This window comes from Daucus carota, chromosome 2, assembly GCF_001625215.2.
Source record: "Daucus carota subsp. sativus chromosome 2, DH1 v3.0, whole genome shotgun sequence".
NCBI classification, from domain to species: Eukaryota; Viridiplantae; Streptophyta; class Magnoliopsida; order Apiales; family Apiaceae; genus Daucus; species Daucus carota.
In genome coordinates this window covers 37,581,468-37,725,646 of record NC_030382.2, presented here as the reverse complement: position 1 = coordinate 37,725,646, position 144,179 = coordinate 37,581,468, and the positions used below count along the sequence as shown (strand labels likewise).

Sequence of the window (144,179 nt, the reverse complement as noted above, 5' to 3'; positions counted from 1 at the left end):
CTTGTCCTTGCAATCGCCTTCGATTTTATATTAATGAGATGTTTGAGTAATTTTAAATCAGAAATAAGAATTTATTTTTGAAAAAAGTATATGAAATTCTATTTTTTATTCTATTTTTTTCCGAAATAAGCTCTTATATTATTGTTGGATAATGAGTATAAAATAACTCAATTTTCAATATTTAAATTCAAAAGAATTAAAAGTTGATATTTTTTTTAAAGTAAATCTTATTTTGTAAAATAAATGTTTACCAAACACAGTATTTTAAGTAGGCCTGGCAATTTGACACGTGACACGCTAACACGACACGAAACGACACGAAATAAACGGTTATGGTTTTTGATTTTAGGTACACGAAACACGAAAGTACACGAACACAAAATTACACGATAAATTTCGGGTCGGATACGGGTTTTCACTTTGGGTACACGAAAGTACACGAAATATTTTATATATAATTTTTATTTTTTATATATCATATTATATATTATATATACTTATTATATATATATATATCAATATTAAAATATAGAGAGTCACGTGATATGCACATGATACTATGACTAGGGTTTTTGACTTAATCCCTTAAGCACAGCCGCCTCACTTTACAAACCAGATCTGCCTCTTTCATTACAAATCTCCTCCACCTCTCTAAACCTAAATTCCTTCTTATCGACTTCTTCAAAATGGCTGATAACATTACACAGATAAGGTAATTTCAGCCCGTTATTAACTTATTATTCACGTTTGCTTTGTTATTAACTTATTACAGATGGATGGATGGATGGATTGGAAGAAGATGAATTCTACTCTTTAATGTTATTTTAATCTGCATAACAGCCTTGAACTCCTTGAACTATTTTGTTGTTGCAAACTTAAGAATTAAGCCTTGTTCTGAATTTGAAGTTGTATTTTGGAACTTGTTTAACTTATTCTACGTGTAATCTTGAAAGATTTCGTGTATATTTCTTGTGTTTGGGTAATTTATTTCGGGTTGTTTCGTATAAACAGGAAGTACACGATTTGATTTCGTGTACTTTTCGTTTCGTTTCGTGTAAACACGAATTATTTCGTTTCGTGTTCGGTTCAGGTAAACAGGTACACGATTTGATTTCGGGTCGTTTTCGGTTTTAGCCATGAGTACACGAAAACACGAAAGTACACGAAACGAAAATACACGGAACGACACGATTGCCAGGCCTAATTTTAAGATTCGGTCACCAACTTTCCTCTACTAGTATTATTTTGCACAGACCCACCAACTCCAAATCTGTACCCAACATATTTGTAGTCTGCAGGATGTTCTCCGACAACTGTGTGTCAGGTAAGGCATCTAACTCGTTATATGGGGCTGTTTTATCTATATTTTATTTTAAAAGTTCAGATTTAATCTTATATTTTAGTAGATCCGCTATTAATATTCGCCGAACTAGAGTTCGCCTTTCCACGGATAATATTCGCGGAATGAAACTTTTACGGTCCACGGATATATATTAACAACGGATTCATTAAACACTTAGATTGAATCTGAATCCTTAAAATATAGATCCAACGGCTCCACTGTGTTAGATAAGCCCTCCCTAACATACGGAGACCCTGTTTAACTTTTCAATGATCAAATTCACTAAATTTTGACTAAAATTTATACATATAATATAATATTGAAAAATAAAAAAAATGATGTCATTATAAAGTACATACAATATACTATAAAATATAATTTTTAGTTTTTTAAAATAATAAAAATTTTGTTCTTTATACTTAGTCAAAATTTTGTCAGTTTGACTGTTGAAAGTCAAAACAAGACACTTGAAATGGGATGGAGGGAGTAGTTTATTTGAGGAATAATATTTTAAATTTTTATAAAATATAATTTTATAAATTATTTAAATATTAATTTTTTGAATAAAATTTAATATTTAAATATTTTTATTACAAGAAATTTTTTTAAATAAATTATGCAGCTATATTTGATATATATCCTAAAATTTATGTTAGTGAAAAAATTATAAGAAAATAAGAGGTAGAGGATCGTATTTATGATGAACCAACAATTGACCAGCTGGCCTTTATGGAATATAAAGACAACGTTGAATAACTCTCGCAGCCCCCCTTATATTCACGTGCCGGTTTGCCAGTTTATTTGTTTTAAGCTCTCTTCTGGAAATTGGTGATTAATCACTATTAATCACCGATTAATCACTTGACATTAAAAAATTAAAAAAATTACCGATTAATTTATGTTATCGAACTGATTAAATATTTGATTATATAATTAATTATCCGATTAGTCTCCGATCAATCTAATTAATCTGTGTTCCATGACTTTACGGATTAAGTCCGATTCCCTTTTTTTCCAACCGTGGTTCCGAGCAATTATGGGTTCATTTTTATTTTCTTTTGCTAATTATACATGGGTTCATCTTATACAGGAACTCTACTATTTACAGGCTTGAGGCTTGTATGTAAACTGATAAGTCTTGTATTATACTGTCGCTGTAGCTGTATTATCAGAGAGTTTGAATTTTTAACACATGCATCTACATCTTGCAGTTTTTCTACCGTAAAGAGCATTATTAGTCATGTACTCCTTCCGGCCCATTAAATAATATACAAATGGGTAGGACATATATTAAGAAAAAATATAATTTAGTGAAAGAATGTAAGAAAAGTGGGTGAAGTGAATCAAGTAATAAGACAATTTGAGAATATATACCATTAGATCTCACGTCCAGAAAAAGAAAATGTACAAAAATGAATGGAGCAAAGGAAGTATTAACATTAAGTAAAATATATACATGGATAGATAGATAGCTCGAGTCTCTTAAGCCGCATAAGCAACTTTCTCATTCTTAGAACAAAATGTACTCTGAAACAGTTGAGCTCAGTATCAGAATGTTTGATCAGATCATCTCATTTGCCCGAAAAGGCAAAACACCCATTTCATTTAGGGCCCTTTGATCTTGCCATGCTCTCAGTTTACTACATCCAAAAGGGTCTTTTGTTTAAGAAACCCACGGTAACAAATGATCGAGAAAATTCAGTTGAGGTCCTTGTGCAGAAGCTCAAAAAATCTCTCTCTGTTACTCTTGCGCATTTTTATCCACTTGCAGGTCGCCTTGTGACAAAAAAGGAAGAATCACCGCAGTCTTATGTGGTGTTTATAGATTGTGTTAATAGCCCCGGTGCTAGATTTGTCCAGGCCAAAGCGGACTTGACGATTTCTAATATTCTGTCACCAACTTATGTGCCTTCAGTCGTTGAATCTTTTTTTGATCATAACAGGGCAATTAATCATGATGGTCACAAGGTATCTTTGTTATCTGTTCAAGTGACCGAGCTAAAAGATGGCGTTTTCATTGGATGCTCGCTTAACCACTCTGTTGTTGATGGCACCTCTTACTGGCATTTTTTCAACACTTTATCAGAAGTTTTTATGAAAGATATTGGTGACGAGGGTTCAGCAATCACGCGGCCACCTATTCATGAACGCTGGTTTCCTGATGGATATGGTCCTGTTATTAGCCTCCCTTTTACTCATACCGATCAATTCATAAGCAGGCACCATGCTCCGGAGCTTAAACAGAGGATTTTTCATTTTCAAGCCGCAGCCTTGGCAAGACTCAAAGCAAAGGCAAACGCTATATGCATAAATAAAAGCACTAAAATATCAAGTTTACAGGCCTTGGCTGCCTTAATGTGGAGATGTATGACTCGTGTTCGAGGCTTGCCACATGACCAGATCACAGGTTGCAAACTGGCTATGAATAACAGAGCAAGGTTACATCCTCCATTGTCACAGAATTACTTTGGAAACTGTATTCAGGTGCTGAGAGCTACGACTTCAGCAGGAAACCTGCTAACAAACGATTTCGAGTGGGCTGCTTTGCTAGTGCACAAAACTGTGGCTGAACAAGATGACAAGACATTAAAAAAGTTCATAGCAGATGGGCTGCAGAGTCCTTCAGTATACCAACCCGGGCAATTTTTTGATCCGTGTAGCATTATGATTGGAGGCTCACCACGGTTTGACATGTTTGGAAATGAATTCGGACTTGGAAAAGCTGTGGCAATTCGGAGCGGATGTGCTGATAAGTTTGATGGAAAAGTTTCATTGTATCCAGGGCCTGAAGGAGGAGGAAGCATGGATCTTGATATTTGCTTGCCTCCGCATTTCATGACGGCTTTGGAATGTGATGAAGAGTTCTTGGAAGGTCTTAATCTTTATGGCTAATTATACTGGTTTCAATTTGTACTTTTTCTAATAATAGTTCTCGGTTGAGCCAGGATCGAACCTATATCTTGGTAGGAGAACCTGTAGCGTATTTCTTTACGGTATTGTGTCAGTTTTTTTACTGAATTTTATTATTACTGCCTTGATAAAGTAGACAACTCAGAGTCTCATCTTGTAATTTGATTTTCTCAATTTATTCCTTCATTTATATTCCTATCTTTTATTTTGACATTGATATACATGCATGGACATAAGATAAATGTTTATAGCATTCTCAAAATACAAATTGAACACATTCAGAAGGAATAAAGTCAAAATTAGACAATAAGATGGGTGCTTAATTCAGATATTAAAAAATTAATAACAATTTATGAATTTTAGTAGATTGCAAGTGATTTTGTGTTTTTATACACTCTAGCTAAATTAAGTTTAAGAATCATAGAGTTGATGTAGGGTGGTTAGGACTTCAGTAAAATACTTTTAAATCTTGGATTTTAGAAGAATTTCAGAAAACATATATTATATCCAACAATCTCATAATCATTTTACTTGGCAATGACATATATACAGTTCTAGTACAACATTCTTATATTCTAGGTAACTTACATATACTTTGATTGTGTAGATTAACAGGCGCAGAGAATATGTAATTCTCCACCACGTAGTTCTATACATTTTAAAGCTGGGAAGTCCCAAACTGCATGTTGCGGGTAATCTACAGCTAGACAAACAGAGGGTTGTTAACGCTGGCAAGTGGAAAGAAAACGATGATTCTGATAGATTATAACCATCAAGATGCAGTTTTCTTAGGGCAGGCAAGCATTTGATTGTGAACCAATTATCTGAAAATGTACTATGATGATCCATACCCTTCAGGCGCAGAGTTGTTAAACAAGGTAAATCCCAGCAATCCGATATCAGTTCACATTCTTCGAGATTCACTTTTAATGTAAGCTTGTTTCAATCCGATATCAGTTCACATTCTTCGAGATTCACTTTTAATGTAAGCTTGTTTAACGACTCGGAAGTGAAGGCAGATAAGTTAATGGGTTTACTATCATATGGTAAATCAAGATTTAAGCAATTCAAATTATGCGAGAGGACATGGTGAATCAGTTCATCCGGCAATCTACTGATTCTGTCTTCATCTCCGAGTTGTTGTTGTGATCTTCTCGCTTTCTTCTTTCAACGGCTGCTCATTTCTTCCCCTGCAAACCCTACCCCTTTCTATTCGAACTTCAACTTCACCAGGTTATTAGCAGCCCCCTTTTCAGAGAGAATGTCAGAAATATCGGTTTTGAACACGTGCATTTCTTAAGCAGATGAGTGTTACCGGCTTCAATCTTAGCTACAGATTTTACCGTCAAAATACTGCTGATATTTATTGAACGTGCTTTAGAAAGAACAAATGAAATGCCATATGTGAAATATATGGTGGAAATATATTAAATTACATACAAAATCTGATCATAGAAACTATCACCTAGTCAAGTATGGTGTCTACCCGGGGGCCTGATGAGTGCTATTGGACCATTAATTTCATTTGTGGGGATTGTTGGAAATACTTAATATTTTAGACTAAGCTGTGGATTGAGGTCCAATTTTAATGAAATACGAATGTTTTGTTTTGGCGAGATTGTATACTTTTACAAATGAAAAGCATATCAATTTAAATTCCTATGAAAAAATTTTAACAAAAGAATTTACTAATTAAATTAAAAATGAATAACTAGTAAAATATATTAGCTACAATAAAAAATATTACCTGCTTAGCACCTGATGAAGGAGGCTTTTTAAGCATGTTGGAGCAATTTCTTCATTGTTTAGAATAATTCTTTCACATATACTGAAATAAGATCAATGTCAAATTATTTTTGCAAAATAAAATTTCAAGGACTAATTTAAAAATACAATGATATATGCAATATATAATTTTAAGGAAAGATCGAACCATAACAAAAAAAAAGATGATTAAAGTGTGTCATGATAAGGCTTTCATGTAATTATATCATGATCACTTTATGCTTTATTGAAAACTTTAAATCATATATTCGGACTCAAAAGTCACAACTTAACATTCCATTAATTCCAAATATGTACAAAGAAAAAAAATCCAAAAGAAGATATAAATATATGATAATGGCTTATTGATTATGCATGAATCAAGCACAAATCGTCAAATATATGATATATCAATAAACATCATAACAATAATTGTTGTGGATAGTGGTAATGTTACCTTATGTTACTTTTTGGCACGCATTTTGACACTCCTATAGTTTCATAATAATTTTAAATTTTTTTTCATGAATAAATGCTTGACATTTAAATTTTTACTAAGAAAAAGTTATGGAACTATATATACTTTATTGGAGACTCAAAATGCGTGCAAAAACAATGAACGTAAACAATCACATGAGACATTAGAATTGGTTTTTATACTAAAAAGATGATAATTAAGACTTTAATGGAAACTTCATATCTTAGATCGTAACTCAAAAATCATAACCCGACATTCAATTAAACCAATATATGTACAAATAAAACTAAATCCAAAAGAAGAAGTAAATATATGACAATGACTTGCAGACTAGGCATGAATTAATCGGGCACAAATCGTCAGATTTATGATATATCGAGAACATCATAAAAATGATTATCGTGGACGGTGGTGAAATAGTGTTGACATTAAAAAAAGATAAATTTAGGCTTAGTTGGAAATTTTATATCTTAGATTGAAATTCAAAAATAAAACCTATCATTGGATTAAATCTGAATATGTAAAATTGAAAATAAATCCAAAATAAAAATTAAATATATGGCAATGGCTTACCCATTAGGCGTGGACCGGGCACAAGTCGTCAGATATAGCTAGGATATATTGAAAAGATCATTACAATGATTGTTCTGGATGATGGTGATGTAGTGATTACACTAAAAATGATAAATTAAGAAGAGAGACTCATACGGAAGCAGGGGCAGAATCATGATTTGGAATCCACCAGGATTTGGAGACAGAGCGGCAGCGGCGGAGTAGCGGCGGTTTTAACTGTGCAGGGTGTGAAGAATAGAGACAACCGAGGTGTTTATATGGAGAAGCATTGATGCACTAGGGTTTGGATTTTTGGGCTACTTGGGCTGAAACTATATTGGTAAGCAAAAATATATTGAATTTTATAAAAAAAAAATTTTGGGCCGGGCTGTAGCCCGCCTTAGCCACGCGCTAGTTCCGCCCTGTACGGAAGGTAAATTATGAACGAGAGGTTGATGCCGCTGGTGAAATTTTAAATAGAGAGAATAAGGAGATGAAGGGATGATTGTATGAATTGACGAATGTTGAATGATTTTTTATTATAATAAGAGATTGAAGGATGTGCGATATGCGTGGGAAATAACATTGGGGTGTCTAGAATGAACTATATACTTATATCTATACAACCTCTTATATGATTTTATTCCTATGATAGAAGTATTTTGTTGATAACAAGTTATTAAAAATCAATTTTAGCTAGTGTTTAATGGTAGAAAAATATATTTTCTAATTTTTGAACAAATTGAGCTTATTTGACTCTCTCATTTTATGTGAAAGAGCTAGTATAGGTTAGAGTGAAATTTTGATTTTGTGGACACTCTGCCCATAAACTTTGTTTAGACTATAATTGAAGTTCTTGAGATTAGAATTGGACATTTTAACATCTCCCTGAAGAAATATCAAGTAAGAGGTGGTCAAATAGTTAAATGGGGTTTTCTCATAAATACCCAAGTCCAAAATATCTTTTTTACTAAAACACTACATCATTTTCAAGTATTTTGAAAATATATCAAATTTTTAAAAATATTTGCAAAAATACTATATGCAACCACATGCAATTATACTTGCAACCAGATGCAACCATACTTGCAATCCCTGCGAGGCCAATTGACTAAACTAAAATTTGGTTGCATTTAGTTGCATATCGTATTTTTGCAAATATTTTCTAAAAAGTTAATATTTTTGGAAATATTTTTAAAAGATAGTAAAATCGCAAAAAAACCTAGAAAAAGTGGTAGTTTTGCTAAATTCCCTAATTATTAAATTTATTTGTTATTTATAATATTAATATGGATTTGACTGATAATAATAAATGAACTCCTTATTTTTTGAATTCGGAAACATAATAGCAATTTTATATATGTGTTTCGTAAATTAAATTGTTTGAGTTTCAAAAAAGAAAATGAATAATTTTGTTAACAGTGTAATTTTGTTGGTGGGAAAATCGTTACATTATAAGAATTTAGCCAATTTGGAAGTCAAATAGAGTTTTTAGGATAAATAACTTCAATTCAAAACTAATTTATTATCAATTTTTTTACGGTATGATACAAGAGTGAAGATTACAACTAATTTCGGATTAACCTCTTTGATCCTTTACTTTATAATCTCCCATTCAAAGTCTTTCACTCTATTTTTTGTCTACAAGTGTGACTATGAGTATTCAATACAAAATCTAATCATATAAAGTGTTTTTATGGTTAGAGGTCTTAAAGCCTCATGCTAATCTAGGAGCTATCTCACCATGATCAAAGAAGGGTCATTTCTCATGTCTTCTTGAGCTTCAGAAGGGAAACTCGCAACAAGTTCACATGCTTTCTATATGAGGCTTTAAAGGCCTAAGGCTTTTTCATGGACAAGAGTGACATATGTGTCGGAGATGAGGTGATTTCGACAAGACGACAATCAAAGAGGGAATCAAAACCTCTATGAGCGCCCTAATTGTATTTTCCCAGAATTATGTGTCTTGATGAACTTGTTCTCATCCTTGAACGTAAGAACTCCAATTATTTTATTATACCACTTTTTTTTTAGGTTGAAATTCGCGATATCAAACACTAGCGAGGAAATTATGGACTCACACTAGAAAAGCATAAAATGAGGCACAATGACAAGGTGGAGAAGTGGAGAGAAGCCCTTGTAGAAGTTGGCAATATTCTTGGAGAACATGTAAATGGGTAATCTTATTTTCCTATTTTTCTCAATTATTCAATGTTTCATGCTACATAATGTCCCAGTTTGGAAGTTAGAGGTTTGATCACTAGAATCCGCTAATATTAGTGTTTGATAGTTAGAGGATTGAAATAGAGGTTTGGATCCAAAAAACTAATTCTAAAAACCTACTTTGAGGATCTTTTTGGGTTAGAGATTTTGATTTGTGTCAGAAAAAGCTAATCAATCAGCTATTTACCAAACAGATTTACAAGAAACTATATATTATTTCAATCCGTCAAAACATCTATTTCATCAACTAGTCGAAACATCTAATTCAATCTGCCAACAGCTAACCGCTAATTTCTAAACAGGACCAATACCATGGTTTTCTGATATTAGCTTTATTAATTGTATAATACCATGGTTTCTTATTATATTTATGGATTGTTGGATGATAATGTGTTTGGTTTTTCGTTAGGCAACAGAGCACTTTCGTCCAGAATACTGTGAAATTGTTCAAGGAAACACTGGCTGCCAAATGTCCAGAATGCCGGCTCCCAGTGCCTGAAAGATCAGTTTTACGAGGCAGTACTTCATCATCCTTGTCCAGAAATGAGCCATCTACCGACAAGGTAATTCTTTACACAACGAGTGCTAACAATATGGCCTAGGCGCAAATGGGTTGGCAAAGAAGGTTCTGTTGATTGGAAATGTTGTATTTGAGGAGAGAAACTGTTCAAAAGAGGCTATATATTTGAAAGAGCTAGAAGAGCTGGTGGGTAAAGAAAAGGTGAGGTTTCCCATGGTGATTGTGAATGGGAAGATTTGTGTGGAGAAGAAGGAGGTAGAGGGTTTAGATGATTTTGAGGACAAGCAAAAGCTTATGTTGGTATTGAATATGCTTTATGTCACCGAAAGAGCAGTGAAAAGCTTCCATTTGGCGGAAGGAGTTCAACTCATGGGGAAGGTTTTTAAGACTTCCCTCGCATTGAAGGTTTTGTAATATTTTTTGCAGTTGTTGACTGCTTTTGTGGAGCTATTCACTTGGAGAAACTATTGCATTAGTTTAATGGTTGTTGAATGGATTTTTCTTTATATTTCAGCACACTCATTGTAGAATGTGGAAGTCTAATAATTTCTTATTGAACTCTTGTATGTTCATAGCTTTATTAAACATGTACATTATGAGCACCAAATGCTCACCCCTAATCGAGCCAAAACCTTGATTTTTGCTGTAACAAGTGGCTCAATTTTAGTTGTCGAAGACTCGAAGCTGAAGCTACTCATGGCCCACACCTCTACAGTGATAGTTGTGAGCAGATCCTGCCAGTAATAGTTAATGCTAGTAGTTTTGACACATAAACACAACTACGAAACACCTCCTTTGTCCATTCCAAGTCCAACCCATCAAACTTCGTGCTATGGTCCAAATAAACTAACCAGAGCAGCAACCGATCCTCGAGAAGCTGCCCATCACAGTTCCTACCTCCATCCATTCCACAACAGAACTCCGTTGAAGTTGGTCCCTTAACTTACTCATTCAAGCTTCAAGAATGAAGACAAAGTGATAGAATCCTTGAAACACAACTTAACGAAAATTCTCAATGTAGCATCTTGTTACCAGCTAGGATTCTGTAGCTTGTTTCTTCAGATGATAATTCGCCATAATTATCAAAAGTGCGGGTTATTTTAAGTTGCATTTTAAGTTCAGGTACTGTTACAACACATACTTTGCTTCATCCCTGAACTACCTCTTTATTAAGCTGGCACACTGAAATGTTACCATAGCCAAAATCATCGAAACAAAATAGTTAACAAGATCTTGGTAGAGGTTTCTAAAATTCACAAATAATTATTTATTTCAAAAGATATCAATGTCAAATGTCTGCCCAATTAAATGGCAACCATTAACACCAAAAATTATTCAAAAAAAATGATATGTCTCACCCAACACACATTGCAACTATTAACACCAAAAATGATCTAAACTTACTGGCATACATGAGGTTGGAGCACAATGACATATATACAGTTCTAAGACAACATTCTTATATTCTAGGTAACTTACATATACGCTCACGCTCGTTACACTTACGGATCACTTTTGTTAAAGCCTTCCGTGTCTCTTTTCATTTGGCCCCTTCCACAAATCATGCAGCGCCAGGATGAATTGATTGGCGATGATGATGAGTACGATGAACTTTATGGTGATCTTAATATTGGAATGGGTTTTCTTCAGCCTCAGCTCTGAGGCGCCTGGTCCAGATGGTGCGGTGAATGTGGGATATGGTCAGACACCAGAAACTGTTGTTCCTGAATCTACGCCAGTAAATCTGGTGCCAAAAGACTTAAACGTTCCTGGAGGACTAACTGAAGAAATTAATGTTAGGATCGCATCCACTATAGATTGACGTTAATCAAACACAATAACAAGCACGAAAGTAAAGAACACAAACAATTAACGTGGAAACCCCTCAAGGGAGGGTAAAACCACCAATCCACTAAATATGAATGTATTACAAGATTGGAGTCGCTCCCTCACTCAACACTCTTGTATACAAACCCCTCAACTTGATCACAAAAGTTCTCTCTTGTGTATCTCTCACACAACTCTCTAACTTTTGCAATACAATAAAACTCCTACAAATAACTATATTTATAGGCATCCACAAATATTCTAATCCTAATTTACTTCAAATTCCTATTTATGATAATTACCATCTTTTCCTATCTTGGATAGAAATCCTTCCACAATTAATATTCTACCAAGAATCGGATTACCTCAATTACCTCAATTATCATAAATAAGATACCTTCTCAAATTAGGATTCTTAACTTATTTAGGAATTCGGGACGGAACCCAACAAATCCTCCCTCGGATCGAATTCTCTAAAACTTCAACTGAATCCGAGAATCTCACCTTTTTCTCGGTCTTCATCTTCGTTGCTCCACCATCTAAACAATAGATGTTCTTCTTGTTCATCATCCCTCGTAGAATCAAGCTCTTTCCTTTATACACCTTGCAACTTCGCCCTCGTCCAACGAATCTGTACCCTCGTGATGCCAACACGCTCAAAGACAACACGTTCTTTGATGCATCTGGTACAAATCTCACATTGAGAGCCTTCTTGATTGTACCATCATGGAGTTTAAGACAAACAGTTCCAACACCTTGAACCTTCATCTTCTCATCATTCCCCACAATGATATTACCAAGATCTTCATCTGTGCATAAAGTCTCAAACATCGCTCGATCCCTACATATGTGCATGGAAGCAGCAGAATCCATCACCCATTCTGATTTATTCATCACCGAATCAGAAACGATATCATCACTCGCCATCAAAAACTCTCCATCCTCGACCACATGTGTAGAGTGCGCATCTTCAACTTTGTTCTTTTCCATCATCTCTTTACAAGATCTCATGTCTTTTTTAAAGTTCGGACAGAACATCTGCATATGACCTGTTTCACCACAATAATAGCACTCAACAGTGCTCATATCCTTCTTACTCGGCCGAGATTTACTTCTTCCTTGCAGGTCATTGCGCGCGCGACTCCTCCCTCTTTCAGCACTTTGGACAGCTAAAACTGTCTCACCACTTTGAGAAACAACATCCTTTGTCATCCTCTCATTATCTCTTAGCGCTTTTAACACATCATCAAGCGTAAGAGACGTCCTCCCCACTAACAACGTCTGCTTAAAATATTTGAAGGACTTCGGTAATGATGACAACAGCAACAGAGCTTGTTCCTCGTCTTTCATCGGCTCATCAACATTAGCCAGATGACATACCAGCTGATTAAAACAACTAATGTGATCATGGAGATTACCTTCTTCATCCAGTTTTAATGAGTACAACTCCATCTTCAAATTAAGTCGGTTGGTCAACGACTTTGAAGCGTATATGTTTGCTAACTTGTCCCATATCTCCTTTGGTGTCGACTCCTTCAACACGTTATATCTCACTTCGGGTGCAAGTGCCAGCCTGATTGTACTCGCCGCTCTCTTCTGGATTTTCGCCCAATCTGCATCACTCATCTCTTTTGGCTTTGTCTTCTCCAAGGCATCATCAAGTCCTTGTTGAATTAACACATCCTTGACGGTTAATTGCCACATCGTGAAATCCGTCTTCCCATCATACTTGGGTGCATCAATCCTCAACGATTTCAGATCCTCCATCAAGCCAAAAAATCAAATCAAGACCAACTCCGCACAAATAGCCTACTTCGTGATTGTCTCCTCTTTAACGTCGAATCTACTTCTCGAACCTGAGCTCTTGATACCAGTTTGTTAGGATCGCATCCACTATAGATTGACGTTAATCAAACACAATAACAAGCACGAAAGTAAAGAACACAAACAATTAACGTGGAAACCCCTCAAGGGAGGGTAAAACCACCAATCCACTAAATATGAATGTATTACAAGATTGGAGTCGCTCCCTCACTCAACACTCTTGTATACAAACCCCTCAACTTGATCACAAAAGTTCTCTCTTGTGTATCTCTCACACAACTCTCTAACTTTTGCAATACAATAAAACTCCTACAAATAACTATATTTATAGGCATCCACAAATATTCTAATCCTAATTTACTTCAAATTCCTATTTATGATAATTACCATCTTTTCCTATCTTGGATAGAAATCCTTCCACAATTAATATTCTACCAAGAATCGGATTACCTCAATTATCATAAATAAGATACCTTCTCAAATTAGGATTCTTAACTTATTTAGGAATTCGGGACGGAACCCAACAATTAAGACCTCACAGAAACCAATCGCTCCAGATGCGAGCATGATTCAACACCTGTGGCTCAGAATTGTGCAAGCAGGGGCTCTTCGTGGAGAGCATTTGCTTCTCCACATACTGCAAGGCAGCTGGCTGATTCTTATACGAATACATCCCAAGTCCGACCTGAATTTCAAAACCAGTCACCATAAGGAACACTCTATATAGGAAAGATTTTAAATAAACATTCTTACAACAAATACATGCGTTACGCTCAGTAAATATACACTACTATGTACATATGTACATATGTATGTAATATGTGCACACATTTTAAGAATAGCAAGGGGAAACAAACACATGGTTACCAGTATTTAATTTATTGAGTTCTTCATCATAAAACAGATCAGTATTAATAACTAAAATAAAATGCGATATTACATGCTTAGCACATGATGAAGGAGGCATTTTAAGTCATGATGGAGCAATTTATTCATTGTTTAGAATAATTCGTTTACATATACTGAAATAAGATGAATATTAAATTATTTTTGTAATATCAAATTTCAAGGACAAATTTTAAAAATACAATGATATATGCAATATATAATTTTAAGAAAAGATCGAACCATAACAAAAAATTAAAAAATGATTAAAGTGTGTCATGATAAGGCTTTTATGTAATTATATCATGATCACTTTATACTTTATTGAAAACTTTATATCATAGATTGGGACTCAAAAATCACAACCCAACATTCCATTAACCCCAAATATGTACAAAGAAAAAGAAATCCAAAATAAGATATAAATATATGATAATGGCTTATTGATTATGCATGAATCAAGCACAAATTGTCAAATATATGATATATCAAGAACATCATAGCAATGATTGTTGTAGATTGTGGTGTTATACTCTCTCAAGCCTAGCAGGTTCTTTATGTTACTTTTTGGCACGCATTTTTGACACTATTATAAGGTATAGTTTCATAATAATTTTCAAACTTTTTTTTCTGAATAAAATTAGTTTGACGTTTCAACATTTATTCAAAAAAAAAGTTATGGAACTATACTTTATAGGAGTCTCAATATGCGTGCAAACAGTGAACATAAACAATCACATGGGATGGAGGGAGTAATATTGGTACTAAAAAGATGATAATTAAGACAATCTTTACAACAATAGTGTACAGATTAAAAGCTTGATGTGTTTTCCCCAAATATGAAGAGAATTAACCTACACCAACTAAATGCACACATGAAAAGATGAAAGCTAGTTGCCCAGGTGCTTTGTTGAAAGATATGTTCAGGATTTGCAAGAAATGATAAAGTGAACTTCTCTTCATATTTGGAAATTGCATATCGCAATTGAGGCATGAAAGAACCGTCAAGTTTTGATGGAAAGGGTGCAGAATGAAGCGCATAAAATAATGAGTGGGTTGCCATATGCAATTTCTAGAAGTTTGCATATATACTAAAGTGTTTTTGGACCCAAGCGTAAGGATGCGAAATACAATTAACTCTTTTTCCACTCACGTTTTTTTTCCATGGAATTTGATTGATGCGTGGTCGAATTCTAGTATTGAACACAATTATACTTGATATGTATAAAGAAATTATAGTTTTTTTTGTTTATATTAATTAAGGGAAGAAATTATCGTTAGGTATATAACAAGTGATCAATTCAATTTATACAGGCCTATATGTGTAAAAGAGCTTACCACTTTCTTAAGCCTGCCTCGGCTTCCTCCTGACGCCGTATATCACTGCTTTCTTCTTCAAAGTCCAAGTCCTCAACCACATTGACAACCTGAAATGTGGTGGTAAAAATGGATCAAGACAACATACCAGTATTTATGTCATTGAGTTCTTTATCATTAAATAGAGCAGTGTTAATAACTACAATAAAAAGTAATATTACCTGCTTAGCACATGATGAAGAAGGCATTTTAAGTCATGTTGGAGCAATTTCTTCATTGTTTAGAACAATTTTTTTTACATAAACTGAAATAAGATGAACATCAAATTATTTTTGTAATATGAATTTCAAGGACTAATTTAAAAATACAATAATATATGCAATATATATTTTTAAGAAAAGATCGAACCATAACCAAAAAATAAAAGATGATTAAAGTGTGTTATGATAAGGCTTTCATGTAATTTTATCATGATCACTTTATGCTTTATTAAAAACTTTGTATTATAGATTGAGACTCAAAAATCACAACCCAACATTCCATTAACTCCAAATATGTACAGAGAAAAAGAAATTCAAAATAAGATATAAATATATGATAATGTCTTATTGATTATGTATGAATCAAGTACAAATATTCGTTATACTCTCTCTCTGTCCTAGCACGTTCTTTATGTTACTTTTTAGCACGCATTTTGACAATCCTATAAAGTATTGTTTCATAATAATTTTCTTTTAAAAATTCCCTGAATAAAATTTTGTCATTTAAACTTTTATTCAAAAAAAAAGTTACGGAACGGGACTTTATAGAAACCTCAAAATACGTGCAAACAACGAACACAAACAATCACATGGGACGGAAGGAGTAGTGTTTATACTAAAATGATGATAATTAAGACTTTATTGGAAACTTCATATCCTAGATCAAAACTCAAAAATCATAACCCAACATTCAATTAAACCAGTATATGTACATATAAGAATAAATCCAAAACAGAAGTAAATATATGACAATGACTTACAGATTAGACATGCTAATCGGGCGCAAATCGTCATTATGATATATCGAGAACATCAAAAAAATGATGGTTGTGGATGGTGGTGATATAGTGTTTACACTAAAAAAAGAAGAAGATAAATTAAAGCTTAATTGGAAAATTTATATCTTAGATTGAAATTCAAGAATAAAATATATCATTGGATTAATTAATCCAAATATGTAAAATTAAAAATAAATCCAAAATAAAGGTAAATATATGGTAATGGCTTACCCATTAGGCATGGATCGGGCACATATCGTGAGATATATGATATATTGAAAAGATCATCACAACGATTGTTGTGGATGCTGATGATGCAGTGATTACACTAAAAAAGATAAATTAAGAAGAGAGGCTGATATGAAAGTAGGGGCAGAACCAGGATTTGGAATCCGCCTCGGCTGGGAGACAAAGCGGCAGCGGCGGAGTAGAGGCGATTTTAATTATGCGGGCTATGAAGATTAGAATTAGGTTTAGTTTGCTATAGAAGCATAGCTGCACTATAGAATTAGGTTTTGATTTTTTGGGCTACCTAGGATGAAACTATATTGCGCCCGCCGATATATATAAAATTTTTATAAAAACATGTTTTGGGCCGGGCTGCAGCCCACCCTAGTCATGGGCTAGTTTCGCTCACGTAAGGTAAATTATGAACGAAAGGCTGATGCTGAAGGTGGAATTTGTAATCTATACTATACTATAAAAAGCCAACATAGGTATAATTTGTAGTCGTACAAAATTTGGTTTAGTAGTCTCCTCTAAAACTAAAAGTCTACAACATGTAGATAGCTATTAAACAGTTTCATATACTAAAAACACTCCTTATGTATATTAATATCTTTTTAAAATATAATTTATAATTAGTTGAAAAAGATGAAACTATTGTTAATAACATATATTAATATTAAAAAAAATTTATAGATAAATGTATAACTAATTATAAATATACAATTTTGAATATCTTTTGTCTAAAATACATATAAATAATTAGAGACGCTACTTTTTAATTATAACGTATTCTACTCGAAATTTAACTCTAACGTGTTCTATTTCATTACAAACACGAACCATTACGTAAAATATGAAGATATATGAAATATGAAAATTTTGATTTAAAATTAATTGAATAATAAACTATCACATATTAATATCAGAAAAATAATTATAGATAGATAATAAATTGTGAAAGCTAAATTTCCATTAGAAGATATAATCAGTTGGTTAATATAATTTAACTAAAATCCAAATTATTAATACTAAAATACTAATAAAATGGTCTTAAGATTTAAATTATAATTAATAAATTACGAGTTATATAAGCGCCCGTGCTTTGCACGGGTTAAAGGCTAGTACAGAGAATAAGAAGATATAGAGACGATTGTATGAAATCACTAATTTTTACATAACATATCAGCATATCTTGCGAATATACACACACACCTATACAGCGTGAAGTTGCGAGCCTGGAGTCATCATTGAACTTTAGGGTGCATAACAATGAAGAAAATTAGAAATGTAATGTTTGTTGCCGACTCATATAATACAAACCAAAAGGGAGATATAGCTAATTAACTGCGTGGCAGATATCCTTTTACCTTGATGGAAGGAGGACAATGTATGGAATGTAATGAAGGCTGCAGATAAGTCTAACTCCTTCACAACTCGTTTAACAGGGATTTGATATATAGGATACCTAAAGAGAAGCAAGAAGATCTGTTACTAATTAATCTTGTAGCGAATAAGTGTTATACCTATTCTGTTCCTAATGCAAGATATAAAATTTCATGTGCCAGCTACACGTCACAATTTCTGCCCTGGTTTAAATCTTCCAATCCGATAATTAGAATATTCAACAATTCTGGCCAAGTGACAATGATTATAAATGATAGTTACCACAGACGACAATTCTCCTTACTCAGATTAAACGCTTGCTTCACAAATAAAGAGCGCAAAATATTAAAAATTATCATTTTTTCTGCAGGCATTCTAGCAATGACGAGTTGGAAGGAAAAATTTGAATTATCTCTGAATCCGACAAAATAGAAAACATATATAGTAATTTTAGGGTTCTCAAACCAGCTATTAGACTCATGTCAACACTCAACAAGATTACATACCAGGCAACAACCATCCAACTGGATGGCAACAAATCAGTGCTTCTCAAAGTCATCAGGCCTGGATTTTCTTGAGCAAGACTTTTGATCTGCATTGGAAAGTTGATTCATAAGCACAGAAAGGTAGTTACTGTATGAGAAACAATTTTCTGATTCATGAAAAAAAATATTTCAAAATACTCATGAAAAAAAAATTAAAATTGTGGGGTGCAAAGTGTAAACCCCACATTTGTTAATTTTAACCGCCGGTCAATTAAACAGAGAGTGTTCAAAGGGGTGCAAAGCGAAGCGCTTTCAAATTTTAGGGTGCATACTGCCAAAAAAAAGTTTGGGACCAATTCGAAAAAGCGCCTAAACATAAGGGGTGCAAAGTGTCAATCTCTCTTTCTTTTAATATAAATGTAACTAGCTCTTGACCATACATAAGTCTAATTAGATGGTAGCCTCATTTATGTTTATTTCACTGTTTAACTCTTCTTCATGTCACCTAACACGACAATAGTATGATATTATCTGTTTTGGGCCGAGCCTGCACGGCTTTGGTTTTGGGCACCTCCACTATCGATGTGGGACAATTCCTAACAATAGGAACATCCCCTCCTGCAGATGGGCTAAACTAAGAATATATTATAATATATTTTAATTAAAAGACGCGGTTTCAAGATGAAACGGTGAAATAAAAAAAATTCAAAAAACATTAATTCTTAAATAAAACTATATATTTCTTTACCAATTAAAAACATAATTATTGCCGAAATAAATTCATTGATTTAAATTTTTATGATAAAATTCGTAACAAGATAATGTCATAAATTCGACATGAATAACCAGTACAAAACATCAGCTACCATAAAAGATATTACCTACGTAGTACATGTCTCAAGGACAAGGACATGGCTTAAAGATGAAACGGTGAAATCAAAAAATTCAAAAAACATTAATTCTTAAATAAAAATATATATTTCTTTACCAATTAAAAACATAATTATTGCCGAAATAAATTCTTTGATTTAAATTTTTATGATAAAATTCGTAACAAGATAATGTAATAAATTCGACATGAATAACCGGTACAAAACATGAGCTACCATAAAAGATATTACCTATGTAGTACATGTCTCAAGGACAAGGACGCGGCTTTCAAGTCATACCGGAGCATTTTCTTCATTATTTCGGATAATTCTTCCCACAAATCCTGAAATAAGATGAACATCAGATTATTTTTGCAATATAAAATTTTATGAACTAGCTAAAAAATACAAAGATATATACAATATATGATTCGAAGAAAAGAATTATATTGAAAGATTAAAGATGTTTAAAGTGTGAAGAGTGTCACACTGATACTTTCATCTAATTACAATCATCTTGATCAATTTATACTTTATCGAAAACTTTATATCTTGGATCAGAACTCAAAGATCGGAACTCGATCAAAAATCAATTAAATCCAACATTCAATTAATTAATCCAAATATGTACAAACAAAAACAAATCCAAAATAAGAAGTAAATATATGACAATGGCTTACCGATTATGCATAAAATTGGACACAAATCATCAGACACGTCATATATCGAAAAATATCATAACAATGATTGTTGTGGATGGCATTGATTTAATTTTTACACTAAAAAGATGATAAGTTAATAACAGAAGCGGGTGGAAATGATAAATTAGGAAGGCGAGGCTGATGCGGACCGTAGAGTTTTACTTTCAAGCGGAGATAACAAGAAGATGAAGGGATGGTGTATCAAACTAAGAATGTAGGATAGGTTTTTGTTCTAATAAGATGTTACTCCCGATATTCTCATGGGCCTTGGCAGACCCACAATTGAAGGACCATCAAGATGCGCTCATTTAGTGGATATCACAAGTCACTTTGGTTCACAGTTATGTTGGATCGCTAATATGAAAAATTATCCAGGCGCTAGCCATTGGGCTTGCTAACCTAGGCTGTGTTGAAAACACAAGGCTGGCAATTTCGGGTTTCAGGTTGGGTTCGGGTCGGGTTGACAGTCGCGGGTCAAAAATTTTACCCAACCCGAACCCGATCCGAAATTTTAATGGGTCAAAATACCCAACCCGAACCCAACCCACAGTACCCGCGGGTAATCCGAACCCGACCCGAAAATTAATATTTATTAAATAATATAATTTTTAAATAATAAATAAATAATATTTTAATCCAAATAAATTAATTTTTATTTAATTAAATAATTTTTTATCAAAATTTAACTAATAAATATTATCAAAATAATATAAATAATATATATATATATATATTATTTATATTATATTAGTTTCCATATTTATAAATAATATAAATATATATAATATTTATATTATATATTAATTTTAGGTCAATTTCGGGTAACCCGAATTCAACGCGAAATGACCCTTTTTTTCTGGGTTGATTTTGGGTCAACCTGAATTCGACCCGAACCCGAAAAACTCTAACCCGAATTCGTATTTTACGGGTCGAATTCGTTTTGGGTTGTCGGGTCAGGTCCAATATTGCCACCCCCAGAAGACACTCCATACTTGGACTCGTTGGGACTACCTCACTTTCTCACTTAAAGATGATCTAGGCTGGGGAAGTATGCTTTCGAGCATGATTGTCCGGTTTAAAGCCGGGACTTAAAATTGTTTTCAACTTTAGAACTCCAATTATTTTATCATACTAATTTTGTATGAGGTTGAAATCAGAGATATTAAATACCAGCTTGGGAATTACGGCCTTGCGCTTGAAAAGCATAGGGAAAGACACAGCGACAAGGTGGAGAAGTGTAGAGAAGCTCTGGTAGAAGTTGGTAAAATTCTTGGAGACCATGTGGAGGGGTAATATTCTTCCATATTTTTAAATATTTTCTTCCTAAAATTTTAATTTCTAAACAATTTCTCTAGTATATAATGTTGTTTACTTGTGAATATACAGAGTTTCTATATTAATAATGTGTTTAACACTTCCAGTCTACAGAGCACTTTCATCCAGAACACTGTCAAGATGCTTCGGGAAAAATTAGCTGTTAAGTACCCAGAATGTTGCCTCCCTACGCCAAAGCTTATGGCTCCTTTCGGTAGTGTGGTTGATAACTCCTGCCAAGAAATGTGTTGTCCAGAAAAGTGCTCCCCTGAAAGGTGCCCTCCGAAAAAGTGTAGTCCGGAAAAGTGCTGTCCCGATCAGTGTTGCCCAGAAAAGTGCCCTCCGGACCAGTGTTGCCCGGAAAAATGCCCTCCTTGGCCAGATAAATGCTCTCCTGAACCGAAAAAAGCTTTCATGAAAACAATTGTCAGTAAAAGTGTTAAAAAGAAAAAACATTTGCTAAAATCAATAAATAAGCTGTTGAAATAGAAACAGGTCAGAAGTGTTTTCTACACAATTTGTGAGAGTTAATTTATTAGTTAGAGCATCCCTATTCCCTGTTACTCTAATAATCTATGGGGAAGGGAGGTGCTGGGGAGAAATGTAGAAATTATTTAACTGTAAGTTCCACATTTCGTGGCTTTAAACGGGCCTCCTTACAAGTACTAACTAAGATATTTAGCTTGTTCACGTCCTGCACCTATAACTTGTTAGGAGAAATTGCTATCTTGTTAGTTCAATTTTTTTATAACCCACCTACCTAAGCTATTCTAACATGGTGGGCAGCCTGGATAACTCCATTAATTTAACTCAAATGACCCCTCTGCACCATTCATTCTCATTAATTTCAGCAATTACCCCTGAACTATCTCTCCTGCAAAACCAAGATCCATTCAGTTCCCTTTGGCCATGATTTACTCAAGTTTGTTGACGATACCTAAGCAGCATTGACGACAGGTGCTCTCTTCCGATATCTCATATTGGTTCATTATATTCCTTCTCCAGTTCTCCTTACCTCTTTACCCACCTTTAAATTTACTAATGTTCTGCATGTTCCTTTTATTTCTCATAACAAGTTATCTATTTTACAATTCTTTGAAGAGAATCGTGAGTTGGTTAAATTCTTACCATAGTTCATTGTGCAGAGGATCTCTCAACAGGCACGATTCTCCTCCAAGGATCTTTTAAAGCAGTATCTATGAATAGCATGCCAGTCCGTAGTCATTTAAGGTATACATGTGATGAATTATAGAAATGAGAATATTATTGTTGATAAATATTCTGAAAAATGATCAAGAAGCAAGAAGGTGACCTTAACTGGACTATGTGATTAATTTGAAGGATTAGTATGACAAAATTAGGGCAAAATGAGGAATCATTGTATTATTGATAAGAGTTAGACTATTTATACAACAACAGAAGGCTGTCGGTAACACTTGAATCTATATTATCCATATATATTAAATTATAACGTAATCACGCCCTGCAAGATGGACTTTCTTTTGGCAAGGCCAGTCTTTGTAAGAAGAGCATAAAATCGTGTCTCTTAGCGAGCAGCTCAATTCAAGTGTCTGTCAGCTGATCATCTCAAGATATGTGTGTTGAGCATGAACGGTTCTCTCATGAAATGCGCGTTGAGCGCAAATGGTAAATGGTAGGACTTGCTTGTTAAGTCCATGCTTCCTAACAATGTTTTCCTTGAGGCGGGCGGGTTAGCTAGGTCCATGGTTATTCGTGTCCTCAGCTCCGAGGCTACTAAGTTCTCCTCTCCTCATAGGGCATTTTTCTCTTGTGACGCCTAGAGTTTTATGATCCCTCGGAGTCCTCTCTGCTGGTATACTCACTGTACACGGAAGTTTTTCAAGAGGGCTCATGGTCCTCCGTTTGATATTCCTTACACAAGTTTTCATCCAAGCCGCCTTTCAGCTCGGTCCTAAGACACATTATGGCTTTCATTTGGCAGACCGTAGCTTCAAGTAGGCGGCCCTCAATATCTAGGGCTTTATTCTCGTCCTCCATCTCTAGGATATCAAGTCCTTTAGTTGTGCTTTCCAGAGCTTAGTCTTGGCTTTGATTTTTTCATGGTAAAGACGAGCGTCACTAGTCAGAACTCTTTTCAAGTTTGTACTCTCATTCAAAAGACCTTGTCTTTTGCTTCTACCTATTGGATTTGACCTGACCGGGCGGGCTCCCCTTCGAAGCTAGCCCAAGGCTCTTTCCCGAAGAGTCTGCTTGGACCGAGCTCTCGCCTTAAATTTATTTCCTGCGACTACACAGCCAGGATCTCGTTTGTTTCGGGATCTAGCGCCTTCGTCTCCGTCCATCCTTGAGGTGATTCTGTTGTTGTATTGGCCAGAGACCCCCTCCTTCTGGCGCCAAATATTGGAGGTGATTCTGTTGTTGTGGGAGTTTGTTTTCCCAGCTCTAAATGCCAAACAAAAAGTGAATGTTACTAATGTTATTTTGATAAGAATAATAGAAGATAGTACCAATCCACATACAGTTCCAGTCCATATACTTCATCGACATAAAACGTTTTCCCTTCATCTTACACTGGTTTTCATTCAATTAGCACCGGTGTCATTCAATCTCTGTTCTCTCAATGGCACTGCTTCACTTCCGTTGTTCTGTCTCGTTGTTGTTAACACTTTTAATTGCTGTTTTTGGCCGTAAATTGGTGTTAATTCTTGGATTTAGCATTTCCAAGCCTAATTCTTGGATTTGGTATTTCATATCTCAACAAATCTTGCCAGGCGATTCACTGCAAATTCTGTACATCTAAGATCTGGATATTCAACTTTAGATGTTTATATTTAGGTTTGAAAAAAACCTGTCAACTTCAATATTGCTTCAATTTTGTACAACATCGTATTCAGCTTTCGATAGCATTAGGTTTTCAATTAATTTCAATTTTAAACCAATTTGGGGTTTCAATCCTGTAGCTGGTTTCATAATTGAATATGAGCTCTTATAGTGATTCTATAATATTGGTGATATTCTGGTGAATTACTTAGCTTTATTGTTCATTGTTCTAATTGTATTTTCCTAGTATTGCATCAATGTGATGACATGTGTTAGTTTTTTCTAACGAAAGTCTAAACATGTGACTCCGTTGTGCACCTGCATCTTATTCTCATCTTGTGAAGTTAACATCATCTTAGCCAACCTTTGAATTCATTGTTATTAGAAGTTTGGGTTTTCACATCAGTATTTATTCTTGTCAAAAGTTTATTATCAGAACAATATTCTTCACGCGACATTAAAATTGTTTATCTTTAAATGAACCAAAATCATACACTGCATTCTCTAAGTGGAAATGAATTACATTTGCGTATCAAAAAAAAATGGCAAGTAAATGTCAGAGCTGGAGTTGAATTTTTATGCTAGTTATGGCACTACAACAAAAACAGTATCAGACAACACTAGTCAGATAACGGACGCTCAAAAAACTGTTGGCCGAAACAAAGACACAACACTTTATTTTCGTCCTCGATCGAAAAACTATTGTCTAACACCTACGACGTACAACGGTTAAAAAACTATTGTCTACTAAATTTAATCAGACAACGGTATCTTAACAGTGGTATTGTGTAATGATGCACGTTAGACAATTATTTTTAGCGTCAATGTGTGAAGAAACTTCAGACAATATTCCAAGAAACCGTTGTAAATTAGACAAGTGTTTTATTTGTTGTGTTGTTTACGAGTAGTTCAAACAAGGGTTCCATATAGTCTTGTGTGACGGGGAAGTTAACATACAAGTGTTTTTGTTAGCATCGTATCATGGCCTTATAGACAAGCCTTTAACTAATAAAATGTTGTCTCACTGAATGACTTTTAAGAAAATAAACGTACATAAGAGAGTGCAAACATTCAAATGTCCTAACCAATTAAAATTATAACAAAATAGTCAAGTTCTTCATAGTCATATGTTTTTCTTGCATTAGATCAAGAATTGATCCAATCAATGCGAATTTTTAACTCTCGGCTTCCTTCCCATAAACCGTTGTCTACACTACTTTTATACAACCGATTTTCCCTAAAGCGTTGTTGGAGCCTAATTTATACAATGGATTCACTTACGGTATAACTTTTCTAACAGTTGTGTCATTTTCAATGATACAACATAGGTGCATATAACAACCGTTGTCAGTTAGACACTACAGGACAAAAAATACCTTTTATAATAAGACAAAATTTACGTTTGATTAGTATTGTTAAAAAAACATACAAAATAAACATACATTTTTTTGATTTTTTTTATACATGGCTAATATTGTTAGTTCTCGACATCCCTACAGTTAGATCATCAAAAAAAATATTTGTAAATTAATATAGAGCTAATCTTATACATCACAAAGATTCTATGCAGTACTCTCTAAATTGTAAACATAAAACACATACCAATACTTACGTCTGAACTACAAAATTATTTTGGTATTACAAATGAACAATACATATTTGCAGACTATAAATATATTTGTGACGATAAAGAGTACAAAACAAGAATTCATCAAGGAAATACAAATTTTTAACTCATAAAAATGAAAACTTATTATACAACTGTTTCCTTCCCATAAGCAATTATTCTAATGAAAATATAATTTGAAAATATAAGCAATTAATCTTTTTCTGCACTGGAGAGCAAAAGCCTAGCAAAGCCAAGTACTATGTCGACGAAACTTCTGAAGTTCCGAAGCTGCTCCATATTTGTCATGTTCTGATTTTCACTTCCAGCAATCAAAACATTATTTGTATTTTCATAATTGTCACCAGGACCCGTATCATTGAGCCAACTGGAAAAATCTTCCAATTCAAAGTCAGTGTAATCAATTGGAGGTTGATGCTTAGAAGGAAACTCAGAAAAGGGTATTTCCCAGATCTGATCTTCTGATGTATGGTTAGGGGACAAAGAAGATTGATAATGATTGTTTGGAGAATCAACTCCATCAGAAAGGACTTCACCTCCATCACCTTGTTTTTCAATTGGTAAGATATGAATCAAAGTGATAATAGAGAAAACTTGTTAATGTGTGTATATATATGGGGGTTTGTGTGTATATGAAATCAAGAATTTGAACAAAAGAAGATTATGTAGACCTTTTTGTTAATCTAATCACAGTATTGTAAGAGGGTGAAGATAGTGTCGTATGAGATGGGTAGCTAGCTCCTCCTATGCAACGCTACTTGTAAAGTGGAGACTAAATTACGAGCCATTGATTTTTTTTATCTAACGATCCATATCTTAAGATGTTATCTTTTCTCGTGTAATGCTCCTTATCCTATATTACCTTAGGTCAGTGTAATACGTGGCTAATTAAGTATTCACTCATAAGAAGTATTACACTGAAGTAAGGTAATATAAGATAAGGAGCATTACACGAGAAAAGATAACATCTCGAGGTATGGATCGTTAGATGAAAAAAAATCAGTGGCTAGTAATTTAGGCTCCACTTTACAAGTAGCGTTGCATCGGAGGAGCTAGCTACCCATCTCATACACCATCTTCACCCTCTTACAATAGTGTGATTAGATTAACAAAAAGATCTACATAATCTCCTTTTGTTCAAATTCTTGATTTCATATGCACAAAAACCCCCATATATACACACACACACATTAACAAGTTTTCTTTGTTATCACTTTGATTCATATCTTACCAATTGAAAAACAAGCTGATGGAGGTGAAGTCCTTCCCGACAGAGTTGATTCTCCAAAAAATCATTATCAATCTTCTTTGTCCCCTAACCATACATCAGAAGATCAGATCTGGGAAATACCCTTTTCTGAGTTTCCTTCTGAGCATCAACGTCCAATTGATTACACTGACTTTGAATTGGAAGATTTTTCCAGTTGGCTCAATGATACGGGTCCTGGTGACAATTATGAAAATACAAATAATGTTTTGATTGCTGGAAGTGAAAATCAGAACATGACAAATATGGAGCAGCTTCGGAACTTCAGAAGTTTCGTCGACATAGTACTTGGCTTTGCTAGGGTTTTGCTCTACAGTGTAGAAAAAGATTTCCAGAACAGCAAGGACCACTGCAGATGAACCAATCTTCCAAATACACTCTCCATGTCTTCATCTAACCAATCATCTCCAATGTAGAGGATGAATCAGGGGCCTTGCTGTTACCAACCATTGTCGAGATTACCTTTTCTGTGACCAAGCCTTTGCTTGCATCCTACATATTAGAGCAAGTCCAATAGGTTACTTATCCTATTACTTATAAATAATATAAAATAATGAGTGCTAGTATGTCTTAGTGATTTAGGTAACCTATTTTTAGTGTCAACTCCAATAGCAATCCCTATATTTGTTCTTCTAAGATTATTTTAATAATAAATTTGAGAGAGAGAAGAGGAAAATGAGAGAATAGACAAAAGAAGAAGAAGAGAGATGATTATTTTATTCATAAATATTAAATAGGTAATGGCTAGGGGTTACTTATAAATAGGTAATGGCTAGAATAATTAAAGTTGTGCTAGTGATTTAGGATAACACTAGGATAGTGTTGGAGTGCATTTTTTTGACACATTACTTAAATGTGAGTTTAGGATATCATATAAGTAACCTATTGGACTTGCTCTTACAGGTTTTGCTAGTTAAGTAAGTTATTATACAATGTAGAGGAAAGTGGGAGATGAGAGACGTACCTGTGGCTTAACCTCAACAATATCCTTTCCCCTTTTAACAATTACAGGTCTGTTGGCGATTGGCAATGACATGTGTTAAATGAAGATCAGATCACTCCTTTGCCGTTAAGGATCCAAAATCGTGATCAATATTTTAAACTTAATAACCTGTAAACTAAAAGATTCACAAAAACAAAGAACTTAATAACCTGTAAACTAAAAGATTCACAAAAAGAAAGAATACATACAGTTGGTAGGCCTCTTTTTCCAATTCTCATCTGCACTTTCATGGAACAAGCTAAATCAGCCAATTTTTATTTAACAGATCTCATATGTGTTTGTGGAGTAATTAAAAATTTCTTGTACCTACTCCAACAAGATGTGTGTGATAACATATGTGGTGTGTAGTGGTGATCACTTATATTTCGAAATAATAAAACTTATATTAGTGTTAATAATATAAATAAAATTATGAAAAGATTACTAAATTGATTATCTATACTTATATAATAAAAATCAAACACATGTTAATTAAAGTCTAGGGTTCTCATCACTCCAGATATAATAACACTCCAAAGACTATAGTATACAAAAATATTTGTTTCTTAGTTATTTTTAACAGCATTATAATTTGTCTAAACAAATTTATTAATTTAAATCATTATGACAAAATATGAAAAAAAGTCAGTTCAACAAATTTGGTATTAATAATTAGTAAAACATATATAAAAGAGTAGTTAAGCCAATATTATATAAAATTACCTGGATTCCACAAATCTAAAGAAGGTGATGAGAATGAAATGTTCTTGAAGCACTTTCTTCATTGTTTACAATAACAATTCCATATATGCAAGAACCGGAAAAAATAGAGAACATAACAAATTAATTTTGCGATCTAAAATTTAAGAGATCCGTTTTACAAACATCAGATCTACATCAAAACTCAAAAGCATCAACCCCCAATATAAAACTCTGCATCTATCTAACAAAACCGATAAAAAAAACATAAATGAATTCTAATTTAATGAGCTTACCGATTGAATCAGAAAAAAGTCATACTACTCAAATGCTTTGTAATTAGTATAACAACTAGATTGGAAATAGATCGGATAAAACTAGACAAAAGTGAGAGATCGGAGGTTTCGTAAGCGTAATAAGAAAAATTAGGCTACATCAGGCGCCGATTCACAAATTAGCTATAAATCGGTCGACAAAACATGTAGAGAGGTTTAAGTGAAAATAAAAAGGCAAGGAAGAGATTATGTTATGAAAGGCTATTGTTACAAGAGTTTCTTTGGGAAGATAATTGAAAGGTTGCGAAAAGGAAAAGAGAAGATGTTAATGAAATAATCATAGCACTGGCAATGAATTTATGCGCAGGGGCGGATACATATGGGGGCTTAGGGGCTTGAGGCCACCCCTGAGTCCATAGAAATTTCAATTATCTTTCTAAAATTGGTGTATTTTATAAATGAGCCCACTCCAATTATTTTGAACCGGTTCTTTTTTATTGCAAGCCCAGTCCATTGGCTAAATATTTTACTATATTATACCTAATGTTCTCTCACTATCGCCGGTGAAGTGAATGAATTAAAAAAAAAATAATGCTTTGCTGCTCTTGCTCGACTTCTAGTTCAATGCTTCACTGCTTCCCCCTTCCGCAAGATTCAACTTCACTAATTTTTTTAATATTAATGAAACCCCCTCCTTGTTAAAATTCTAGATCCGACATTGCACTTGCGTGTTTATTTATATATACGATTTAAAATCATGTATACATATGTGTGTGTGTGTTTATATATATACATATATAATTATTACAAATTATATTTTCATTAGAATAATTGCTTATCTCATAAAGTTAATATTATTTGTAGATTTAATTTTTCAATTTTTGTGAATGAGAAATCTATTTTAAGGCAAGTCGTGTCGGTTTTAGTAAATTGTCATACATATTTGAAGTTGTAGTTTAAAATAGTTTCTTGTTGCCCTTTCTAGATATGACCTTTTATTTTTAAAAAATATTACTCATGAAATTTTATATTAATTAATAAAATTGTTAGAAAATTCAAACATTTTGTTGATTCACTAGCTCCATCAAATCCGAGGTCTTTATGCCATAAGAAAGAAGGACATTACCTCTTTCTCAGTGTTATTTTCCTAGCAAGACATTATTATAGCAAGAGTTTTGCTAAGTATCTTCAATACCTTGACATGTGATGTTACAACCGTTTCTTTTTCTTATTAATTTCCAACTTTATTAAAACTAATATGACTTGATTTTCTATATGTTATGTAATCTAAAGGAACAATCACAAGGTATTTTTCAGATTAGAAATATATGTAAGTTCGAGTAAATTGCTAGAATTTTTCAATAGTGATATACTTTATATAAAAACAATATAGGCATCATTATGTATGAGAGAGAGGGGCTCGTTTGTTGATAAAATACTTAGTATCTTCTTTTTGTCTACTTATTAATTTGGTTATTATTTGTTTTAAATATTTTATAGCTTGTGTTAGAATTTATTCAAAGTTATGCATAATTAGTCTTCTCTTTAGGGTGTGAGTTTAACACATTTAGAATTTAGTATTTGATTAATAAAAAAAGATTTATTTTTAAAATTTTGTAATACAAAATATTCAAAATCTAGAATTCTTGTGAAAATGTTCTTGATTGGCCGAATCGATCATTTTTTGGAACTGGAATTAATAAAATAATTCAAATTCTTATAAGTTTTGGGTGCAAATTTCTTTAGTTTGATTAAATGTAACGATTTTTAGTCATTTGTACTGTTGGTATTGCTCTAACTTAGGATTAAATAATTTTTCTCTTTTTGCTTTCACTCAAAATAGTTTATTATTTATATTTTGATTGATCATGAGAGTTACGATGAAGATATAGTTTAAAGTAATGTATTATATCCCAGAAGAGAACAATATAATAACTAAAAAAATTGTTTTTAGCAAATTGAGAGAAAAATGTATCACATAAGTATTTAGACGTTTATGATCAAAACCAGTTATACACTTATTTTGGATTGATTCTCATCATAGTTGTATTTAGCGGCAGGCCGCCCATAAATTATTTTGACGGGAGCACTTTATATAAAATATATTTTAAAAGAAATGATTCATTTTGGAAATCAAGATGAATTGTGACAACTAATTCTTCAACTATGTAGTCACATTTTCATATAGTGCGATAATTGATGTTTTAACAATTTTAATGAAGTCTTATGAATAATTTTGATGGCAATATAAAAATCATTATATAACTTACTACTTACACTACAAAATCATCAACAAAACCGATCGACATATATGATCGATTACTGTTCGAAACAGTCGGTTTTACAGGCTAAACCAACCAACTAAGGAGTTGGTTGGTTTAGCCAACTTGGTCGTGTTTAACTGACAAAATCAACCAACGTTATGGTCGGTTTAATTTGAAACGAAAACTCCCAACTTGTGGGTCCAACACTACGACCTGGAAATAGAGTGCCACATGGGTTAATATAATTGACCGTGTTGTGGTATATATGTTATAAGTTGCGCATGATTGACCGGTCAAAATCTAAAAAAAGAATAAAAGGGACCGATATCAGGTTTATATCAGTTGATTTTGGCAAGCACTAAACCTGACTAGAAAGTGGTCGGTTATGACATTGTGGTCGGGTTTATTCAGAATATATAGAACTTATAAATAAAACCGACCGATAGGGGTCGGTTATAAACCATTTGTCGGATTAATTCTAGTTCATTGTGGTAAGCAATAAAACAGACTGATAAGTGGTCGAGATCATTCTAGCTTTGATCTTTGATTTGTAAAACCAACCACTATTTTTTGAATATGGTCAATTTTCTGGGTTAATTAATGGTTAGAGTGGTCGCTTATGAGTTTTGACAGTCGGTCTTCTGGGTTAAGAAATAGTAAGAGTGGTTGGTTATTAGTTTTTCCCGTCTGTTTTTTTGGGTGTTTTTTTATCAAAAGAAATGTATTCAGTAGCTTTTTTTCACTGCCAATACCAACAAACAATCATTTTCGCTTACCAATAAACAACCAACTACTAACAAGCCATCCCTAACTAATTTAAATTTTTACAGAGTTTACAAAGGCATTTCATTATATCTCCCTTCATTTTAAATCTTTCAATATTCAAAAAAAAAAAAAAAATCCTCTACACATTCTCTATTTCTTGATTAATGGTAATTTACCTCTTTGTAGCCGATTACATATCCAACTTCAATCAATATTTGCCATCTACATAAATCTATATATACATATGCATGAACATCACATATATAACATGTTATCTAAAAAAATTGAAATAAATAACATGCATACAAATTTGAATGTGCTCATGAATTAAGAAAAATAGCTTCTTTGTTTTAATATTTGATTCTCCCTCCTTCCTTCCTTTCCCTTTTCTTCTTCTTTCCTTTTGGTTTCTGTGTTTTGTTCACTATGTCAACAAAATGAAAATCAAAGCTGGATATTTATAGTCATGACAAAACAGACCATCCGTCTAAATCAGGTGGTCATTTATGTCACTTAACATGAAAAGTCTTCTTGCCTCATATGCAATGTATATATTTTCCATTTTAAAAGATTAATTATATTTAACAATAATAAATAAATGAATAAAACAGACCACTAAGCTGGTCGATTTTACCGTCAACATCATTTTGTCTGACAGATTCATAGAAATTTAATTAACAATATTCAAACACATAACTGATTGACAAATCGGTCACGTTTTACCTGAACACGTCAACATTAAAACCGACCAAGTGGCTTCGATTGTTTTAATTTTGTCAAAATCTTGTCAACTTAGCAAAAGGATGTCGTTATTTGTAGTATTTTATCCTGTCAGGTGTTTTGTGTAGGTCGGTTTTGATTATTTTTTGTTAATTTTAAACTACAAGTTGGGCGGGGCACCTCCTCAAGACTCAAACACACCGAACTCGAGCCTATCGAACTGTTAATGAGCCGAGTTTCGAACTTAAAATTAAAGACTCGGTCGAACTCGAGCTCAAACTCGAGTCCCGAACTTTTTAATCGAGCTTGAGCTTAGCCGAGTTTTGAGTCTCGATTGAATTTTTATTTGAAATAAAAAAATTGAAAATAATTTATAAGACTATAGTTTAACTTAGCGTTAAAATATGTGCGGGATCTCCATCCTCAATATATACAACCTGGTGGGACAAAATGAATATATGTTATAAATAATTATGTGTTATACTAGTCCTTGCAATCGCGTTTGATTTAATATTAATGAGATTTTTGAGTAATTTTAATTTTTCAAAAATAGGAGCTTATTTCTTGAAAAAAGTATATAAAATCCCATTTTTTCTAAAATAAGCTCTTATTTTATTGTTAAATAATGAGTATAAAATAACTCACTTTTTAATGTTTAAATTCAGAAAAATCAAAAAAAAAATATTCTTTAAAAGTGTGGGAACTTATTTACTCATGACTTAAAATTTAGGGGTAGAAGTGCAATAATCTCTTTGAAAAAAAAAAAAATTGCCCAACATTATTTTAAGACTTTTGTTACCAACTTTCCTCTACTAGTATTATTTTGCGCAGACCCACCAACTCCGATATCTGTACGCAACATATTTTTATTTTTTACAGAAGTACACAACATATTTGAAACTAAAAAAAAAATCAAATATCTGTATTTTAAATTGCATATTGAATTGTATGATCTCATCCCATACGTGTTATACTCCATCTGGGTGTCTTTCTAGTTTGTTTATTTGAGAAATAAACATTTTGAATTATTGTGATAGCTTTACATAATATATAAATATTTATTTTTTGAATAATTTATGTTAATGAAAAACTTGTAAGAAAATAAGAGGCAGGAGATCGTATTTATGATGAACTAACAATTGACCAGCTCCCCTTTATGGAATATAAAAAGACAAGGTTGAATAACTCTTGCAGCCCACGTGCCATTTTATTTCTTCCAAAGCAAATAAGATTTTGTTTTATGCGGGTTCACTTTTTTTCTTTTTGCTAATTATATATGGGTTCATCTTATACAGGAACTCTACTATTTACAGGCTTGTATGTAAACTGATAAGAGCTTGTATTATACTGCTGGTGTAATACGTAGTCGCTGTAGCTGTATCTACATCTTGCAGTTTTTCTACTGTAAAGAGCATTAAATAGTCATGTACTCTCTCCATCCCATTAAGTAATATACATATGGGTAGGACACAAAAATTAAAAAAAATATAACTTAGTGAAAGAATTTAGGAAAAATGGATGAAGTGAAGAGACCATTTGAATATATCATTAGATCTCATATCCAGAAAAAGAAAATGTATAAAAATGAATAGAGCAGAGGAAGTATTAACATTAAGTAAAATATATACATGGATAGATAGATAGCTCGAGTCTCTTAAGCTGCATAAGCCACTTTCTCATTCTTAGAACAAAATGTACTCTGAAACAGTTGAGCTCGTATCAGAATGTTTGATCAGACCATCTGATTTGCCCGAAAAGGCAAAACACCCATTTCATTTAGGGCCCTTTGATCTTGCCATGCTCTCAGTTTACTACATCCAAAAGGGTCTTTTGTTTAAGAAACCCACGGTAACAAATGATCGAGAAAATTCAGTCGAGGTCCTTGTGCAGAAGCTCAAAAAATCTCTCTCTGTTACTCTTGCGCATTTTTATCCACTTGCAGGTCGCCTTGTGACAAAAAAGGAAGAATCACCGCAGTCTTATGTGGTGTTTATAGATTGTGTTAATAGCCCTGGTGCTAGATTTGTCCATGCGAAAGTGAATTTGACGATTTCTGATATTCTGTCACCAACTTATGTGCCTTCAGTCGTTGAATCTTTTTTTGATCATAACAGGGCAATTAATCATGATGGTCAAAAGGTGTCGTTGTTAACTGTTCAAGTCACCGAGCTAAAAGATGGTGTTTTCATTGGATGCTCGCTTAACCACTCTGTTGTTGATGGCACCTCTTACTGGCATTTTTTCAACACTTTATCAGAAGTTTTTATGAAAGATATTGGTGACGACGGTTCAGAAATCAAGCGGCCACCTATTCATGAACGCTGGTTTCCTGACGGATATGGTCCTGTTTTTAGCCTCCCTTTCACTCATACCGATCAATTCATCATAAGCAGGCACGATGCTCCGGAGCTTAAACAAAGGATTTTTCAATTTCAAGCCGCAGCCTTGGCAAGGCTCAAAGCAAAGGCAAACGCTAAATGCATAAACAAAAGCACTACAATATCAAGTTTACAGGCCTTGGCTGCCTTAATGTGGAGATGTATGACTCGTGTTCGTGGCTTACCACAAGATCAGATCACAGGTTGCAAACTGGCTATGAATAACAGAGCAAGATTACATCCTCCATTGTCACAGAATTACTTTGGAAACTGTATTCAGGTGGTGAGAGCTACGACTACAGCAGGAAACCTGCTGATAAATGATTTCGAGTGGGCTGCTTTGCTAGTGCACAAAACTGTGGCTGAACAAGATGATAAGGCATTAAAAAAGTTCATAGCTGATTGGATGCAGAGTCCTTCAGTATACCAACCCGGGCAATTTTTTGATCCGTGTAGCATTATGATTGGAGGCTCACCGCGGTTTGACATGTTTGGAAATGAATTCGGACTTGGAAAAGCTGTGGCAATTCGGAGCGGATGTGCTGATAAGTTTGATGGAAAAGTTTCATTGTATCCAGGGCCTGAAGGAGGAGGAAGCATGGATCTTGATATTTGCTTGCCTCCGCATTTCATGACGGCTTTGGAATGTGATGAAGAGTTCTTGGAAGGTCTTAATCTTTATGGCTAATTATACTGGTTTCAATTTGTACTTTTTCTAATAATAGTTCTCGGTTGAGCCAGGATCGAACCTATATCTTGGTAGGAGAACCTGTAGCGTATTTCTTTACGGTATTGTGTCAGTTTTTTTACTGAATTTTATTATTACTGCCTTGATAAAGTAGACAACTCAGAGTCTCATCTTGTAATTTGATTTTCTCAATTTATTCCTTCATTTATATTCCTTCCTTTTATTTTGACATTGATAAACATGCAGGGACATAATATAAATGTTTATAGCATTCTGAAAATACAAATTGAACACATTCAGAAGGAATAAAGTCAAAATTAGACAAAAAGAGGGGTTCTTAATTCAGATATTAAAAAATTAATAACAGTTTATGAATTTTAGTAGATTGCAAGTGATTTTGTGTTTTTATACACTCTAGCTAAATTAAGTTTAAGAATCATAGAGTTGATGTAGGGTGGTTAGGACTTCAGTAAAATACTTTAAAATCTTGGATTTTAGAAGAATTTTTGAAAACATATATTATATCCAACAATCTCATAATCATTTTACTTGGCAGTTACATATATACAGTTCCAGTACAACATTCTTATATTCTAGGTAACTTACATATACTTTGATTGTGTAGATTAACAGGCGCAGAGAATATGTAATTCTCCACCACGTAGTTCTATACATTTTAAAGCTGGGAAGTCCCAAACTGTTGCGGGTAATCTACAGCTAGACAAACAGAGGGTTGTTAACGCTGGCAAGTGGAAAGAAAACGATGATTCTGATAGATTATAACCATCAAGATGCAGTTTTCTTAGGGCAGGCAAGCATTTGATTGTGAACCAATTATCCGAAAATGTACTATGATGATCCATACCCTTCAGGCGCAGAGTTGTTAAACAAGGTAAATCCCAGCAATCCGATATCAGTTCACATTCTTGGAGATTCACTTTTAATGTAAGCTTGTTTAACGACTCGGAAGTGAAGGCAGATAAGTTAATGGGTTTACTATCATATGGTAAATCAAGATTTAAGCAATGCAAATTATGCGAGAGGACATGGTGAATCAGTTCATCCGGCAGTCTACTGATTCTGTCTTCATCTCCGAGTTGTTGTTGTTGTGATCTTCTCGCTTTCTTCTTTCCACGGCTGCTCATTTCTTCCCCTGCAAACCCTACCCCTTTTTATTCGAACTTAAACTTCACCAGGTTATTAGCAGCACCCTTTTCAGAGAGAATGTCAGAAATATCGGGTTTGAACACGTGCATTTCTTAAGCAGATGAGTGTTTCCGGCTTCAAGCTTAGCTACAGATTTTCCGGTCAAAATACTGCTGATATTTATTGAACCCGCTTTAGAAAGAACAAATGAAATGCCATATGTAAAATATATGGTGGAAATATATTAAATTACATACAAAATCTGATCATAGAAACTATCACCTAGTCAAGTATGGTGTCTACCCGGGGGGCCTGATGAGTGCTATTGGACCATTAATCTCATTTAATTTGTGGGGATTGTTGGAAATTAATACTTAGTATTTTAGACTAAGCTGTGGATTGAGGTCCAACTTTAATGAAATACCAATGTTTTGTTTTGGCCAGATTGTATACTTTTACAAATGAAAAGCATTGATTAAAATTCCTATGAAAAAAATTTTAACAAGAGAATTTACTAATTAAATTATAAATGAATAACTAGTAAAACATATTAGCTACAATAAAAAATATTACCTGCTTAGCACCTGATGAAGGAGGCTTTTTAAGCATGCTGGAGCAATTTCTTCATTGTTTAGAATAATTCTTTCACATATACTGAAATAAGATGAATGTCAAATTATTTTTGCAATATAAAATTTCAAGGACTAATTTAAAAATACAATGATATATGCAATATATAATTTTAAGGAAAGATCGAACCATAACAAAATAAAGATGATTAAAGTGTGTCATGATAAGGCTTTCATGTAATTATATCATGATCACTTTATGTTTTATTAAAAACTTTATATCATAGATTGGGACTCAAAAGTCACAATCCAACATTCCATTAACTCCAAATATGTACAAAGAAAAAGAAATCCAAAATAAGATATAGATATATGATAATGGCTTATTGATTATGCATGAATCAAGCACAAATCGTCAAATATATGATATATCAAGAACATCATAACAATGATTGTTGTGGATAGTGGTAATGTTATACTGCCTCTGTCCTAACAATGACGTTTAAATTTTTACTAAAAAAAAGTTGTGTAACTATATATACTTTATTGGAGACTCAAAATGCGTGCAAACAATAAACGTAAACAATCACATAAGACAGTGGAATTGGTGTTTATACTAAAAACATGATAATTAAGACTTTAATGGAAACTTCATATCTTAGATCGAAACTCAAAAATCATAACCCAACATTCAATTAAACTAATATATGTACAAATAAAACTAAATCCAAAATAAGAAGTAAATATATGACAATGACTTGCATACTAGGCATGAACTAATCAGGCACAAATCGTCATATTTATGATATATCGAGAACATCATAGAAATGATTATTGTGGACGGTGGTGATATAGTGTTTACATTATAAAAAGAGATAAATTTAGGCTTAATTGGAAATTTTATATCTTAGATTGAAATTCAAAAATAAAACCCATCATTGGATTAAATTCTAATATGTAAAATTGAAAATAAATCCAAAATAAAAATTGAATATATGACCATGGCTTACCCATTAGGCGTGGATCGAGCACAAATCGTCAGATATAGCTAGGATATATTGAAAAGATCATTATATACAATGATTGCTGTGGATGATGGTGATGTAGTGATTACACTAAAAATGATAAATTAAGAAGACAGATTCATACGGAAGCAGGATTTGGAATCCACCTAGTCACGGGCTAGTTCCGGCCTGTACTGAAGGTAAATTATGAACGAGAGGCTGATGCCCAAGGTGAAATTTTAAATAGAGAGAATAAGGAGATGAAGGGATGATTGTATGAAGTGATGAATGTTGAATGATTTTTTATTATAATAAGAGATTGAAAAGGATGTGCCATATGCCTGGGAAATAACATTGGGGTGTCTGGAATGAAATATATATAGAAGTATTTTGTTGATAACAAGTTATTAAAAATCAATTTTAGTGTTTAATGGTAGAAAAATATATATATTTTAATTTTTGAACAAATTGAGCTAATTTGACTCTCTCATTTTATGTGAAAGAGCTAATATAGGTTAGAGTGAAATTTTGATTTTGTGGACACTATACCCCCTAAACTTTGTTTAGACTATAAATGAAGTTCTAGAGATTAGAATTGGACATTTTAACATCTCCCCCAATAAATATCAAGTAAGAGGTAGTCAAATAGTTAAATGGGGTTTTCTCATAAATACCCAAATCCAAAATATTTTTTTTACTAAAACACTACATCATTTTCAAATATTTTACAAATATATCAAATATTTGAAAAAATACTGTATGCAACCACATGCAATTATACTTGAAACCAGATGCAATCATACTTGCAATCCCTGCGAAGCCAATTAACTAAACTAAAATTTGGTTGCATTTACTTGCATATTAATTCCGTAATTATTAAATTTATTAGTTATTTATAATATTAATATGGATTTTACTAATAATAATAAATGAACTCCTTATTTTTTGAATTCTGAAACATAATAGCAATTTTATATATGTGTTTCGTAAATTAAATTGTTTGAGTTTCAAAAAAGAAAATGAATAATTCTGGTAATAGTGTAATTTTTTTGGCAGGAAAATCGTTACATTATAAGAATTTAGCCAATTTGGAAGTCAAATAGAGTTTTTAGGATAAATAACTTCAATTCAAAACTAATGTATTATCAATTTTTTTACCGTATGATACAAGAGTGAAGATTACAACTAATTTAAACGCCGATTAACCTCTTTGATCCTTTACCTAATCTCCCACTCAAAGTCTTTCGTACTCTATTTTCTGTTTACAAGTGTGACTATGAGTATTCAATACAAAATCTAATAATATAAAGTGTTTTTAATAGTTTTCATGAAAAAATAATCATATCCTATATATTGAAAACAAGCTAGACTGTAAATAGAAATTTGAAACCAGTTGTGTAGGACATTTTACAGCTGCTTTATCTGGAATTTTTAACGGCAATTATCAAGACCACCACTTTTCTAGGTTTTTTTCCCGTAATTTTACTGTCTTTTGAAAATATTGGTAAAAATAGTAATTTTTTAGAAAATATTTGCAAAAATACGATCTGCAACTAGATGCAACATGATGTAACTTTAGTTAATTTGCCCTGCAGGGATTGCAAGTATAGTTGCATATAGTAGTTTTGTAAATATTTTCAAAAATTTGGTATTTTTGTAAAATATTTGGGAAAAATGTAGTATTTTTGTAAAAAAAAAATTATTTTGGACTTGGGTATTTACGAGAAAACCCCTGATAATATCTTATTCACCGAATGTAAAGTGTCCCGGAAAAAAAAAAATGGGGGAGGTGAAACTCATTGACCGTCTGACCGACATGCATGCATGTAGGAGATGAAGTGAAATTTTACCTAGTTGAGTTCCTACATTTAGTTTGCCTTTTAAAAGCAATCCAACTAATCATAATATGAGTACAATTTCCGCCAAATAACTCGTTCCATCGTTAATTTGATGTATTTTTATTAGCATAGATTTCAACTAATTTTTCAATTTATATCAGAAGATTTTTTTTTTCTTGATAATGTGTAGGAATGTAGTTGACTTTTCATGTTATGGTTAGAGATCTTAAAGCCTCCTCCTAATCTAGGAGCTATCTCACCATGATCAAAGAAGCGTCATTTCTCATGTCTTCTTGAGCTTCAGAGGGGAAACTCGCTACAAGTTCACATGCTTTCTATATGAGGCTTTAAAGGCCCAAGGCTTTGTAGCTTTCATGGACAAGAGTGATATACGTGTCGGAGATGAGGTGTTTTCGACAAGACGACAATCAAATAGGTGATCAAAAACTCTAAGAGCGCCCTAATTGTATTTTCCCAGAATTATGTGTCTTGATGAACTTGTTCTCATCCTTGAACGTAAGAACTCCTCTTATTTTATTATACCACTCTTTTTTTAGGTTGAAATTCGCGATTTCAAACACTAGCTAGGAAATTATGGACTCGCACTAAAAAAGCATAAAATGAGGCACAATGACAAGGTGGAGAAGTGGAGAGAAGCCCTTGTAGAAGTTGGAAATATTCTTGGAGAACATGTAAATGGGTAATTTTATTTTCCTATTTTTCTCAATTATTCAATGTTTCATGCTACATAATGGCCCAGTTTGGAAGTTAGAAGTTTGATTACTAGAATCCGCTAATATTAGTGTTTGATAGTTAGAGGGTTGAAATAGAGGTTTGGTTCCAAGAAACTAATTCTAAAAAACCTACTTTGAGGAAATTTTTGGGTTAGAGATTTTGGTTTGTGTCAGAAAAAGCTAATCAATCAACTATTTACCAAACAGATTTACAAGAAACTATATATTATTTCAATCCGCTAGTCAAAACATCTATTTCATCAGCTAGTCAAAACATCTAATTCAATCCGCTAGCAGCTAACGGCTAATTTCTAAATAGGACCAATACCATGGTTTTCTGATATTAGCTTTCTTAATTGTATAATACCATGGTTTCTTATTATACCTCCATCCATTCTACAACAGAACTCCGTTGAAGTTGGTCCCTTAACTTACTCATTCAAGCTTCAAGAATGAAGACAAAGCAATAGAAACCTTGCAAGACAACTTAACGAAAATTCTCAATGTAGCATCTTGTTACCAGCTAGGATTCTGTAGCTTGTTTCTTCAGATGATAATTCGTTATAATTATCAGAAGTGCGGGTTATTTTAAGTTGCATATTAAGTTCAGGTGTTACAACACATACTTTGCTTCATCCCTGAACTACCTCTTTATTAAGATGGCACACTGAAATGTTACCATAGCCAAAATCATTGAAACAAAATAGTTAAAAAGATCTTGGTAGAGGTTTCAAAAATTCACAAAGAATTATTAATTATTTCAAAAGACATCAAATTCAAATGTCTGCCCAATTAAATGCATGGCAGCCATTAACACCAAAAATTATTCAAAAAAATGATATGTCTCACCCAACACACATTGCAACCATTAACACCAAAAATGATCCAAACTTACTGGCATACATGAGGTTGGAGCACGATGACATATATACAGTTCTAATACAACATTCTTATATTCTAGGTAACTTACATATATGCTCACGCTCCTTACACTTACAGATCACTTTTGTTAAAGCCTTCCGTGTCTCTTTTCATTTGGTTCCTTTCACAAATCATGCAGCGCCAGGATGAATTGATTGGCGATGATGATGAGTACGATGAACTTTATGGTGATCTTAATATTGGAATGGGTTTTCTTCAGCCTCAGCCGTCTGAGGCGCCTGGTCCAGATGGTGCGGTGAATGTGGGATATGGTCAGACACCAAAAACTGTTGTTCGTGATTCTACGCAAGTAAATCTGGTGCCAAAAGAGTTAAACGTTCCTGGAGGACTAACTGAAGAAATTAAGACCTCACAGAAAGCAATCGCTCCAGATGCAAGTCATGATTCAACACCTGTGGCTCAGAATGGTGCAAGCAGGCTCTTCGTGGAGAGCATTTGCTTCTCCACATACTGCAAGGCACCTGGCTGATTCTTATACGAATACATCCCAAGTCCGACCTGAATTTCAAAACCAGTCACCATAAGGAACACTCTATATAGGAAAGATTTTAAATAAACATTCTTACAACAAATACATGCGTTACGCTCAGTAAATATACACTACTATGTACATATGTACATATGTATGTAATATGTGCACACATTTTAAGAATAGCAAGGGGAAACAAACACATGGTTACCAGTATTTAATTTATTGAGTTCTTCATCATAAAACAGATCAGTATTAATAACTAAAATAAAATGCGATATTACATGCTTAGCACATGATGAAGGAGGCATTTTAAGTCATGATGGAGCAATTTATTCATTGTTTAGAATAATTCTTTTACATATACTTGATATGTATAAAAAAAATTATACTTTTTTCTGTTTATATTAATTAAGGGAAGAAATTATCGTTAGGTATATAACAAGTGATCAATTCAATTTATATAGGCCTATATGTGTAAAAGAGCTTACCACTTTCTTAAGCCTGCCTCTGCCTCCTCCTGACGCGTATATCACTGCTTTCTTCTTCAAAGTCCAAGTCCTCAACCATATTGACAACCTGAAATGTGGTGGTAAAAATGGATCAAGACAACATAATTACCGGTATTTAACTCATTGAGTTCTTTATCATTAAATAGAGCAGTACTGTTAATAACTACAATAAAAGGTAATATTACCTGCTTAGCACATGATGAAGAAGGCATTTTAAGTCATGTTGGAGCAATTTCTTCATTGTTTAGAATAATTCTTTTACATAAACTGAAATAAGATGAACATCAAATTATTTTTGTAATATGAATTTCAAGGACTAATTTAATAATACAATGATATATGCAATATATAATTTTAAGAAAAGATCGAACCATAACCAAAAATTAAAAGATGATTAAAGTGTGTTATGATAAGGATTTCATGTAATTTTATCATGATCACTTTATGCTTTATTGAAAACTTTATATCATAGATTGGGACTCAAAAATCACAACCCAACATTCCATTAACTCCAAATATGTACAGAGAAATAGAAATTCAAAGTAAGATATAAATATATGATAATGGCTTATTGATTATGTATGAATCAAGTACAAATATTCGTTATACTCTCTCTCTGTCCTAACACGTTCTTTATGTTACTTTTTGGCACGCATTTTGACCCTCCTATAAAGTATTGTTTCATAATAATTTTTAAAAAAATTCCGTGAATAAAATTTTGTCATTTAAACTTTTATTCAAAAAAAAAAGTTATGGAACGAGACGTTATAGGAACCTCAAAATGCGTGCAAACAGTGAACACAAACAATCACATGGGACGGAACCAGGATTTGGAATCCGCCTCGGCTGGGAGACAAAGCGACAGCGACGGAGTAGAGGCGATTTTAATTAGGTGGGCTATGAAGACTAGAATTAGGTTTAGTTTGCTAGAGAAGCAAAGTTGCACTACAGAATTAGGTTTTGATATTTTGGGCTACCTAGGCTGAAACTATATTGGGCCGCATATATATATATATATAAATTTTATAAAAATATTTTTTGGGCCGGGAGTCATGGGCTAGTTCCGCTCACGGAAGGTAAATTATGAACGAAAGGCTGATGCGGAAGGTGGAATTATTTTCATAAGAGATTGAAAGTATGTGCGATAACAAGAAAAGATGCGTGAGAAATAACAATGGGGTGTCTGGAATAAAGTATATAAGTCCTACTCCAATATAAGCCAAATTAGCCCAAAAATTAAAAACAAGTTTCTTGTCAGTTTCCTATGACTATTATTAACTACAGAAATCACTAATTTTTACATAACATATCACTGATATATATAGAGCATATCTCGCGAACACACACACACATATACAGCGTGAAGTTGCGAGCCTAGAGTCATCATTGAACTTTAGGGTGCATAACAATGAAGAAAATTAGAAATGTAATGTTTGTTGCCGACTCATATAATACAAACCAAAAGGGAGATCTAGCTAATAAACTGCGTGGAAGATATCCTTTTACCTTGATGGAAGGAGGACAATGTATGTAATGTAATGAAGGCTGCAGATAAGTCTAACTCCTTCACAACTCGTTTAACAGGGATTTGATATATAGGATACCTAAAGAGAAGCAAGAAGATTTGTTACTAATTAATCTTGTAGCGAATAAGTGTTATACCTCTTCAGTTCCTAATGCAAGAAATAAAATTTCATTTGCCAGCTACACGTCACAATTTCTGCCTTTAAATTTTCCAATCTGACAATTAGAATATTCAACAATTCTGGCCAAGTGACAACGATTATAAATGATAGTTACCACAGACGACAATTCTCCTTACTCAGATTAAACGCTTGCTTCACAAATAAAGAGCGCAAAATATTAAAAATTATCATTTTTTCTGGCATTCTAGCAATGACGACTTGGAAGGGAAAATTTGAATTATCTCTGAATCCAACAAAATAGAAAACATATATAGTAATTTTAGGGTTCTCAAATAAACTAGCTATCAGACTCATGTCAACACTGCATCTATGACGTTTTTCTTTCTGCAACAAGATTACATACCAGGCAACAACCATCCAACTGGATGGCAACAAAATCAGTGCTTCTCAAAGTCATCAGGCCTGGATTTTCTTGAGCAAGACTTTTGATCTGCATCGAAAAGTTGATTCATAAGCACAGAAAGGCAATTACTGTATGATAAACAATTTTCTAATTCATGAAAAAAAAAATCAAAATACTAATGAAAAAAAATTAAAATTGTGGGGTGCAAAGTGTAAACCCAACATCTGTTAATTTTAAAGGTCAATTAAACAGAGAGTGTTCAAAGGGGTGCAAAGCGAAGCGCTTTTCCAACTTTAGGGTGCATACTGCCAATAACAATTGTTTGAGACTGTGACGGACACACAATACTAACCGACTAAAGCATGCATAATACGATAAATAATTAAACTACAGACTTATAAAATATTAAACTACAAGTCTAAAATCCACAACCCCGGAATCACCAGGAATATGTATGAACAACATCTAAAGTTATTACAAACCAAAATAATATCTAAGTCATTACTACAAGTTTTAATCCCCAAAAGTATCAAAAGATAAAACTAGGGAACTACGAGTTCCCAACCTGCTCCATCATATGGCGGTAGGCAATGCCCGATCCTGAGGTGGTCTTACGGGCGGTCTGCTTGAAACGAGCCATTCTCGGGTTTCACTGAAGGGTTATAATAAACAATACAATATATGAGCAAAAGCTCAGCAAGTGAAAGCAGCACATAACAGTTCACAGTATGCAATATAAACAAGTGCAAAAGCAACAATGGATCCTCGGCACACATTGGCCATAAACAGACATCAGGCTCCCCGCTACTGATGCTGCAATTAATTGACTGGCTCCTCAGTCTTAAATAAAATATTATCCAATTCCTTTTTAAGGTCATATCAATTCAATTCATTTTCAAAAAGGGGTCTTGATCAAGGACAAGTCATTAAGCAAGGGTGTTTTCAAAACATAAGTGATCTTTCTAAAATAGGAAATGTTATTAAGATCAGGGTTCCAAAAGAGATAATTCAGTTTAATGTGGAGTATCAAATTCTCATTATTCATCAAGGGACTATTAGAGTGTATTCATGTGGGTGTAAGGTGATATTATATGAAAAGGGTAATTCAAGTATTAAGGGTATGATTGGAATCCAAAGTTTGATCATAAGGGGATGATAAGGTGATTCACTTCTAGATAAGCAGTATCAATGTATTCACAGGGTATACAATTATCAAGCAAGTATAAAGGAAGAGTTTCACTTGCCTGGATTAAGCTTACGGAACTCTTGTATAGATGCTTCCCTTCCAGGGGTTCCTTGCCTGGCCTCCTACTTGCACCTATAATTAATAGTATCCTCGTCACTACAATGCTAACTACCCTTTCGTGTATAAATATATATATATATACACACACACACATATATATATAAATATATACACTTAAACTTAATTAATAACAAGTCACATATTTGTCAAGTAATTCACATAACAAGTAAAGCATGGCATTTTATTACTTAACTATTATCACTTAATAATCTCTAATTATGCCTAAGTCACTTAAGCAATTAGTCAAGTAACACATAGGTTCTAAGACCAATACTTCCTAATTATACTCTACTGACCTCAACTTAACCAAATAAGGGTAAGGCATACTTGTGCCCCTCCTCACAAGCTTCACAAATGAAGTGCATCCAAATTGGCTTACTAGTATGCTCACCTTGGCAACACTTGTGTGCCTTGACAAGAATGATGCATCTAAACTAAGTGCATTGACTTAAATCAACTTATGAACTCAATATGAGGTCAAGGCTCCACTGATGACACACTCAAATGCAATGTATTTTAAGTTGGTTCTAAAATGTGACTCCATGTGTGACACTTGTGTATTTTAGTGGAAATGAGGCATCTCCACTTAAGGCATTCACTCCAAATTAATTGCTACAGGTTGATATGATCCTAAAATAACCTTGTGAAGTGGTGTGACTCAAAGGCCTTGCTTACAAGGACCTTTAAAAACTAATGCACTCTAGTGACTACTCTGTTTAGGCAGTTTGGCACCCCTTGGAGTGCCTTGGCAAAAACAAATGTTTCCACCTTGTGCCTTAATGAAATTTTGACTCCTCTGGATTCCTAAGACCTTAACCTAAGTTGTGCAATTGGTTTGACACTAAGGCCTTGCTCAGGCCTCTCTAGGCCTCCATGCCAAGTTGGCACAGAGCAGCCTACCCTGATGTGCACACTGCCCTGATTTTATCAACTTGTAACTCACTTAACTAACTCAATTGAGCACTCCAATGACTTTTTATGCTTCCTAAGACTTCATTAAACTCATCTAAAGCAAGGCCCATGAAGGCCTCACTAATGACATGGTTTTTAACACTCAAAAGTCCAATATGCTACAAGGTGCCCTTTTCAGAGGTATTCTCTGAAATGTGTGTGTGCACCTATCAATATGGATGTTTTTATGACTTTGAAAGCTACTGGAGACTTGTACAAACCAAGTCCCATCTTACCAGAGCTTGGGCCTATCAAGGCCTCACCAATGACAAGCTCAAAACCTCTAATTTCTAGTGTCAAAATTTCTGTTATGTGTAGTGTGTGACTCCTTTCACCTTAACTCCCTTCATAACACCATAAACCAGCAACCAAGCCTCAAATCCTAGTCTACAATATACATATACCTACTGACCATTAATACAATAAAGTTTACACCAATAATCAACAATATATATGCATAAACCGAAGCAAAACACAAGGTAAAAACAGAGCAGAATTTCACTTATCCCCTTTTTAGCAAAATTTCGAATGTACAAGCATGGCATTCATACAATGGCTACTGATCATTACTTGATATCATAATACAAGCTTTAAAATAACATTTTATCACTTGGATCATGGCATGCATCACTCAAAAATCTCATACAAAACTCAAATTCATGGCATTTCATTCGGTTTTCACATAAAACAACATGCATCACTAGAACCCTTTTACACAAGCTCTAATTCATACTATATCATCAAAATATTAGACATGCAAGGGCTTATAACACACCAAAATTTCACCAAATCATCATATCTTTCGAATATTCAAGAATCTAAACTTAAAATCATAAAATTTTAAGATCATAACATACATATATACATTCGGCTCCTCTTGAGAGCTATTGCCAAATGTGATGAATCAAGATGATGCCTTGGTCAAATAAAGGTATTAACCTTACCAAGATCATCTCATGATCATCTTTAGGAACCCCCAAAATGGAGACCCTAAGCACATAAGAACTAAGGCCCCATTTCGGCGCCATAGCAACATGCAAGCAAAAACTAACTTTGAAATGGAAGATACAAGTGTGGGTGATGAAGTTCTTGGCAAAACAAGCTTGATTGTTGAAGAAGATGAAGAAAACGAAAATGGAGGAGGGTTTGGAGAGAGAGAGCCGAGAGGAGAGGTGAGGGAGATGAGAGAAATGAGAGAGAATGGGTGAGTGTGGGTTTGTGTGGTCAAGTGGGTGTATTCAAGTGCTTTGACCCCATTTGACTTGACTAGAAAAGTGTTAGTGGAGTGTAGAAGTTACATACTTACCCTTCTTGCTAGTGTTAGTGTAAAATGCATGCAAGGGTAGACTAGACTTTTGGAAATTATTAAAAGTGTGATTTAAAAAGTATTTAAAGAGAGAGTTTTAATAAATAAAGTATTAATCCATAAATCATAAAATTAATATCACAAATAATATGAGATTTTAGAAGTTTAATAAAATAGTTTTCAAAAATTTTTGACAAAGAATGGATTTAAAAAGAATCACTATAAGTAGAGCTTTAATATTCACATCACACAAAATATAATAGCACAAATATAATACACGTAAAATCACAAGAGAAATATATATCCAATTGCTATTTTACAAGTTAAAATCTATCGGCTACTCGCAATTTATCAAATATCACTAAATCATTTAAATCTCTATTATTATTAAATCGGGTAGCGACAACGATCACATTTATTAATATTAAGCCAAAACCGTCGCAACTAGTAATATCATTTAATCGCGTAGGGAAATTTATTTGCCAAAAACCATACAAGCACATTCCAACTATAATCGGAAGTCACATAACGAAAAATAAATCGATTCCACATAATTTAGCAATTAAGACACGAAAATTCATATACCACCAAAATGAAATACTGTGATATATATATATATATATATATATATATATATATATATAAGTCAAATATTACAGGCGTTACAGAGACCAATTCGAAAAAGCGCCTAAACATAAGGGGTGTAAAGTGTCAATCACCCTTTCTTTTAATATAAATGTAACTAGCTCTCTTGACCATACGTAAGTCTCATTAGATGGTAGTCTCATTTATGTTTATTTCACTGTTTAACTCTTCGTCATGTCACCTAACACGACAATAGTATGATATTGTTCGCTTTGGGCCGAGCCTGCACGGCTTTGTTTTTGGGCACCTCCCAAAAGGTATCATTCTATTTGGAGTTGTTCTCGCTGCTTATATTCTAGATTTCTCCCCTTTCCACTACCGATGTGGGACAATTCCTAACAATAGGAACATCCCCTCCTGTAGATGGGCTAAACTAAGAATATATTATAATACATTTTAATTAAAAGACGTGGTTTAAAGATGAAACGGTGAAATAAAAAAATTCAAAAAACATTAATTCTTAAATAAAAATATATATTTCTTTACCAATTAAAAACATAATTATTGTCGAAATAAATTCATTGATTTAAATTTTTATGATAAAATTCGTAACAAGATAATGTAATATATAAATTCGACATGAATAACGAGTACAAAACATTAGCTACCATAAAAGATATTACCTACGTAGTACATGTCTCAAGGACAAGGACGCGGCTTTCAAGTAATACCGGAGCATTTTCTTCATTATTTCGGATAATTCTTGCCACAAATACTGAAATAAGATGAACATCACATTAATTTTGCAATATAAAATTTTATGAACTAATTTAAAAATACAAAGATATATACAATATATGATTCTAAAGAAAAGAATTATATTGAAAGATTAAAGATGATTAAAGTGTGAAGTGTGTCACACTGATGCTTTCATGTAATTATAATCATCATGCTCAATTTATACTTTATCGAAAACTTTATATCTTAGATCAGAACTCAAAGATCGGAACTCGATCAAAAATCAATTAAATCCAACATTCAATTAACTAATCCAAATATGTACAAACAAAAACAAATCCAAAATAAGAAGTAAATATATGAAAATGGCTTACCGATTATGCATGAATTGGACACAAATCATCAGACACATGATATATCGAAAAATATCATAACAATGATTGTTGTGGATGGCGTTGATTTAATTTTTACACTAAAAAGATGAAATGTTAATAACAGAAGCGGGTGGGAATGATAAATTAGGAAGGCGAGGCTGATGCGGACCGTAGAGTTTTACTTTCAAGCGGAGATAACAAGAAGAGGAAGGGATGGTGTATCAAACTAAGAATGTAGGATAGGTTTTTGTTCTAATAAGATGTTATTCCCGATATTCTCATGGGCCTTGGCAGACGCACAATTGAAGGCCCGTTAAGATGCGCTCATTTAGTGGATATCACAACTCACTTCGGTTCACAGTTATGTTGGATCGCTAATATGAAAAATTATCTAGGCGCTAGCTATTGGGCTTGCTAACCTAGGTTGTGTTGAAGACACAAGGCTGGCAATTTCGGGGATCAGGTCGGGTTGACAGTCGTGGGTCAAAAATTTTACCCAACCCGAACCCGACCCGAAATTTTAATGGGTCAGAATACCCAACCCGAACCCGACCCGCAGTACCCGCGGGTAATTCGAAACCGACCCGAAAATTAATATTTATTAATAAATATATTTTTTAAATAATAAATAAATATTATTTTAATCCAAATAAATTAATTTTTATTTAATTAAATAATGTTTTATTAAAATTTAACTAATAAATATTATAAAAATAATATAGATAATATAAATATATATAATATTTATATTATTTTAATTTTCATATTTATATATAATATAAATATATATATATATAATGTTTATATTATATATTAATTTTCGGGTCAATTTCGGGTAACCCGAATTCAACCCGAAAATGACCTGTTTTTTCTCGGTTGATTTTGGGTCAACCTGAATTTGACCCGAACCCGAAAAACTCCAACCCGAATTCGTATTTTACGGGTCGAATTCGTGTCGGGTCCAATATTGCCACCCCTAGAAGACACTCCATACTTGGACTCGTTGGGACTACCTCGCTTTCTCACTTCAAGATGACCCAGGCTGGGGAAGTATATTTCGAGCATGTTTGTCCGGTTTAAAGCCGGGACTTAAAATTGTTTTCAACTTTAGGCTGGAAAATGTCCATTTGTGTAATATATTGGTAGCCGACTTCAAGTCAGAAACTAACTTAAAGCCACAAGTTAGTTTGAGGTACTTTTTCGGTGAGTTGAATTTTCAAAACTTTTTTTTAAAAAAAAATTACTCATAAGACATAAATTACCTATAAATCACTTTTATTTCTATTATAATATTTTTAATAACTCATAAGTCCTTAATAAGTCAAAATTACTCAAACATATATTTTAAACTCCCAGCTTATCACATAAGTCACGTTAAGTGATAAGTCATGAAGTCCGGCAAACGAGCTCTTATAAATAAAGCTAGCTAGGAAATTATTGACTCACACTAGAAAAGCATAAAGGAGGCACAAGGACAAGGTGGAGAAGTGGAGAGAAGCCCTCGTAGAAGTTGGCAATATTCTTGGAGAACATGTAGAGGGGTAAATTTTCCGATTTTTCTCAATTATTCAACAGTTCATACCTTTATAAAATAGTTTCTTTCTATAATTAGTTCAGGAATGCTATACTTGTCAACCTGTGTCAAGACATATTATTGGATTTATGGATTGTTGTATGACAATGTGTTTGGTTTTTCGGTAGGCAACAGAGCACTATCATCCATAATACCGTGAAATTGTTTAGGGAAACACTGGCTGCCAAGTTCCCAGAATGCCGGCTATTAGAGCCTGGAAGATCAGTTTTATGAGGAAGTTCTTCATTCAACGTCAAGGTAATTCTTTACACAACGAGTGCTAACAATGGCCTCGACGCAAATGGGTGGGCAAAGAAGGTTCTGTTGAGTGGAAAAGTTGTATTTGAGGAGAGAAACTGTTCAAAACAGCCAATATATTTGAAGGTGCTACAAGAGCTGGTGGGTAAAGAAAAAGCTTATGTCGGTATTCAATATGCTTTATGTCACCGAAAGAGGAGTGAAAAGCCTTCCATTTGGCAGGAGTCCAACTAATGGGGGAGGTTTCTAAGACTTCCCTGGCATAGAAGGTTTTGTAAAGCTATTGTCTTAGGTTTATTCATTCATTTTCGTCATATTTTCTGCATTGTAGAGCTATTCACTTGGAGAAACTATTGCATCAGTTTAATGGTTGATGAATGGGTACATTAGATTTTTCTTTATATTTCAGCATACTCATTGTAGAATGTGGAAGTCTAATAATTTCTTGTTGAACTTGTATGTTCATAGCTCATTGTTTGACAGATGCTATGTTAATTATGAAATGTTGTATCTCGAAATCCAAAATATTTGCAAAAGTCAGATAAAAATGAAAAAGGAAATTCGGGATTTAAACTATGTTATTCTATGTGTAGTCGAGTGAGAGATATCATATACCTCACAACACTACTGTACTCTGTAGAATCACAGAACTTATAATATATCCTTTGGATAATTTGATGTTAGCTTCGTCATCGTCAAAGTGTTCTGCTAAAAAACTTTGCTTGTTTAATTTTGGAAGGATGCAAACAAATTGGATCTATATGGACCGTGTCGATTCTCAGGATCTAATAGTTTCCCAAACCTTTACTGTAAATTAGGTGAAGTTGTTGTAAGCGAGTGGAGAACACCAGGATCTAATAGTATTATCGGCTCATTTCAGGATGGGGCTAAAGAGCCCCCATACCCCTTGTTGGCTCTTGCATTAGTCAATGCTCAGCTGTCACCATTATTCCGTTAAACATTATCTTCAAATTTTTTTAAACGCGTTAGAACTAGAGACCTGACTTGGCCGACATGGATGCATAATGCATGCATCTGATCTCAGTCCCTCCATAAAAATGAACTCTGTTATTTTATACATAAAGAAAAACATCTGCTCCTTCTACTTGCCTCTTCCTTTGTTTCTTTGAATAATAAGCACTTATAGTTAGTATATCATTGAGCTCAAAATTCAACCTTATTTCAAAGATTTGTATTAATTTGTATTGTGACTTTGTGCGAGGCCTTTATAGTTGACTTCCCTCGTCAACTTCTTTAGAAGGTAACTAACGTTTTCTTTTGCGTAGCAACTACTTGGAAGTTACCTAACTTTCGCTTCCAATTTCCTATAATTTCTGTATTAATCTGGAAATCTTGTTAGAATTACCTCTTCTCATACTATCTAAAGTATAGATTAATTAACCATGTTTTAATTAGTTGCAGATTTCTAATCCCTCATACCAATTTGATTCAGGACAAGTTAATTCACCATGGCTCAGGATGCCTCGTTCTGTCATGTCTTCTTGAGTTTCCGAGGGGAGACCCGCAACAAGTTCACATGCTTCTTATACGAGGGACTGAAAGCAGAAGGATTTACAGCTTTCATGGACAGAACTGCCATACGTGTTGGAGATGAAGTAGATTCAACAATCAAAGAAGGGATCAGAAACTCTATGAGCGCCATAATTATATTCTCTCAAAATTATGCCTATTCTACGTGGTGTCTTGATGAACTTGTTCTTATCCTTGAACGCAAAAAGAACTCTAGGTATTTTATCATACCAATTTTTTATGAGGTTGAAATTTGAGATATTAAACACCAGCTCGGGAATTATGGCCTTACGCTTGAAAAGCATCGGGGCGAGGCACAATGACAAGGTGGACAAGTGGAGAGAAGCTCTTGCAGAAGTTGGTAATATTCATGGACAACATGTAGAAAGGTAATTTTTCTTCCTTTTCATCACTGTGATTTTATGTTAGACTCTAAAATGATACTTTTCTCTATGGAATTGTTACACAATATTCATTTGTCTAATTTGTTTTCTGCAATAATTTGAGATCTAGAGTTGGATCACAGGGCCATGGTAGTAGAGTCTATGGACCTAGGCGCAAATATGCACCTGAGTTTGGATGATAATATGTTTCATTTATCACTTTCAGGCTGCAGAGCACCTTTATCCAAAACACTGTGAAATTGCTTCGAGAGAAATTGGCTGCCAAGTTCCCAGAATGCCGCCTTCCTACACTAGAAGGTCCAAGTTCACAAGGCAGTTCTTCGTCATCAATGTTGAGACCTAGGCCATCTAACGACAAGGTGATTCTTTACACAATTAGTGTTAATAATGGCCTAGGTGCAAATGGGCTGGTAAAGAAAATTCTGATGAGTGGGAATGTTGTATTTGTGGAGCGGAATTGTTCAAAAGAGTCAGAGTATATGAGAGAGCTAGAAGAGCTGGTCAGTAATGACAAGGTAAGGTTCCCTATGGTGATTGTGAATGGGAAGGACTTGTGCGGAGCAGAAGAAGTGGAGGGCATAGATGATTTTGAGAAGAAGAAAAAGCTTATATCAGTACTGAATCATCTCTATCTTTCTAAAAAACAATAGAAAACCTTCATGACATGTTTTGGAGGACTTTAACACATCAAAGTAGTATTCAGGACCAGTGGATCAATCGGAGATACTGTTAGTGGTTGTGCTACTTCTTTTTCTATTTCTTTACCATGTTTTTTTAGAGTTAAGTTTCATGTAGTCCACATATTTGCTGTAGTACCGTAGACCACGTCTGTTCTGCAACTATACAATGGCATAAAAACATTGCAAAATGTATGAAACTTGTTATTTTGTGAAATTACATTCTATAAATACTTACATCAATATTGTAATTGGAAAGTATGAAACATCTATACTATAATATAAAAAGCCAACATAGGTATAATTTGTAGTCGTACAAAATTTTGGTTTGGTACTCTCCTCTAAAACTAAAAGTCTACAACGATAGCTATTAAACAGTTTCATATACTAAAAACACTCCTTATGTATATTAACATCTTTTTAAATATAATTTATAATTATTTGAAAAAGATGAAACTACTGTTAATAACATATATTAATATTAAAAAAAATTTATAGATAAATGTATAACCAATTATAAATATACAATTTTGAATATCTTTTGTCTAAAATACATATAAATAATTAGAGACACTACTTTTTAATTATAACATATTCTACTCGAAATTTAACTCTAACGTGTTCTATTTCATTACAAACACGAAACCATTACGTAACATATGAAGATATATGAAATATGAAAATTTTGATTTAAAATTAATTGAATAATAAACTATCACATATTAATGTCAGAAAAATAATTATAGATAGATAATAAATTGTGAAAGCTAAATTTCCGTTAGAAGATATAATCAGGTGGTTAATATAATTTAACTAAAATCCAAATTATTAATACTAAAATACTAATAAAATGATGTTAAGATTTAATTTATAATTAATAAATTACGAGTTATATAAGCGCCCGTGCTTTGCACGGGTTAAAGGCTAGTATTATAAAAAAGAGTGATTGACACTTTGCACCCCTTATGTTTAGTTTAGGCGCTTTTTCGATTTAGTCTCAAACAATTTTTTTGGCAGTATGAACCCTAAAGTTTGAAAAGCGCTTCGCTTTGCACCCCTTTGACCACTCTCCGTTTAATTTACCATTAAAGTTAACAGATGTGGGGTTTACACTTTGCACCCGACAATTTTAATTTTTTTTTTCATGAGTATTTGAAATATATTTATTCATAAATGTAAGTCCTCACCCTTTGAAGCTGATGGCGCAGCTGTAACAGAATGCCTCTGTTGTGAAGCAGGCAAGCTCATCTACACAGTTACCTCAGCCTGAACCTGTTTTTCATGATGCTATAGGAGAAAACATAATTGGTCTAAAGCCACTTCCATCAGCAACAGAAGCAATTCAGCCAGTACCTGGTCTACACAATATCCGTGGAAATAATGGAGAGGACTTAACATCAATTTCTGCAGCTACAAATTCAATACAGCCGACGCCTGATGTGGACAATGTACCGAAAAATAAAGAATGTGGAGCGAGGTCAGTTTCCAAAGTTACACCGTTGGTCCAGCAAGCTTCAGGTATCCAAAATGTATCAGGAAACAATGGAAGATGCTTAATCCAGCTGGCCCCTGGTGTGAACAAACTATTGGGAAAGAAAGAAACTGACGCGATAATAGTTTCCTCCGCTAGGCAATCAACTCAGCCAGTGCCTGGTATGTACAGTGTATCGGGAAATATAGGATTTGGCCCAAGGTTAATTTTCTCAGCTGCAAAACCATTTCAGCCGGATCCTGGTATGTCCATTGTTTCAGGATTTAGTACAAGTGGCTCAAGTATAGTTTCCTCAGCAAGACCCCATCAATTCAGCCAGCTCCCAGTAAGTATGATGATATAACGAAGACTATGGAGGTTCCAGAATCACATTTTCATGACTTTGACAATGATAGAACCAAAGAATCATTTGCAGAGAACCAATTAAGTCTCAGCAGTTTACGATGAACATGATGGAATGCCACGACTATATGCTCTAATCCGGAAAGCATCAAAGAGGTCATCTAAGCTGCAAGTCAGTTGGCCCTACTCTGAAAGCAACATGGAGCCGGAATCATTAAAATGGATGGACTCTGGATTTCACAAAACCTGCGGAGACTTCAAAGGGAAAGTGAGGGCTTACATTTCTGAAAAATAATATTTCAAAATACTCATGAAAAAAAATTAAAAAATTGTGGGGTGCAAAGTGTAAACCCCACATCTGTTAACTTTAACGGTAAATTAAACTGAGGGTGGTCAAGGGGGTGCAAAGTGAAGCGCTTTTCAAACTTTAGGGTGCATACTGCCAAAAACAATTGTTTGAGACGAACTCGAAAAAGCGCCTAAACATAAGGGGTGCAAAGTGTCAATCACTCTATAAAAAATTATAATATGTTTATTGATGTATTTATCTCAAAAACAGTTGGCATGTAAATTGAAATTAAGATTCTCACCAATTGAGTTTTTCTATCATATCAAATTTTCTTTACCAATTAAAAACATAATCATTTGTCGAAATAAATCCATTAATTCAAAATTTTTATAATAAAATTTGTAACAAGATAATTTACTAAACTTAAAATGAATAACTAGTGCAAAATATTAGCTACCATAAAAGATATTATCTGCGTAGTACATGTCCTAAGGACGCGGATTTCAAGTCATACTAGAGCATTTTCTTCATTATTTTCGAATAATTCTTTCACAAAACTGAAATAAGATGAACATCAAATTATTGTTGCAATATAAAATTTTATGGACTAATTCAAAAATGAAAGATTTTACTCTCACGGATTCAAAACTTTACATATCATAATAAACTACCATACTAATTTTATTCTACCAAGGAATTGGTGAAATAGAAAACGGAAATTTTGTATAGAGCAAGAATGAATAAGCTGTATAACTCCATCAGGTATAGGAACATCCCCTCCGCAGATGGGCTAAACGAAGAATATTATCAATCTCCGCAGGTCATGTTTTTGTCTGAACAGAAAGAAAGAACTTTTTGCGGCCAGTGAATTGTATTATTAATTCACTGTTATTAATCCCCAAATAATATTTCGTGCCTCTCTTGAAATATATAATATTTACTTTTTTAGGCATCCCTGTCAATTTTTTGATCTTGTCTCTTGCCATCTTTTTACTGCTCTGCCAGACTTCTGTTCTGTCTCATCACTTGGCTCGAATCCATTTATTATAAATTTTCACCAAACATATGGCACCACAATTTATTCTTTATATCATATTTGTGTTGGAAAATGTGGGTACAAAGCCCCCAATTGTCAAGTCATTTTGAGCATTAAATTGAATGAGTCTCGCTTGTGTGTTTGTAACGAGTCAAGTTTGGATTGTGGATTCAGTTGTCAGAGCTTTCTAATGAATTTTTGTTCACTGCAAATGACTACCTAAGGAATTGATTAGATAAGATCATCCAAAGTTGCTTCGAAGTGGTAGATTTTAAAGTGAATTTGAGCTGACGTATACCAAGGTGTTTGAAAAAATAAATTCATTGGTCACTGAATTGTCATAATACAGAGGAAAAAGTGTCTACATATATAGCACCTTTATGTACACCAAGAGCAAAGATATAAACAGCAAACCCACAACTCCAAAACAGTCGTTTGTCCATGCCGACCCATCAAACTTGGTGCTATGGTCCTAAACTAACCAGAGCCGCAACTGATCCTCGAGAAGCTGCCCATGACAGTTCCTACAGTCCATCCATTCCAAAACAGAACTCTGTTGAAGTTGGTCCATTAAGTTAATCATTTCAGCTTCAAGAACGAAGACAAAGCAAGACGAACTGTATAATGAAATGATGAGAAGTATACAGATTCTGGAGTTCCATTGCCAGACCCAGCGGATGAGATAGCAGATGATCAAATTTGGAAGGAATTAAGACTTCACAGAAAGCAATAGCTCCAGATGTGAGTCATGATTCTCAAGCATTAAAATTGGGGTCAACACCTGTGGCTCAGAATGGTGCAAGCAGGCTCTTCGTGGGAGAGCTACACTGGTGGACTACTGATGCGGAAGTTGAGAGTGTTCTATCTAAATATGGGAGGGTCAAGGAGTTTAAGTTTTATGATGAAAAACGTGGTGGAAAATCTAAAGGATATTGTCTGGTTGAGTTTTATGACTCAGCTTCTGCTGCTGCTTGCAAAGAAGGAATGAATGGTTACAATTTTAATGCTTGACCACACATAATTATGCTACCTTCAGGGTGTGCACATTAACATTTCATCCCCTTTTTGAGAAACGCAACAAATATTTATATAAAAATAAAAAAAATTAGTCAATTTTGAAAACAAAATTATTTGCCAAAATAAAATCCATCAACTTATTCCTAGCTATGACAAAATTTTAACAAGACAATTCTTTAAACTATACCAAGTACAGAATATATTGAAAAATTAGTTAAATTTATATAGAAAAGTACCTGGAAGGCTGGCATCTCGAACTCCTGGATGAATAGTACTGGAGCATTTTCTTCATTATTTACGAGAGCTCTTTCATATATGCATGAACTGAAATAAAAAGAACATCATAAGTGAAAACTGTAACATAAAACATTAGTATTATTTCAAAAATATAAGATATATGCCATATTATGTATATGTTGGAAAATATCCTCAAATGACACTGAATACTAAATTTCTACTATTAGAACTCAAACATTGGAATCCAAAATTTTATATCTATCCAAACAGAAATAAATCTAAAATGTGAAGGAAAAAAATCGTCGATCGCTTATCATGTAAAATTAGGCAAAGTCTGAACGTCAAATAATTTGCAAGTATAACAAAAAAAATTAAGTAAACAAAACATGAATAAGATAGGATTAAGAAAAAGTTATGAGGCTTACATGTTTTCTAAGGATAATACGAGAAACTAGGCATAGATAAGGGTACACATCGTCAAACTCTAGTTCTAATTCAAACAAAAATATATTGGAACATGCATGTGAAAAAAAATATTTTGTTCATGGCTTACCTTAAAATTTTATGCAAAATATGAAGATTTAGATGTTCTGTACGCATAAGAAGAAAATTGGTTGAATTATGAGTAGATTAAATAAGGCTCGACTCAGATGTTTTGTAGTATAATACGAAAAATAATCAACGCATACATTGGATACAAATTAAACGCAAAAATAAAGATATAGTTAAAACATGGTAGCACTCAATTTGATATTATACATTTATCTTCGGCAATAACGATGTGGCGTGATAATCAAACACTAATGTGATGTTATAATCAAACACAACAGATAAGTGGGATTTGATCAAGATCAAAATGCTTTAAGAACGATTATATTTGTTGGGTTTTGGAAAGATAGGCTAATGGGATAAGTGTTAGCTTTGAAGGGGAGACATTGTGAGGATATAAAATGAAGAATGTTGTATAATTTTTTTATGTAAATATGTTGTATATGTATAATATTATAACTATATATTTATGTCTGTGAAAGAGATATTGTAACCAACTACAACTCTTATTAGACTTAAAAGCTTGAAAGCTTGAAGAAGATGAAGAAGAACTTGAGAGACTAGAGAGTGTTTGAATGTTTGAGGATAAATGAGAAATGAGAGAAGTGAAGTGAGGTTGCTCACTAGGCTCTCCTATTTATAAACTAGCTAACTCGTCACATGTAAGTGGACTAGTTGTGACGTGCCAGTCCAAGCCCGTGAAAAAAACCCAAAATTAGAAGTTAATAGAAGCATGTGGAAGAATGGCGAAGGGTCTAGATTCTAGTAGACAAAAATAATAAATTCATATATATATGTTAAGGCATATATATATATATATATAAATATATATATATATATATGTTTTTGTATTTCGAAGCTTATGAAAAGCCGAGAAACTAGAGCCCATAAGTACAAAATGAAGTATGATTTATATATACTTCAACATACCTTTCATATTTAAGAATTGGGTTTGAAACTGGCCCAATGAATTTGTTATCAGCCCAGTAGTCCCCTTAAGTAAAATAAATATAAAAAATATTTATTTAATAAAATTAAATAATTTTCGACTTTAAATCAAGTCGAAAATTGAAGTCAGCTCGAGGTCAAGCTAAATACGACCTGATTGGTCCAATAAGGTTTAATTTGATTTCAAATGAAATCGAAAAATATTTGCTACAAATAAAAAAAATATTAAAAATAAATGAATAAATATTATGTGTGTGTAATCCCCGAAGAGATTGATCAATTTCAATGAAGTCGAACTAAACTATCAGCTCGAAGTCGAGTGGGATTCGACTTGGATTGACCATTGAGATATAATTCGATCTCGAACTAGTTCGAAAGAAAATTACTACTCAAATAATTTTTTCAAAAAAAATTGAATTGAATAATTTTGAAGCATATTGAGGTCAAAAAATCTACCCATGTCGAAGCCCTAGGCAATTTCGACCTGATTGAGCCAACGAAGTCTAATTCGATTTCAATGAAGACGTTGCAAATAATAAAGAATTGATGTTGAATTGATTTTCCTAAAATATACAAATATGTATATTTGTGTGTGTGCAATATTTTCGACCTCAATGGGGTCGAAAATTCCTCCAGATCAAGCCCTCAAGCATTTAAACTCGTCATCTCATTGAGCTCTAATCAAACCTTAATGAGATTGAATTTTTTATAAAAGAAAAATGATGAAAAACAAAGAAAATTCAGTTGAAAATTCTAAAAAAAAATCAGAAAATTCTTGTTTTTTCAAAAAAATAATTTAGGAACAACTTATGAAATTCAGAATAATATTTAAAAATTTTCAAAATAAGTTTCTCAAACTCATAAAATTCCTGAAAAATAGGAATAAATAGGGAAATTTTCCAAAAAAATAAGAATTGACTCAGAAAATTCCATTAAAAATAAGGATAGATCCTTGAAAATTCTTATGAAATAGGAATAAATTCAGAGAAATCCAAGGGTAAGGAAATGAGCTTGGAAAAATTACAAAAGGTGGAATTAAAATCAAGAAAATGCATCTAAATTTGAACAAATATTTTATGGGCATAAAAGACGAACATGATTATCAGAGCTCTAACTTTCTAGAAAATATCAATGGAAACTCTCCTAATGTTTGGGGGACAAATGATATGGGCTAAAATAAAAAGCCCAATATTTAATAAAGGCCTAAGAAATACATGCCCAGATAAATCGGTCTCGTATTTGATTAATGATGCCTGTATATGTTTCACTAATGAGCCAGGTGGAATATTGAATCCACGATCTAATATCATGAATTGTGAATGTCCAAGGCCGAAGATTATGAACAACCCATTAGAGCATATCCAAAGATGATATTCAAATTTATTAGCTATAATAATTATGTAAATAGATTGTACAAGTTTTTTGCTAACACTAAAGATATACATTCGAATGATGTTATGTATAATTATGCTAAGCTAAAATTATACATAAAAGTTTTTCTAGTTCAACAAATCTATTGAAACAAACATGATTATCTAAAGAGTGATGGTTGGAGAGTTATTTTTTTTACATATCATGTAAAAATGCCACCCATGAGATATGAGATGACATATAGAGCTAATAGGTTTCAATCCTCGAAGATGCTTTATGGTACAAAACCACTTTAACTCTTGAAATTCTATATCTAAGAATCCTAGATGACTATCGACTGCTATCTAAATAGTCACATGGAGTTCTATATAAACAAAAACAGCTAGATAATGATTGAAATATATTTTAATTACAATATGAGCTTTGAAACCTAATTATACTCTATCTCTAACACCTGAAATATCTATATACAGGTGATTTTGATTCTTTACTCTGTGAAGATACGTATGCATCTCGTACGGACCGGTCAGAGTTTTGATACGTTTTTTGAGATATTACTTTTTGGAACTTTTATAAATGAAAATCATTTTAATGATTTTTTATTTTTGGATATATATTGTTAGATAGCTTTGATTTTCCGATATCGAGGTTATGGTCGACAAAAGGGTTCAAATTTATTGCGTCCTTGTAAAAAATGTCGGGGAAAATGTACCTTTTGTATATATTATTTTTGTTCGTAGTTTTGATATCAGTATGTTTTGAATTATAATATATAATTTAATATAAAAAATTTATTAAATTACAACGAAAATTAAAAAATATAAAACACATGCTTTGCAACAACTCTCGAGTTAAAACCTGCTTATAAATTTATCGAATAAATTTTTACTCAAAAAAACTGTTCAGGGGTGTACATCACAAGCACAACACACCACCAAAGTCTTTTAATATAAGTGGGTGTGGCAATAATATATCAGAAGGAAAACAAAAAAGATTGTTGTAACTTCTTAAACAGAACCGTCAAAGATTAGGCACGAAACATGGCCATTGTGTCGTGTGGATACAGATCATGAGTCTTTGTAACTTGTCTTAGAGGGCCAGAAATCATAAAGAAATCATATTCTTAGACAAATATTCAAAGTAAAGCTACCAAAAGAAAAAGAAAAATATAATCATAACAACATAACAAACCTCCGGCTAAAATTCCCCACATTCCCTCACTTTTCTCTCCCACATACTCAAACTAACCGACTCCTCTTGCACCTATCACACAATCTCTGTCATCAGAACACAAACAAACTCTACATATACATCGAACAGGCCTCCACAATCTTTTCATTCGCATGTTCAGACATGAAACTAACTCTGTCTTCTCTTTCTGTTCTTGCTTTCTTGGTTTTCTTACATGCTTCACCTTTTGCATCTGCAATAACTCATGATGACAGTAATATTTTCGAGTCTTCAACTCTGCAGACACAAGCGGAGAAGTTGATCAGGGGATTCAATCTGTCTCCGGAACATAAAATCAACATTGAGCCTAGAGGGTCTTCTTTTAGTACTTCTCCACGGCTCGTGGAGAAGAAGTTTAAGTTTGCTGCAGGGGGTGATTCTGGGGCCTCTGTCGAAGACTTGGGTCACCATGCTGGCTATTATCGACTTCCACATTCGAATGATGGAAGGTATGATTATGGATGATCATGAGATATTCAGTTTTTGTGATGTAAACTGGTTGTAAATAGGTGAACGTAACTATCACCTAATGCGCGACATAGTTAGTGGATTTTCAAGCTGTCCTACTTTATTAATAAGTTGGCGAAAAATAATTCATCATACAATTTGAGTTTCAATAATTTATTTCATAATCTATGTGCATCAGTTCATTAACATCACTTGGGACTACAATACTAATTATTCATGTAGGGCTACTTCAGATATTTTAGGGACACTTTTGCCTTGTAATTTCAAATGTTAGCTTCTTCTTTTTTTAATTTTATTTTCTTTCCTTGTATTTGATGGACTGGAATGACATAGTACTTTTGTGTAGGATGTTCTACTTTTTCTTTGAATCGCGGCAAAGCAAGGCGGACCCTGTTGTTATATGGCTAACTGGAGGACCAGGTTGTAGTAGTGAACTGGCGATGTTCTACGAAAATGGTCCTTTCCATGTAGCAAACAACTTGTCCCTTACCTGGAATGACTTTGGTTGGGACAAGGTATCACCCTTTTTAATCTTGATGTACATTACTTGAAATTGGGGAGGTGGTGATGATCAAATTCTAGATTCTCAATGATCACCGCTTTCAATGATAATGATATTCGCCTAAAATTAAAAAAATTACTGTGCTGTGCCAAATTTTTTTGCTGTCCAACTTTTTTGAGCTAAATTTTAACTTCTGATGGCATATATATGGCAGGTTTCAAATTTGATATATGTCGACCAACCAATTGGAACTGGTTTTAGTTATAGCTCCGATGATGATGATATTCGTCACAGTGAGGAGGGTGTGAGCAATGATCTATACGACTTCTTACAGGTTTCTTTCAATCTTCTATATAGAGAGAGCAGTACCTGCTATTTTAATTTTTATATTCTGACAAGAAGTTTACATGATATCAGGAATTTTTCAAGGCGCATCCACAATACGTAAAGAATGATTTTTACATAACTGGAGAATCATATGCTGGACACTATATTCCTGCTTTTGCTGCAAGAGTTCATCAAGGAAACAAAAGGAAGGAAGGGATTCCTATTAACTTCAAGGTATGCTGTAATTTTGTAAAACTATCTTTATTGTTTACATTTTCACGATTCAGGATAACATTGGATTAAGCGACATTTTACAGGGATTTGCTATTGGCAATGGACTTACTGATCCGGAGATCCAGTACAAAGCATATACTGACTATGCTTTAGACAACAAATTGATTAAGAAATCGGATTACAATGAAATTAACAAGTTGATTCCGTCATGTGAACGTGCAATCAAACTTTGTGGTAATTATGTCTGGCCTCAATTTGGAGTTTCTTAATTAGCACGCTTGCATAGAAGATTCAAGTTGTTTTCCAATTATCTCTTTGATTCGAATCTAATTTTATTCATCCTCACACAATGACGTAATTTTTTAAAATTCCAGATATATCTTTACTAAATCCTTTTTTATTGTGGCTTGCCTGTGTGATTCAGGTCCTGCTGATGAAAGATCTTGTTTGACGGCATATAGAATCTGCAACAACATATTCAATGATATCATGTCACTTGTCGGAAATAAAAATGTAAGAAAGCTAATCACAAATATCATTAGGTGGCCTAGCAATCATAAACAGAGGAAAATTGTTTTACATATTCAACTATAATATGAATCTGTGATATGTTTGATTTTGCAGTACTATGATATACGAAAGGAATGTGAGGGTGACCTGTGCTACGACTTCTCAAACATGGAAAAGTTCTTAAAACAAAAATCAGTCAGGGACGCGCTTGGTGTTGGAGACATTGAATTTGTCTCATGTAGTTCTGCAGTGTATGATGCTATGATTACTGACTGGATGAGAAATCTTGAAGTTGGTATTCCAGCACTTCTGGAAGACGGAATCAAGATGCTAGTATATGCTGGAGAATACGACCTCATTTGCAACTGGCTTGGTACATTAATGATTCAAACATAGCAAATATAAATTTCAATTGGCCTTGTGCAAAGAGACTGAAACAGTATTGTATTTGAATGCAGGAAACTCAAAATGGGTTCATGCAATGAAATGGTCCGGTCAGAAAGACTTCGTCTCAGCTTCAACTATTCCCTTCTTGGTCGACGGTGCAGAGGCAGGACAGATGAAAAGCCATGGCCCTTTAACTTTTATGAAGGTATATTTCTATCTCTAAGAGTCTGCATTGTTGATTTTCTGAATGCATTATCTTTTCGTCGCTCTTTCTGACAGCCGTGTTCTTAAAACCATTAAACAGGTACATAATGCTGGTCATATGGTTCCGATGGATCAGCCAAAAGCTTCTATAGAGATGTTAACAAAGTGGACACAAGGCAAGCTTGTGAAGACAGAGCAACAAAGTAGGCCTGTTCTTATGTAAAATCCTCAAAATACAAGGAAACTTTGTTCCAAATACATTTCATTGTTGTGTTATAGTTATGGTGAACATGGTTATCTGTCAGTACCTGTAAACAGGATTGTAGCATTCTTTTGTAACAAGTGCTGGGAAATCAGTTCTAAAGAAAATATGTACTCTATTTGATAGTGTGATTGTAAGCCATTGCTAGAAATGAAGTTGAAATAATGTTTTTTTCTTTTTAGTAATTTGTTGGAGAATTAAAATTTGGACCTACAGCTGAATATGAATTATGTAACTAAGCTATGTACTTGATATCAAAAAATTCTGAATAAATATAATTTAATTGATACTTTTTGTTAAAATAAGTTAATCGATAGTGGGTGCCAAATACCTAAACATCAAGACTAAATTTAGAGGTGGTCGGAGTTTTTGAAATGTTAAAAAAAATGGCCGAAACTTAAAAATAGCAAATCTGTGACATGATTTTACCACAGCTTTAAAATAATAACAACAGTGGTCAAATGCTGAATGCAATTATAACATAGTTTCACTCCTAAACTGCGATGTTTTCACTTACATTCACTTAGTTTTTTATCAACATCTTAAGTCTGAAAAATAAAATAAAAAATATATCAAGAAAAATTAACTTAACGTGTATATTACATCCACTAAAATACAAGTTCCCTTGCTTCCCACTTGGCTCAAAACCCCTAATCCCATTACAAACCTAATTATTAGAAAAACACTAATCATCTATAAATCGAAAACTTAATTTGAAGGTTCTCATTTTAATTAGCGGGTTGAAACAATTGTCGTGTATAAAATTATTTATTAAATACCTCTTTTATTTAGCTTTTTAATATTAAATAGAAACATATCAGATTTTTAATTAGAAAAACTCTTCAAAACAAATTTTTAAGTCAAGATCATTGTTTTAATTAATTAACCGCGAAACATCAAAATTAGATTATTATTTTAATCAAAGCTCTAATTTCCTACAATTATTTGGTCACACGGGTGGGTTGAAACTGCACGGGTTCTAAAAGGCTAGGGTTTATACACTCTCACACAGAGCTTCTGACCCTTGAAATCATCAAATTCTGGGATTTTAACGAAAAGGGTATTCCCATAACATGTCTGATTATTAAATTCTGCAAGAAAACTTGCATTTTATACATATCTGTGTGTTAATTTTTATTTCTGCATTGTGCAGTTAGAGTTCATCAATGGAAGCTGACAGGTATGCTTCTACATAAATCTGAGGCTTTTATTTTTGTTCTTGAATTGTACTTTTGTTGTTTGGTGTTATGAGCTTTTCAAATTTTGATAAAAGAAAGATTTTTATTAATATCATGCTGTTATATTGAGTTGGGTCTTTACCTTGTTTACAACTCCTACATTAAAGTTATACAATGTGCAACGAAAAGAATGGAATCGATTAAGAAATTTATAGTGATAAAAGTGATATTTTTAGAGCTCTAGTAACATCTTAAGTTATTGATTAATCTTCTTTAGAACTCTTAAAGATGTGAGAATAAGATGATAAAGGTGATATGTTGCTATAAAGTTCTTTAATTTATGTAACCTGTTAATTTTTTTATGGAAATTCTATGTATTAGTGTTGATTTAATATTTACAATGAAACACTTTCCTTGAAAAGCCAATAATTTAGGAGGTCATTTTGATGTACTTGGACTTGGGATGTGCTAAGAAACAAAGTACCTTACCAGAACGTTTAGTTTATGTCTTAGAGGATACAAAAATATAACTTCAGTCGGGGTCATGTTGCTCTGATTAGTGCCTCTGGTCAGAAACCGTTCTAGCATGCCGGAAACAAACTAACGAGTGAAATGATCATTTGTATAATTTGGAAACAATTAATCCAACAGGAATAGAAGGGCTTAATTATATTTGTTATAGTAAGTAGTGAACTGGATCGTCTATTAGACATTGGTTGATTACTTGTGAATCTATTTTGTTCATTTCAGGTTAAATTCTCCTCATACTTCAGCTATTATATTGGATGTGTTGGGGCATCAGCTGCATTTTTCACAGGTATGTAGGTCTTTGGTCATTCTTTGAACATTTATTCACCAAGGCATTCATGGCATACTAGTTTCAGCTCTGATTCTTGCCAATATTTTGCCAGAAAGTATTAGCTCTATGATGTCTACTTGCCTAATTTTGTAAAAAAATACAAAATAAATATTGTATTGAAAGGAAATAATAATATATCTATTGAGAGCAACTTCCACTGTCCACACAATAAAATGCTAGTTGAACTAACAAGTACAGGTTACTATGCGTATTTTAAAATTTGCACACATTGATTTAACATCTTTATATTCTAGAGTCATCTAGATGGCAAAGATAAAAGCATATAACTTCTTACTGTCATACAACTATATATATTATTTAAGTTTGTACAGTGAACTGTCGTTTTTTTCAGAATCTTTGCTTTTGCTTGATTTCACATGTATGAAGTACAGTGTTGTGTTCCACTTGTTTTTAATGGCTGGTTAAACTCTTTTAGGATCCAAATTCCAAACATCTTGGAACTACTGTTTGGGATGCATCAATGGTATTGGTCAAATATCTGGTAAGATACTAAACCTTCAGTATAATCTGCACTGATAATAATTTTTCTTAAAAAATCATCAAATTTAAGCTGTTGCTATTCAATTTTCTTGTATTTTTATAGTCGTAAAGAATTAGTGGTGAATCTGTTATCTTCTTGTTATAATGGTCTCTGCCCAAAACAGATGTTGTTCTTTATATGTGTGGAATCTTAAACAAATAAAAGACAGTCACCAAATATCCATCTTAATTGTATTTTTATGGTTATTAACCACAAATCTGATCTTATGTATCCTCCTCAAATTCACCCTTGTAATGTAGTAGCAGTGGCAGGCCTACATTGGGCCGAGCATATATCTCAGCCTACCCTGAAATTTGAGGTTTAGTATATTTTGTACTGACTGATATCTTATACACTCAGTTGGTCCATTGGTGTTCTGTTGTGAGTGAAAACACCAGCAATATACCCTTCTTTTCACATCAACCTAGTTCAGTTCAATTTTCTTCTTCTCATCTTCTATTCAGTTTTTTTGTTAGTTTAGCCCACTCTGGATTTTCATGTGTAGTAGGGACCTAGGAGGTGATTATCTTGCAATTGCTACTCTTCATTTTGATTGTGACCTGAAAATTATACTGCTGAAGTTATACTTCAAAAAAGGCTTAGCTGGAATTTTGATTTTTCTAATATGGTTGCACAGGAGAAGAATTGCAGGAAGGGGAAGTTTTGCCCTTCTAAGCTCAAAGGGAAACGAGTTGTTGAACTTGGAGCAGGTTGTGGAGTAGCTGGATTTGGTGAGTTCTGTTCAAGATATTTCATCTCAGTGTGGAATTTATAGTGATGTGATTATAGTAGTATACTGTACTTCATAGTTGTGTTTTCTTGAGTGGATTGGATAGTACATAGTCTGACTTATATCTACCTTCACAGGCATGTCACTGTTGGGATGTGATGTAATTTCTACAGATCAAACTGAGGTCTTGCCCTTGCTGATGAGAAATGTTGAGCGAAACACTTCCCGGATTATGCAAAAAAATCCAGATACAGGTAGCAATTAGCATGCATGTTTCTGGCATCTAGTTTTAGTTTTCGGTATTCATCTGATGCTTGACTTTGTAAATTAGTCTGCTTCTGATTTTGTAGTATTTCACTTTTTAGGTCTTCCTTTTATGTCTACTGTAGCTGTGTAATTCATACTTCAAATATAATGCTGGGATTTGTTTCAAAAAGTTAATCAATATATGTGGTGTCATCACTGGTCAGTGGTCACAATTACTAAAAATGTATTCTGTAGTTCCTGTAGGTTCTATCAACGTTGCAGAGCTGGACTGGGGAAATGAAGATCATATAAAGGCCATTGATCCACCATTTGACTTCATTATTGGCACTGATGTTGTGAGTTCCTTGAGTCCGGACATAGTTTGTTAAAGCGCATCTAACCCTGTAAGGATTTAGGATTATTCATATCATAATGATGCATATATATCAATTATGCCGACTAAGAGATATTTATTGGGTCTTAATGTCTTATGGCACCATAGTTGATATACAAGTAACTTGTTGTCTATTTCTAAATTATTACTACTTTATACCTTAGCTGGACAAATAACTTGTGATTAGTTGTTCTACTCAACTGTTTAGGATGTGTATAAGCATTGAAGAAGTTACCCAAATAGAGCATCAGCATTTTGTCCATGTGGATTTGAAAAAATAAATGAATATTTTTAGAAAACTAAGGTGTACCGGATTCATTTCTAGTGTTGTATATAACCTTCTTTTGATGTAATCTGAAATATTATTCTTGAATATAAATTACTCTGTAAGAATGTGTTTTTTGGAAATAATATGTTTGTGTTAAGTAAGCTCATTCAAATTTTTTTTTTTAGTCCGCAATATAGACTCTTATCCTTTCTTTTAGACTCGTATCCTTTTTCTTATTAATGACCATATAAAACTGTGACGTCTAGTTGAAATGAATTCACCTTATTTTCTGCTTGACTATTATTTTTTTGTCTGTATTGTGGGCTTAGATTTTCTCATGAACTACAGTAACATGACTGCTTTCTTTATATAGACTTGCATAATTGCATTGAAACCTAATAAGTTGGTGTTAAAAATAGCACAGTTCTGCTATATTTTTTTAGATCACTTTTTTTGGAGTGTGTTTTACGTTTTTATCTATCCAAGTTGATAAATAATTTTATTTGTTGACAAGGTTTACGCTGAGCATCTCTTGGAGCCGCTTCTGCAAACAATTCTTGCTCTCTCAGGACCGAAAACTTCTATCTTGGTACTAATAATATGTGAATGCAGCTCTCTTTATCCACTACCTTAAATAATAATTCTAAATGTTTAGACTACTTTTGTAGATTGGATATGAGGTTCGTTCTACAAGTGTCCACGAACAAATGCTTCTAATGTGGAAAAAGAACTTTGTAGTGAAAACTGTTCCAAGAGCCAAGGTATATACTCTTTTAATATAACAGGAACTTATTCATGTTATATGTAAGTGCAGAGTATGCCACTCAAAGCTGTATCTATGTGGTGCTGTAACAGAATTATACAGAACTTAATGTGATTATATGTTATAGAAATTGAGAAAGCCTGCTGGGGCTTACAAAACTCTCTCCAGTGCACTTTAATCATGTCACTATAAATTTGCAACGTTCCTGTTTTTTACTTGAGTGGTATCCATGCGCCAAATTTAGCATTCTTAGTGCTATCAATCTTGCACAATCCTAGTTGCGTACTTATATATAATTCATTTACCACATTATCCCTTACAGATGGATAGCAATTACCAGCATCCCAGTATCCAACTCTTCATTATGAGCTTAAAGCCGACAGAGAGATGCAAGACGATACAAGAAATGGATCAGCAAGTTGAGGAGATAGAAAATGGAGAAAGCAGTCAAGAAAAGGATCAAGATGATGTTGGTAGCAGTGGGGTACATGAAGTGGATAATGACAAGGATGGAGTGAAAAGTGATCTACTTGTAGGTCTCCAGAGTGGGCAGCTTAGTGAATGGGAAGCAAGAAGATATGGGTCCATGGCAGCTCGGCTTCTTCGAGATGTAAAGATTCCATAAATTAACCAGTTCAGGTATATCCCTTGAATGTTGGACCTACTTGTGATCGATGCTAAGCAAATCTGCAACCAGATGTGTTCTACAAAACATGTAACCAGCCTAAAGTATCTTCTCCTTGGCTGCTTCAAGTGCTTGTTCAGTTTGTATCACTAGTCTCCCATGGTTGCTCCTATAAATTGAATGGTCTTGTTGCCATAACTTTGGTTGTATGGCGCAGAAGCTGTTTTTATAAGAGACTTGAATATAATCCTTCATTAAACACTATCCAACTTCCAATATATCATGAGAATCATGTTTGTCATATTTGTACAAGACTATCAGAGAATTGTTTTATATGGTTAATTATTTCAGGATTTTGGTTTGATGTTGATATTGAGATGAAAACAAGTCTGAATTAAGATATGGATGGAGCTAAACTGGTGCAAACTAAAATACTTTTATTAAAGGCTTCATGTTATCAAAATAAACTGATTTCTGCTTTACAGTTCAAATTTGAGTTGTTACTGGATGATTTTCCTTCAAGTTTGCAAGCTTCAGAGCTCAAATATGTGCTGAGCTTCTCCACTGTAATAATGACATAGAAAATTTATTTCTGCTTCTGCAAAAATGTTATCGGCTGATTTTCTTGGAGGGAAAGTGAAAGAAGTCTTGGTTTAAACTGTAACTGTATAATTTCATTGAGCAAAAACAAAAAACTAGAAAGTTGGCAGCAGCTCTGTTTTTATTCTCCAAAATATTTGTCCAGCATTTGGAAAAGTTTGAAGTAAATAGATTCCACTTTTTATTGATTCCTTTACTTGGATACATTTGGGAAAGAGGATGCAAAATGTTCTCAAGCATTTTTTTTTCTCTCCGAATCTTTAGCTGCACTTGCAGAAGAAACATAGTATCTCTTTTGGTTTAATAACATATTGAGATCCCGATAAATATACATAAAAATGAACTATAAGTCTATAATTGGTTTTTACGAACGGTGAACAGAATTCGTACAAAACCATTTTTGTGTATGTTTGCTAATCAATCGATGTGGTGGTAAATCTGCAAGGAATGCTTACAGATTTAAACAACTCTTATTTTATAAAAAAAATATTTATATAATAATTTAAATATTTTATACTTAAATTTATTTTCATATTTTCTCCCATCTTGCTAAAAGTTTTATTTCAACTCTATTAATATGTCATTATCTGTTGTGCCTTATTATTTATTAGAAGTTGTTCAAATTCAGTTGTAGAGGGGTAGATTGCTTATAACATAAACAATCAAATACTTTTACTAGTATATGACAAGAAAAAAAAATACTTTTATTAGTATGAGATCTTTTGGAACGTGTTCAAAATCAAAATTATGTGTACAAAATGATAATTTTAAAATGGACAATATCTTACTATTGTGAAGTGAGACTTGTTTAATTAGCACAAGTGGAACTAGAGCAGACAAGGGTCTTCAATAGTAAGATTCAGCTGTAGAGGGGCAGATTGCTTATAACATAAACAATCAAATATTTTTACTAGTATGAGATCTTTGGGAACGTGTTCAATAACAAAATTATGTGTATAAAATAATAATTTTAAAATGAACAATATCTTACTATTGTGAAGTGAGACTTGTTTAGCTAGCACAAGTGGAACTAGAGCAGACAAAGGTCTTCAATAGTAAGATTCAACTGTAGAGGGGCAGATTGCTTATAACATAAACAATCAAATATTTTTACTAGTATGAGATCTTTTGGAACGTGTTCAATAACAAAATTATGTGTATAAAATAATAATTTTAAAATGAACAATATCTTACTATTGTGAAGTGAGACTTGTTTAGCTAGCACAAGTGGAACTAGAGCAGACAAGTGTCTTCAATAGTAAGATTCAGCTGTAGAGGGGCAGATTGCTTATAACATAAACAATCATATATTTTTACTAGTATGAGATCTTTTGGAACGTGTTCAAAAACAAAATTATGTGTACAAAATGATAATTTTAAAATGGACAATATCCTACTATTGTGAAGTGAGACTTATTTAGCTACCACAAGTGGAACTAGAGCACACAAGTGTCTTTAGTAGTAAAAGTAGCCAAGAACAAATTCATGGGGGCTTGACTTAAATCGGACAATAACATACTATTGTGCAGTTATGTCTCACTTAACAGGTCTAACAATTCATATCAGCGCCAGATTGTGATAGTTCATAACAATTTCACATGGGCTTCAAAAGGTTTAGGAAGAGGTAAATGGGTCATCCCAGGATGGGCTTAAAGATGTGCCTTCTGTATTGACTAGAGGGAGCCAGATAATCAGACAAACTTTTAGTATGGACTTAAAGGGAGACAGATCACACACCAGGAGGTAGTAATCGACAAGTATCAAGCCCGATGTGTGAAGGGGGAGATTGTTAGGAGTTATCCCAAGTCAATTTTGGAATGGGCAAATAGCAAGAATATTAGACAGCTTGATATTTTCACTAGTATAAAATGTTTTGGGAGGTATCCAAAAACATACTTGGGTAACCGATTCTGGACCTGTTTATATTCTAACTATATGCCTCTTTCAAAAATTTGACTCCTAACATTACTCATCACACAAACTATTTATTAAACAAGATAATTGCTTAGACTGAACGGATCCGCATTTTCAAAGATGCATAAAAACCGAGGGTGGTTCTGATGTCAAAGTTTCGGACCATTATCGTCATGTTTGGCTAACAAATAAAAGCTTTTTTTAATGAGAAGTCAGATTCTACTGTTTTTAACCTGTTTATGTAAAGAAGTTGGAAACATTTATAAAAAGATAAAAATGCTAGCTTTTTTTATAAGATTTCTGCTTATTTTTTCAAACACTTTTATAACTTATAAATCCTAACTTATTTCTCACTTCCACTCCACTCTTTTTTTAAATAAGAAGTTCCTTTTTTTAAGCAGATCCAAAGAGGCCCACAAGCTGAAAGTGAAAATGTCAAACTATTAGAAATCTAACTGTACTCTCTATTACAACATTACCCATTGGCTTAATAATAAATGTCAAAATTTAGGACTTTTACAGAGATACAAATGAGAAAGACTGATGTTCCAAGTTTGTTACGTGATGACCTATCTACACTTAGCAACTGAGTTCCGGATTATTATAAACTAAATGTCGACAGGTGTTGAGCATTTGAAAAGATGAATTTGGGTGGAAAAAGAGGAGGCAGTGGGAGTGGGTAAAAAAGAGATTAATAAAACTGAATACAATTGAATTGTTCATGTCAAACGCACACATGCGGGTAGGGGCGTACGGACCTGCTTCTTTCTTTCTTTCGCACGCAAAAGCTTCTCTTTTTATTTCCTCCCATTAAATATTACTCATGCTGTATGACAAACATAAAGCTGTGTTGACAAGCAGTCTTGAGAAGAATTTTAGGGATTATTTCGTTTGATTGGACACTTGCTTTGAACAACTTTTATTGTTACTTCCATCCAACCAGCCCTCGTATAAGAGAATTGCTGGCATGTATCGGAGTTGGTTAATGGGGAGTACTCCCTCCGTCCCAATCATTTGTATACATTTGAGATAGTGGAGGAAAGTAGTGGGTGTAATAATGTTTTTATTATTATAAAATGAAGATAGAGGAAGAAAGTAGTGGGTGTAATAGTATTTTATATTATAAAAATTTACTATTTAACATATGTATACAATTGATGGGACTTCCAAAAAGGAAACTGTATACAATTCACTGGGACGGAGGGAGTATATATTATACTCCCTCCGTCCCAAAAAGCTTTTCTCGTTTGATATGTCGGGACTGTTCATAACAGGAGACAAATGACTAATTTACGTCTAATCTATAAGACTAAATATAGTCATGAGTGATCTTGTTGGTTTCGTATTTACGAGTATTTTAATACAGTGAAAATTTTATATTTAATACTAATATAAAATTAAAGATATTAATGATCAAAAGTGTGTGTTGGCAAACGTGAAAAAGAGAAACAGGAAAAGTATTTAGGGACAGAGGGGGTAGTTATTACATTTTTAATATTATATATATTTATACATTTAAAATTAATAATTTATAGAGAACCTCTCATGCTATTTTCCGGCTGACCGTTTACTTCACTCAAATTTTCCGATCATCTTTAATTAACAAAACTGCTTCAAGCACATAAATCCTATGCTAGTTAGATTTGTGTATAGGTTTACGAATAGCGTGGCGCATGAATTAGCAAACACTGCTTATTCTATGTTAGACGGAGGAGAATGGTCTGAGATCCCTCCTGCTTTTATTAAGCTTGTACTCCCTCCGTCCCATCAGGATGCTTACGTGCACTGTTTGCACGCATTTTGAGGCTCTCGTAAAGTATAATTCTATTACATATTTTTAATTTTTTCTTTTTTTGAATTAAAGTTTAAACGTCAAACTTTTTTTGGGGATTTTTTTTAAAAATAAATATATAATGTAAGTATACTTTATAGGAGCATTAAAATGCGTGCCAAAAAGTAACGTAAAGAACCTGGTGGGACGGAGGGAGTATTAGATACTGATACAGTATGATTTAAGGAACGCAAACTCTGGTTTATTGGAAAAAAAAACAAGACTGCTTCAACTGCTGCCGCTAAGTAAAGGAAACGATGTTGATACTTATCTATCTCATTTCTGTATATATTACTCCCTCCGTCCCGAAAAGATTGAACTGCTTTGACTTTCACGGAGATTAAGAAAAAGATAGTAAAAAGGTTGAAAAGTTGATAAAGTGATGGGACCCATCAAAATTTTAATAATAGATTTGAGATAGTGGAGGAAAGTAGTGGGTGTAATAGTGTTTATATTATTATAGAATAGAGATAGTGGAAGAAAGTAGTGGGTGTAATAGTAAAAAGTAGTGTTCAAAAATATTAAGTTTAATAGATTCATTCTTTTTGGGACGTCCCAAAAAGGAATAAGTGTCAATTAAAATGGGACGGAGGGAGTAGTAATATGTTTGTTGTTTTGCTAAATGAAGGATATATTAATTAATTAATAATTTCATGATCATTAAAATCTTTTAGTAGATTAACCATGACTCTTTTAAATTTATGATAGAGAAAGTTTTCTTGTCGTGTTTTTCAAACAAAGATTCCCTGGTGAAGCAGAAAGGGACAAAATAGATGAGACTTTGCAAATGCATTGCACTATGCAAATATCTATGTACATATAACACAGGACTGTTTGGTATAATTTCGGTGTGCTTTTACAATATGAAAAACAAAGATTTTGGAAAAAATAATCAAAATAAATAGTAGTTAATGAGTCATAAAAAAATTTAGTCATTTGTGACAGTTTATATATGAGACTATGAGTACATGTGGTGGAATTTTAAAGGTAATTTATTTTTATGGAGTAAAACTGGGTGATAAATGTTGCCTGCAGTTTGCCACTCATATTATGACAATTTGGGTACTTATTTCATAAAAAGATATATATATACATATCTATACTTTTTTAATGAATATCTTGTGAAGATATTTGACATTTCTTATCTTACAACAATAATATTTGTAATGTAGAGTAAATCCTCATTAAAAAAATCCTTATTTTGGAAAACATTTTTTTCAAATAATTTAAACTTATTATTTTTGTAAAATAAGTATCTGCGATGAAACCAACACCGTTAACGACAATGCCCAGAGTTGTGGTGCCTCGAGTATCCAAACGGACATGTGATTTGAAAGGAGTAACTTTAATCCATGTGTTATTAACCCTAGTTTCTTCCTTAAATTCCTCTGGAAATAGTTTGTGGTTCCTGGTAATGGACTCAAATAAACCTTCTACAAGAGCTTATGCACTTCGGTCGTGTGTCTGAAATTTCTTCTTGTTGTAGTTCCAAGCTACCACTTTAAAAATATTAAAAGAATACTCTCCGTCTTTTTTATATATATTTTCTGAAAAAATTAGTCATCTTAAAAATATAATACTGTTGAGTATATTGTTTTGCTATGTATCCTTAATAAAAATAATGAATTAAATTGACATATATAAAATTATATTTCAAGAATATTACTATATGGGAAAACGTTCGGAACAAGCATTTGTTGAGCACTCATAGGGGCCGTTTGGGTGAGCTTAAAATAAGTACTTCTTGCTTAAAATAAATAAGTGGAGTAGAAGTTAGAAGCAAGTTACGACTTATAAGTGATTAACGTGTTTGGTAAATAAGTAGAAGCCCTGAAACAAAAGCTAGCATTCCTAACTTCTTATAAGTGCTTCTTGACTTTTTACACAAACGGTACGAAATAAGTGCTTCTAACTTATAAACCCAGAAGCTGGCTTTTAAGCCGTTGCCAAACACCCACATAGTATTATGCATGGTGCATTGGTGCATACACCGAAAACATCATGACAATTCAGAAAAAAGTACTCCCTCCGTCCCACTAGGTTCTTTACGTTACTTTTCGGCACGCATTTTGAGACTCTTATAAAATATAGTTCTATAATGTGTGTTTTTTTTAAAAAAATCCTGAAAAAAAGTTTGACGTTTAAACTTTTATTCAAAAAAAAAATAATTAAAAAAAACGTTATTGAACTATACTTTATAAGAGCCTCAAAATGCGTGCAAACAGTGAACGTAAGCTTCCTGCTGGGACGGAGGGAGTACTAGCTTTGATTAGTCAATCTAAACACCTGATCACTCAATTTTAGGAAATTTTAAAATCATATGTATTGCTTTGGAAATTGAATTGGCATAATCATCATTCCCACGCTCACACTCGAATGAGAGTCCATTGTACATTTGTAGTTTTGTACAGTAAAGAACCAATTAGTTCAAGCATTTTACACAGGTCTTGGACTTGTATTAGTACAAAATTTTAACACTCTGCTTTTACTCGGGGCTGGCACTTAGCATAACTAGATGGTGGTTGTTAATTAAAACCGGCCAATTATATATCTTAATTTTCTTAGTATAATATTATGATCGCTTTATGTTTAAATTACTATACAAATATTCGGAAATTATATACAGATTCTATTAGATATTATATTGACTTTTGAGTTAAAATTTATATTTATTAGTTGAGTGGAACATTATTAATGGGGTTAAACTGTGTCATTAGTTGATTATTTGCGAACAATTTCGAAGTCGTCTCACTCGTCAGTGTTTGACAAATCTCCAATGTTGCTCATTAGTGTAATAAAGATTTTATCGTAAATATATATGCACTATCTAAATTTTGTAATGATAATTCTTCGTTTAGTTTTATTTTGTGTTTGAAGATCTCATTATTATTACAAGACTTTGGATTCTTGGATCGGAAGAATAAGACGAGGGAAGGTGAAATATAGGGTTTATGTGTGTGATAGGGAGACTTCTATATATAAACACACTACGCGGTACACATATATCACCTAGCTAGTTTTAGCTAAGAAACTGATCAAACAGGCCTTTCCTTTTGACTTTAAAATACATTTTGTATTAAAATAATCCACACCACTTTAAGCATATAATAACAAGAGTAAGTTTTGTGTGTATGTGCCCGAGTGTTGTTTAGTCTCTCAACCACAAAGTCCATTGATAAAGCAAAGGACAAAGTCCATATACAAAGTAAACCAAGCCTATACATTAAACACCTTGAGAGAGAGATCGAGAAAGAGAGAGAGAGAGAGAGAGAGAGAGAGATGGGGAGGACTCCTTGTTGTGACAAAGCCAACGTGAAGAAAGGGCCTTGGTCACCTGAAGAAGATGCAAAGCTTAAAGATTTCATAGAGAAATATGGAACTGGTGGCAATTGGATTGCTCTTCCCCAAAAAGCTGGTTAGTAAGCATATCAATTATACTTGTTATATTGGTTTGCATTTTCTTTCTTTCTGTCACATGGAATTCATAGCCTCTCTGTTATGGATCAGGTCTGAGGAGATGTGGAAAGAGCTGCAGACTAAGATGGCTCAATTATTTAAGGCCAAACATCAAGCATGGGGACTTCTCTGAAGAAGAAGATAGAATTATTTGCAGATTGTATGATCAAATCAGAACTAAGTTAGTCTCTCTTCTTCATACAGATCATATCTATCTCTATTATTTTGTGAACTAACTAATAAGAAGAGTTGGAAACAATGAAGGCAAGTCAAAGAAAAAGGAAGTTTTGTGAGATGTTAAGTCCACTACATGATTATTTTGTTTGTTTTTGTGGTTTTTCTAAGGTTCTTAATTATTACAATTATAGGACTACTGCATGCATGCTAGCTAACTAAGATTTAATCTTATGTAATTTAATATACCAACAACTACAACTAATAGCTGTCCTATATCATTATACAAAGTAAATCACAATCTTTCTTCTTTTTTTACTTTTTTTTTTCTTCTGTAGATGGTCAGTTATAGCAGCTCATCTTCCAGGCAGGACTGACAATGATATCAAGAACTACTGGAACACTAAGCTCAAGAAAAAATACATGGCTGCTGTCACAAATCTTAACCACATCAACATGAATTATTTAAACCCTCCTTCACAGTTTTTCGAAGCTCCTCAATTTCGAAACCAGTATAATTCTCAACCAAACTTCTCATTGTTCATGAATAATATGGACACATTATCTCTCCCTGGAATTCCTCAAACACTCCCCATCAACACTTCTCATCATCAGTCCCTTGGTCACTATAACCCACTCATGACCGAAAGCCGCAGTTTCGGACTCACTTCTCATCATCAAGCACTGAGTTCTGGATCATCAGGAGGAAGTTTCATGAGTCAGATCACTCAGGACCATAATATGGTCACCAGGCAGCCACAGACCTACTCATCCTCATCAAACAACACTTTCAGCTCTGTGATGCAGCTGGATTATGGCCTCATGGGTGGTGTCTGCAACACTAATTCTCCAGTAATGCAGTGTTATGATAATCTTGAGGAGATTAAGCCAGTGATTAGCAACAATATAATGAACACAAGCTACTTAGGGTTGGATGATGGAGGCAAGAGAAATTATGGGAGAGAAGAAATGTACTACCCTAGCTACTAGAAGCTAGGGCAGGAAGGGAAGAGGTACTACTGACTGATAGTAAGATGAGAAAGATTTGAAGGGACATAAGAGGTATGGTGTGGTGCCCTGAAACAGCAGTAAAGGACTCACTGAAATTTATTAAGTACTTATATTACTAAATTTATAAGACTGTGTTAGAATTTAGTAGTGGTTTCTTTATGGGGTTTTGTGTATTTTCTGACTTAATTGCAGACTGAATCAAAGGGGAGAAACTTGCTTCTTATTTGACAGTACATGGAAAAGTGCTTTTCTTTTTGTGCCATTTCATGTTGTTTTTGTTTTGTGTACGGTTATTATCCATTTATAAAAGATTCAAGGACTCTAAAGAAATTCACATGATGAATGCTAAAGAAGTAGACTGTAAGCATGGACATATACAATATATACCTAGCTAGTTTTATAACTAGACACTGTTTAGTAAGGTTGCTCCTGTTCCAGATATATAGGAGTATGGATGAACAGACTAGATGAGGCACGCTCACACTCACATGTGTGTGTTTCTGTTCTTCTGCTTGTGCTTGCAACATGTATCATGTTATTTTGCTTGTATAGGTTCAAGTAAAAGTGACATTTAGGTACAATAGTTTGGTCTATTATAATACCTTGGCAAGTACAATGCTATTAGATAGGTGGCACTCTAATTTATATAAGGAGTATTCTTCCTTAACTCATTTAATTGATTATAATTCTTATTACTAATTTATATTAGTAATAGTTTTTTCTGTTGATAATTTTGTTGGCACTTCGTTTTAGCAACAGAATTTCGTGTTTACCAACGAAAAATTCCGTTGGGATTAAAGGATTTTCTTGTAGTGTTGTATATCAACTCAATTCTTCTCATTTGAAGAAACTTGAATAACTGAAATGTATTCGATATAATTACTTGTTCATTAATCCTATTATTATGTAAATGTGTCACAGAACATAAACATACTTATTCTACGTGAATCTCATCTGAGTCTTATCTATACTACGTAAAAAGTTGATATAATGGTGGAGGAAAAGGTTTATGTATTAGAAAATAGTGAAACTCATCCGAGTACATGGAGGTGGACTAAACAAACAGCACAGGTTAAATAATTGAATTTGGTAATGTCAATTAACTTTTAGTAATGTCAATTGTGCATGTAAATGCAAGCTCCTATATGTTGACTAATGTTGTTACAAGGAACAAAGAAAGACACAGTTCTTTGTTTATCACTGCAGTTGCTAATAATATGTTGACGAATTCTGTCTAAATTGAAACCGGAGAGATTAAGAAAAAGTTCTGGCATACAACAAGTAATGTCTAATATAATATTTTTATTTTGAAAGAAAATCTTGTTTTGTATTGCGTTTAAGTCTAAAAAATTGTAAATAACACAATATAATAAATAGCGTTTAGGTCTTTAACACGTCATACGGTCTAAAATTAAGAAGTGAAAGATGAAAAAAAATCTCCCATTATCTAGCACGTTTTAAATTATAAAATGATATTTGAGAACATCAACTCACACGATGATATTTGAATTTGATCCCCGTAGAAGATGATAGACTGATAGAAAATTACATTATGTGTGTTATCAACTTATCGGGTGCAAATATTTAAGTTTTGCCTCGCGAATCTTTCACCATCAAAAATGTCTAAGATGGAAGTCGTGTATTATTATAACGGTCTTTCTAATGTGTGCCCAAGGGCACACAATAAACACTAAATTCTATAAAAATGAGTTAATTTGATTGGTGGAGTTGATGTGAATGCAGGGGGGCCATTCACATTTATTATTCACCCATCAATCAAAAGGAGTTATTCTTATTGGAGTTAGGGACTAGTGTGTGCCCTTGGGCACACCATAGAAAATCCCTTATTATAATCACAAGATAGTGACAGCAGTTTTGGATTGGATGTGGATGTGGGTGGCACTGGCATTATTAAAGACATGCATGATTAATCATAATCTCAGTTTTCTTCACAAACAATTATTGTAAAATCATATCTCCTTTTATAATTAATTAGTTTATACTAGCTCAAGTCTCAACTTGTTTACATCCATGCAGATCATCCATATTTTAATTCTTAGGTGAAAAGTGCTTCACAAGATTTTGAATCGAACGTCTATCACGGACAGCTAGCTAATTGTGCATTATAATACAGATCTGTATGGTCCAGGGATTGACCATTGTTGTTAACTTGCACAATCATTGTGTATGTGTGAAATACACTGTGCCGGCGGAAAGTCAAGGGCGATTTTAATATATTTCGGTTAAACTGTAGAAATCGATATTTATACATTTTCATATTTTAAATTTAGAATAAAATAATAGTCCCTCCATCCCAATTTAAAATTGGCCGTGTTTTAAATTAACCAAATTTTGACTGAAATTTACATATTTAAAATAATTAAAAAAAATTATGAAAATATATTACTAGATTCTACATCTATTCTACTTTCAAATGTATTTTTTCAATTTTCAAAATCATGTAAGAATAATTACTAATTACTTGTCAAAGTTTGGTCAATTTGACCATAAAGAGACAGATATATTGGGACCGAGGGAGTATTACAAAGCTTGATTAACTTTAAAATTTACTGTATATTGTGAACTGGGAATCTCTTGGAAGCTTCGTTTAGCCACCATGGATGTCTGCGTAAGTGTTTTACTTTAAAATTTGTTGGTGCCAAAAAGAGTTGACCGATGTTATGCATTAATGGCTTAGGTAAGCAAGAATTGTCCTGGCTTGGCCAATATTGATTCCAATAGTGCATGGAAGAAAATTTGCATTGTTCTTCCTGTTTGACACTATATATAGACATAAAAACAATAAAATATACAGAAAATTAGATTATCAAACAAAATGTCTTTACTACACACTAGGGGTGATCACGGGTCTGGTTTAAACCGTAAAATCCGCATAAATCAATCCGATATTAATCCGATCCAAACCGAAACCGAAATGAGGTTTACGGTTTAGGTTCGACTATTTTAAAAAACCGTGGTTTGTGGGTTGGTTTCGGTTTTATATTAAACCAACCCGTTAAAAAACCGAACCGCATATTTATATATATATATATATATATATATATATATATATATATATATTTATATAATATAAATATTTAATATTATATATATACAAAATATTAATTTTATATAAATATATTATTTTTTTTAGTTTATACTTGCTGGGTTGTTGTTTAGTTGCTTACCTTATCAATACCTAACTACAAGTCATATCAATTCAGTAATCCACGACTTCAATTCAACTTTATGCATTTTATTAGACTAAAATTTGTATTTTAATTTAACTATGTGAAATTATGTAAATGGAAACAAAAATGATCCTCTATTTTCTAGTATTATTCATGAATCCTCATCTTTGATTATAAGCCTTAGTCATAAACCGATCAATCCGCTTAACCGAACCATTAAAAACCGCACCGCTTGGTCCGGGTTAATTGGTTTACGGGTCACGGGTTGGTTTGAAATTTTGAAAAACCGCTAATATATGGTTTGGTTCCGGTTCCACCTCCAACCAGAACCAAACCGAACCGCGATCACTCCTACTACACACTGTATACAAAATGGCTTCCGACTTGTTTTATTATAAAAGGTTTATTTATAAAAATAAAATCTATCACTTTTAATCATTTAATCAAATGAAAGTAGGACTTATATATAAATTAAAAATTATCTTTTACATATAAATAATTTTTTATTTATAAGCAATAATCTAAACTAAATTACGTTCAATATTTTCGCTTAAATTTTTTGAATTTTTAATTTTATATTCTGAATGCTGAGCAATTAGCAGGAACACGATCCCAGATGTTGACGGCAATAATTATGAAATTTCTCGCGGTTACTGCTATAACTTGACAGTTTCAACTGAATTGACGTTGGAGTGCATGACAATCGAAATATATGTGAAAGTCATGCAAAACGTTGGCGGTAGGATAAATTAAAATAGCCGTCGCAATAATTTAACTTAACCACAACTTCAATATTATTCTCTTTATTTAAATTATCAATATCATTATTATTGCCGAAGGCTGGTGTCATTCTTGCGTAGAACAAGGTTCATCTAAGAAGTGGCAGAATGTTTTTCATTTACACAGGGTCATGTTGCTGCTATTCAGCCTTAGAAATAAATCCATACATGAAATTAGGTACAAAATTTTTCACAAAATGACATGCGGTAGATATTTGATTGGAATGAACTTTTCGAACAAAAATTCTGTACCATATTTGTGGATGTAACACTACTCGGCCGGGAATTAAGACATCCAAATTCGACAAATATAAGAATATAAAAGTTTTGCGAATTAAGAATATACCATAGATAAACCAAAGTTTTGCGAGTGAAGAGCATATGATTTTCGAATCTCAACTTGAGAGGAAATTGTGTAATTTTAACAAAACTTAAAGTGTGCAGGTGACCCCCTATCTGGTACGAAGATACGCATGTTCGAATATATGTAGAGTAACCCGAATATTCCTACTACTTAGGTCTTAAAATACCATGCCCCTGGGGGGAATAGTCTGTTGAGAAGAGAGAGTCCAGTTGGCAAACAGTTAATTGTCTTAGATTTCGCCAAAGAAGGCCTGAGTTCAAGTCCGACAATGTGCAGTCCTAATTCCAGGACTTCTTAAAGTCGATATCCAATTAATTTACAGACGTTTGATATCTGACAAAGGCACCTAAATGCAACATAAATCAACCTAGTAAACAGTATTCATTACCTAACTTTCGATGGGAATGTCATTGCTTCTTTCTGTAACATTTCGGTTTATGTATATTTTGTGATGAAAAAATAAAGACAGAATACATTTGACCCAAAACCAACTTGCAAACCTTAGGTTATGTGTGATCATTGTTTCAGAGGATTCATTCAGTACTCGAAGCAACTGCTATATATTACATTTTGGCTCTGACTTGCTCAACAAGCTCTCTTCTGAGGATTTTTCCTGAAGCTGACTTTGGCACTGATTTTATAAAGGTGACCCTCCGCAATCTTTTGAAAGGGGCGACCTGAAAAATAATTACACATTTAAGATTACACTGTAGTGATTGCTATTAAAGTTTGTTGACAACATTATCATGTCATAATATGCCAAGGGCAGGAAGAATTATACATTATCATGTAATATATACCACCATATCAAGTACTATCAACTAGAGATAACTACTCCCTAGCGTTGTAGTCTAGTGGACACCACTCTTCTATTGGCAACACACAGTCGAGGTTTGAGCCTCAGGTAAGGGATGTCTATAAATTCTTCGTAATTGACCTTATGAACAAAACTCAAGTATTAACCAGAGCCAGATAAAGACCCTACATATTAGAAATTGGCATCCAAAGATTTTGCCAACAGTTGGATTTATTTTCTACCTCATTAATTAGTTCATCTACTCTAATAGGTAGCAAGGGAAAAGAAGATTATTTATTTTATTCTTTCTTTTATCATTAAAAAAGTGTATAGTGAATTCTAAAAGATGGTTGAATTATTAACCTGCTCTGAGATAAATTTCTTGACATCTTCTTCGGTTAGTGAACTGTTAGGAGCTCTGACAACATGCGCGCTTGGTACTTCACCAGCTTCAGCATCAGGAAACCTACAGGTGTAATTTCCGAATAACACGTCATTGTTTTATAATTAGGATTTCCTCGAAAGAATGTTGGGTGACTTACGGGATGACTACCGCATCTAATATGTCTGGGTGAGACACCAGTAGGCCTTCAAGCTCTGCTGGTGCAACCTAGCAAGAAGAATCATTATATCATACCAGAATATTGATTAAGGCAAAGAAAATTGCTAGGAAATTTCTCACAATATCAAGAACATCAATATAGAACCGTCCAAACCAAACATACAAATTGTTGAACATAAAAGTACACAAACAACTATGCATATAAATAACTTGAACTGCTGCTGGAGGAGATTAAGGTAGCTAGCCAACATGTTTCTAATTCAACTGCACTGATATGTCAGTGTAGAACTAATGTTTTCTCCCTGCTAATAACCAGACTATAACATTACGAAACTAATGCAACTGCTGAACAATCAAACCAGCCAAAGATATGGATCAAACTTTCTAAAAAGGTGTAATGACTAGTAAGCATCAGTAAAAGAAAGTGAAAAGAGGCTTTTAATGTCCCAAAAAGTATCTAGATTTATATAGTACAATTACCCTGATCAGCTAGAGAGGTTTGGAATCTGAGGAAGTGCAGTGCATAGAGGGAACTCTGGGAATAAGTGAATAATACAAAAGCAAGGCCAATGGTTTCTCGAGGAACATACTCGAGTTTTCTAAAGTTCATCAGATTCTGAGGGCGCAAGGAAATATAGATGAATAATGTATTCCTTGATGCTTGCTTTTTAACGCTGATAATGCTAACAAGGTTAAGAAAGATCTGAAAACAGGCGATAGACATATCTCCTCAAGGTATAAGTGGAAACAAATATAAATCCTCAGTTTTTACTAATAAAACTCGATCCAAAACATTCAAAATTTAAGTAACATAATGATTCCTGATAGAGGATACAGATACACTTATATTTATTTATAATAAAAAATATTCTATGACCTTTAAAAATACCTCACCCCCCTGACTTTTCCTGTTCTCAAACCCAAACAACAATTATGCTTTTAAAAAGTTTGTAGTTGGTTTTACCTGAAATCCTTTGTACTTGATGAGCTCTTTAATTCGATCAACAACATATAGTTGTCCTTCCTCATCAAAATAACCTAGGTCGCCAGTATGCAGCCAACCTTGTTTATCTATAGTAAGCTTTGTAGCTTGTGGATTGTTAAAATAACCTGATAAAAGAATGTTACATATTAGTAACATGCAATAGTTGTCAAAGATACAAAGAACAATAAGATATGAGGATTTTACCACTTAAACCTTTGCAGAAAACAAATGGCACTCACAAAAATTCCAAGAACAAATCCCAAGAAAATTCGAAAAAAATTATTACTCTCGACAGGATATAAAGGAAGGTGATGGAGGTAAAACCGAGTGATATATAAAAGAAGGGATGTGTGTAAGGCTAACTGATATCTCATTCCTGCTGAATATGTGAGTCAGTTTTGAGCTATCTTTCACAAATTAGTAACCAAAAATTCCATTATGGACTAGTATCCTGATTTTGTTGTTCATTCGGCAGTGCTATCAAAATAAAATATTTTCTCCAGATACCTGGTGAGCAGATCATAGAGTTGAAATGCAGCAAAAACTTATCTCATGCCATCAGACACAAGCTAACATCTAATTTAAGTACACATACTTTAAGGAGATGAAGAAGAGAAATTTAATAGTTCTATTATAAGGATTCTCCAGAAGCTTAATTGTGAGACCATATTTAATTAAAAGCTTACCTTGCATGATGTTAGGACCCCTAACACATATTTCACCCAACTGCTTAGGAGGAAGACGTTCAAGTGTATCGACACTCAAAATTTGGCATTCCACTCCAGGAACAAGCATTCCTACAGAACCAGTATTTCGAGGACCTCCAAGCTGATTCTCCACAGAGATAACTGAAGTTGTTTCTGTCATACCATAACCCTGAATGTATAGAGTTTCAGATTACTACAAAACTTGTCAAAACCAAGCTACCTTGCTACAAACTACAGAAAATGCAAGGAAGAAAGTTTTGTCACCGGAACTGAAATATTTCAAAACTTTTGCCAAATCCTGGGAGGGAACAAGCAATTTTAAGTGTCTCTATGTGTCCTATTGGCAAACGGTACATGTCCATTCACAATAGTATTAATATTTTCTACAAAAGAAACATATGTACAACTAGAAGCAAATGTCTGGACAGAAATTTCACAAGTCTAAAACCCCCTAAGAAGACATGGCTACACCGTGTGCATCTGAGTTTTGATTAATGTGAAAAACGAGTAAGCTTATATGTTCCTAGCTTTAGGACCAGTTATTCTAGCTTTCTTGGTGCTTCCAACAGTTCCCTTGTAGAGATACTCAAATATTATTTTGAAATAGTCATAGGATATACAGGTCCAACCATAGGTTTAAAGAGAATTAACTATTATGTCTATTTTATAAAAAACAAGTTAATAATTATTTACATTATTCATGAAGTTACTCATTAAATGGTTATACACTTTTTTTTTGTCAGGTTTAAATGGTTATGCACTTTAAATTAAGAGAAGCGAGTCTATTGCCACATATTCTTAGGTAATTCTCCATATTCGGATAAATTATAAAGAAGCCAGTAAGTTAATGGCCTTTGAAGAAACTACTAACAGGGTCGGGAAAACAAAAGCGTCATCACTCAACATCCAGAGATGTGATTCTCGGCACTCCATCTCTACGAGAAGAAGTTTGATAGAATCAGCCAATTTCTATAGATTGTAACCAATAGAAACATAGCTGACCTGGAAAAATGCCAATTGCCACAAATTCCAGCACAAGTAAATTGCAATTTATCTAGAAATGAATTATATTTGATTCAAGCACAAAGTTTGTATGTGATCACATCTGATGTTAAAGTTAAAACTGAAAAGATTAAGCATGTACAGTACATAATTCATATATCACATTAAGTAGTTGCATATTAATCTAAGAAACGATGAGAAATTGTAAACAGAGCCCATAGAATATCTTGAGTACAACAAACGTACCTGCATGACCAAAGCCTGCGGAAATTTCTTCGCACATTCCTGCATCAACTCTTTCCCCAAAGGAGCAGCACCAGAACCAATTTGCTTTAAAGACGACAAGTCATACTTACCATCCCCGCTATATTTTGCCAATGCAAGTACAATCGGGGGCACAACCCACATATGTGTAACCTTATACTTCTCCACAGTCCCCAAAAGCACTTCCAAATCAAATTTTGCCATCGTCACAATCGTACTTCCCCTTTGCAATTGAGCATAAGTAATAACACAAAGTCCAAACACATGAAACATAGGCAAAATACACAAAAACACACTGCTCATCTCCCCCATCAAATCCATATCACCACAAGCCATCAAAGCAGCCGCAATAAAATTCCTATGACTCAAAACCACACCTTTACTAACACCAGTAGTACCCGAAGAATACAACAGAGCAGCAGTATCATCCCCCGAAACCTCAACCGGAAACAACAAAGACCCATCATTCCTAATCAAATCATCAAACAACACAATTCTTGATTCCAACCCACCCCCTTGTAATTTTTCAACATTTTCATCAAACCCCATGATCACAATAGGCAAATCAAACCCTTTAACCTTATCAAACAGCTCAAAAACAGTAAAAATGACTTTCGGCTTACAATCTTGTACCTGTTTAGCTACCTCATGAGAAGTGTAGCTGGGGTTGACAGTAGTGGCAATAGCTCCAGCATTGATGATCCCAAAGAAGCAGACAGGGAAGTGAAGTGAGTTGGGAGAGAAGATGAGAACGACGTCGTTTTTGTTGACACCCAGTTGCTGTAAGCCACGGGAGAGCTTGGAAACAGAGGAGCTGAGTTGAGAGAAAGTGAGGGTGTGGTTAGAGTTGGAGTCTATGAGTGCAGGGTGATGGGGGTGGGAAGAGATGTTGCGAAAGAGAAAAGATGTCATGGAGAGTTTTGGGGTTTTGGGGAGGTTTAGTGGTGGCCGAAGTGACCTGTATATTCCATCTCGCCCGTACCCTGATTTCTCCATTGAGAGAGAGAGAGAGAGAGAGAGATGAGACGGAGGGAGAAGAGAGAGGAGATGGCAGTTAGGACCAAGACCAACCAACTCTTAAGATTTGTTATTGTAAGAATTTGGACAGTAGTATCGAAGTGTTTGTTTTCATCGAACTATTATTGTGTCCTCCGCACTTCTTTCGATTTGTTTTTCCTTGTTATATGAAATCTTATATTAAATGTTTTAGATTATTTTAATTATATAGATTAGTGTTCTAAAAAGCGCTGTAAGCCGCCGTCTAAGCGAATTTGACTTAAAATATTTTGATTTTGTATTAAACATGTGATTAGACGTTTTTGAAAATTAAGCAGAGTATTAAGGGAATTAACGGTCATTAAGCGGATTAAGCGGTCACTTGCTAATTTTTTAAATTGTAATCAGGAGCAGAGAATATAAAATTAATATTATATTAAAATTTAAATTTGTCAGAATCAAAATTATGTTGGTGACAAAAAAGGGTGAGGCCTCCGCCAATTCCTGGGCCTGGCCCTTATAACATTAACAAGCCTGGATCAAACAATCTAAACACAAAACCTTTTCTTACTTTGAGCTACCAAGTGAACTACTAGCTACCCTTACCAAAGCAACCCAATCAAGCAGAGCAATCTTCAAATTTGGGCTCTAGCAAAACCTGCACGCTATATTTCTTCGCAAAAAATACCAGGAAAGTTTTTGAGGGATGTCAAATTTCTTTTACAGGTTATTTCATTAACTAATAATTTTAATTTTTAAGAAAGGGTCCCAAAATTATTTTTCGCACTGGACCCACTAATTTGACGAAAGCCGGATCAAAACTTTTATCATATCTGTAACCCATCAAATTTTTTGAATAATTCCCGATTTACACCGTCACCGATCATTTTTGCCCCCGTGCACTTATTATGCAAAAATAATAATATATGAAAGTTTAAGTTATTTTGGACAATAAAATATAGCTGCAATGTATTAAAACATAAGTCAGGAGCCACAATGTTTTACATGCGTATAGAATTGAAACTATGATCTGAAGCAATCGATCGACTTGTATATATAAATCAATATAACAAAATCCATTGGAAGTTTGGAACTTTATCACATGGCTCGTTTATATGTGTCTACTGACTTGTAACATCGATCCTAGTCATGCTATAATTTTTTTTTATTACGACACTTTATTTGTGTTGTCTGTATCATCATGCGAAAATATATAGTTTTTTAATAAATGTGATGTTAGCATTTATATACGCACATTTGAATAAGTCAGAATGCAATTTGCTTCGAGGAAGATATTTTAGCTGGTTTATTTTGACAAAATTGTTTATATCGAAATGACAGCGTACGTTTTTTGTATGTTAAATGCACTGTGGCCTCCTCTCGTTGAGTAGTCTCACTTCATGTCTCCGAAGTTAACGTGGAGGCCTGGCAATCCTAAGTTTCTGCATCAACAAATTGTGTCAAATTATTTACGTTCAAGTCCGTGATAATTGATAAAGTTGCAAAAATGAAGGGTTCTGGAAAGCAGCGAGGTTAGGGCCGTAAATGAGTTGATACGCTCAATAATCGCTCGGTGTTCGGTTCCAAAAAAACTCGATTCGAGCTCGGTTCGATTCATAAACGAGTCGATCTTGAACACAATTTTAAGGTTTGTTTTATAAACGAGTTGAACTTGAGCACAATAGAGTTCGACTCGATAGTTCGCGAACAAATTCGAATTATGAGTTCGTGAACTTGGCTCGGGGGCGTAGTTCGTGAACATGGTTCGTGAACTCGACCTGTGAGCGTGCCTCGTGAACATGACTCGTGAGCATGCCTCGGGAACATGACTCGTGAGCATAGTTATTATAAATTTGTTATGAGTTTATGATTTCTTAGAGCATAAATTAAAATATTGTTAGAATTTTAATTTATCTTTTCTAATTAAATTAAATAAAAAAAGCTCGTAAATAAATTTATGAGCATAAGCTAGATCCTTAGCAAAGTTTATTAAACAAGCTCGTGAACAAAATTAATGAGCGGTTCGTGAGCAAAATCTCGTGAGACAGCTCGCAAGACATGTTCATGAACGGTTCGCGAGCCATTCGTGAACAGAGTTATTCATTAATGAGTCGATACTCAAACAATATTTTTGGCTCGATCTAAGCTCGAGCTCGAGTTCGAGTTCGCTAATTTTTTAACAAACGATACACGAGCACTGTAGAGTTCGGCTCGGCTCGACTCATTTACACCCCTAAGCGAGATTGACATGACGGATATATCTAAAATAAAGTTTGAGAAAAAAATATAAGTCCAATAATATATAATACGAAGAAGAAGACAAAAAATGACATTATTCATAATCAGGGTAGCCTTAGAGATTTGGGTTACAAGATCAATTTTGAAAATAGTATCTTTTTCATGATCATAAAAGAAAAATCTACACATTCAAATTATACAATGATATAATCAAAAATATTTTTTTAAAATTGATAACACCATCAATTTAAATACATATAAATATATAAATAAATATAGTATATATGCATAGATTATTTGGTACACTGAAATAGTGGTGTTCTAACCGTTAGTCTTGGTCGCCTTATCTAAGGGACGGACGGGTCGATAATATTGTTTTTATCAAATCAACCAATTAAAAATTATTGAAACACATAAATATTTTATTAAAACCGGTGCTATTGTAAAATAAAAATTAAGAATATAATTTTTAAAAATTTTACTTACTCTTTTATATATATTAAGAAAATTATGCAATTTAAATTTTTAGTACTCATGTGTAAGCATAAGCTGCTCCACATGAATGCCGATCCCTGTGATTCAATATCCTGCCAACAAAAAAAACAAGGTTAAAATCTATATATCGAAAACAAATTATATATTGTTCTGGTCTTCTCTCTCACAACTATTATCTCCGGTTCTGCCGGAAGTCGAGAGTTAGAAATTTTTATGCTCAAAGAAAATATCTGGTTGCATGCCACCTTTAATTCTTAATTAATAGTAGCACACTGTCAACATTTGATATGTGTGTTAAAATTTAGCATACGCAACATGCTACTACAACGTAACATCCACCATATATATATATAGCTATAAACATAACAGCGATCGAATTGACCTCTCTTCCTGGATTCGTTTTCCATTGACACTGTTCCTCGTACTTTTAACAGAATCAGTTTCAAGACATTTGCTTTCACACTTGTCTTCCAGCCGACGACACCATTATTAACTGCAAGAAAAGTGGTTAATTATTAGGCTTCGGTTCGACGTTAGATATTAATTCCGGGATATTGATAAGTGACTTAGCATAGCTAAAGATTGTGGCTTGGATGCATGGTACGATGCTCAAATAATCTTACTGTTGTGAGGACGCTACCTGACTCGGCAGGGCAGGCCAGCTTCGTCGGCAAAGTAGACTACCTGTCTCTCTAGAGTGAGAAACAAGTACTTCCAATTAAGCGGTACGGCTGACATGCCCGGGGGTGGTTTTAATACTTGTAAAATGATCATAATGTACAGATTGACTTGCATGACCGGTTTTAATTACATACTACATGGATAGAATACATGTGTACAGTACGTAAATTGTACATGTTGGTGACCCACGTAACATGTGGTCTCTTCCAAACTCTAAAGAGCAGACAACCCAAACATCCTACCATATGCTAATTAGTTAAAATAAAATGAAAAACTACCTACCATATCATCAATATGATTTGCATATTCTTGTTATCGCAAATTTACCATCTTTTATATATCATACCTAGCACCTTTTCGCTTGATGAAACGATATGAGATGTGTATTAAAAATTCATATATGTTAATTAAAAGATTTCTTATGTGATTGTGTATAAAGTTGGGTTAAATTGGACAAGATATTATCGAACATGAGATGTGTACTAAAAATTCACATATCATGTTGAAAAATCTCTGATGTGATTATACATAAAGTTTGGTTAAATTGGACGAGATATTATAAAATTTGTTGAATCTGTAATATACTTTATTTTGTTTATTTTGATGGTACTAGTTATATTGATTGATTATATTTTAAATATAACATGTTATTATTTTTCAAGTTGATATAAATAGAATGTATTGTTTAGATATGATAACTGATGACATGACAGTTGTTACGAATATGTAGTGTTTCGATAAATATAAATATTGCTCGACTAAAATTATAGATAAGAAAAAGTATGGTTGCGGTATATATTTTCATGATATCTGTATTTTTTTTTGTTATGTTAACGACTTTTTTAGCAAAGGGTTTTTGATAATTGGAATTGTTATTATAATTAAAAATAATAAAATTGGGTTAAAATTGATACACTTTAACATCACATTCACAAAAGGTTCTTACCTTATTAAAATAATATTTTTATTTATAATAATTTAAACAATAATATAATTTTTGAAAATATAATAAACTATTATAACCTATTTTTGAAAACACGTACTTACATTTTTACAATCAGTAATTTATATCATTTTAATTAATCATTCAAACCATTTTTGTTGGAGATGTTTTAATTAACTTATATTTTTTATTTTTTGCCAATATTCTTTATTCCAAAAAACACTCTTTTGTTAGAGTACGTCTTTATGTATTTAGAGTATCTCTGATCGTCCAAAAGCCGTAAGTTAAGAATTTAGTTGCATATTTAAAATATATTTATAAATATCTAAAAAATTCAACATTAGTAAAAATCTTATCAATATGTGGGATCTTTAAAAATTTTATAACATAATTTTTCATCATTTAGTATCATAACAAGATAATATTTTATTTAAAATAATATTTAAAGATTCAAATATTTTGAAAAAGACATGAGATTCAATTGCACCGATAGAATCCAAAAAAAATTGACTAATACAAGAGTGAGGCCATGCATATGTAGAAAATTAGGGAGAGAGAACAAAGATCAAATGGAATCAGTTTGATCTTTGACAAAAAGAAGGGGAAGGAGTGTTAATTAAATATAAGCTGAGAAAACAAACTCAAGATATTAATATCTTAATTAATATCTTAATTAAGAACTCCAAAACATTGTTACACATAAGATATATCTTACTCGTGCAAGAGTTCGTTCGCATGATACAAACCTAATTATTAACTTTACCGGATTCATAGTTTACATCAGCCCTAGCCTCCGGCTCTCTTGAGCCAATATCTTCTGCAGCTGAGCCGGCCGGCACGGAACCGTCAATGCACCACCATGATCAAATCCATACTCATCCGCAGCTTGCTCCAACAACGACAAGAACGTCGGATGAGAAAGATACCTCAACGGCACCACGAATCTCTTGTATTCATTTTCCTCTTCGGCGATCACCGCAAAGTGCCCTTCCTTGACATCCTCCGGGACACCCTCGTGATCCCACGATTTTTTACCCAAAAGAAAACTCCTTTGTAGTTTCTCCACTACCACTTTGAGCTTCACAATCCCATTCTTTTTCTTGCTAATAATGGACTTATTAGCCATCACACTTGCTCTCTACGTCGTAAATAGGCCTGTTTGTTGTACTGATAGTACTTATTGTTAGTACTTATCGGTCTAGCTCTCGGTGCTCTTTGCTTAATGTGGTCACTCATATATATAGAGAAATGTAGATAGGCGGTGTGTGAAGAAGTGAGGGGGAGGACATGGAAAGGACTGAGTGAGCCATAAATTGCGAGAGACCGGAGCATGTGTTATCAGTTTTTTCCCTTCTATGAAACGTCGCTGTAGCTGGTCACCTTCGGCCCTTTCGAAAATTATTCACAACTTACTTTTCTACATGACTTGCTTCTTTAGGTACTTTTTTAACTGAATGCTAAGCAATCCAAGTGCGGTTTCTTAATCCGTGTTTAGCTTGCGTACGGAGAATTAATGATCTGGAAATGTGATCCGTGGCTTCACCCAACTCCTGTTTGGAAGTTTTTGTCACAAACATTTACTTACATAAAATATATTTGACGAATATCATATACTGTTGGACCACATTAGCATAGTCACTACATACCAACCGTCAATTATATAATGATCGAATTAATGGGTTGTTTGTTTAGTATTCAAGGGTTCGAGGATGAAGATTCCAAGCAGGGTGTAAGAAATGATTTACCCTCCAACTGGGATTAGGGTTTTCATTCCATGTCTCAAACTTGCCAATCTAAACACCAAGAAATTCCCATTCCAATTAACCAACCTCATTAACTATGAACGAAACGCCTCCTAAAAATTACATTATAATTAAAGTATCGTATTTCATAGCTGAGAGGTTAATCTTTACTGCTTTCTAGACAAATCTGGGGCTTGGGGGACATTGAAATTGAAATTACATTCAAGAGTAACATTAAAAATTGTGGTTTACACTTATAGTTGCACCTCAGCCTCTAAAACAGTTATGTTTACCCCACTTGAAATGAAATAGGCTTGTTTATTGAGTGAGTAATACAAAAATGTACGGGAAAAGAGAGGCAAAACTGACGGTAGAGAAGCAAGAATTGTTATGCTCCTCTCCTCGAGATTTCTAGATCCTTCTCTAGCCTTTCGTCTATTATATGACTTGCGAACGTTCTTTCCTCTGAGTTTTAAGGTGGTGCTTTCTGATGATCTATGTCGGCTGCACGGTGACCTTCCGTTATTTCCTTGCAAGTGGTGATTAAATTTATAAGAAATAAAAGAATATTGTCTTTATCTCTGCGATGTCGGACTTGCTTAGATTGTTCGGCCGATAGGAGTTCTGGGTTTCGACGGGGGTATGCCTGTTTCGGTCTTTATTCATAAACTTGTTTGATATAAGTTGGAGACTAGTTGTTTGATATAAACTTGTTTGATATAATTGGAGTGAGCCGGACGAGTTTCGAGCCGAACCTAATTCGAGCCAAGCTTAATCGAGTTGAGCCGAGCCGGCTCAGTTAAATAATCATGCCTAGAGCTTTGCCCGAACTCGACTCGATAAATTTCACGAGTCGAGTCGAGCCGGTTCGTTTAGCTAAACGAGCCGGTTTTAACTAGTCGAGCGAGCCAGCTCGTATAATTTTACATTTAATCGAGCCCAAATCTCTACCCGAATTCAGCTCATTTAATTTCACTAGTCGAGTCGAGCCGGCTCGTTTAATTAAACGAGCCGAAACCTTTGACCGAACAAACGAGCCGAGCCGAGCCCATTTAAACGAGTTTGAGCCGGGCGAGCTCGCGAGCCGCCCGATTCGAACTACAGCTCCAGTTGTACATGCGAATGATAATTGAGGTTGTAACTTAAGTGTAGGTTACGTACTGTACGTAAGACCATGAAACTATCACGTACAAATCAGTTATGCACTGACCCGGCCTGTTGTATCCGAAGCGCTGTTATGTTCTGCAGTACAGGTTTTTGATTATGCATGGTCTTATGGATATTACTCCCTCAACTCCCTTTGTTACTCATGAAAGAGAAAAATGTAGCCTTGAGTTTGAGCAATGCAAAACTCTATTATTTTTTTTCTTTTTGAAAGAAAATTGATTAAATAATGAAAAATCACGCCCTAACTAAAAACAATCAAGTAAGTTTATTAAAAAAAAACAATCAAGTAATAAATATAGGATAGATCATATTGCTGATGAATCCATGTGTAGGCAGAAACAATTAAGTGATTTGTTGAAATTGATATAAATATGTGTATAACATAATTGTAATCTCACAAAATATTGATTTGTTGAATCAAAATTTTGAAAATTCTGTAAATTTAACCTATTTGACATTAAATTACATCCCAATACAATAAAATTTCACAAAAAGAAGAAAAAACAAAACTGAATAAAGGAAGGACAAAAACTCATTAAAAGAAAATTAACAAATTAAACCGGACAAACTAATCAAAAGAGAGAAATCTTTACACAAATATGAGGAATATTAAATGAGCAAGAACAAACTTAAATAATTAAGTAATTTGATGCTTTCACCGATGAAAATGGATCAAAGTGCCGAGTAAATGCGATGAAAGGAAAAAAGGCCCGGAGAGTTCTAGAGTTGCATGTAGATTGCACACAAAACTCTATTATTAATGGCTTTGCTCTTTGTATGGTAAAGGTGTATGTAAAAAAGTATTACGTATTAACTATTTGATTTATTATTATAAAATCATCTATCAACTTGATTTTTAATTAAATCATCATATATTTTTATAAAAATTAATAATATTTTTTACTTGGTATATTTCACATTATAGAAAAACAATAAAAAATAACACATAAAAGCGAGTGGCAATCAATTCGATAGATAATGATTGAATCGGCGGCTTTATAGTCTCTCTAATCTAGCCGGATTTAAAATCGGTCTCTTGGAGCAACTCCAAGTCTCTTAGCTAAGCTATAAGTGCGTGTTCGTTATATTTGCTGACGTGGCGGAGATTATAAATGATGAGATTGGAAACTACACATTCCAACGAGAAGAGGTATTAGCTAAATTTTTAGATAACTGTAAAATGATTCTCTATATTTACATATTGAAAAGTGGTTATCTATAATTAAAATATAGATAAAGTACGGCTCGTCAGCTCCCGTCAAACTAAAATGTTAAACTACTACAATTATAATATACTAATATATAAAAGTACTGTTTTTGAAATATAGCTAAGCATAATAACTAATACCATTGGAACACTACATAAGCATTATTTTATATTATTTTAACTAATCATTTTAATTATCCCGTTGGAGATGTGGAGAACCTCGGCAAATAAGAAAAGAATTATGTAGAATACTGCTTGTAATTGATGAATCTGATCGATGATTAGTTATTATTCAATCTAGTAAACATTTTGCTTATTAGCTTTAAATTCGCTCATTCCTTATAAATTTGTCTTGTTTTTCACCATCATCCAAGTATTCTTTCCCAATAACTTAACACTAATTTGTTAAAAGTGATAATTTATTAATGTCTCATAAATTAATGGTAGATATTTTGTGAATAGTGATTATAGATATTTTGTATCCTGTGTAACCTTACGTTAACAGGTACAAGTTGATACAACAATGCCAAAAAACAAACAAAAGCAAGCAGATTAAGATTGTTTTTTGTTTTAAATTAACGTTTGATTTCTCCAGTTCTAGTTACCTGATTAGGCCAGCACCTAAATTTTATTGTCGGCTATTAAATCATTAGAAATCGTAACCTGCATGTGTTGGCCCCTGTGTTTGTAACTTTATTATTGTAAATAATCCTGAAAACAAGATTATCCTGATACAGCATTTTGCACATGAAATTGTCCTCAGATCTGGCATTGCCAACGCATATGTTTTACACATAACCATCTGGAATTAAAGATACTTATGAAAAAGTGCATAAAGCTCGTATAGACAAAAGGGTGATGTTCAGGTACTTTTCCGTGGGGATTATATTATATTGCCTGTCCCTAGATATTTTCACTTTTATTTCCCACTAACACTGTCATTGTCATTTCATCACTCTTCACTTGAGTGTCCCAGTCGACTATAAAAATTAAATTATTTCTCATTTTCAGAATATTTTTATTTCTTAACATATATTTATAATATAAGTCCGGACTTATTTCAGATAATAACTAATTAAAAATAATTTAAATTTAAATAATAATGATAATAACAATAATTATAATATTAAGTGTTGATTTTAGAACATTGATGGTTTTCATTATTGTATCGATAATTTAGGTCCTTTCTTTCCGAAGATAACTTCTTTTTTTTTATGTGTTATTTGTCAGATAACCCAAAATTGCACAGACAAAGAGATAAGAGATAAAGAGAGGAAATGCAATGTGTAATTCAGCATATGTACTAGTGCAGTACTAGTGGTATATTTTGTACCATTGCACATTTCCCGTACTTTCAGGTAATGCTTTGGCCAAATTTCTGAAAGTTGTTCGGAAAAGCTAGAGTCCATAACAATGACACTCTGTGCTTGTTAAAAGTACACTATATTGCCTGTGACTCGTTGAACACTTTACAATGGATAGGAAAGTATGAGATGAGTATTGTAGAGTGAATTGGATCTCATCATTTGAATGTCACTAGGACCAGCCTTGATGATAATAAATTTGAGCTGTGAGTTTGTTGAATGTGTGGGTTGATGTAAATAATTGTCCTTGCGATCCTTATCTCCTCAACTGTGGACAGGGGTATATAAAAACCGGATAAAATTGGACACCTTTTACTCGAGTATGGAATTATTTTAATTCTTGGAAATTTGACTAAACGTTATTTTATATGGATAAAAATTATATTATATCCGATTTTCTAAACATATATTATATTCTATGAGTTAAATATATATCTGTTGAGACAAAACAGAAAACTAATAATTAATGGCTGAGCTATGTGCAATATGATAACTTATTTAATTTAATTTCACATTTTCATTATAAACCGCCTTGCCAAAACTGTATACACCAAATAAAAAAGACTGCCCTAATGAACTGCACTCGTACATAACAGCTCTTTAGGACCAAGAACACAGAAGAAAATTATAGCCATAGGCAGAGAAGGCTAAGTGAAAGTGTATATATACTGCATAGACTCTTATCCGAAAATTCCAGTGGCAAGGCAAAGTAAGTTTGTGTGTGTTAATTAGCAAAATAATGATGATATATTACAAAATTGTGTCAGTAGTTACTGTAGTCAGCCGCTTACATTTTACACTAATCTTTCTCATCTATACCCTCCACTCAGATCTGTTACAACATTACTGACACAAACAATACAAAAAATTCTGCATTCTCTAAACCACCTAATGGAACCAGTGCACTACTCTATGTTAGCATATAGTACAAACTACTGCGAAACAAACCACCCAATTTGAATCAGTAATATTCGGAAACCTCCTGTTTATGTATTCTGATTGACTCCTGTGTATTTATATTTTGTGCAGCTATAAGACCTTGAGATTATATGCAAAGCAGGCTGTAGAAGACTAGAGGTATAAAAGCATTATCAAGCTGTGCTGTGTAAGCCTCTAACAACCCACTCAACGTCACAGCTAGTAGAAGAGAAAACCAATGCTGCATAAATAGCACAATATATAATAAGAAATAATGCTATTATCAACTTCAGGAAAATGAAACAATCTACAGAAAATTGGCATGATTATTTGAAAATTAAGAGAGTGACACCTGTGTAAAAATATATCCAGTTGTGGCCAAAATTGGAAGTAGAATAGAGCAAGCAGCCAGGACAGATGTTATGCCGGCTGCAGTGCCTTCAATAGTTTTCTCTGGAATCCAAGAAAATGATATTCACTCTTGAGGAGTACAAAGTAAGGAAAAATAAAAAGAACAAGATTATACTTACTGCCCGTCTTACTCCACCTTAGAACCCCATACTTGTGACCAACCATTGAGGCCTGAAAATGGGCCACGAAATCCAGTTTGATCAGCAGATGACATATTACAAGGCACATTACTTCAACTATTTATTAGCTACAATCTGTCATTCATGATTTGCATATTCACATTCATTTTCATTTGCACAAATATATAAAAGTTGCTCTACTTGTAGGATTCTCTTTACACACACACATCGATATAAGCTCATTCATCGTCTCTATATATAGAACTATCTACAGGGTTAATTTTAAAGTGAAGTAATTTTTTAATTGAATGCCAGGCAGTTCTTAATCAGCTTCTTCACTACATTTCTCAAGAGGACCACAAGAGGGCATTAGAACTTAGAAGCAAGCTAAACTGCACTAAAGTTGATGTTCTATACATCATTCAGGCTCTAAATGATTTTTCTAGGAGTCTCCCTTGCGTTGGCAGAATTATTTCATCAATCTGATGAATCATTTATAATCAACAATTCTTAAAATGGTATCCCCCTCATTTCTCTTGAGCGAGGTTGAGGTTTCGGATCTTGTCAAAAACAGGATTGTCCACGAGTATGCTATTTATTAAAGAAAAAACAATTCTTAAAATGAATTTAGCATACCTTGTAATTGTTTAGAAGTCAAACAGGTAATACATATTCTAGAATCTAGACTATATGACTATATAACATTACCAGATAAAAACATGAATACATAAAATCTGCCTGGGCTAGTAGGTGCAGCTTATGCACTAAGCTACTGAGCCTGATCAAGCCCAAATCAGAGTCTAGGTCGGTCTGAATATCACCTATGCTGTGGTGTAACCAACCGCTTTAGTCATTTACTCTGCTATGACCATTCTAATCAGAAAATTTATGTTTACAAGAAAGCAATAGAAATCTTGTGTTAGAATTTTTTCATAATCTTGTTAGCAAAATCAAAGGCATGCAAAAATATCAGTATTAGAGGACAACTACCTCTATTCAAATTACCATAAGAAAACATTTAGGAACCAGTATTGGAGGTCACATATTTGACCTATCGTAAACTAAAATTGTTTGGCAGATCTTGTTATCAATATCGAATACGGCAACTAATATGTTTATCAACAATACAAAGCTTGTGATAATTTATCAGGAAACAAAAAGTGATAAGAGTGAAAATGAACACAGTAAGTGTTACTTTGTTTCTTAATAAATATGGTCCATGTGAAACTGCCTTCTTACGCCTACTGGGTTTATGAAGCCAAAGTTACTAATGCAAGAATTACGAACCACATCAGAGCAGATTAAATTTGATGTAAAGATTAAAGAGCATCCTCACCATAGTATCTCCAATTCCGAGGCTCAAAATTCCAGCAAAGGGAGCTAGTGGTCGGTCATTGAACCCAGAGGACATCCAGATCGGAAGTGCACAGCCCAATAAAAGTGAAAAGTGGCTGAAAAGCCATTATAGGGCAGATATTAGATACTAATGTGAATAATATAGTTCTTAATCAAAATAATATTTGTTGAAAATGTGTCACTTAAGTATAGGCCATACCTAACAATAAGAAGATCAGAGTCACGATGATCAGTAAAAGCATTCAAAAACTGATGCACAAGGTGTCCCAGAGGCCAAATTCTCCATACCTGTCTACAGAATCATGATTACGCATGCTTATACAGAACACATACATAACAAAAGCAAATAGATACAGATCAATTTTACAAATTGTCACCAGGAATATTGAAAAGAACGACATGTAATATGCTTCGATCTAACTGCTAGGATTAGAATAAGTTTCTCACATACATCCTCTGCTTCCTATCTTCAGTATAGCACTATGTTTGGCACTCAAGAAAATTTAAAGTTGTAAGCACTGTACTCATAAGGAATTACGTGAAAATGGTAAACTAAAGTTGTACAAGCTGCAGCATAAGTTTTGGTCATAATAACTACACTACTGCTTCATTTCCAGTATTTTATGGGACGGAATAGAACAAATTATTAAAAAGTTATGTGTGCAATGTCAGATTTGGAATATAGCCTTCTGTAAGAAACTTCCTACGAAGTCTAAGGCTGAGATTAAACAATACCGAAAACACACTAAATTCCTTTACTTTAAAAACTTTTGAAGAATGAATGAAAATGTATGTGAAACATGTTACATCATAAGGAGTAACATAAAAGATTCCATGCAAATTATATGTTTCTGTGGGGGACATGGAGAACTATTAAAGAATATGATAGAAATTACTATTACTAGGAAACTTACTCGAATAATTTCTAGCACAAGGAAAGCCGCCAAAGCTGCACCAAATGCCAAATTGAGAAACTTTGGCTGGAGTAGACAAAATATCAAATAAAAAAACTACAGAGAGAAAGCCCTAAAAAATGCCAAAATATCAATATGAACTCTTACTACCTGTAAAATAAGAGCAGGTACAAACATCAGAACAGCCATTAAATGGTAGTACTTTCGAAGAAGAATCCTTTCAATCTTACTGCTCTTTGATATATTATAAAATCGGAGCACTGATGCATATATAACAGACACCCAGTATATACATAATGATAGTCTCTTGAGAGGTTCTGAGAACACAAAATCAAAGATCCTAGAAGCACAAACATAGAAAACAGAGTAACCATTAATTAGTTATGTCGTTTTAGATAACTAAACAAAAAGGCAAGGACTCGTTAGCAATACAAACAACATGATAGAAGATGTCTACTCTGACAAATAAAATATGTTGTCTGACAATAACTTTTTTTTTAACATGTACACTTTGTCTGAAGCTTGAGTTCCTAACTCTTAGTAAAACTCTTACGTAGCTTGTTGATTCAATGTCTTATAAAACAAGAATCCTATAGTATAGGTTAAGAGACTTCTATTTTACTTTTATATTTGTTAATAAGGTTGTGGGTGATATATATTATACATTACAAATTTTAATATATTAATCATGGATAAATTTGTGATCAGAAATTGGCTTCACTAACAGATCAAGTCAATATTATATTAGATAGGACCATGGAAACAAGGAAAGTGGGACTCATCCACATACGGTGATCCGGATCGCTTGTATCCGATCCCCCGGAACAAACGCGACCGGAAATGTTTGGGGTCGCGACCCAGATAGCCCGAAGTGATGACCTACACTTGAATCTGCAATTTTTTTTAAGCAACAGCAGCCTATGCTTTTTTTTTTTGGAAAAAATATATAGTATGTGGCCAAAAGGCTAGCTAGCACCTCAGCAACTAATATTGATGCACCAGCTAAACAGAATAGCAACAACTATCCAAAAAAACCAAATAGAATAGCAGTCTACAATGTTCGGCTATTATTAGAACTGAAGAAAAGTAAATTGACCTGTTAGAATATTTTGCTGACTCCAACCAAAATGCTATAATAAATAAGAAGAATGTCGATCATGTTCTTCCTGACCAAATATGTTAACCTAATGGTGCTTAATTAACCAATATTCCAGTTTCCACCTCAGGAAGCATTTAGGGATTGATATAAAGAAGCTGAATGGATCTCTACTGATTCACTCATCATTTTAGCCATTTCAGCAGTAGTTGGGGCCCTCCCCAAATAGATGCAAGGCAATTATACATCTAGGTAAATGCTAAAAAAGTGGGGTCTTCCACTATTGGAGATAAAAGCTAAAAGTCCATTCAATCTACTTTTTTGGTCAATTCATAAATATTGTTTTTCAAGATACAACAAGGCGGTTATACTACTAAAATTGCAAGTGCTACAAGACTAGCTACAGGTGTAAGAATTATAATGTTATGTCAAGTTTATATACAGGCACAAAAGATTTTGATATGGTCAGCAAATAAATGAACAAGCTATATAAATCAAGGATACCTGTTGGTATTGGCTTATCTAAAGTCTAAGCTGAACAAGTCTTACTTATGAGAGTGCCGGGAAAGGTACATTTAGAAGTAAAAACTTATCAACTAATTTTTTTTTTTTTTTAAAAGAACACAGGGGCAAGAAGAGAAACTACTAATATTAGTTGCTAAAGTACTGATATTAATATTAATTTAAGCAGTACAAACCATCGAACAGTCAAGTCACGACAAGAAAGCCTACCAAAGTAATGGATGTGCAGGAAAATCATGAACTAACTGCATCCATGAAGGAACTATCAAAATCAAGATACATGCTAAAGAGGCATAGAACAGAGCAGCTTTTCCCCTCTGATGATCTTCTCTGGCTTCAGTGTATGCTGAATTTGTAATCTGTTGCCAAATCAGGATAACGTACTTGAAGAAAAATGGAAAGAGGAGCAGCCCAAGCAGCACACCCTGCATTAAAAAAATTTATTAGAAACATCACCAACTAGTTACAAGTCAAATTATACAATTACGGTTCAGGTTTCCATATACACCAGGAGATTAATTTCGTTTATATCCGGAGAGTTACAGTTCAGGTTTCCATATACACCAGGAGATTAATTTCGTTTATATCCGGAGAGTTATTTAACAACAGAAGTACCTGAATAATAGTGCTTATCTCACTCCTTTCAATTCCAGAATGAATAGAATTAAATTCTGATGATACCAGGTATCCATAAATCTGTTCATAAATGGCATTAACATTAATTACATATTCTAGATCAAGTACCCAACTACAACTAGCATTCACAGGAGAAAGTCAGCAACTTACCTTCACAAGAGTACATGCAAACATGTCTCCGAAATATATTACAAGGCCACTTGTAACTAGAAGTGCCTCGCCTAGGAAGAAAGAGAATAATAAGCTTTTATTGTCAGATATGCAATTGATATATGACGCTAATAGTGAAACAACACCCATGAATACAGGAATTTAATCCTCAAGAAAAGATAATCAATCTTCTTTTGCTGAAACGGTACAGTGGTCAATTCAACAATTAACTTCTCGTAGTAAAGGAATGGAATGAAGTTTTAAGAATTATAAGAACAGGCTGAGACTCCAAACGTTCGACTAATTACATATATAGTTTACAGTTGCATATCAATTTTTTTGATTAAATACATAACTTTTTACTTAAAAACAAAAATGATACTTAATAATAATATTATTTATCAATAATTCACTTATGATAGATACCCTTCATATATTCATCACTGACAATGCAACAGATTATCACAAGGAACATTTTATTCAGGACATTCACTTTGGGTGCTTAATATTACTTTTCACATATCACATTCCATTTATGGGTCATTCATGTAGTACACAGATAATAACTATTTAATTTCTATTTAATACCACTGTTCCTATGGTAGCAAAATCACATTAGTGAATTTAATATCACTATTAGGCTTATTCTTGGATACCAAAATTTTATTATCTTATATCTAATAAGCAAAAGTGAGATCTTTGTACTACCTCGAGCAATTTGTGGTGGTTAAATGTCTTGCTAAAAGAAACCAAATCATTATGGACCCTTATATTAACTACTAGTAGATGCTGTAAAGATGCTGTAAATTTAGAATTTTGCAAGATCAAGGGTTCAAACTCTACCAACAACAAAACATCAACATAACTTTATAACCAAAAAAAAAAAAAATATGTTATAGAGTGAAAAGAACATTATGTCAATTTAGCAGTTATAAAAAATTAATATTTCGATTCTTAACCAACAAAACATCTAAAAACATTATTAGCAGTTTCAGCACTCTCCCAAAATGACCACTGAAGTGAACCTTTATTAAATGGTTTATCAACATGGCGCTGCAAACTAAAATCTTCCATCAACATATATAAATCGTTTATATTTATATTTATATTTATATTTATATTTTTATTTAACTAGTTGTTGCATTAAAGACGCCTTTCATTCACATTACCTAAACATGCACTTCTATTTTTAGAGACAGATACACACTAGTATATTATACAATTTTTAGACAATTATAAAATCTGATGAATCAACAAACAATATAAGTTCCACAAAGTCTTCAGATTATATTTTAGTGTTATATAGACATAATTTTTAATTTACACTAAATTAATAAAAAATATTACAAATTATAATTAACATACTAGATAAGAACTTACAAAGTATCTGTGCATTGCATGGGTAGAAGGTGGTACAAGTTATAGCCATATCAAATTGATATAGCAAACTAGTTGTCCGACAAATTCACCTTGTATACCTTCCTAAATGAGGATTGCCGGGGCAGATCAATTTCACAACCAACGACTGACAAGCTTACCATATTGCTAAATCTTATCTGATTTAAGGGGTTTTGACACAGCTTAGAAGCTGACACAAGCTAAGCTCTCCTTTAGTCTACGTAATAAGCCATGTTTCAGATGCTTTATGTATTTTCTAATAATTAATATATTCCACACACAATGTTAAACAGTCTATATTATTTAGTATTTCAAGCATCCCTTCATAAATTAGAAGCAAGCACGCTATTACATGACCTTACTGTTTCCAAAAATATATTTCTCATTATACTGTACTCATAAATTTAAATATTAAAGTTATTGACATACCAACTGATGCACATGCTGGAAAAGTATGGAGCACATGCTGAATCAATCTCACAGTTGCTAATCCATGAAGGAGTACCCAAAATAACAATAGTGTCGTATACCGACCTGTTATATGTAATAATATGAGAAACCAATCTACATATTTACAGAACGTACCGAAATCAATGAGTACACCGTTATATTGAGAAAGAAACTCACTACCTAGAGTCAAAAGCTTACCGCTAAAAGATTTTGCAGTAGACACACAAAAAAGTGCTGCACATAATGCTATGAAACCTATGTTCAATTTGTTTCGCCAATAACCGTGTAAACTTAACAAATGATTGTGGCTGAACTGGTTGCGCAGTATAAAACAAAGATAAACCAGCACACTGAAACAGCTAGCAGTTGTAGCCCAATATTGCAACCACATATATTCAAGATCTGCACAGCAGACAACTCAAGATTATCAAAGAATAACAATATGATCAGAGACATTAAAAGATCATCTAAAGACAATACAACATTAAGAAGTTTTAGGAGGCAAGGAGTGAGTGGCGACTCAGCTTTTAAAATATAACCTCACAGGGAAATAAAGTTGGGTGTAAACATATATATTCATATTAAATCACCTTACATGAAAGTTAGAACCTAACCTAGAGAATAATCCTAAATATCCAGATTTCTATATGATAACTACGGCCACAAGAAAAGTTCGGTTCAGTTCATTCCAGACCAAAAGAACCAATCTTTTTATTTTATTTTAAATTTATTTATTTTGAGTTATATTTTTTTAAATTTATTTTGACAAATATAGTTGTAATAAAGCATTATTTATCAAATGCAGATCATCTTGTGTTCAACTACATTGTAGAAACTATAAAATCAACATATTAACAAAAATAAATCGATCAAAGTATGTAACTATACAATTAATATTTGATATAATACAATATATGAGAAAAATATATAATACATAACATATGTGGTTTGTTTCGGTTCTTATGGTTCTTGGTGGCAAGAAACGGAACAGAATCGAGAACAGAAATTACATATAAATGAGAACCGAATCGGACCCGAACCAGAGCCAAATTTTCGGTTCGGTTCTCGGTTCAAAACCGGAAAATGGGACATGCTCACTCCTAAGTCCTAGCCATAAATATCTATACCTAGAATATCCTGGATATAACTTTGTTACAAATTCACTAAAATCCATACTAGTTATAGGATCAAATTATTTTAACTAAATGTAGTAATATGAAAGGTGTTGATTTAGCAAACCTTTTTGATTTAGATACCTGACCAGTCATCTTTTCAGCGGAGATCATCTTGTATTTCTGCTAGTGTATTTCACTGTGTTCTACATTTTATGAGGTAAAAGTGGCACTATAAGGTTGTCACCTTCAAACCTAAGCCATTTTGGCATCTGGATTTTTGGATCTGACCTTAATGTCAGTAGCACTCTTTTCAATTCTCTAGTTGTTTTTTAGAATTACTAGGATTCTACGCAAACATCTTTTGGAACAGAAAACATATGCTTCACAAAGACAACATATATAATATACCAGCGAAGACAAGAGTAACTAATAGTATCAGTAATCTTATTAGCTTTGTTAAGTGTACTAATGGATGCTTTGCGCATATGTGTGCAGAACGCAGTCATTTGCAACTATAGAGGCTTATGGTATACATAGTTAAGCTCCCATTAACTATAATGAATCTTTAGGAAATTATGTATATGAAACCAACTCTTTCTCTTTGTTCTTCATGTAATGATTTCACTTATTATTTTTGCAGCCATAGGATTTTCTTTCACTTATACCAGTGATAGAAGGTGCTGGTGGAGTTATAACTGACTGAAACTGTGAAGCTTCTTCAGATTTAAATGCACCAAGAACAATTCTTATCTACACTCAATTTATTATTTTTGTTTGTCACATGATTTATCTGATCATACTACTTGGTGCTGAGGCACCCCTTTGATAGTTAGTACTCCAAACTTTAACAGTCCACAAATGTCATCCACAACGGTTATTATAATCCCGAAAACTTTATAAAGGTTTTTATTTGTTAAAAAAGGCGTGGTTGAGGATTCTGAATCGTTAAACTAGCAGCTCAAGGTTACGAATATCAAACCAATTTTATGTCACCTTCTATTTGACCATAGGTCTGGTCTACAACCTACGATACTGTTATCTGACAGAGTGATATGCAAGATGTTGCTGTGGTCTAGACAAAATTGTTCTGCATAAGGTTCTACCTCTAACACTTACTTCCCAAAAGTTGTTTTGCCCCAATTGTTCAAGTATTTGTGTTGATAGTTCTGGGGTGAGTACATTGTGAATACATTGTTTTGCCGCTTTCACCTATAAAATTGAACTTTGCACACGATTCTTTTACATTTTTCTCATCACGAACAAGTATCAAACCGATCATAAAATTGCAAAGCAACACGCAAACACCAAGAATCTACACTATTCCAAACATTCAACAAACATCAGAGAATTCACCGAAAGAGGCACAATCAGAAAACAAAATACCTTCAGGTCCAATTTCATTGACCAAAAGCGCACGTGAATTTAATAACAACCTCGAAAACATAACACCTGGCAACGACACCGCACCGAGAAGAACCCCCGAAGAAGCTCCAGGCCTACACAATTACAACATCAATCATCAATCAATCAATCAATCAAATGACTCGTACAAACACACACATATAAATACACAAACAGATCAATACAATTGCATTTTAATGAATAATCAAAATTGTTAGAAATTGAAGTTAAGTACCGCGTGTTCAACAAGGAGGAGTGCGAAGGAGACGATTCGAGAGAGATCTCGACGAAGAGAGAGAAGAGAAAGAGGAGAGAGAGAGAAACGGATTCGTAGAGCAGAGAGGGGGAGGTGGAATAAATTATACGGAAGGTGAATAGAGCTACCACGACTCTCTCGCCGCTAAACAGCGATGAAGCCATGGCTGATGCGTTTAACCTCAGTGCGTTGTAGATAATAATTATGTGTGTGTGTTTGTGATTTAGATGAATACGAGGCAAGTGTAATGTGGAAGAAGAGAATTAGGTGAAAATTTGATGGAGCTGCAGGTACAAGAAGGAGAGAGGAAGACGAGAGAGAGAGAGAGGGAGAGAGAGAGATGGTCCAATTGGACTTTGGCGCGCACGCGGTATATGCATGTTGGTCGTTGGGAAATGTGATTCGGATATTCGATTCAACCGGATAGATTTCGGAGAAAACCGAAACCGAACCGGATACTGTTTTTCAAAACCGAACCCGAACCAAACCGAATCGAAACCCGAAGTTCAAAAACCAAACCCGAACCACCGGTTTTCGGTTTCGGTTCGGTTTTAACCAAAACCGAAAACTATATAAAAAAATTCTAAAAAAATTTATTTAAAATATAGTTCATAAACAAGTCTTTTATTCAAAAATTAACATATCCTCAATTTGTTACAAAACATTCATGATTAAATTAGCAATTACAATAATTCATAATTAAAGAGAAGCTTCATTGTTTTTAAGTATTAGTAAAGTATTATTAATTCAGCTTTTTAAAATCTTTTTATTAATTCAGCTTATTAAAAATAAATGTAAGTTAATTGCTATACACAAGAAAATAAAACATTATATTCTAATATAAGATTGTATGGATTTTATTTAATTTATTTAGTTGAACAAAATTTTTGATGATACTTTTCTTTTGTTCAAATATTATTCAATACTAGATTATGTTTATTTTATTATAAGAATATGTATTTAGTATTTATAAATAACTTTGTATCATATTCAATATTTGAATAAGTGATGAAATATTATTAAAAAAAAGATAACAATATAATTATTCTTTTTTACACATATCTTTTAATCTTTTGATAATGACTATTTTTATATAAATATGATATATATATACACATACATATATATATATATATATATATATATATATATATATATATATATATATTGTATATCGGGTTTGGTCGGGTTTCGGTTTGGTTCGGATTCGAATCGGGTTTCGGCTATTCGGGTCGGTACCGGTTCGGTTGGCCTAAAAACCAAACCCGTACCAAATTCAATCGGTTTTTAAAAATAAAAACCAAACCCGAAACCAAACCATAAAAATCAGGTTCGGTAAAAACCATTCGGGTCGGTACGGTCGGTTATCCGTAGGTTCGGAAAATTTTGCCATCCCTAAATGCGAGGTGCCAACCAAAGTTGCTAAACATGCTTATTCATCAAAAATACTAATTAGTATTTTATTTTCTCTTTCTTTTAAGTTACTTTTGGCACCCCTCTTATCAATATTCACTCCAATGGTTGGCAACTAAAGTTGTCAAAAATACTATAATTTTGTTTCTCTAAAATTAGATAAGATATTATAGGCTTTTATGACAATAAATGAATTTTTCCCATTTTAGGAGGGTGCCAAAGGGTGCCAAAAATTGGCAACTTTGCTTGGCACCCTTATCACTTCAATGGGTAGCCAAAAATATTGCTATGCCATGTCATGCCACAAGGCATTTTGGCACCTCTCTTGGCACCCCCATTGGAGATGCTCTAAGGGTGTTCACCCTCTTATTACAACTAGCTTTCTTAACCGGTGCAAAGCACGTGCTTTGCACGGGTTGTTTTAAATTATATTTTAATATTTTTTATATATCTTTGTTCATCTTTTTAAAATAAAATTATTTGTATTATAAAAAAAATTTAGTTTGATATTTAATTTTCCCATCATTTAATAAAATAAATTGAATGAAACTTGACGAAAAACCAGTGAACACTTTGTTGAGAAACAAAGATTTTTGTTTGTTTTTCTTCAAACTCCCAATCCGCTCTCACTCGCCGCTAGTAACGGAGTCTCGGTTGATTTCCTTCCTTTAGCTATTCAGATAACGAAGTCTCGGTTGATTTCCTTCCTTTAGCTATTCAGATGTCCAGTTCATATTTTAAGCTAGTAACACGGAGTTTCGGTTGATTTCTCTTCCTTTAGCTATAAGTTCATATTTTTTAAATCATATTATGTTGATGTTTATATGTACTTATATTATCGCTATTATGATATTTGTTAAAATATAGATATAAAAAATATCACCATTTAAAATTTTATTATATAATTAAATTACCACCCGCCAAATTTTTTAAAAATTTGATAAAAATAAGATTTTTGTCATATTAGAGTTTTTTGTCATTTAGTTATATATTATATTTATAATTATATATACATACTTTTATTAAATCATAATAATTAAATATTGTAAAAAGCAGCCGATTAATCGATTTAATAATATTTATCTCTCATGCTACCTAGCAGAGTTTCATACTTGTCCAATTTGGTGAGGAGGCAACAAAAGGGGACTCACGTTCATGGAAAGATCAAAATTTTTTACTCCTCGTCCTAATTTAATAACTATCTTGTTTGATTTTATTAATTAAATTGATCAAATTTTAATTGATAATTAGTAATTATTCTTATATGATCTTAAAAATCGAAAAAAATATATTTTAAACTCTTACTTTTGTCAATCGATCATTTCTCTTACTTTTGTCAATCAATCATCTCTATCGTCATTCAAACATTTATCATAGTATAACTCATTATTGTATTAGATGGAGAAGATAAATAGGCAAAAAAAAAATTGTTTATAAAGCATATTCGCTCCTCATCATATATGTAGAACGATAGCTTCCCAAAATAAAACGGATTACGATGTCGTTGCATAAGAACGACACCACCAGCGAGTCGGGTCGTGGTATTGAGAGAGAGTAGGTTGTGTTTATATGATTCAAACCCTACAACCTATATTGGTATTTATATATAGGTGCAGAGAGACTTGAGTGCTACTTTTTTTCATAATCCGAAATAGAATCAGATTAAAAAACTTGCAAGCTAATATATTCCATAAATAATCTGAAACAAAATCAGATTAATTGAAGTCAATATATACTTTTTAGTTTTGATATTTTTCATTCAAAAATTTCAGAAAATTAGAAAGATAGGACGGAGCTATGAGAGGCGCTAAGTATTTATAGGTGCATAGAGACTTGGGTGCTAATTTTTTCCATAATTAAATAATCCGAAAACAGAATCAGATTAAAAAACTTGCAAGCTTATATATTCCATAAATAATCTGAAATATAATCATATTAATTTATGCCAATATATACTTTTTATTTTTGATATTTTTCATCCAAAAATTCTAGAAAATTAGAAAAATGGGACGGAGCTATCTGAGAGGCTATACGGCCTTCGCTTCTCCTTTATATAAGTACTAGTGAAAAAAGCCGCGCTTCGCGGCGGCATTTTGAATTTTTTATAAATTTAGACAAAAAATTGTTTTAGCTACTTTTCATCAAACATAATACTAATAGAAAATTTATTATTATTTAGATAAGAATTAATTTGGGCCGCCCTCCCCTCAAACACAATACTAATAACGAATATTTTTTATAAATTTTGATACGAAATAATATTATAATTGCATAAAAGTTATTTTGAGTCGTGTTCCCGCAGCGGCTTTATTAATTTTTATAAATTTTAATACGAATTACTATTATAATTGCTTAAAAATTAAGAATCATCTTCACGTTAAACATATCGCTATTAAAAAATATTATAATTAATATAAAAATTTGTTTAAGTGGCCTCCTGTCAAACACAATACTAATAAAATAATTGTTTGAAACGTTCTTCCAGACAATATTATTCAATAATTATGATAAAATTAAATATAATAATATAGATAAAAATTAATTTGAGCCGCTCTCTTGTCAAACACAATACTAATTACAAAATATTATAATATAAATATTAGTTTGAGTCAACCTACCATCAACACACAATACTAATAAAAAAATATTATAATTATAATAAAGTTAAAAATTATAATTGGATGAAAAATAATTTTAAGCCGTGGTCCCGTTTTAATAAAAAATATACTATAACTTAGATAAAAAAATTATTTTAGCCGTTTTCTAGTCAAACATGATGCTAATAGAATTTTTTTTATTATTTAGATAAAAATTCATTTGGGCCGTCCTCCCCTGAAGCACAATGCTAATCAAGAATCATTTATATTATGATAAAATTATAATTATAATTGGATAAATATATTCAATTTCATAGATTATAGCTATCATATTTTTTTTAAGTCCTATTTCTTAACTGTTCAGAATTATGTCTCTTTTCTTTTAAGATTTTTACTTCTTAATTACTTAGGATTTCATAGATTTTAGCTATTATATATTTTCAAGACTCCTATTTCTTAACAGTTTAGAATTATCCCTCTTTTCTTTTAATATTCCTATTTCTTAACTATTTTATTTATTTTCTCTCAAAAAATTAGAAAAATCAAAATCGATTTTTTTTTCTGTTAAGCGAAACCGAATTTCAATAAAAAATTCTACCGAAAACCAAACCGAATTAAATTTATTTTTTAAGGAACCGAAATTCAAATTTCGGTTAATACCAAAAATCAAAATTATTAACCGAAATTTTCAAAAAACATCCGTAAAATGAAAATTATGAAATAAAAGCAAGTTTACATTCCAAGTTAATATAAAAAAGCTTTGGCGAGAATAAAAAATAGGGATCTTTTTAAAAATACCCATCTGTAAAATTAGTTTTTTAAAAATACTACCATCTTTTTCATTGTTTTTAAAAATACCTTTTCATAAATTTTTTTTTTCAAAAATACGATTTGCAACTTTTGCAACCTCATTTGCAACCTTGGGCGGCGCAGCCGTAAAAGTTGCAAATGAGGTTGCAAAAGTTGCAAATGAGGTTGCAAAAGTTGCAAATAAAAATGGAAAGTTGCAACTGTTGCAACTGCAATTGCAACTAGTTCAACTGAAAACTGTAAGTTGCAAATGAGGTTGCAAAAGTTGCAAATGAGGTTGCAAATGAAGTTGCAACTGCAGTTGCAACTTTTGCAACTGCAGTTGCAACTTCATTTGCAACCTCAGTTGCAACTAAATGCAACTAAAAACTATATATAGTTGCAAATGAGGTTGCAAAAGTTGCAAATGAGGTTGCAACTGCAGTTGCAACTTTTGCAACCTCAGTTGCAACTAAATGCAACTGAAAACTGTAAGTAACAACAGATGTTTGGTGTGCCCCTGGCGGGGCCATTAGATTACAATGGAATCAACTGAATGCAACCATATGCAACTGAATACAACCATATGCAACCATATATGCAATTACAAATCCTGATTTCGAGTTCCAGTTTTCAAATGTCATTTTCGACCTCATTTTCGGAATCGATATATATATATATATCGATTCCGAAAATGAGGTCGAAAATGACATTTGAAAACTGGAACTGGAAATCAGGTTGCAACACGGCTGGCGCCGCCTGTAGTTGCAAATGAGGTTGCAAAAGTTGCAAACAGTATTTTTGAAAAAAAAATTTTATGAAAAGGTATTTTTAAAAATAATTCTGGAAGGTAGTATTTTTGAAAACAATAAAAGAAAAGGTAGGTAGTTTTGTAGATTTCCCTAAAAAATAACTACAAAAGCTATTTCAGTGTCTTACAAAATAAACCTGAAGGCCGGAGACTGTAATACACCAATGTGTTTGAGGGTTTGAGGCGTACGGAGCAGCAGATAGATAGAAGTTAATGAGCTGGTATTTACGTAGGTAGTATATATTCTCGGAAGTGAGTAGATACACCCTTATAAATTATAAAAATATTTATACTATTAATCAAAAATATTATTTTTTTATATAATATATAAAAATTTGGTTAATCATTCGGTTTTCGGTTAACCGAGGTTTAAAAATCAAAAAACCGAAATATCAAAATTTGTCTACCGAAAATCGAACCGAAATTTAAAATTCGGTTAATCAAACTAAAATTATTTTAATTTTTTGGTTCGATTTTCGATTAACCAAACGGAATGCACACCCCTAATTACACGACACCAACATATCAAATCATCTGGACTCCATATTATATATGAATGGCATGGCAAATATCAAGGTTTTATGATAAATGGGGTTTTAGTTAACCTGATGAACGCAATTACATAAACAAAGAACCAGTAATAATTCAAATGAGGTTTTAAGAATTAAGATGTATTTTATCTATCGTTGTTAGTTTGAATAAATATAATCTTATTTTTTTTTAGGATTATTAAATATTAAAAAAATTGTATCATCTTTAGAATCCAATATGAAATACTAAATAAGAAAAGAATTGTATCATCTTTAGAATTTAAAGAAAAGAATTGTATTACTTTTAGAATTCTTGAACCTGATTTTTTGAATTTTAATTATGTTTTTATTCAAAATTTAAGAAAAATTAGAAGACTGAATCGAGCCATTCTAGAGACGCCCGCATCCTCCTTTATATATATATATATATATATATATATATATATATATATATATATATATATATATATATATATATATATTGATTCATCCAAAAATTCCAGAAAATTAGAAAAATAGGACGGAGCTATCTGAGAGGCGCCACTTACACGCCCCTCGCTTCCCCTTTATATAAGTATATTGATGATTTATGATTATTTTCAAAATATCGTTTAACTGTTTTTTCACAACATGCGATTAAAATTTCGAATTTGTTCGACTCGATATCATTGATGTAGCATATATGGTTTTTTTTATAATTTTTGAATATTTTTTAAGAGAGCTGAGAATTAGAAGTTAAAACTAGACGACAAAGGACGAAGTACAAGTTTTTAAAATCGAGCTTCCGGTTCCGGAGTTCCCCACTTCCCCCTATAAAATCAATGTACCCCTATTTCAAACCTTTGATTACACAAACGTAAGAAACAAGAAAACAAAGAGAGGTTTCAGACATGGCTGTGCCTGTGCGAGTTTCCAGCAAGTTCGAGCATCTCCTCCCCGTCGCCACTGTCACACAACCAATGCAAGAAGAGAGACAAGTTGATTGCTGTAGCATCTGTCTTGAGAGTTGAGAGTTTCAGTGTGGGCCAGAAAGTGACGCTACTCCCATGCACGCATCTCTTCCATCGTCGCTGTGTGCGTACTGCGTTCAAGCATGATCACCGATGTCCGGTCTGTCGGCGAGAGTTTCCGCTTTCTGAGCGCCACCAGTATGGGCTTCTGGGTCGCCCCCATCACCACCACCACCTCCGGCGGCGCTTGTTGAGTGATTTCTTTGATCTGGGGATCCCGCCTTTGGGTATGTACGTGACTTATATGCCTCCTTTATTCTGAGCTACTAGTTTGTCCTTTTTTTTTTCGGTTTTAAAATTTTTAACTCTTTTGTATAAACAATTGTTGTAGTAGTAGTAGTAGAGGGGTGAAGCGTTTTTAGGGTAGTGAGGGACTTGAGGAGGAGATTCTTGGAGGGGTTCTGATGGGAGATGATATTCTTTGGGGTTTAATGGATGGTTAAGAGAACGTGGGTGATCTTGATTTCGATTTTGAGGAGGAGGGTTTTGGGGGGTTTTGAGGATGCAATGGTATATTGATGAGGGCTCTTGTGATTTTTGACTATAGAGCTTGTGTTGTGCCTGAGAGTTTTCGAGGGTTTGAGGAAGATTGAGGATTCAATGGATGAATGCAGTGATTGGAGTGTAAATCTTGACTGTGATATTCTTTGGGGTTTAATGGATGGTTAAGAGAACTTGCATGATCTTGATTTCGATTTTTACTATGAGGGTTTTTTGTGTTTTTGAGGATGTTGTGGTATATTGATGAGGGTTCTTGTGATTTTTGACTATAGAGCTGTGTTGTGCCTGAGAGTTTTCGAGGGTTCGAGGAAGATGGTGTGCTGAGGATTCAATGGATGAATGAAGTAAGTGGAGTGTAATTCTTGATTGTGACTTTAGGTCTATGAGTTGTTACGGTTTTAGGGAGCGGATGGTATGTGGAGAGTGGAGAGGAGGGATATATGTTGAGGATTAATGGATGGTTAAGAGAACTTGAGTGATTTTGATTTTGACTTTTAGTATGATGGTGTTGAGGTTTCTAGGAAGCTGTGCTATGTTGATCAGGGCTCATGTGATTTTTGACTATGCTTGTGCCTGAGAGAGTTTTTGACTATAGAGCTTCTGCCTGAGAGTTTTCGAGGTGTTGAGGAAGATGATGTACTGAGGATTCAATGGATGAATGATGTATCTTGATTGTGACTCTAGGTCTGAGAGTTTTTGAAAGTTGTAGGGAGCAGATGGTATGCTGTGAGTGGAGAGGAGGGATGAGTTGATTTGAGTGGTTTTTGAGGTTAGTGATGGATTTGAGTGGTTTTTGAGGTTAGTGATGGACTTGAGTGGTTTTAGGGAGGGATATGAGTGTGAACAGAGAGAGAGAGAAGGGGGGGGGCATATATATATATATATATATATATATATATATATATATATATATATATATATATATATATATATATATATATATATATATATATATATATATATATATATATATATATATATATATATATATATATATATATATATATATAGAGTCCTACTCCAATAGAAACCAAATTAGCCTAAAAACTAAAAACCAGTTTCTGGACAGTTTTCTATCACTATTTTTAACTACAGAAATCACTAATTTGTACATAACATATCACTAATTTATATATAGCATATCTCGCGGATATAAATATATATACACACATGTATGCAACGTATATGACCATCATCTTCACCCAAATCGTAATAATGGACCTCTTACCACCATTAGCAGACGTTTCCATGACTTGCCACCATTGTCTATCATCACCAATAGTCACATACACTTTCCATCATAACTTACAAAACTAACGACCACTTACCATCATCATACAACTTCTCTTGCGGCTTTCTACCGTCAAGAACTTTTCTACGGATGAAATTGATCATCTATAATCGATTATCAATAGTTTAGATAAGTAGATTTTCTCAATTTTGATAATAAAAATCGCTGTTTATATAATGTATAAAAATAGTGATTAGTGTAGTATAATTTAGTGATACCCGTAGTTATAAATAGTGGTAGGGACGCTGGTTTCTAGTTTTTATTTTAAGAGTGGTTTCTATTTGATCATGAGCCTATATATATATATATATATATATATATGAGAGAGAGAGAGAGAGAGAGAGAGGGGGGGGGGGAGGAGGGGGGGGGGGACAGGAGTAACTAATTTCCTAGGAAACATTGTATGTGAGAGTATATGAGGTTCTTGGGAAACATTGTATCTGAGATTTTTTAGGTTTCCAGGAAACAGTGTATGCGAGGGATCGGAAGGTGTTTAGTGTGAACAGAGAGAGCTAGAGAGCTAGAGAGAGAGAGAGAGAGAGAGAGAGAGAGAGAGAGAGAGAGAGAGAGGAGGGGTAGAGAGAGTGGGAGATAGAGAGGGGGGGAGGGATTTGCATTGATATCTTGACAACCATTGCTCAGTACTTGCTAGGATGCTCTGCAATTCTATGAAAGTGCAAAACAATGGTTTCTGGGCTTCTTTAGTTCTTCAAAGAACTAAAGAACCTTAGACTCATGACCCTATATATATAATAGACTCACGTTCAAATGAAAAACATATTAACTTGAGAATCCATGACAATCATTGTTATGCACTTTTTGTTTGTACTGCTCTGCATTTTTTTGAAAGTGTGCTACGATGGTTCTTGGGGGTCCTCCACACGTGACTCTATTATATATATTAAATTATCTGATACATAAATTTTTTACTATATGTTGATATTATTGAAAAAAAATCAGTTATGCTGTACAAATTGGTTTTGCTTACATACTTCTACATGTCTGTGGTATAAAGAACTGACCATTACAAATATAGTATTATGGCACCACAGTTTAGTTCCCTGGCTTAAACATGTCAGTGTTTGAAGTGACTTGATCTTTATAAAGCAGTTACATACACTTTGGTGAGTCTAAGCATGCTGATTTGTACTAGCTGATGTCTTTAGATGATTGAAAAACAAAGGATATACTTTAGTTCCCGAAGGCCTCAAGGACCTAGAGCAACGGTTATCGTCATGAGTGATCAGGCTCGGGGGATGCATCATCCAATCCTTGGTGAAGTAGACAATAAGGTTTGCTGTGTTGGTATAACTCGACTGGACTAAAGTTGATCCGTGCAAAAAGAAAGGCACAAAAACAATAAACTAAAGTTGATCCGTGCAAAAAAAAAGGCACAAAAACAACGGGCTAAAGTTGATCCGTGCAAAAAAAGGCACAAAATGGGCTAAACTTGATCCGTCCAAAAAAAAAGGCACAAAAAGTATACGTGCAAAGCACAAAAAAGTGTATACAGCAAGTGCAAAAGCACAATAAAATATTCGAGCATACTTTAACAGGCGGCCTATAAAGTCAAAACACTGAGGTTGGACATGATTGGCGGAGCCCCCATGTAGCTTCCTTGTGTACTGATGTAAAAATACGGCCCCTGGGCCTGTCCGGCGCACTTGGTTACAAGGTCTGGTGTGATATCTGAAGCTTTCCACGTGTCATAAGTTTGAAGCAGTGCTATGCAGAAAAACCAGGCTTTGGTTACCAGGTATATGTACCCTGTTGGATTAGGGTATTGTTACACGGCACTTACATGCTTAAGGCAGGTTGTAGCTTACTTGTGTTTCTGTGTACCTTATATGTAATCTGAATTTTCTTTATCACTATTACATGTTCAAGTATGAACTTGAAACCAAGTTTATTTTCAGCATAACTGTGGTTTTTTTTTTTTTTTTAAATTTGGGGGGGAGGGGGGTAACTCCGCCTATGTCACTTCACTGACACAGCCGGTCCCAAGCCCGGATAAAGGAGGAGGGTGGGTTCTTATTTCAATTGACAGAGTAAAACAGAAGTTATCAATCAGTCAAATATCTTAATATTAGTTTCGATGGCCCTGCACAAGATAATTAAGGCCTCGATTATGTAAATATTAACTGCATGTTCATTACTGTTTATCCCAACAGGTTTCCTTATTTCAGGACTAACATTAAGATCAGAGGTCTCCACTCAGCCCAGACTGGAAGGCTGCTTTGGCTTACTCAGAGGGCTTATCAGGCTGCTGAGGTGATTGCTGCTGTTAACAAGATTAATCGAAGGTATACCTAATTACATACACACCATAATTATGCTAGCTGTAGTATACCTAGATCAAGAAATTTCTGAGTTTGCCCAAAAATTAAAATAGTGGTTGTGTGAATTATCAGATCAAGCATGCTCCGTTGATGTCATTGAGCACTGATTTATATGGTGTTTGCACTTACTTTTTTGTGATTGAACTATAATTGTTTGTTGGCCAGAAAATTGAATGAAATGAGCTCTGATTGATTTGTGATCTTTTCGTCTGATTGAACACAGTACTATAGTTCCAGAATACAGCTTCTCGGATGCTCGTGGCCCATACTTAGCCCTTGCTCCTGAGCTAGCTATATCACGCAAGAAATCAAAAACGATAAGCTCTAGTAGTGAATAAGCTAAAAAAAAATTACTTATTTCATTGATGAGGATTCGATTTTATTAGAATTTTGTAAAAGAATGTCGCGGCACTATCCTGTTATGGCCGCAATGGCCCGTGATATTCTAACCGTCTAAGCTAGTACTGTAGCTTAGAGGCTGCGTTTTCTTTTTGTGGCAGAGTTTTAACTGAAAAAGAAAGTCGTTTAAACCCACAAGGACCTTCTGGCTGCAGCAAAAAGAGTACAAGATCAGGATGAGGAATCTACTGATGATGATGAATTGTCGATAGAGCGAAAATGCTAGAGATTCAACCTAAAAAAGCTAACAGCCACTGTATTGTATTAATTTCCGGTTTACCAGATCATGTAGCAGCGACAAGTTAACTGCAATCATTCTGGAATCAACCTAAAAAATGCTACTTTTTTTGTTGTTTTTCATTAAAGATTGTTTCATCAGATCATGAGTTTATATATGAATGCGTTGCTGAAGTGCTCCTAGACTGCTGTTGAAATTCTAGATTGCTTTTAATTTCTGGACTTGTCAAATTCTGGACTGCTGCTGACATATTGAACTGTTGTTAAAATTCTGAAATCTGGACTGCAATTCTGGATTTTGAATTATTCAAAAGTTTGGACTTGGAAATCTGCCCAACTCGGAAATTCTGGAATCTGTTTGATGTTTTTTCCTTGTGTTAATATATTGTAAACTAACTGGAAATGCATTGTTGCAGTCTTGCACAGATAGTTCTGACGTTGTGCAATTAAACTTTGTATTTCCATCTTAATTATCACGATACTTCTACATATATTTGCTGAATTTCTGCTAGTATCTGACTATGCTCATAAATTTAAGCAATAAGTGCAATAAGCACAATAACAGAGAATATGGCGACAGCCTGTTTGTTTCGTTATAAGTTGATTTTGACTTGTGACAAAAATAATTGAAATCTTGGATTTATTTTAAACCGAATTTAGCCTGGGACAAGTACTTATTTCTAGTTTAAGTCTCTTTAGAAAAGGCAATGTTAAATAACTTAGTCCAAGGTTGGATATTGAATCTGGAGAGATTCTTGCACTAGTGTAATGATTACTAGAAAACATAAACAAAAACACAGGATCTGTTGAAGCTTAGCATAGATAGCACAGTAACATTAGAGATAGCCAAGTTCCCAGCTACTTCCTTTTGCTGACAAGTGGCTGAGATGATCTTGCAAATATTTGCATATCGAAACGACAAGGGCCTTTTCTTCCCACCGGCACCCTAACAGTGATTATTAGTGAGGCATTGAAGCCTGTGTGTGCCTCAGTTATTAGCAAGGCTAGATCAGGGTACAAACAGGATGATTGGAGAGTAATGGGGGTAAAAAAGTAGTTCTTGCTTAATTTCAGTGTATATGCTCAATGTAACTGAAAGCAAACCTGTTTCGCATTATAGTCACTAATTCAAGTTACGAATGAATATGTACAAGAACAAGCCTTACTGAAAAATAACTTTCTACTAATTCATTGATATCTAGCAGAGCTTAAAACAATTTTTTTGTTTTGTTTTTCTAATAGAGCAACCTTGATCAATTTAATTCAAAAGATTAGACTGCCCAAAATACATAATTTCTATATATATAGAGGTCGTTATTGACTTTTAACACTAACCTATTTATTAGACATTAATGTGTCTAATAAATACGTTAGTGTTAAAAATCAGATAATGACCACTCCGTATATAAAAGTAACATTAAATTACTTCATATTTAAAACTCCGATACATATATGTATAATATATTTTTATTTATAATTTAATACTAAATAAATAAATATCCAGTGTTCTAAAAAGTGAAAAACAAAATTTTCTTCTGTTTTATGATCAAACCAAGGGCAAAGGTTCAGAGTATACCTCAATCTCATTAGCCTTCAAGTCCTCTTGTAAAACAGATTGCAGTGCTGAAATTGCAATACCAAATCGATTAAATCGATGATTAATTGGTCAAAACTGGATTAATCAGTCAAAAATCAGGTGGAATATTAAAACTTACAAAATTTGTGGGGAAAATTTAAAATTTTAAAAATGATTAGATATATGTTATTTATATGTATAATATTAAAATAATTCCATGTAATGATCATGTTGTAATTAATGTATAATATTAATGCTTAGACATTAATGTATAATAAATACATCGCATAGGCATTAATGTATAATAAATACGTTAGTATTAAAAGTTAATAATAATCTTTATATATATAATTAAAATATGTATAATAAGCAAAGGGTATATTAATGCTAATTTACTCAAGGTTGTTGTATTAGATATATTACTTGATCATGTTATAATTAATGTATATTAATACTTAGACATTAATGTATAATAAATACATCGCTTAGGCATTAATGTATAATAAATACATTAGTATTAAAAGTCAATAATAACTTTTATATATATTAAAATATGTGTAATAAGCAAAGGGTATATTAGTCCTATTGAATTAATTTACTCAAAGTTGTTGTATTAGATAGATAATAGATAATAATTTTAACAATAATGCTTCAGATATTAAGTTCAGAATATATACGATGAATGAAATTTATTGAGAAAATTTTTATTCCACTATTACTTTACAATAGATAAATTTTATATTTCTAGGTTGTCATCGTGGAAATGTTTTTTTAAGGTCAATGACCTTGGCCACGAATTTATAATGAATCAAGACTTAGACTTGTGTTTGGCTCTAGCAATGTCAAACTTCTACTTCGAAAGCAAGCTGAAAATAAATGAAATTAGAAAAGTTTGATCTGATAGTCGAAACTACAAAAAGGACGATTAATTCTCGAGTACGATAAGTTACATATATAAATTATATATATAAATTAAATATATAAGTACATTTATGTCAAACACTTGTAGTAACCGTTTGTTTACGAGAAGCGGGAGCTTAAAAGTTTTTTATTCATTTTTTGATACGTTTGTATAAAAATACTAAAAGCACCTATAAAGAGTTGAGAATTCTTTCATGTTATTTACTTTTTCCTAACAATTTAATAAAAATTTTCACTTGTTTCTCGTTTTTATTTCAATTTTTCGATTTAATCAATAAAATCGCTTTTTTTAAGTTAACCTAATTACCGCGTGATTTCTGGATCTTGTAATAATCTAAGAGGATGATGTTAACTAACCAATAACTTAGGTGCATGCTTGGAAGAGAAAACACCAACTTAGGTGCATGCTTGGAAGAGAAAACACCAATTAAAATGATCGTTGATTCAATCAAGCATGGCAATAGAAAGAATCCAGAGTAGCATTTTTTGCATCAATATCGAGGGAAGTCGTACATGCCATAAAGGGAACAATGACCTTGTATCAGTACTTTAATTATTGTATAGACTTGCCCCAGCTCTGTAGAGGCTATAGTCAAGTTGCTCAACTTTGTGCCCTAACCCTTTAGTCCTTCATCGTGAACGTTCTACGTAAATTTATGTCCATCCATTATACGTTAGATATTAGATTTTATTAAAGGACGCGAATTTTTTCGTCCACAATTTATTAATTCTTTGTTTTTGTGCTACTAGGTTATCAATTTGTCTAGCTAGTCTTTTTATCTACCGGCTATGGTGGAAAGTTATGATTGTTGCAAACCGCCGAATGAGAGAGAAGTAAGAAGATCACAAGTAGAGATCCTGAAAGTAACTTGATGATAAGTATCGAGAGCTGAAGGAAATTAATGAATGAATGGAACTTTTTAAATTGAAACGTCGTGTGATTCCTTTTTATATAGTAAAAGATGATGATGATCACGAGTTTATTGAAATTTGCTCGATCAAAAAGTGACATAATATATTTATAAAAAATAACCACTTCTTCAAATATATTAAAATCATATTTATACAAGAATTGTTAAGACTAATGTTACAAAATTAATAATTTTTTGAAATATATGATACTAGCTTATAAGTTCTTTATTTTAAATATTATATATATAATATATCTTTTTTGTATTTTTAGAACTAAATAATATAAATAATTTTAATATATTATTAACGTCATTTGGACCATTTATTAGTATTTAAATAGAGATTATATAATAAATATTTTAATATGTTGTTGATGAGATTCAAATTATAGAAATTTAGTAGCATGCATCTTCCATATATAGTGAAATATAGAGAATTAATTTGGTCCGGATCCATTCGATTTGAATTAAGTGATCTAAGAGTTATAATTATATAATGTACGAGATTAAAGACTAAAAATCACTGACCTAACTTTTATTTACTATGAATACGGAATACCACGATTTTATTTAAATAATTCAAAATTGTCTAAGTTTATTAAGAAAAATATTAAAATCATATAAATTTTGCAAACAAATTTTTAGAAGACTATACAAAACAATGTAAAAGATGATTTGCACACAAATTTTCAAACGTAGACGCGCGTGACAAATTAAAATTAATGTTAACACAAGAAGTGAACGAATAAACTAATGAAAGGGCTTTTTTTATTCATAATTACGTTTTCAATCTTATTTTTAAAAATACTACCTTCTCCAATCTTATTTTCAAAAATACTATATTCTCTAAAATATTTTCAAAAAATACTGTGCTTGCATATGCAACCATATATGCAACTACAAATCCTGATTTCAAGTTCCAGTTTTCAAATGTCATTTTCGACCTCATATATTGAGTCCTGGAACTTGAAATCATGATTTGTATTTGCATATATGGTTGCATATGAGGTTGTATTCAGTTGTTGATCTATTGTAATCTAATGGCCCCGCCAGGGGCACCCATACATCAGTTGCAACTTACAGTTTTCCGTTGCATGCAGCCTCATATGCAACTAAATGCAACTGAAAACTGTAAGTTGCAACTGATGTATGTGTGCACCTGGTGGGGCCATTAGATTGCAATGAAATCGGCTGAATGAAATCTCATATGCAACTAAATGCAACCTCATATGCAACTGAAAACTGTAAGTTGCAACTGATGTATGGGTGCCCCTGGCCGGGCCATTTGATTGCAATAGAATCAACTGAATGCAACCTCATATGCAACTAAATGCAACCTCATATGCAACTAAATGCAACTGAAAACTGTAAGTTGCAACTGATGTATGGGTGCCCCTGGCGGGGCCATTAGATTGCAGTAGAATCAACTGAATGCAACCTCATATGCAACTAAATGCAACCATATATGCAACTACAATTCCTGATTTCGAGTTCCAGTTTTCAAATGTCATTTTCGACCTCATCTTTGGATATATATATATATATATATATATATATATATATATATATATATATATATATATGCTCATGATCAAATAGAAACCACTTTTAAAATAAAAACTAGAAACCAATACAGGTTAGTGATATTCTCAGTACAGTTTAGTGATATTCTCTTTAGGATTTAGTGATCAGTGTTGCAGGAATTAGTGAAAACTTGCGGGAACTGCCCAGAATCTCTAATATGTTCCAGATTTTGCTCAGAATCTCCAGATCTGTTGACGTTTTCGATTCAGATGGTGGTGACGGTGGTGGAGATGGTGGAGGTGAAGGTGGAGATGGAGGAGGATGATTGTAGCGGAGGTTTGGGTGGCTTGAAATAGGGGGTTTGAGCGTTGCCGGAACAATGAGGCTCCCCTGCGTTTTGAGGTTGAGCCGAGGTAGAGAAAGAAGTATGAACGGGGCTGAAGGAGGTTGAAGCAGCGACCAAGATAGGGCTGGTGAAGATGGAGGTAGAGATTGTGTTGTTAGAGAGATAATGGAGGTGGAGATGGAGGTGGTGGTTATGGAGGAGGCAGACAGCATAGAGCTAGTGGTGGTTATGGAGGAGCCGACGATAGAGGTGGTGGCAGTGGCGGATGTGGAGGTGGGGTTGGTGAAGATGGAGGTGGGGTTGGTGAAGATGGAGGTGGAGATGGGGTTGTTTAAGAATTTAGTGGTATTTGCTTTAGGATTTAGTGATATTTCAGCTTGGTTTTTAGTTTTTAGAATAAGGAGGTTTCTATTGGAGTAATACTCTCTCTCTCTATATATATATGTATAATGCAAATGAAAACTGTAAGTTGCAACTGATGTATGGGTGCCCCTGGCGGGGCCATTAGATTGCAGTAGAATCAACTGAATGCAACCTCATATGCAACTAAATGCAACCATATATGCAACTACAATTCCTGATTTCGAGTTCCAGTTTTCAAATGTCATTTTCGACCTCATCTTTGGATATATATATATATGCAACCACCGTATTTTTGAAAAATATTTTCAAAAAATAGTAATTTTGAAAATATTTTAGAGAATGTAGTACTTTTGAAAATAAGATTGGAGAAAATAATATTTTTGAAAATAAGATTGAAAAAATAATATACAAGATAATTCCCCTAATGAAATACCATACACACACATATATATTTTTTTGCAGAATGTTAGATCAAATGATACGAAATCAACAAAAATATTATAGTTCACTTGACAAATAGCATTTGTCCAAAATAATCTTGTCAAAGTGATAAAATTTGAGCCATATATGTTTCGGAACTAAATTTGACCGCTATCAATCAAATTTAACTAAATTTGACCGCTATCAATCAAATTTAACTAAATTCGAACAATTATACTGTCAATCATAACTTAGTGGATTTTAACTTCTCCTATCAAATTTAGTTGAATAATTTTGATCATAACACACTAGTTTATTCTGTTTATCCTAATTTCGTGTTAGAATCTTATTTAACTCTCAAATAGGTGACACTGCTTAACATTATCAATTCTGTTTTTAGTACGATACACACTTTTCAACGCATGCTACGTATGTCTTTGGCGTATACTCCTCTCGTCGCAGCCATTTGTTTACAAATGGTTGGACATGAATACCAAAAAATTGTGTAAAAAATAATTAAAATTAGATGAAAAATGAATATAATGATGAGACTCATTTATATTTAATAATAGATTTGAGATAGTGGGGGAAAGTAGTGAGTGTAATAGTGTTTATATTATTATACAAAGAAGACAGTGAAATAAAGTAGATAGTGTAATGATATTTTATATAATAAAAGTTTACTACTTTTGAAATGTATACAATTAATTGGACGTTCTAAAAAAAAGTGTATACAATTTATTGGGACAGAAGGAATACTCATCTATTTCATCACTATCTGTATCAACTTGAAAGCCTCAATTCCTAGGCATATACCCACTTGAAAGTGTCGACTTGGAAGGATAAAATAGCTAGGGACCTAGTTGTGGAAATATGAACTTGGAATATCATGAACTTGAAAAGGTACAAGTGTGAAGTGACCGCGTTATTTGAAAAGTCATGTACTTTTTCACAGACAACACTATTGTTTTTCCTTTAGGTTTTTCTAAAATTATTATAATTTCAAAATTAATAATACAATTATTAATAAATTTTTCACAACAATATTCTAAAATAGCTAAAATTAATAAATATTTTGTAACTAACTAGTTTTTGACTTGAATTATTATTATTTTCATTATAATGTTTATATTTCTGACCTCTAAGCTAATACCTAAAACAATGAACATATTACTCTCGTGTTGGTCAGATTGACTAAAATTTGACTAAAATTTATTAATATTTTATCAATTGACAAAATAAAAAAAACATGTCACCGGAAATAACTTTTAATCTACTTTAAGATGTAATTTTCAGTTTTTTAAAATAATGAGTGATTTACTTATAATTTTTGGTCAAAACTTAGTCAATTTGACCAACAAAAATAAAAATGTGACAACTATTTTGGGATGAAGGGGATAGTACAGTACTCCCTCCCTCCCGCCAGACACTATTTGCAAGCTTCTCGTAAAGTATAATTATATAACATAGTTTTAAGTTTTTTTTTAATCATAGTTTAAACGTCAAATTTTTTTCAGAATTTAAAAAAAAATATATATAATATAAGTATATTTTATAGGATTTTTATGATGCGTGCCAAAAATTAACAGAGAGAGTATACGGTAACTATAGAGCACTTTTTCTTAAAAAGTACATGCACAGTGCGTGCACTTTTTGTCAACTTGAAAAACATTATAAATACCTAGACAACATCCCTTTGCTCAAACCACACCACCACTTCTGATCTTCCTTCTGCATTACATACTAAATCCATCCAACATAGTTCCTCAAGATCAATGGCTGTTAATAATGGTAATATTCTGGGGATTTCCATGCCAGTTGAGGCAAGTGAAACAAGCAAAGAACAAATCATCAGTACCTCCCCCATGCCAAAATTTGACTTGCCAGTTGACTCTGAGCACAAAGCCAAAACCCTCAAGATCTTCTCCTTTGCACCACCTCACATGAGAGCCTTCCACCTTTCTTGGATTTCTTTCTTCACTTGCTTCATATCAACCTTTGCTGCTGCTCCACTCGTTCCAATCATCCGCGACAACCTGAACCTGACAACAAGTGACATAGGGAATGCTGGAGTTGCTTCTGTGTCCGGAAGCATCTTCTCCAGGCTTGTTATGGGTGCAGTTTGTGACCTTATAGGCCCGCGATATGGCTGCGCTGTCATCAACATTTTGGCAGCTCCAGTGGCATTTTCAGTTGTTTTCGTGTCATCAGCTGATGGATATATTGCAATTAGGTTCATGATTGGGTTTTCGCTTGCTACTTTCGTGTCTTGTCAATTTTGGATGAGCACAATGTTTAGTAGTAAAATCATTGGCCTTGTTAATGGAACCACGGGTGGGTGGGGGGATATGGGAGGCGGGGCTACTCAGCTTTTGATGCCCTTTCTTTATCACATGATTCAGATATGCGGAGCTCATTCTTTTACTGCATGGAGGATTGCCTTCTTCGTACCCGCCTTTCTTCATCTTAGTATTGGGATCATGGTCTTGACTCTCGGCCAAGATTTGCCTGATGGAAACCTTGGTTCTCTGCAAAAGAAGGGTCAAGTAGCCAAGGATAAATTCTCTAACGTCAGTACTGCTCTCTAGTCCCTCTATTTACGTTTCATCAATACGATGCATGCATGTTACTCTGATTTCTGCGTTCTGATTCCCTAAAATCATAAGGTGTTCGGATCAAGTCTTATCATGATCATACATATAATATATTTTAAGAGGATAACTGATATCAAGTGGTGGGAAAATGAACTTGAAACAAAAAATTTAAATGTTTGATAAGAGGAGGTATTTTAACTTTTAAGTTGACTACAGTGAGCTCTTAGCCAAAACATGCACTTATCAGTTGAATTTTTTTTGCCGCAGGTGTTTTGGTACGCAGTCACAAACTACAGGACATGGATATTCGTTATCCTCTATGGTTATTCTATGGGTATAGAGCTGTGCATAAACAACGTGATAGCCACATACTTCTATGACAGGTTCAATCTCGAACTTCACACTGCAGGAATGATTGCTGCAACATTTGGCATGGCCAACATTGTATCTCGTCCATTCGGAGGCTACGCTTCTGATTTAGCAGCCCAAAAATTTGGCATGAGAGGAAGACTATGGATCCTCTGGGTAGTCCAAACCCTAGGAGGCATCTTTTGCATATGCCTCGGCCGCGCCAATTCACTACCTATTGCCATACTTTCCATGGTATTGTTCTCAATAGGTGCTCAAGCTGCCTGTGGTGCAACATATGGAATCATTCCTTTTGTCTCGAGACGATCATTAGGCTTGATTAGTGGATTAACTGGTGCAGGTGGCAACTTTGGAGGCGGTTTAACGCAGTTAATATTTTTTACAGGGACCAGGTTTTCCACTCCAGCTGGTTTGTCTGGGATGGGAATGATGGCTGTGGTTCTGACTCTGCCTGTAGCATTTGTGCACTTTCCTCAATGGGGAAGCATGTTTCTTGGGCCTTCAGAAAAAGGTGAAAAATCCGAAGAAGATTTCTACGCATCAGAGTGGAACGAAGAAGAAAAAAGCCAAGGTTTACATAAAGGAAGTGTTAAATTTGCTGAAAATAGTCGATCAGAGCGTGGCAAGAGAATGATTGTGGCCGTGATAACTCCGCCTAGCGACAGCCCTGTCAGGGTCTGATCCACATAAATATTGTTACAGAAGAATAAATTTTGATACTTACATCAAAAACACTTCTATTTCACATTGTATAATGACGAAAGAGAGAAATTTAGCTACTGGTGCATATGTATTACTTGTGGTTGTGAAAGAATGTAAGGTAACTGGCAACTTGTGTTTCAGTCTTAAATGCTCTGTAGTCTGAAGGTGTTTACTGTTTATCATCACTTATAGTTTGCACTCAATTATATACCGTGTAAAATAATTATTACAACTGTGTTATTTGCAAAAATAAATTCTAGTGAAAAAAACTCTGGCCAAATAAAAGTGCCGTTGGAAAAAAGTATGTGATCATTGTAGACCAGTCTATAATTACTAACTTTACTCGTTTATCTTTTACGCCTCTTCCACTGCATGAAATTGAATCCTCATAACTGTGCATCTTCTAATCCAAATTCTCAAAACCCGAATATTAACACACATGTTTGGGAAAAAAATGTTCATTCCACTTCCATATCATGTTTCCCCTACAATCCTCATCACAGAAAATTTAGACTCATTCATATTTGGTTACTTTTTTTCATACTCTATTCTCTCTCCATAAAACTTCTGAATAATTTTTCATTTCGTTCTCCCCTCAATCCATTCTGTCCAAGTGAACGCAACCTAAGAGAATTAAAAATTTGTGTTGTTTTCTCAGAGAATTGTGCTTCTTCTGGATGGTGCCTTGACGAGCTTTGGGAAATTCTTGAATGCAAGAAACACATCGAAAATATTGTGGATCCTATATTTTATAATGTTGAACGCTCGGATGTACGTCATCAAAGGGGCAGTTTTGCAGACAGTTTTGCAAGTTATGAACAAATATCTGACTTGAAAATTGAGGGGCAAAAAAAATTCAAGGATGGCGATCTGCATTATCTGAAGCTGCAGATTTATCAGCGTATTCTCTATAAACTGATGCTAACGTGTACCATAATCATGACTCATGACTCTTCCACTTAGCTCAGTCATATTGTTTTTGACATCATCTAATTTAACTTATTTACTTAAGTTTTAATTGCTATATCCTGGCAGAACTGGGCATTGGCTATTTGTGATTTTGTCAGAAATCCTGGGGAAGATATGCAGAACGCACAAACGTGCAATCCTGCTTACAGTGTTATGCTTTAACATACATCTCTTCTTAGCGATTTCAAATTCATAGAATCATGCATTCAATTTATATAGCACATATTACAAACTCTGCTTTAGTATGTGCAGGAATGAAGCTAGACTGATCGAGAAAATTGTTGCTGATGTTCTTAGTGAAGCAAAGCCAATAAATTTAAATGTAATCTTTGAGAACCTAGTTGGACTAGATTCACGCATTGAGGAAATAGTTTCACTACTTAGCTTGGAATCAAATGATGTAATCTTTTTTGGCATATACGGCATTGGTGGAATAGGGAAAACGACTACAGCCAAAGTCGTTTTTAATAAAATTGTGCACAAATTTGAGGCCAGCTACTTTGCAGAAAACGTCAAAAATGTTGCTAAGAAAGATGGTCTAGATTTTATACAAAATCAGCACATTTCAGAAATTAAGAATAGGGAAGTAAACCTTGATAATGCTAATCAAGAAAGTGCTTTGATGAAGGAAAGATTTTGGCCTAAAAGGGTCCTAATTGTCCTAGATGATGTGGATAATATCAAACAAATAAAGATTTTAACTGGACAATGAGGAAGCAGAACTATTATCACAACTAGAAATGTGCAACTCCAAAATCAAGCCAGAGTAGACACCAGATACAAGGTGGACAAATTAATTGAAAAGGAATCTATGGCTACATTTATATGAGGGGCATTAAAATCCTTGATCAAATTGTATATTGAACAATAAAATAAAAACATGTACTTTAAAATTGCAGTTCACTAAAAGTTGGTGTTGTAAATTGCCCATGTGCCATCAAGCATGGCTGGGGGTAGCATATGGAGGCGTTGGTGCAGAAGCCACACGACGGCCGCGCTCTGACCTGCTGTTCTCTGCAAATTTAACACTCCCCTGATGCATACCCTGCTGCTTCTCATCTTCAGTCCACTCAGAAACGTAGTAATGTTCTTCACTACCATTGACAACGTCTCTTGAAGGTGGTAGAAACATGCTACCCCATTGAGGAAAGTGAACCAATGTCACAGGCATGGTGCATGCTACAATCATAATTCCCATGTATGTTAAGCCCATTGTTGTCGATATCTGTGAGCTTGTAAAGAACAGAAGCTGTGTCAATCCAGAACCAAAGTTCCTCCCGCATCAGTAATGCCGTATATAATACCTAATGATCGACGTGAAATGAAAGGAATGATGCCAAAAGTGGCTCCACATGCAGCTTGTGCTCCCACAGAAAAGATAATCATCATTGTTACAGCAATTGGAAGTGAATTAGAGCGGCCAAGGAGAATGCAGAATACGCCTCCTAGTGTTTGTAGGATCCAAAGAGTCCAAAGCCTACCCCTCATGCCAAACCTTCGAGCAGCAACATCCGAAGCATATCCACCAAATGGGCGAGCCAGGAGATTAGCCATGCCAAATGTAGCCGCAATTATCCCAGCAGTTTGGAGTTTAAGATCAAATCTGTGACAATATTGATCAACATTCAGAAATAAGTTCTTGCCAAACTACTTTTAAGAATTATATACTGCCTCAATAGAATAGTTAGCATTGTATATGCTCCAGCGGTTAAGGTGATTCCTATTGACAAACCAGACATGAAATACAAGGAAAAATAAGCAAGGAAAGAAACAAAACACTACCTGTCGAAGAAGTATTCCGCGATTACATTGTCAGTAGACAATTCCATGCCCATGGAGTATCCATACAAAAGAACTAATATCCATGTTCTGTAGTTGGTGACAGCATACCAGAACACCTGGATGTGCAAAGGAACATGAGTATGTCAATTACTCTATAACTGAAAGTAGTATTACCAAAGGAGATAGGGTGTTTACTAAACAAACCTTGGAGAATTTATCTTTTGAAACATCACCCTTCTTCTGTAAAGCGCCAAGGTTGCCATCAGGCAAGTCTTGACCAAGTGTTAACACCAAGATCCCCATGATCACGTGAAGCCAACCAGGGATAAAAAAGGCGATCCTCCAGGACGTGAATGGAGTAGCTCCAAAACGTTGGATTAGGTCGCAAAGAAGAGGCATGATCAGCTGAGTGGCTCCTCCTCCCATATTCCCCCATCTGGCTGCAGTACCATTCACAGTGCCTCTAATCTTACCATTGAACATGGTGCTCATCCAATACTGACATGTCACAAATGTCGCCAGGGAGAACCAAATCATAAACCTGACCGCTATGTAGCCACTGGCGTCTGCCACAAATGACATGCAAAACACAGTTGGGGCTGTAAGCATAATCACAAATGCACAGCCATATCGCGGTCCCAAAAGATCACAAACTGCTCCCATGACAAGCCTAGAGAAACTACTTCCAGACACTGAAGCGACTCCAGCATTGCCAACATCCCCTTGTGTCAGGTTGAGATTATCACGAATGATGGGGACTAGTGGAGCAGCAGCAAATGTGGACACGAAACAGGTAAAAAAGGAAATCCAAGAAAGATGAAAGGTCCTCATGTGAGGATTGGCAAAGGAAAACAGCTTGAACACTTTGGCCTTGTGTTCTGAATCAACTGGCAAATCAAATTTCGCTGTTGGATCAGTTGGTACTATTGGTGATGCCACTGAGAAAGCAAGAACAGGCTCTCTTCCGGTGACTTCATGTATTGAGCTCCCTGGGGAACCTTCAATATCACCCATCTCTTACTTGTACAAGTGAAAAATGCACAACCTGTGATATGATGATTACACAAAATATTATGGATTTCATCTTCAACAAACACTTGTGTCATTGAATGGCCTGGTAACAGAAGCGTATTATTTCTGCCACAAAAACCAAGATTTGTCTTAGAATCATGTGCTCAGGTGAAGTATCCTACAAACTTTTTGACAACAGATACATTCTGACAGTAATAAAACATGATTCAGCTCATAAAGATTTCTGACCTGCCATATTTTTTCAATAAGCACGCCATCAATCTCTCTTGCTCTTGCTCGAGCATTTAGAGCTCTGTTATCTCTAGAGATGGATATTTAATGAGAAGATCAATATCATCAACGTAGGGCTGAAGATAGGATTTGTGCATAAAAAAGTGTTGCATTAGTTTTGTTTCAGCCAGAAATTTGGGATAATCTGCCAAATGTGCATAGCTAAATGTTATAAAAGCGTTTAAAACCCAAGGTCGCTATAGCCCTTCAGAATATTATAAATACATCTGAGTCTTTATGGTTGAGTCGTTCCATGCCAATAGAAAAGTGGACAGCACCTGCCGGCACTTGGTTTCTACTGCCTGAGGTGTCTGCATTTCTTTCAAAATCAGTGGACTGGGCATTCTTACACCATCACTGGAAGCTTCTAGATAGGCATGAAGAGGGAGGTCAATTCAAATGTTTATTGAAAACAATATCTAATGTTTCTGTTGAGCTTCCTCCTGAACATGCTTCAGAACTAGCTCTTAATTTGCTCAAACGAGTCAGGGAATTCAACATGCACTTAACAGAGGTCTACTTCTACAGGAATCTTCGTCCAATGCTCACTGGTACTCTGAGAATGTGAAAATTATATATAAATCTTAATCCTGACGCAATTATGACTACACATATAACACTGTTCAACTAAATCATTCATGCAATTAAAAAGTCGAGGTAATTCATGTAGAGGGGACCACCTTGAAGAGAATCATAGTGCAAGATCGTAGAGCAATTGGATGTGGGAAACCAATGGAGGATAGTTTAGTGCAGCAGCTTCTCCTGCAACCTGCTACCATTCAGGAGTTGCGATATTTGAAGCTTCTGAACAGTTGAATCCTGTGTGCATTAATCAATGTCAAGATAGATAAAGTATAGATATAGTAATAGGGTTATAACAGTGCAAGGGTAGAAATCAGATAACTGTTTAGTAATTTTTTTTGATATGGGCTTATTTGAGTTATAATAAAAAAAATTTATGTTTTGGATGAGATTTGATAATGAAATTTGTAACAATTTTTTGGAAAACCTGAAAAGCAGCTCTTTCCACAAACATAGGAGGCACTGCTTTTTTTAAAAGCAGCTTGCTGCTGTTCGAAAAAGCCGCTTTTAGATTTACCAAATAGTTTTTCACATGCTTTTCTGCAAAAAGCTATTTTGCTGTGTGCAACAGCAACCCCAAACAGTACCTTAGTCTGGTGTGTGCTTATGGGCACATGCTAAGCACTAAAATCTATAAATTTAGATGATTTTGATTTTGATTATTGTGGTTGTTGTAAATGCACGGGGTCCATTATTTATTAAAGAGTATAAGCCAATAAAAATAAGAAAAATTCATCAAATTTTGTGCTTATTGTGTACCCATGGCACACCATAGAAAAACCGGTGGTAATATTATAAACAAAATCAAGGTAAAATAATGTCTGACCATGACTGAATCCTGAGTGGTAAGCCCTTGGAAAGGTGACCACAAATTCTCCTGGATTTTGGACCAACCTGGTTTCACAAAGGATTAAAGCTACAATTCCATACAAGTTAAAGATGAAGACTGAAGAGTATTAAAAACATGGAGCATTGACATAAAAGAGTCACCTGCAACATGGAATGCCAACATTAAGAATTACTTCCGGAGACATGACCGCAGTCTTCTTAGCATAACTCACTGCAGTTATTCACGCTAAAACCAGTAAGTAGATAAGATTTGTGTATAATCTTCTCGTTGATCCATTCGACAGAATATGGAGTTTGGATTGTACTCAAATTTGAAAAGAAATGCCCATAAACAAAGAAACAGCCATAACACTACTATTGTAAAGACACAAAGAGAAATAAACATAATACTCCCTGTATCACTTTGTCCCAAAAATATTAGTAACAAGTATTATGACTAAATACCGTATTTCTAAATATTATCGAAAAGATATAAACAATTTACACACTAAGAAAGTTTTGATTCCGTCATAATCCAACATTGTATTTTAAAATATAAAAATGTAATTGCATAAGTAATAAAATTCATCAATTGAAGTAGCATGACAACACTTTAAACTAAACTAATGCAAAGAATTGAAATTAAGAACTATGCAATATTTTATAATAAAATAGTTAAATTGGTAAGATAAATATATCGTGCAAGTGAATGAATAAATAAAGAATAAATTACCGATTGAATATATGTCTCCGGATCCTAAATTGAGTTGGAGCATTTTCTTCATTATTTCCTCGTCCAATGTTCCAAATATGCGTAAACTGAAATCAAAACAAAAAATTATGATCAATGATTAATACGATATAAAATTTCATGGATAATTAAAATTTATTATATGCTATATAAATTTTAAAGAGACTTGTATCAAAAAGCGATGAAAATTTGCCACCTCAAAGCTCTCATGTAAATATACCAAGATAATGTTTATTGCACACACTAAATATCAAAAATTGGGACAAAATACACAAATCCAAAATTTTTATAGAAACCTAAATCTATCCCAACAAAAGTAAATTGAAAACATGAATTTCACAATTACTTACTAATTGGAATTAGGCGAATTCGAAAGTTCTGGCAGTTTTGTTAGCATAGCAGGGTAAATAAGGTTAAATGAAATAAAAACTGGAACAAATCTGTACTCGATTTCTTGTTCAAATTCTTGTGGTGTCCGTATTAACATGGACTTAGTAAAGGAGTAACATTCGTAGACAGAATCAATGACTCAAGAAAGATCTGATTTGTTAAATGGGGAAGAGGTAAGAGGGATTTGGAGTTTTAGACGGCAAAAAAGAGGCGAGAATGCGACAATTGTGTGAAATGAAAAATGGGAGAAGGGTTTATATAGGAAGAGACGTTTAACAATGTGAAAAGCAAGAAGGTTCTAGAGAAATAACAATTACAAATTAATATAAATATGTTGATAAAGAATAATGAGCATAAATTGCATCTCATTTAATTTTTGTCAAAGAATGAATAACAAATGTATTTAATAAGTATATTATTTTGATTCCCGAAGTCGTTTATATGTTATTTTGATATATACGCACAATCATTTAACAATATTTTATATATTGAATTACATTCTGGTAATTTAAACAAATTTTTTTATACAAGTTGATGGTTGATGTACCCAACTTGAAACCTTTAGTAAGAGAACAAAATATTTTATAGTCAATGTGTGGTCTCCGCTTCAAATTTCTGGAAAGGAGTTACATGCGTCAGATAAATGAGGGGTAATTTTCACCAAGATGAGATGAATTAAAATAAAAGATCAATACACTTATATTTCCATCCATTCTTGAAAATTATCTTCATCTCACCCCAATCATTCTCCCTGCAAACCCTAGTTTTTAATTGACTGAATTCCATCGAATCATCTATTTAAACATAGCAATGAGTTGGTTAAACATTAGAGTTTTGTATATACCGCTTCACTTTGTCATATTATGTGGAATTGTTTTCGTAAATGTATAAATTCTTGTGTTAGTAAAATGCTTATATTATGAAAGGTATACAACAACAATTAGATACAACAAGTCTTCCATTTTTAGCTTTCTCCTTCATTTGTTTTCAATTCATCGTTTCGTACATATCGAATTACAACCTACTCAATGAGATGTTCACCATCTTTCTGCCAAATATATATGTTGCATGAGACCATTGATTGTAGATCTTACTATTGCATCAATCTCTTATTCACACTATCTAAAAAAGATTACAGAATATTCCACTAGCACAAGTCAGGATCCTGCATCCTGGTTTGTACTCTATCCATAAGAACTTCTCCAAAACCTAGTTTGTCACAAAATGAAGCTTTTACTCAAAAATCAAAAGTAAAAAGATGATGTATTTACAGTTATGGATTGAAAATGACCTTCAGTTTCTCACACTTTTATCTTTATATAATAGTCTCACATCTATAGCTATATACAAAATCGAGACCACTACAAGAAAAACCGGGTACTTTTGACCGGCTTATTTTTGACCGCTAGCAGTCAAATTTATGGTCAAATTCGTATGATATCAAGTCAAGGTTAAAATTGACCAACTATTTTTGACCGCTTTCATATTTGACCAAAATCGGTCAAATTTAGCACCGGTCAAATTTAGTATGTGGGTCCCTCAAAAATTAGGAGAGAAAGTTCCCTCCAAAAAAAATTCGGGCTGACGTTATTATTTTTGACCGCCTTCGGTCAAAACTGAAGTCGGTCAAATTTAACTTGGGGCGGTAAAATTTCCCGCTTGAAGGGGTGGAAAAATATCGAATAATAATTGACTAATTTCGGTCAAATTTATAAATTTGACCGCTGGCAGTCAAATTTATCCTTGCTAAATTTGACTACTCTTTAAAATGTGATTCATTCCTAATTAATAAAATATTTTTTGTAAAATAATTTTATCAATGATCCAACCGTACGGATGTTAACATATATTGATTTTATTCATGTGAAAAAATAATTAAAATATTTGAAAATTGACTTGCACGACTGTTAGGAATCAATGATTTTGATGATAACACAAACACTCTGCAGCATGTTCTAGATAGAATCTTTATCAAAATTCAGTTGTAATTGTTACATTTCTTGTTTGTGAGAATTATCAACGGATGGATAAAATAGGATGGCTAATTGTAAATATCCAATGCCATGTAATTTTGTCTAAGTGAAGGATATTCAACTGATGAGTTGTAACTATTCAACTGATGAAGACTGGATCATGTTTCAACTGATGAAGGCCAAGCTTTCAACTGATGAAGACAAAGTTTCCAACTGATGAAGCTAAAGTATTCAACTGATGAGACTGGAACAAGACTTAACTGATGAAGTCTGTAATTCGTTCAACTGATGAAGCCACTTTCAACTGATAAAGCAAATAGCAGTTGAAAGTGACTAGAGCTTAATTCTGACAAGTCACATGGATCGAATTACACCAAAATAGACATGGAAGCCTGATTAGGACAATAAAGAAGAACCAGAAACATTCTTATCTCGTGCAATGCAATCTGGATCAAATCAAAATGATGGTCAAAGATGAAGACATCACAGAGAGCTTGCATAAGACAAAGATGTGCAGCATAGTTTAGATTTGAGTGCACAATTTGTATTCTAGTTAAAAAGCTTTGTAAAACTTGGAGTATATAACCAAGTTAGTAGCATTAGTTGAATTTGTTTGAATACTTGAGAGAAAATCTGAGAGTTAAAAACTGTTCAAGTGATGAACCTGCAGCTGTGCGAATTGTAATCAATCCACAGATTCTTCTATATAAAATCTCACGGGTGGATCAATCAATCCACCCGTATTTTTAATACTTGGTGTTTTTCTGATTTATTGTTTTTAAGTGTTCTTGTTCTTGAATCTTTTAATTTGTAAAAGATTGTATTCAACCCCCCTTCTACAATCTTTCTTATAGTTAGTGTAAAATAACAATTGGTATCAGAGCCAGGTTCCCAACAAACAGGGAAAAAGATCAACACTGCTAAAGAAAGATGGGAAAGAAGGATGCTGGAGTGAAGATTCCTATTCTTGAATATTCTCAAGAAGACACTGAAGAAGTACACAAGGATAAGAAAACCATGAACCTTTTGTTTAATGGTTTGGATCAAGAAATGATTGATAGTGTTATCAGTTGCACAAGTGCCAAAGAAGTTTGGGACACCATCAGGACCATCTGTGAAGGAAATGAGCAAGTAAGAGAGAACAAAATGCAGTTGCTGATTCAACAATATGAGTCATTCCATTTCAAGGCTGGTGAAAGCTTGAGTGACACATTTAACAGATTTCAAAAACTGTTAAATGGTCTAAAGCTTTTTGGAAGAATATACCAAGTTAAGGATTCAAATTTGAAATTCTTAAAAGCTCTTCCTACAGAATGGAAACCCATGACAGTCTCTCTTAGAAACACTCATGAATTTAAAGACTATACTATTGAGAGACTGCATGGAACCTTGAAAACTTATGAGCTTGAAATAGAGCAAGATGAAGAGATAGAAAAGAGTCAAAAGAAAGGACATTCATCTGTGGCTCTAGTTGCATCTCTTGATAACTCTGTCAAGGATAAAGGAAAATCTCAAGATGAAGAAACTGAGAAGTTGGTCAAAGAAGAAAGCACAAAATCAAGCAAAGGAAAAGGAAAGGCAAAAGATGCAACTGATTCTGGTGAAGAAAGTGATGGAATTGATGAGCACCTAGCCTTCCTGTCAAGAAGATTCTCCAAGCTAAAATTCAAAAAGAATTTTAATCCTGCAAAATCATTTAAAGGCAATCCCAAGTCTGACAGAAGCATGGTAGATAGATCCAAGTTCAAGTGCTTCAACTGTGGGAATGCAGGCCACTTTGAAAATGAATGCAGAAAGCCTAAAGTTGAGAAGAGGTCAAGTGAAAGCATTGACAACAAAAAGAAATATTATGAACTTCTCAAACAAAAAGAAAGAGCATTCATTACAAAGGATGATTGGGCAGCTGGGGATGATTCTGATGAAGAAGAGGAGTTTGTCAATCTTGCACTAATGGCCAACTCCACAGATCAAGAGGAAAACACTGGAAACAGTAGTCAGGTATTTACCACTAACTTAGTTGAGTTAACTAAAGATGAATGCAATGCTACTATAAATGAAATGTCTACAGAATTGTATCATTTGCATGTCTCTTTAAAGTCTCTCACTAAGGAAAACAGTAGAATTAAGGTGAAAGGCATATGTTAAGCCTATTTGTATTTAAGAGTATCAACTCAACTCTGATAAGAAAGAAAGTAAATTAGCAAGCACTATTGAAGGAATCCGTACGAAGAACGTCAAGTGATTTATTAAAATCATATGTCTGAAGAATTTCAGGATGCTGCTGCACACCACTGAAAGAAGTTCATTAATATGTTCAAGCCTCAGTGTACAAATAATATTTTGTAGCACGTCCAGAAGTCCAGAAGGTATAAAGTTTTAATACTTTATTTATTCAGAAGATTCCAAACTATTTCTACTTATGAAGAAGAACTACGAAGACAAAGACTCGACGAACAAGCCACTTCTCAAATGTTTAATTGATAAAGAATATTTGATTCAGCTAGATACAGATGAACCAGACAGTACATGTGTGTGTCAGCTACTCAGATTTAAATATTCTGCATCAACAATAGGTGGTCGTTCAATCAAGACAAGAATCAGTTCTTTTAAAGGAAGTCAGAAGACCTGCTGCTGAAGGCTGTGCTC

General features: G+C 33.5%; 11 protein-coding genes and 1 pseudogene across 13 annotated transcripts; 8 read left to right on the top strand and 4 right to left on the bottom strand.

Annotated features, from left to right (window-relative positions):
* The first annotated feature begins 1,332 nt into the window (after positions 1-1,332).
* Positions 1,333-4,448, top strand: LOC108206828 (uncharacterized acetyltransferase At3g50280). Its single transcript, XM_064087369.1, has one exon. The coding sequence runs from the start codon at positions 2,969-2,971 to the stop codon at positions 4,232-4,234; it is 1,266 nt and encodes a 421-aa protein (XP_063943439.1). The 5' UTR covers positions 1,333-2,968; the 3' UTR covers positions 4,235-4,448.
* A 30,227-nt stretch (positions 4,449-34,675) lies between these two features.
* Positions 34,676-36,342, top strand: LOC108208266 (uncharacterized acetyltransferase At3g50280). Its single transcript, XM_017378785.2, has one exon. It carries the CDS (start codon positions 34,755-34,757, stop codon positions 36,126-36,128), a length of 1,374 nt encoding a protein of 457 aa, XP_017234274.2. The 5' UTR covers positions 34,676-34,754; the 3' UTR covers positions 36,129-36,342.
* Positions 36,343-53,421: 17,079 nt separating this feature from the next.
* Positions 53,422-55,284, top strand: LOC135150651 (disease resistance protein RPV1-like). 2 transcript variants are annotated; one of them, XM_064087368.1, is made up of 4 exons: positions 53,422-53,743; positions 53,936-54,229; positions 54,315-54,401; positions 54,622-55,284. In XM_064087368.1, exons 2-4 carry the CDS (start codon positions 53,952-53,954, stop codon positions 55,064-55,066), a joined length of 810 nt encoding a protein of 269 aa, XP_063943438.1. In that variant the 5' UTR covers positions 53,422-53,743; positions 53,936-53,951; the 3' UTR covers positions 55,067-55,284. The 2 variants fall into 2 exon arrangements, with proteins under 2 accessions (XP_063943438.1, XP_063943437.1); XM_064087367.1 differs by lacking the exon at positions 53,422-53,743 and having other exon boundaries at positions 53,754-54,229.
* An 8,228-nt stretch (positions 55,285-63,512) lies between these two features.
* Positions 63,513-66,679, top strand: LOC108205852 (serine carboxypeptidase-like). Its single transcript, XM_017375946.2, has 9 exons — positions 63,513-64,053; positions 64,419-64,587; positions 64,789-64,908; positions 64,992-65,135; positions 65,219-65,369; positions 65,560-65,648; positions 65,760-66,018; positions 66,104-66,237; positions 66,337-66,679. Exons 1-9 carry the CDS (start codon positions 63,728-63,730, stop codon positions 66,457-66,459), a joined length of 1,515 nt encoding a protein of 504 aa, XP_017231435.1. The 5' UTR covers positions 63,513-63,727; the 3' UTR covers positions 66,460-66,679.
* A 770-nt stretch (positions 66,680-67,449) lies between these two features.
* On the top strand, positions 67,450-72,466 carry LOC108206638 (uncharacterized). Of its 2 annotated transcripts, XM_017377006.2 has the most exons (10): positions 67,450-67,558; positions 67,652-67,678; positions 68,427-68,493; positions 68,972-69,037; positions 69,714-69,807; positions 69,944-70,060; positions 70,308-70,408; positions 71,229-71,303; positions 71,383-71,475; positions 71,800-72,466. In XM_017377006.2, exons 2-10 carry the CDS (start codon positions 67,665-67,667, stop codon positions 72,100-72,102), a joined length of 930 nt encoding a protein of 309 aa, XP_017232495.1. In that variant the 5' UTR covers positions 67,450-67,558; positions 67,652-67,664; the 3' UTR covers positions 72,103-72,466. The 2 variants fall into 2 exon arrangements, with proteins under 2 accessions (XP_017232495.1, XP_063943436.1); XM_064087366.1 differs by having other exon boundaries at positions 67,539-67,678; positions 70,317-70,408; positions 71,800-72,234.
* Positions 72,467-79,578: 7,112 nt separating this feature from the next.
* On the top strand, positions 79,579-81,350 carry LOC108208253 (transcription factor RAX2). The gene is made up of 3 exons (XM_017378773.2): positions 79,579-79,862; positions 79,955-80,084; positions 80,416-81,350. Exons 1-3 carry the CDS (start codon positions 79,727-79,729, stop codon positions 81,065-81,067), a joined length of 918 nt encoding a protein of 305 aa, XP_017234262.1. The 5' UTR covers positions 79,579-79,726; the 3' UTR covers positions 81,068-81,350.
* A 4,327-nt stretch (positions 81,351-85,677) lies between these two features.
* On the bottom strand, positions 85,678-90,892 carry LOC108206122 (probable CoA ligase CCL7). Its single transcript, XM_064087364.1, has 6 exons — positions 89,721-90,892; positions 88,452-88,641; positions 87,745-87,890; positions 86,761-86,828; positions 86,582-86,684; positions 85,678-86,099 (listed from the first exon to the last, which is right to left on the bottom strand). Exons 1-6 carry the CDS (start codon positions 90,732-90,734, stop codon positions 85,986-85,988), a joined length of 1,635 nt encoding a protein of 544 aa, XP_063943434.1. The 5' UTR covers positions 90,735-90,892; the 3' UTR covers positions 85,678-85,985.
* Positions 90,893-95,866: 4,974 nt separating this feature from the next.
* Positions 95,867-96,217, bottom strand: LOC108208502 (protein SMALL AUXIN UP-REGULATED RNA 16). The gene has a single exon (XM_017379035.2). The coding sequence runs from the start codon at positions 96,215-96,217 to the stop codon at positions 95,867-95,869; it is 351 nt and encodes a 116-aa protein (XP_017234524.1).
* Positions 96,218-101,268: 5,051 nt separating this feature from the next.
* On the bottom strand, positions 101,269-111,691 carry LOC108210107 (dolichol kinase EVAN). Its single transcript, XM_017381374.1, has 14 exons — positions 111,293-111,691; positions 111,040-111,152; positions 108,740-108,943; positions 108,521-108,625; positions 106,694-106,764; positions 106,523-106,603; positions 106,118-106,332; positions 104,440-104,629; positions 104,290-104,355; positions 103,575-103,663; positions 103,356-103,470; positions 102,020-102,071; positions 101,842-101,942; positions 101,269-101,730 (listed from the first exon to the last, which is right to left on the bottom strand). Exons 1-14 carry the CDS (start codon positions 111,475-111,477, stop codon positions 101,617-101,619), a joined length of 1,701 nt encoding a protein of 566 aa, XP_017236863.1. The 5' UTR covers positions 111,478-111,691; the 3' UTR covers positions 101,269-101,616.
* Positions 111,692-131,008: 19,317 nt separating this feature from the next.
* Positions 131,009-133,138, top strand: LOC108207911 (high affinity nitrate transporter 2.6). The gene is made up of 2 exons (XM_017378342.1): positions 131,009-131,861; positions 132,153-133,138. Exons 1-2 carry the CDS (start codon positions 131,067-131,069, stop codon positions 132,933-132,935), a joined length of 1,578 nt encoding a protein of 525 aa, XP_017233831.1. The 5' UTR covers positions 131,009-131,066; the 3' UTR covers positions 132,936-133,138.
* On the top strand, positions 133,009-134,637 carry LOC108207498 (disease resistance protein RPV1-like). The gene is made up of 3 exons (XM_017377938.1): positions 133,009-133,074; positions 133,992-134,056; positions 134,178-134,637. The coding sequence occupies exons 1-3, from the start codon at positions 133,009-133,011 to the stop codon at positions 134,635-134,637; spliced, it is 591 nt and encodes a 196-aa protein (XP_017233427.1).
* Positions 134,638-134,862: 225 nt separating this feature from the next.
* LOC108207497 (high affinity nitrate transporter 2.4-like) lies at positions 134,863-136,721 on the bottom strand (annotated as a pseudogene).
* Positions 136,722-144,179: the final 7,458 nt, after the last annotated feature.

Excerpts from the sequence above, each read along its gene's own strand:
- LOC108207498 (XM_017377938.1), top strand. The coding sequence starts at position 133,009 with ATGACGAAAGAGAGAAATTTAGCTACTGGTGCATATGTATTACTTGTG. Across the intron at positions 133,075-133,991 it reads TGGTTGTGAAAGAATGTAAG|AACTGGGCATTGGCTATTTG; the intron begins GTAACTGGCAAC and ends ATATCCTGGCAG. Across the intron at positions 134,057-134,177 it reads GATATGCAGAACGCACAAAC|GAATGAAGCTAGACTGATCG; the intron begins GTGCAATCCTGC and ends TAGTATGTGCAG.
- LOC108210107 (XM_017381374.1), bottom strand. The coding sequence starts at position 111,477 with ATGGCTTCATCGCTGTTTAGCGGCGAGAGAGTCGTGGTAGCTCTATTC. Across the intron at positions 106,765-108,520 it reads TCCAGCATGTGCATCAGTTG|GCGAGGCACTTCTAGTTACA; the intron begins GTATGTCAATAA and ends CTTTCTTCCTAG. Across the intron at positions 106,333-106,522 it reads AGATAAGCACTATTATTCAG|GGTGTGCTGCTTGGGCTGCT; the intron begins GTACTTCTGTTG and ends TTTTTAATGCAG.
- LOC108207911 (XM_017378342.1), top strand. The coding sequence starts at position 131,067 with ATGGCTGTTAATAATGGTAATATTCTGGGGATTTCCATGCCAGTTGAG. Across the intron at positions 131,862-132,152 it reads CCAAGGATAAATTCTCTAAC|GTGTTTTGGTACGCAGTCAC; the intron begins GTCAGTACTGCT and ends TTTTTGCCGCAG.
- LOC135150651 (XM_064087368.1), top strand. The coding sequence starts at position 53,952 with ATGGCTCAGGATGCCTCGTTCTGTCATGTCTTCTTGAGTTTCCGAGGG. Across the intron at positions 54,230-54,314 it reads GAACGCAAAAAGAACTCTAG|CATCGGGGCGAGGCACAATG; the intron begins GTATTTTATCAT and ends ACGCTTGAAAAG. Across the intron at positions 54,402-54,621 it reads CATGGACAACATGTAGAAAG|GCTGCAGAGCACCTTTATCC; the intron begins GTAATTTTTCTT and ends TATCACTTTCAG.
- LOC108206638 (XM_017377006.2), top strand. Across the intron at positions 69,038-69,713 it reads TGGTATTGGTCAAATATCTG|GAGAAGAATTGCAGGAAGGG; the intron begins GTAAGATACTAA and ends ATGGTTGCACAG. Across the intron at positions 71,476-71,799 it reads AAACTGTTCCAAGAGCCAAG|ATGGATAGCAATTACCAGCA; the intron begins GTATATACTCTT and ends TATCCCTTACAG.
- LOC108206122 (XM_064087364.1), bottom strand. The coding sequence starts at position 90,734 with ATGGAGAAATCAGGGTACGGGCGAGATGGAATATACAGGTCACTTCGG. Across the intron at positions 88,642-89,720 it reads CGCAGGCTTTGGTCATGCAG|GGTTATGGTATGACAGAAAC; the intron begins GTACGTTTGTTG and ends CTATACATTCAG. Across the intron at positions 86,829-87,744 it reads TCAAGTACAAAGGATTTCAG|GTTGCACCAGCAGAGCTTGA; the intron begins GTAAAACCAACT and ends TCTTCTTGCTAG.
- LOC108206828 (XM_064087369.1), top strand. The coding sequence starts at position 2,969 with ATGCTCTCAGTTTACTACATCCAAAAGGGTCTTTTGTTTAAGAAACCC.
- LOC108208502 (XM_017379035.2), bottom strand. The coding sequence starts at position 96,217 with ATGGCTAATAAGTCCATTATTAGCAAGAAAAAGAATGGGATTGTGAAG.
- LOC108208266 (XM_017378785.2), top strand. The coding sequence starts at position 34,755 with ATGTACTCTGAAACAGTTGAGCTCGTATCAGAATGTTTGATCAGACCA.
- LOC108208253 (XM_017378773.2), top strand. The coding sequence starts at position 79,727 with ATGGGGAGGACTCCTTGTTGTGACAAAGCCAACGTGAAGAAAGGGCCT. Across the intron at positions 79,863-79,954 it reads TGCTCTTCCCCAAAAAGCTG|GTCTGAGGAGATGTGGAAAG; the intron begins GTTAGTAAGCAT and ends GTTATGGATCAG. Across the intron at positions 80,085-80,415 it reads TATGATCAAATCAGAACTAA|ATGGTCAGTTATAGCAGCTC; the intron begins GTTAGTCTCTCT and ends TTTCTTCTGTAG.
- LOC108205852 (XM_017375946.2), top strand. The coding sequence starts at position 63,728 with ATGAAACTAACTCTGTCTTCTCTTTCTGTTCTTGCTTTCTTGGTTTTC. Across the intron at positions 65,370-65,559 it reads ACGTGCAATCAAACTTTGTG|GTCCTGCTGATGAAAGATCT; the intron begins GTAATTATGTCT and ends TGTGTGATTCAG. Across the intron at positions 65,649-65,759 it reads CACTTGTCGGAAATAAAAAT|TACTATGATATACGAAAGGA; the intron begins GTAAGAAAGCTA and ends TTGATTTTGCAG.